The sequence below is a fragment of the Ambystoma mexicanum genome, chromosome 9 (genome assembly GCF_040938575.1).
Source record: "Ambystoma mexicanum isolate Mex_15411 chromosome 9, UKY_AmexF1_1, whole genome shotgun sequence".
Lineage (NCBI taxonomy): Eukaryota > Metazoa > Chordata > Amphibia > Caudata > Ambystomatidae > Ambystoma > Ambystoma mexicanum.
In genome coordinates this window covers 14,254,902-14,399,080 of record NC_090931.1, presented here as the reverse complement: position 1 = coordinate 14,399,080, position 144,179 = coordinate 14,254,902, and positions in this window count along the sequence as shown.

Below are 144,179 nucleotides of genomic sequence, written 5' to 3'. Positions count from 1 at the left end.
GAGGGTGACTGGGTGTATGAGGAAGGTGCACTGTCTGTGTATGTGCATGAATGTGTATGAATGTGTCTGAGGGTGACTAGGTGTATGAGGAAGGTGCACTGTCTGTGTATGTGCATGAATGTGTATGAATGTGTCTGAGGGTGACTGGGTGTATGGGGAAGGTGAACTGTCTGTGTATGTGCATGAATGTGTATGAATGTGTCTGGGGGTGACTGGGTGTATGAGGACGGTGCACTGTCTGTGTATGTGCATGAATGTGTATGAATGTGATGAGGAAGGTCCATTGTCTGTGTATGTGCATGAATGTGTATGAATGTGTCTGAGGGTGACTAGGTGTATGAGGAAGGTGCACTGTCTGTGTATGTGCATGAATGTGTATGAATGTGTCTGATGGTGACTAGGTGTATGAGGAAGGTGCACTGTCTGTGTATGTGCATGAATGTGTATGAATGTGTCTGAGGGTGACTAGGTGTATGAGGAAGGTGCACTGTCTGTGTATGTGCATGAATGTGTATGAATGTGTCTGAGGGTGACTAAGTGTATGAGGAAGGTGCACTGTCTTTGTATGTGCATGAATGTGTATGAATGTGTCTGAGGGTGACTGGGTTTCTGAGGAAGCTGCACTATCTGTGTATGTGCATGAATGTGTATGAATGTGTCTGAGGGTGACTGGGTGTATGAGGAAGGTGCACTGTCTGTGTATGTGCATGAATGTGTATGAATGTGTCTGAGGGTGACTGGGTGTATGAGGAAGGTGCACTGTCTGTGTATGTGCATGAATGTGTATGAATGTGTCTTAGGTGACTGGGTGTATGAGGAAGGTGCACTGTCTGCTTATGTGCATGAATGTGTATGAATGTGTCTGAGGGTGGCTAGGTGTATGAGGAAGGTGCACTGTCTGTGTATGTGCATGAATGTGTATGAATGTGTCTGAGGGTGGCTGGGTGTATGAGGAAGGTGCACAGTCTGTGTATGTGCATGAATGTGTATGAATGTGTCTGAGGGTGACTGGGTGTATGAGGAAGGTGCACTGTCTGTGTATGTGCATGAATGTGTATGAATGTCATGAGGGAGGTGCACTGTCTGTGTATGTGCATGAATGTGTATGAATGTGTCTGAGGATGACTAGGTGTATGAGGAATGTGCACTGTCTGTGTATGTGCATGAATGTGTATGAATGTGTCTGAGGGTGGCTGGGTGTATGAGGAAGGTGCACTGTCTGTGTATGTGCATGAATGTGTATAAATGTGTCTGAGGGTGGCTGGGTGTATGAGGAAGGTGCACTGTCTGTGTATGTGCATGAATGTGTATGAATGTGTCTGATGGTGACTGGGTGTATGAGGAAGGTGCACTGTCTGTGTATGTGCATGAATGTGTATGAATGTGATGAGGAAGGCGCACTGTCTGTGTATGTGCATGAATGTGTATGAATGTGGCTGAGGGTGACTAGGTGTATGAGGAAGGTGCACTGTCTGTGTATGTGCATGAATGTGTATGAATGTGTCTGGGGGTGACTGGGTGTATGAGGAAGGTGCACTGTCTGTGTATGTTCATGAATGTGTATGAATGTGTCTGAGGGTTACTGGGTGTATGAGGAAGGTGCACTGTCTTTGTATGTGCATGAATGTGTATGAATGTGTCTGAGGGTGACTGGGTGTATGAGGAAGGTGCACTGTCTGTGTATGTGCATGAATGTGTATGAATGTGTCCGAGGGTGACTGGGTGTATGAGGAAGGTGCACTGTCTGTGTATGTGCATGAATGTGTATGAATGTGTATGAATGTGTTGGAGGGTGACTGGGTGTATGAGTAAGGTGCACTGTCTGTGTATGTGCATGAATGTGTATGAATGTGATGAGGAAGGTGCACTGTCTGTGTATGTGCATGAATGTGTATGAATGTGTCTGAGGGTGACTGGGTGTATGAGGAAGGTGCACAGTCTGTGTATGTGCATGAATGTGTATGAATGTGTCTGAGGGTGACTGGGTGTATGAGGAAGGTGCACTGTCTGTGTATGTGCATGAATGTGTATGAATGTGTCTGAGGGTGGCTGGATGTATGAGAAAGGTGCACTGTCTGTGTATGTGCATGAATGTGTATGAATGTGTCTGAGGGTGACTGGGTGTGTGAGGAAGGTGCACTGTCTGTGTATGTGCATGAATGTGTATGAATGTGTCTGAGGGTGACTGGGTGTATGAGGAAGGTGCACTGTCTGTGTATGTGCATGAATGTGTATGAATATGATGAGGAAGGTGCACTGTCTGTGTATGTGCATGAATGTGTATGAATGTGTCTGAGGGTGACTGGGTGTATGAGGAAGGTGCACTGTCTGTGTATGTGCATGAATGTGTATGAATGTGATGAGGAAGGCGCACTGTCTGTGTATATGCATGAATCTGTATGAATGTGTCTGAGGGTGACTAGGTGTATGAGGAAGGTGCACTGTCTGTGTATGTGCATGAATGTGTATGAATGTGTCTGAGGGTGACTGGGTGTATGAGGAAGGTGCACTGTCTGTGTATGTGCATGAATGTGTATGAATGTGTCTGAGGGTGACTGGGTGTATGAGGAAGGTGCACTGTCTGTGTAAGTGCATGAATGTGTATGAATGTGTCTGAGGGTGACTAGGTGTATGAGGAAGGTGCACTGTCTGTGTATGTGCATGAATGTGTATGAATGTGTCTGAGGGTGACTGGGTGTATGGGGAAGGTGAACTGTCTATGTATGTGCATGAATGTGTATGAATGTGTCTGAGGGTGACTGGGTGTATGAGGAAGGTGCACTGTCTGTGTATGTGCATGAATGTGTATGAATGTGATGAGGAAGGTCCACGGTCTGTGTATGTGCATGAATGTGTATGAATGTGTCTGAGGGTGACTAGGTGTATGAGGAAGGTGCACTGTCTGTGTATGTGCATGAATGTGTATGAATGTGTCTGAGGGTGACTAGGTGTATGAGGAAGGTGCACTGTCTGTGTATGTGCATGAATGTGTATGAATGTGATGAGGAAGGTGCACTGTCTGTGTATGTGCATGAATGTGTATGAATGTGTCTGAGGGTGACTAGGTGTATGAGGAAGGTGCACTGTCTGTGTATGTGCATGAATGTGTATGAATGTGTCTGAGGGTGACTAGGTGTATGAGGAAGTTGCACTGTCTTTGTATGTGCATGAATGTGTATGAATGTGTCTGAGGGTGACTGGGTATATGAGGAAGGTGCACTGTCTGTGTATGTGCATGAATGTGTATGAATGTGTCTGAGGGTGGCTGGGTGTATGAGGAAGGTGCACTGTCTGTGTATGTGCATGAATGTGTATGAATGTGTCTGAGGGTGGCTGGGTGTATGAGGAAGGTGCACTGTCTGTGTATGTGCATGAATGTGTATGAATGTGTCTGAGGGTGACTGGGTGTATGAGGAAGGTGCACTGTCTGTGTATGTGCATGAATGTGTATGAATGTGATGAGGAAGGTGCACTGTCTGTGTATGTGCATGAATGTGTATGAATGTGTCTGAGGATGACTAGGTGTATGAGGAAGGTGCACTGTCTGTGTATGTGCATGAATGTGTATGAATGTGTCTGAGGGTGGCTGGGTGTATGAGGAAGGTGCACTGTCTGTGTATGTGCATGAATGTGTATGAATGTGTCTGAGGGTGACTGGGTGTATGAGGAAGGTGCACTGTCTGTGTATGTGCATGAATGTGTATGAATGTGATGAGGAAGCCGCACTGTCTGTGTATGTGCATGAATGTGTATGAATGTGTCTGAGGGTGACTAGGTGTATGAGGAAGGTGCACTGTCTGTGTATGTGCATGAATGTGTATGAATGTGTCTGAGGGTGACTGGGTGTATGAGGAAGGTGCACTGTCTGTGTATGTGCATGAATGTGTATGAATGTGTCTGAGGGTGACTGGGTGTATGAGGAAGGTGCACTGTCTGTGTATGTGCATGAATGTGTATGAATGTGTCTGAGGGTGACTAGGTGTATGAGGAAGGTGCACTGTCTGTGTATGTGCATGAATGTGTTTGAATGTGTCTGAGGGTGACTAGGTGTATGAGGAAGGTGCACTGTCTTTGTATGTGCATGAATGTGTTTGAATGTGTCTGAGGGTGACTGGGTGTATGAGGAAGGTGCACTATCTGTGTATGTGCATGAATGTGTATGAATGTGTCTGAGGGTGACTGGGTGTATGAGGAAGGTGCACTGTCTGTCTATGTGCATGAATGTGTATGAATGTGTATGAATGTGTCTGAGGGTGACTGGGTGTATGAGGAAGGTGCACTGTCTGTGTATGTGCATGAATGTGTATGAATGTGTCTGAGGGTGACTGGGTGTATGAGGAAGGTGCACTGTCTGTGTATGTGCATGAATGTGTATGAATGTGTCTGAGGGTGACTGGGTGTATGAGGAAGGTGCACTGTCTGTGTATGTGCATGAATGTGTATGAAAGTGTCTGAGGGTGACTGGGTGTATGAGGAAGGTGCACTGTCTGTGTATGTGCATGAATGTGTATGAATGTGTCTGAGGGTGACTAGGTGTATGAGGAAGGTGCACTGTCTGTGTATGTGCATGAATGTGTATGAATGTGTCTGAGGGTGACTAGGTGTATGAGGAAGGTGCACTGTCTGTGTATGTGCATGAATGTGTATGAATGTGTCTGAGGGTGACTGGGTGTATGAGGAAGGTGCACTGTCTGTGTATGTGCATGAATGTGTATGAATGTGATGAGGAAGGTGCACTGTCTGTGTATGTGCATGAATGTGTATGAATGTGTCTGAGGGTGACTGGGTGTATGAGGAAGGTGCACTGTCTGTGTATGTGCATGAATGTGTATGAATGTGTCTGAGGGTGGCTGGGTGTATGAGGAAGGTGCACTGTCTGTGTATGTGCATGAATGTGTATGAATGTGATGAGGAAGGCGCACTGTCTGTGTATATGCATGAATGTGTATGAATGTGTCTGAGGGTGACTAGGTGTATGAGGAAGGTGCACTGTCTGTGTATGTGCATGAATGTGTATGAATGTGTCTGAGGGTGACTGGGTGTATGAGGAAGGTGCACTGTCTGTGTATGTGCATGAATGTGTATGAATGTGTCTGAGGGTGACTGGGTGTATGAGGAAGGTGCACTGTCTGTGTATGTGCATGAATGTGTATGAATGTGTCTGAGGGTGACTAGGTGTATGAGGAAGGTGCACTGTCTGTGTATGTGCATGAATGTGTATGAATGTGTCTGAGGGTGACTGGGTGTATGGGGAAGGTGAACTGTCTGTGTATGTGCATGAATGTGTATGAATGTGTCTGAGGGTGACTGGGTGTATGAGGAAGGTGCACTGTCTGTGTATGTGCATGAATGTGTATGAATGTGATGAGGAAGGTCCACTGTCTGTGTATGTGCTTGAATGTGTATGAATGTGTCTGAGGGTGACTAGGTGTATGAGGAAGGTGCACTGTCTGTGTATGTGCATGAATGTGTATGAATGTGTCTGAGGGTGACTAGGTGTATGAGGAAGGTGCACTGTCTGTGTATGTGCATGAATGTGTATGAATGTGATGAGGAAGGTGCACTGTCTGTGTATGTGCATGAATGTGTATGAATGTGTCTGAGGGTGACTAGGTGTATGAGGAAGGTGCACTGTCTGTGTATGTGCATGAATGTGTATGAATGTGTCTGAGGGTGACTAGGTGTATGAGGAAGGTGCACTGTCTTTGTATGTGCATGAATGTGTATGAATGTGTCTGAGGGTGACTGGGTGTATGAGGAAGGTGCACTATCTGTGTATGTGCATGAATGTGTATGAATGTGTCTGAGGGTGACTGGGTGTATGAGGAAGGTGCACTGTCTGTGTATGTGCATGAATGTGTATGAATGTGTCTGAGGGTGACTGGGTGTATGAGGAAGGTGCACTGTCTGTGTATGTGCATGAATGTGTATGAATGTGTCTGAGGTGACTGGGTGTATGAGGAAGGTGCACTGTCTGTGTATGTGCATGAATGTGTATCAATGTGTCTGAGGGCGGCTGGGTGTATGAGGAAGGTGCACTGTCTGTGTATGTGCATGAATGTGTATGAATGTGTCTGAGGGTGGCTGGGTGTATGAGGAAGGTGCACTGTCTGTGTATGTGCATGAATGTGTATGAATGTGTCTGAGGGTGACTGGGTGTATGAGGAAGGTGCACTGTCTGTGTATGTGCATGAATGTGTATGAATGTGATGAGGAAGGTGCACTGTCTGTGTATGTGCATGAATGTGTATGAATGTGTCTGAGGATGACTAGGTGTATGAGGAAGGTGCACTGTCTGTGTATGTGCATGAATGTGTATGAATGTGTCTGAGGGTGGCTGGGGGTATGAGGAAGGTGCACTGTCTTTGTATGTGCATGAATGTGTATAAATGTGTCTGAGGGTGGCTGGGTGTATGAGGAAGGTGCACTGTCTGTGTATGTGCATGAATGTGTATGAATGTGTCTGAGGGTGACTGGGTGTATGAGGAAGGTGCACTGTCTGTGTATGTGCATGAATGTGTATGAATGTGATGAGGAAGGCGCACTGTCTGTGTATGTGCATGAATGTGTATGAATGTGTCTGAGGGTGACTAGGTGTATGAGGAAGGTGCACTGTCTGTGTATGTGCATGAATGTGTATGAATGTGTCTGAGGGTGACTGAGTGTATGAGGAAGGTGCACTGTCTGTGTATGTGCATGAATGTGTATGGATGTGTCTGAGGGTTACTGGGTGTATGAGGAAGGTGCACTCTCTGTGTATGTGCATGAATGTGTATGAATGTGTCTGAGGGTGACTAGGTGTATGAGGAAGGTGCACTGTCTGTGTATGTGCATGAATGTGTATGAATGTGTCTGAGGGTGACTAGGTGTATGAGGAAGGTGCACTGTCTTTGTATGTGCATGAATGTGTATGAATGTGTCTGAGGGTGACTGGGTGTATGAGGAAGGTGCACTATCTGTGCATGTGCATGAATGTGTATGAATGTGTCTGAGGGTGAGTAGGTGTATGAGGAAGGTGCACTGTCTCTGTATGTGCATGAATGTGTATGAATGTGTATGAATGTGTCTGAGGGTGACTGAGTGTATGAGTAAGGTGCACTGTCTGTGTATGTGCATGAATGTGTATGAATGTGATGAGGAAGGTGCACTGTCTGTGTATGTGCATGAATGTGTATGAATGTGTCTGAGGGTGACTGGGTGTATGAGGAAGGTGCACAGTCTGTGTATGTGCATGAATGTGTATGAATGTGTCTGAGGGTTACTGGGTGTATGAGGAAGGTGCACTGTCTGTGTATGTGCATGAATGTGTATGAATGTGTCTGAGGGTGGCTGGGTGTATGAGAAAAGTGCACTGTCTGTGTATGTGCATGAATGTGTATGAATGTGTCTGAGGGTGACTGGGTGTGTGAGGAAGGTGCACTGTCTGTGTATGTGCATGAATGTGTATGAATGTGTCTGAGGGTGACTGGGTGTATGAGGAAGGTGCACTCTCTGTGTATGTGCATGAATGTGTATGAATGTGATGAGGAAGGTGCACTGCCTGTGTATGTGCATGAATGTGTATGAATGTGTCTGAGGGTGACTGGGTGTATGAGGAAGGTGCACTGTCTGTGTATGTGCATGAATGTGTATGAATGTGATGAGGAAGGCGCACTGTCTGTGTATATGCATGAATGTGTATGAATGTGTCTGAGGGTGACTAGGTGTATGAGGAAGGTGCACTGTCTGTGTATGTGCATGAATGTGTATGAATGTGTCTGAGGGTGACTGGGTGTATGAGGAAGGTGCACTGTCTGTGTATGTGCATGAATGTGTATGAATGTGTCTGAGGGTGACTGGGTGCATGAGGAAGGTGCACTGTCTGTGTATGTGCATGAATGTGTATGAATGTGTCTGAGGGTGACTAGGTGTATGAGGAAGGTGCACTGTCTGTGTATGTGCATGAATGTGTATGAATGTGTCTGAGGGTGACTGGGTGTATGGGGAAGGTGAACTGTCTGTGTATGTGCATGAATGTGTATGAATGTGTCTGGGGTGACTGGGTGTATGAGGACGGTACACTGTCTGTGTATGTGCATGAATGTGTATGAATGTGATGAGGAAGGTCCACTGTCTGTGTATGTGCATGAATGTGTATGAATGTGTCTGAGGGTGACTAGGTGTATGAGAAAGGTGCACTGTCTGTGCATGAATGTGCATGAATGTGTCTGATGGTGACTAGGTGTATGAGGAAGGTGCACTGTCTGTGTATGTGCATGAATGTGTATGAATGTGATGAGGAAGGTGCACTGTCTGTGTATGTGCATGAATGTGTATGAATGTGTCTGAGGGTGACTGGGTGTATGAGGAAGGTGCACTGTCTGTGTATGTGCATGAATGTGTATGAATGTGTCTGAGGGTGACTAGGTGTATGAGGAAGGTGCACTGTCTGTGTATGTGCATGAATGTGTATGAATGTGTCTGAGGGTGACTGGGTGTATGGGGAAGGGGAACTGTCTGTGTATGTGCATGAATGTGTATGAATGTGTCTGGGGGTGACTGGGTGTATGAGGACGGTGCACTGTCTGTGTATGTGCATGAATGTGTATGAATGTGATGAGGAAGGTCCACTGTCTGTGTATGTGCATGAATGTGTATGAATGTGTCTGAGGGTGACTAGGTGTATGAGGAAGGTGCACTGTCTGTGTATGTGCATGAATGTGTATGAATGTGTCTGAGGGTGACTAGGTGTATGAGGAAGGTGCACTGTCTGTGTATGTGCATGAATGTGTATGAATGTGATGAGGAAGGTGCACTGTCTGTGTATGTGCATGAATGTGTATGAATGTGTCTGAGGGTGACTAGGTGTATGAGGAAGGTGCACTGTCTGTGTATGTGCATGAATGTGTATGAATGTGTCTGAGGGTGACTAGGTGTATGAGGAAGGTGCACTGTCTTTGTATGTGCATGAATGTGTATGAATGTGTCTGAGGGTGACTGGGTGTATGAGGAAGGTGCACTATCTGTGTATGTGCATGAATGTGTATGAATGTGTCTGAGGGTGACTGGGTTTATGAGGAAGGTGCACTGTCTGTGTATGTGCATGAATGTGTATAAATGTGTCTGAGGGTGACTGGGTGTATGAGGAAGGTGCACTGTCTGTGTATGTGCATGAATGTGTATGAATGTGTCTGAGGTGACTGGGTGTATGAGGAAGGTGCACTGTCTGTGTATGTGCATGAATGTGTATGAATGTGTCTGAGGGCGGCTGGGTGTATGAGGAAGGTGCACTGTCTGTGTATGTGCATGAATGTGTATGAATGTGTCTGAGGGTGGCTGGGTGTATGAGGAAGGTGCACTGTCTGTGTATGTGCATGAATGTGTATGAATGTGTCTGAGGGTGACTGGGTGTATGAGGAAGGTGCACTGTCTGTGTATGTGCATGAATGTGTATGAATGTGATGAGGAAGGTGCACTGTCTGTGTATGTGCATGAATGTGTATGAATGTGTCTGAGGATGACTAGGTGTATGAGGAAGGTGCACTGTCTGTGTATGTGCATGAATGTGTATGAATGTGTCTGAGGGTGGCTGGGTGTATGAGGAAGGTGCACTGTCTTTGTATGTGCATGAATGTGTATAAATGTGTCTGAGGGTGGCTGGGTGTATGAGGAAGGTGCACTGTCTGTGTATGTGCATGAATGTGTATGAATGTGTCTGAGGGTGACTGGGTGTATGAGGAAGGTGCACTGTCTGTGTATGTGCATGAATGTGTATGAATGTGATGAGGAAGGCGCACTGTCTGTGTATGTGCATGAATGTGTATGAATGTGTCTGAGGGTGACTAGGTGTATGAGGAAGGTGCACTGTCTGTGTATGTGCATGAATGTGTATGAATGTGTCTGAGGGTGACTGAGTGTATGAGGAAGGTGCACTGTCTGTGTATGTGCATGAATGTGTATGGATGTGTCTGAGGGTTACTGGGTGTATGAGGAAGGTGCACTGTCTGTGTATGTGCATGAATGTGTATGAATGTGTCTGAGGGTGACTAGGTGTATGAGGAAGGTGCACTGTCTGTGTATGTGCATGAATGTGTATGAATGTGTCTGAGGGTGACTAGGTGTATGAGGAAGGTGCACTGTCTTTGTATGTGCATGAATGTGTATGAATGTGTCTGAGGGTGACTGGGTGTATGAGGAAGGTGCACTATCTGTGCATGTGCATGAATGTGTATGAATGTGTCTGAGGGTGAGTGGGTGTATGAGGAAGGTGCACTGTCTCTGTATGTGCATGAATGTGTATGAATGTGTATGAATGTGTCTGAGGGTGACTGAGTGTATGAGTAAGGTGCACTGTCTGTGTATGTGCATGAATGTGTATGAATGTGATGAGGAAGGTGCACTGTCTGTGTATGTGCATGAATGTGTATGAATGTGTCTGAGGGTGACTGGGTGTATGAGGAAGGTGCACAGTCTGTGTATGTGCATGAATGTGTATGAATGTGTCTGAGGGTTACTGGGTGTATGAGGAAGGTGCACTGTCTGTGTATGTGCATGAATGTGTATGAATGTGTCTGAGGGTGGCTGGGTGTATGAGAAAGGTGCACTGTCTGTGTATGTGCATGAATGTGTATGAATGTGTCTGAGGGTGACTGGGTGTGTGAGGAAGGTGCACTGTCTGTGTATGTGCATGAATGTGTATGAATGTGTCTGAGGGTGACTGGGTGTATGAGGAAGGTGCACTCTCTGTGTATGTGCATGAATGTGTATGAATGTGATGAGGAAGGTGCACTGTCTGTGTATGTGCATGAATGTGTATGAATGTGTCTGAGGGTGACTGGGTGTATGAGGAAGGTGCACTGTCTGTGTATGTGCATGAATGTGTATGAATGTGATGAGGAAGGCGCACTGTCTGTGTATATGCATGAATTTGTATGAATGTGTCTGAGGGTGACTAGGTGTATGAGGAAGGTGCAATGTCTGTGTATGTGCATGAATGTGTATGAATGTGTCTGAGGGTGACTGGGTGTATGAGGAAGGTGCACTGTCTGTGTATGTGCATGAATGTGTATGAATGTGTCTGAGGGTGACTGGGTGTATGAGGAAGGTGCACTGTCTGTGTATGTGCATGAATGTGTATGAATGTGTCTGAGGGTGACTAGGTGTATGAGGAAGGTGCACTGTCTGTGTATGTGCATGAATGTGTATGAATGTGTCTGAGGGTGACTGGGTGTATGGGGAAGGTGAACTGTCTGTGTATGTGCATGAATGTGTATGAATGTGTCTGGGGGTGACTGGGTGTATGAGGACGGTACACTGTCTGTGTATGTGCATGAATGTGTATGAATGTGATGAGGAAGGTCCACTGTCTGTGTATGTGCATGAATGTGTATGAATGTGTCTGAGGGTGACTAGGTGTATGAGGAAGGTGCACTGTCTGTGCATGAATGTGCATGAATGTGTCTGATGGTGACTAGGTGTATGAGGAAGGTGCACTGTCTGTGTATGTGCATGAATGTGTATGAATGTGATGAGGAAGGTGCACTGTCTGTGTATGTGCATGAATGTGTATGAATGTGTCTGAGGGTGACTGGGTGTATGAGGAAGGTGCACTGTCTGTGTATGTGCATGAATGTGTATGAATGTGTCTGAGGGTGACTAGGTGTATGAGGAAGGTGCACTGTCTGTGTATGTGCATGAATGTGTATGAATGTGTCTGAGGGTGACTGGGTGTATGGGGAAGGTGAACTGTCTGTGTATGTGCATGAATGTGTATGAATGTGTCTGGGGGTGACTGGGTGTATGAGGACGGTGCACTGTCTGTGTATGTGCATGAATGTGTATGAATGTGATGAGGAAGGTCCACTGTCTGTGTATGTGCATGAATGTGTATGAATGTGTCTGAGGGTGACTAGGTGTATGAGGAAGGTGCACTGTCTGTGTATGTGCATGAATGTGTATGAATGTGTCTGATGGTGACTAGGTGTATGAGGAAGGTGCACTGTCTGTGTATGTGCATGAATGTGTATGAATGTGATGAGGAAGGTGCACTGTCTGTGTATGTGCATGAATGTGTATGAATGTGTCTGAGGGTGACTAGGTGTATGAGGAAGGTGCACTGTCTGTGTATGTGCATGAATGTGTATGAATGTGTCTGAGGGTGACTAAGTGTATGAGGAAGGTGCACTGTCTTTGTATGTGCATGAATGTGTATGAATGTGTCTGAGGGTGACTGGGTTTATGAGCAAGGTGCACTATCTGTGTATGTGCATGAATGTGTATGAATGTGTCTGAGGGTGACTGGGTGTATGAGGAAGGTGCACTGTCTGTGTATGTGCATGAATGTGTATGAATGTGTCTGAGGGTGACTGGGTGTATGAGGAAGGTGCACTGTCTGTGTATGTGCATGAATGTGTATGAATGTGTCTTAGGTGACTGGGTGTATGAGGAAGGTGCACTGTCTGCTTATGTGCATGAATGTGTATGAATGTGTCTGAGGGTGGCTAGGTGTATGAGGAAGGTGCACTGTCTGTGTATGTGCATGAATGTGTATGAATGTGTCTGAGGGTGGCTGGGTGTATGAGGAAGGTGCACAGTCTGTGTATGTGCATGAATGTGTATGAATGTGTCTGAGGGTGACTGGGTGTATGAGGAAGGTGCACTGTCTGTGTATGTGCATGAATGTGTATGAATGTCATGAGGGAGGTGCACTGTCTGTGTATGTGCATGAATGTGTATGAATGTGTCTGAGGATGACTAGGTGTATGAGGAAGGTGCACTGTCTGTGTATGTGCATGAATGTGTATGAATGTGTCTGAGGGTGGCTGGGTGTATGAGAAAGGTGCACTGTCTGTGTATGTGCATGAATGTGTATAAATGTGTCTGAGGGTGGCTGGGTGTATGAGGAAGGTGCACTGTCTGTGTATGTGCATGAATGTGTATGAATGTGTCTGAGGGTGACTGGGTGTATGAGGAAGGTGCACTGTCTGTGTATGTGCATGAATGTGTATGAATGTGATGAGGAAGGCGCACTGTCTGTGTATGTGCATGAATGTGTATGAATGTGGCTGAGGGTGACTAGGTGTATGAGGAAGATGCACTGTCTGTGTATGTGCATGAATGTTTATGAATGTGTCTGAGGGTGACTGGGTGTATGAGGAAGGTGCACTGTCTGTGTATGTGCATGAATGTGTATGAATGTGTCTGAGGGTTACTGGGTGTATGAGGAAGGTGCACTGTCTTTGTATGTGCATGAATGTGTATGAATGTGTCTGAGGGTGACTGGGTGTATGAGGAAGGTGCACTGTCTGTGTATGTGCATGAATGTGTATGAATGTGTCTGAGGGTGACTGGGTGTATGAGGAAGGTGCACTGTCTGTGTATGTGCATGAATGTGTATGAATGTGTATGAATGTGTTGGAGGGTGACTGGGTGTATGAGTAAGGTGCACTGTCTGTGTATGTGCATGAATGTGTATGAATGTGATGAGGAAGGTGCACTGTCTGTGTATGTGCATGAATGTGTATGAATGTGTCTGAGGGTGACTGGGTGTATGAGGAAGGTGCACAGTCTGTGTATGTGCATGAATGTGTATGAATGTGTCTGAGGGTGACTGGGTGTATGAGGAAGGTGCACTGTCTGTGTATGTGCATGAATGTGTATGAATGTGTCTGAGGGTGGCTGGATGTATGAGAAAGGTGCACTGTCTGTGTATGTGCATGAATGTGTATGAATGTGTCTGAGGGTGACTGGGTGTGTGAGGAAGGTGCACTGTCTGTGTATGTGCATGAATGTGTATGAATGTGTCTGAGGGTGACTGGGTGTATGAGGAAGGTGCACTGTCTGTGTATGTGCATGAATGTGTATGAATGTGATGAGGAAGGTGCACTGTCTGTGTATGTGCATGAATGTGTATGAATGTGTCTGAGGGTGACTGGGTGTATGAGGAAGGTGCACTGTCTGTGTAAGTGCATGAATGTGTATGAATGTGTCTGAGGGTGACTAGGTGTATGAGGAAGGTGCACTGTCTGTGTATGTGCATGAATGTGTATGAATGTGTCTGAGGGTGATTGGGTGTATGGGGAAGGTGAACTGTCTGTGTATGTGCATGAATGTGTATGAATGTGTCTGAGGGTGACTGGGTGTATGAGGAAGGTGCACTGTCTGTGTATGTGCATGAATGTGTATGAATGTGATGAGGAAGGTCCACGGTCTGTGTATGTGCATGAATGTGTATGAATGTGTCTGAGGGTGACTAGGTGTATGAGGAAGGTGCACTGTCTGTGTATGTGCATGAATGTGTATGAATGTGTCTGAGGGTGACTAGGTGTATGAGTAAGGTGCACTGTCTGTGTATGTGCATGAATGTGTATGAATGTGATGAGGAAGGTGCACTGTCTGTGTATGTGCATGAATGTGTATGAATGTGTCTGAGGGTGACTAGGTGTATGAGGAAGGTGCACTGTCTGTGTATGTGCATGAAAGTGTATGAATGTGTCTGAGGGTGACTAGGTGTATGAGGAAGTTGCACTGTCTTTGTATGTGCATGAATGTGTATGAATGTGTCTGAGGGTGACTGGGTGTATGAGGAAGGTGCACTGTCTGTGTATGTGCATGAATGTGTATGAATGTGTCTGAGGGTGACTGGGTGTATGAGGAAGGTGCACTGTCTGTGTATGTGCATGAATGTGTATGAATGTGTCTGAGGGTGACTGGGTGTATGAGGAAGATGCACTGTCTGTGTATGTGCATGAATGTGTATGAATGTGTCTGAGGTGACTGGGTGTATGAGGAAGGTGCACTGTCTGTGTATGTGCATGATTGTGTATGAATGTGTCTGAGGGTGGCTGGGTGTATGAGGAAGGTGCACTGTCTGTGTATGTGCATGAATGTGTATGAATGTGTCTGAGGGTGGCTGGGTGTATGAGGAAGGTGCACTGTCTGTGTATGTGCATGAATGTGTATGAATGTGTCTGAGGGTGACTGGGTGTATGAGGAAGGTGCACTGTCTGTGTATGTGCATGAATGTGTATGAATGTGATGAGGAAGGTGCAATGTCTGTGTATTTGCATGAATGTGTATGAATGTGTCTGAGGATGACTAGGTGTATGAGGACGGTGCACTGTCTGTGTATGTGCATGAATGTGTATGAATGTGTCTGAGGGTGGCTGGGGGTATGAGGAAGGTGCACTGTCTGTGTATGTGCATGAATGTGTATGAATGTGTCTGAGGGTGACTGGGTGTATGAGGAAGGTGCACTGTCTGTGTATGTGCATGAATGTGTATGAATGTGATGAGGAAGCCGCACTGTCTGTGTATGTGCATGAATGTGTATGAATGTGTCTGAGGGTGACTAGGTGTATGAGGAAGGTGCACTGTCTGTGTATGTGCATGAATGTGTATGAATGTGTCTGAGGGTGACTGGGTGTATGAGGAAGGTGCACTGTCTGTGTATGTGCATGAATGTGTATGAATGTGTCTGAGGGTGACTGGGTGTATGAGGAAGGTGCACTGTCTGTGTATGTGCATGAATGTGTATGAATGTGTCTGAGGGTGACTAGGTGTATGAGGAAGGTGCACTGTCTGTGTATGTGCATGAATGTGTTTGAATGTGTCTGAGGGTGACTAGGTGTATGAGGAAGGTGGACTGTCTTTGTATGTGCATGAATGTGTATGAATGTGTCTGAGGGTGACTGGGTGTATGAGGAAGGTGCACTATCTGTGTATGTGCATGAATGTGTATGAATGTGTCTGAGGGTGACTGGGTGTATGAGGAAGGTGCACTGTCTGTGTATGTGCATGAATGTGTATGAATGTGTATGAATGTGTCTGAGGGTGACTGGGTGTATGAGGAAGGTGCACTGTCTGTGTATGTGCATGAATGTGTATGAATGTGTCTGAGGGTGACTGGGTGTATGAGGAAGGTGCACTGTCTGTGTATGTGCATGAATGTGTATGAATGTGTCTGAGGGTGACTGGGTGTATGAGGAAGGTGCACTGTCTGTGTATGTGCATGAATGTGTATGAAAGTGTCTGAGGGTGACTGGGTGTATGAGGAAGGTGCACTGTCTGTGTATGTGCATGAATGTGTATGAATGTGTCTGAGGGTGACTAGGTGTATGAGGAAGGTGCACTGTCTGTGTATGTGCATGAATGTGTATGAATGTGTCTGAGGGTGACTAGGTGTATGAGGAAGGTGCACTGTCTGTGTATGTGCATGAATGTGTATGAATGTGTCTGAGGGTGACTGGGTGTATGAGGAAGGTGCACTGTCTGTGTATGTGCATGAATGTGTATGAATGTGTCTGAGGGTGACTGGGTGTATGAGGAAGGTGCACTGTCTGGGTATGTGCCTGAATGTGTATGAATGTATGAGGAAGGTGCACTGTCTGTGTATGTGCATGAATGTGTATGAATGTGTCTGAGAGTGACTAGGTGTATGAGGAAGGTGCACTGTCTGTGTATGTGCATGAATGTGTATGAATGTGATGAGGAAGGTGCACTGTCTGTGTATGTGCATGAATGTGTATGAATGTGTCTGAGGGTGACTGGGTGTCTGAGGAAGGTGCACTGTCTGTGTATGTGCATGAATGTGTATGAATGTGTCTGAGGGTGACTAGGTGTATGAGGAAGGTGCACTGTCTGTGTATGTGCATGAATGTGTATGAATGTGTCTGAGGGTGACTGGGTGTATGAGGAAGGTGCACTGTCTGTGTATGTGCATGAATGTGTATGCATGTGATGAGGAAGGTGCACTGTCTGTGTATGTGCATGAATGTGTATGAATGTGTCTGAGGGTGACTGGGTGTATGAGGAAGGTGCACTGTCTGTGTATGTGCATGAATGTGTATGAATGTGATGAGGAAGGCGCACTGTCTGTGTATGTGCATGAATGTGTATGAATGTGTCTGAGGGTGACTAGGTGTATGAGGAAGGTGCACTGTGTATGTGCATGAATGTGTCTGAGGGTGGCTGGGTGTATGAGGAAGGTGCACTGTCTGTGTATGTGCATGAATGTGTATGAATGTGTCTGAGGGTGACTGGGTTTATGAGGAAGGTGCACTGTCTGTGTATGTGCATGAATGTGTATGAATGTGTCTGAGGGTGGCTGGGTGTATGAGGAAGGTGCACTGTCTGTGTATGTGCATGAATGTGTATGAATGTGTCTGAGGGTGACTGGGTGTATGAGGAAGGTGCACTGTCCGTGTATGTGCATGAATGTGTATGAATGTGATGAGGAAGGCGCACTGTCTGTGTATGTGCATGAATGTGTATGAATGTGTCTGAGGGTGACTAGGTGTATGAGGAAGGTGCACTGTCTGTGTATGTGCATGAATGTGTATGAATGTGTCTGAGGGTGACTGGGTGTATGAGGAAGGTGCACTGTCTGTGTATGTGCATGAATGTGTATGAATGTATGAGGAAGGTGCACTGTCTGTGTATGTGCATGAATGTGTATGAATGTGTCTGAGGGTGACTAGGTGTATGAGGAAGGTGCACTGTCTGTGTATGTGCATGAATGTGTATGAATGTGATGATGAAGGTGCACTGTCTGTGTATGTGCATGAATGTGTATGAATGTGTCTGAGGGTGACTGGGTGTATGAGGAAGGTGCACTGTCTGTGTATATGCATGAATGTGTATGAATATGTCTGAGGGTGACTAGGTGTATGAGGAAGGTGCACTGTCTGTGTATGTGCATGAATGTGTATGAATGTGTCTGAGGGTGACTGGGTGTATGAGGAAGGTGCACTGTCTGTGTATGTGCATGAATGTGTATGAATGTGTCTGAGGGTGACTGGGTGTATGAGGAAGGTGCACTGTCTGTGTATGTGCATGAATGTGTATGAATGTGTCTGAGGGTGACTAGGTGTATGAGGAAGGTGCACTGTCTGTGTATGTGCATGAATGTGTATGAATGTGTCTGAGGGTGACTGGGTGTATGAGGAAGGTGCACTGTCTGTGTATGTGCATGAATGTGTATGAATGTGATGAGGAAGGTGCACTGTATGTGTATGTGCATGAATGTTTATGAATGTGTCTGAGTGCGACTGGGTGTATGAGGAAGGTGCACTGTCTGTGTATGTGCATGAATGTGTATGAAAGTGTCTGAGGGTGACTGGGTGTATGAGGAAGGTGCACTGTCTGTGTATGTGCATGAATGTGTATGAATGTGTCTGAGGGTGACTAGGTGTATGAGGAAGGTGCACTGTCTGTGTATGTGCATGAATGTGTATGAATGTGTCTGAGGGTGACTAGGTGTATGAGGAAGGTGCACTGTCTGTGTATGTGCATGAATGTGTATGAATGTGTCTGAGGGTGACTGGGTGTATGAGGAAGGTGCACTGTCTGTGTATGTGCATGAATGTGTATGAATGTGTCTGAGGGTGACTGTGTGTATGAGGAAGGTGAACTGTCTGTGTATATGCATGAATGTGTATGAAAGTGTCTGAGGGTGACTGGGTGTATGAGGAAGGTGCACTGTCTGTGTATGTGCATGAATGTGTATGAATGTGTCTGAGGGTGACTAGGTGTATGAGGAAGGTGCACTGTCTGTGTATGTGCATGAATGTGTATGAATGTGTCTGAGGGCGACTGGGTGTATGAGGAAGGTGCACTGTCTGTGTATGTGCATGAATGTGTATGAATGTGTCTGAGGGTGACTGGGTGTATGAGGAAGGTGCACTGTCTGTGTATGTGCATGAATGTGTATGAATGTGCCTGAGGTGACTGGGTGTATGAGGAAGGTGCACTGTCTGTGTATGTGCATGAATGTGTATGAATGTGTCTGAGGGTGGCTGGGTGTATGAGGAAGGTGCACTGTCTGTGTATGTGCATGAATGTGTATGAATGTGTCTGAGGGTGGCTGGGTGTATGAGGAAGGTGCACTGTCTGTGTATGTGCATGAATGTGTATGAATGTGTCTGAGGGTGACTGCGTGTATGAGGAAGGTGCACTGTCTGTGTATGTGCATGAATGTGTATGAATGTGATGAGGAAGGCACACTGTCTGTGTATGTGCATGAATGTGTATGAATGTGTCTGAGGATGACTAGGTGTATGAGGAAGGTGCACTGTCTGTGTATGTGCATGAATGTGTATGAATGTGTCTGAGGGTGGCTGGGTGTATGAGGAAGGTGCACTGTCTGTGTATGTGCATGAATGTGTATAAATGTGTCTGAGGGTGGCTGGGTGTATGAGGAAGGTGCACTGTCTGTGTATGTGCATGAATGTGTATGAATGTGTCTGAGGGTGACTGGGTGTATGAGGAAGGTGCACTGTCTGTGTATGTGCATGAATGTGTATGAATGTGATGAGGAAGGCGCACTGTCTGTGTATGTGCATGAATGTGTATGAATGTGTCTGAGGGTGACTAGGTGTATGAGGAAGGTGCACTGTCTGTGTATGTGCATGAATGTGTATGAATGTGTCTGAGGGTGACTGGGTGTATGAGGAAGGTGCACTGTCTGTGTATGTGCATGAATGTGTATGAATGTGTCTGAGGGTGACTGGGTGTATGAGGAAGGTGCACTGTCTGTGTATGTGCATGAATGTGTATGAATGTGTCTGAGGGTGACTAGGTGTGTGAGGAAGGTGCACTGTCTGTGTATGTGCATGAATGTGTATGAATGTGATGAGGAAGGTGCACTGTCTGTGTATGTGCATGAATGTGTATGAATGTGTCTGAGGGTGACTGGGTGTATGAGGAAGGAGCACTGTCTGTGTATGTGCATGAATGTGTATGAATGTGTCTGAGGGTGACTAGGTGTCTGAGGAAGGTGCACTGTCTGTGTATGTGCATGAATGTGTATGAATGTGATGAGGAAGGTGCACTGTCTGTGTATGTGCATGAATGTGTATGAATGTGTCTGAGGGTGACTGGGTGTATGAGGAAGGTGCACTGTCTGTGTATGTGCATGAATGTGTATGAATGTGTCTGAGGGTGACTGGGTGTATGAGGAAGGTGCACTGTCTGTGTATGTGCATGAATGTGTATGAAAGTGTCTGAGGGTGACTGGGTGTATGAGGAAGGTGCACTGTCTGTGTATGTGCATGAATGTGTATGAATGTGTCTGAGGTGACTGGAGGTGACTGGGTGTATGAGGAAGGTGCACTGTCTGTGTATGTGCATGAATGTGTATGAATGTGTCTGAGGGTGGCTGGGTGTATGAGGAAGGTGCACTGTCTGTGTATGTGCATGAATGTGTATGAATGTGTCTGAGGGTGGCTGGGTGTATGAGGAAGGTGCAATGTCTGTGTATGTGCATGAATGTGTATGAATGTGTCTGAGGGTGACTGGGTGTATGAGGAAGGTGCACTGTCTGTGTATGTGCATGAATGTGTATGAATGTGATGAGGAAGGCGCACTGTCTGTGTATGTGCATGAATGTGTATGAATGTGTCTGAGGGTGACTAGGTGTATGAGGAAGGTGCACTGTGTTGTGCATGAATGTGTCTGAGGGTGGCTGGGTGTATGAGGAAGGTGCACTGTCTGTGTATGTGCATGAATGTGTATGAATGTGTCTGAGGGTGACTGGGTTTATGAGGAAGGTGCACTGTCTGTGTATGTGCATGAATGTGTATGAATGTGTCTGAGGGTGGCTGGGTGTATGAGGAAGGTGCACTGTCTGTGTATGTGCATGAATGTGTATGAATGTGTCCGAGGGTGACTGGGTGTATGAGGAAGGTGCACTGTCCGTGTATGTGCATGAATGTGTATGAATGTGATGAGGAAGGCGCACTGTCTGTGTATGTGCATGAATGTGTATGAATGTGTCTGAGGGTGACTAGGTGTATGAGGAAGGTGCACTGTCTGTGTATGTGCATGAATGTGTATGAATGTGATGAGGAAGGTGCACTGTCTGTGTATGTGCATGAATGTGTATGAATGTGTCTGAGGGTGACTAGGTGTATGAGGAAGGTGCACTGTCTGTGTATGTGCATGAATGTGTATGAATGTGTCTGAGGGTGACTAGGTGTATGAGGAAGTTGCACTGTCTTTGTATGTGCATGAATGTGTATGAATGTGTCGAAGGGTGACTGGGTGTATGAGGAAGGTGCACTGTCTGTGTATGTGCATGAATGTGTATGAATGTGTCTGAGGGTGACTGGGTGTATGAGGAAGGTGCACTGTCTGTGTATGTGCATGAATGTGTATGAATGTGTCTGAGGGTGACTGGGTGTATGAGGAAGATGCACTGTCTGTGTATGTGCATGAATGTGTATGAATGTGTCTGAGGTGACTGGGTGTATGAGGAAGGTGCACTGTCTGTGTATGTGCATGATTGTGTATGAATGTGTCTGAGGGTGGCTGGGTGTATGAGGAAGGTGCACTGTCTGTGTATGTGCATGAATGTGTATGAATGTGTCTGAGGGTGGCTGGGTGTATGAGGAAGGTGCACTGTCTGTGTATGTGCATGAATGTGTATGAATGTGTCTGAGGGTGACTGGGTGTATGAGGAAGGTGCACTGTCTGTGTATGTGCATGAATGTGTATGAATGTGATGAGGAAGGTGCACTGTCTGTGTATGTGCATGAATGTGTATGAATGTGTCTGAGGATGACTAGGTGTATGAGGAAGGTGCACTGTCTGTGTATGTGCATGAATGTGTATGAATGTGTCTGAGGGTGGCTGGGTGTATGAGGAAGGTGCACTGTCTGTGTATGTGCATGAATGTGTATGAATGTGTCTGAGGGTTACTGGGTGTATGAGGAAGGTGCACTGTCTGTGTATGTGCATGAATGTGTATGAATGTGATGAGGAAGCCGCACTGTCTGTGTATGTGCATGAATGTGTATGAATGTGTCTGAGGGTGACTAGGTGTATGAGGAAGGTGCATTGTCTGTGTATGTGCATGAATGTGTATGAATGTGTCTGAGGGTGACTGGGTGTATGAGGAAGGTGCACTGTCTGTGTATGTGCATGAATGTGTATGAATGTGTCTGAGGGTGACTGGGTGTATGAGGAAGGTGCACTGTCTGTGTATGTGCATGAATGTGTATGAATGTGTCTGAGGGTGACTAGGTGTATGAGGAAGGTGCACTGTCTGTGTATGTGCATGAATGTGTATGAATGTGTCTGAGGGTGACTAGGTGTATGAGGAAGGTGCACTGTCTTTGTATGTGCATGAATGTGTATGAATGTGTCTGAGGGTGACTGGGTGTATGAGGAAGGTGCACTATCTGTGTATGTGCATGAATGTGTATGAATGTGTCTGAGGGTGACTGGGTGCATGAGGAAGGTGCACTGTCTGTGTATGTGCATGAATGTGTATGAATGTGTATGAATGTGTCTGAGGGTGACTGGGTGTATGAGGAAGGTGCACTGTCTGTGTATGTGCATGAATGTGTATGAATGTGTCTGAGGGTGACTGGGTGTATGAGGAAGGTGCACTGTCTGTGTATGTGCATGAATGTGTATGAATGTGTCTGAGGGTGACTGGGTGTATGAGGAAGGTGCACTGTCTGTGTATGTGCATGAATGTGTATGAAAGTGTCTGAGGGTGACTGGGTGTATGAGGAAGGTGCACTGTCTGTGTATGTGCATGAATGTGTATGAATGTGTCTGAGGGTGACTAGGTGTATGAGGAAGGTGCACTGTCTGTGTATGTGCATGAATGTGTATGAATGTGTCTGAGGGTGACTAGGTGTATGAGGAAGGTGCACTGTCTGTGTATGTGCATGAATGTGTATGAATGTGTCTGAGGGTGACTGGGTGTATGAGGAAGGTGCACTGTCTGTGTATGTGCATGAATGTGTATGAATGTGTCTGAGGGTGACTGGGTGTATGAGGAAGGTGCACTGTCTGTGTATGTGCATGAATGTGTATGAATGTGTCTGAGGGCGACTGGGTGTATGAGGAAGGTGCACTGTCTGTGTATGTGCATGAATGTGTATGAATGTGTCTGAGGGTGACTGGGTGTATGAGGAAGGTGCACTGTCTGTGTATGTGCATGAATGTGTATGAATGTGCCTGAGGTGACTGGGTGTATGAGGAAGGTGCACTGTCTGTGTATGTGCATGAATGTGTATGAATGTGTCTGAGGGTGGCTGGGTGTATGAGGAAGGTGCACTGTCTGTGTATGTGCATGAATGTGTATGAATGTGTCTGAGGGTGGCTGGGTGTATGAGGAAGGTGCACTGTCTGTGTATGTGCATGAATGTGTATGAATGTGTCTGAGGGTGACTGCGTGTATGAGGAAGGTGCACTGTCTGTGTATGTGCATGAATGTGTATGAATGTGATGAGGAAGGCACACTGTCTGTGTATGTGCATGAATGTGTATGAATGTGTCTGAGGATGACTAGGTGTATGAGGAAGGTGCACTGTCTGTGTATGTGCATGAATGTGTATGAATGTGTCTGAGGGTGGCTGGGTGTATGAGGAAGGTGCACTGTCTGTGTATGTGCATGAATGTGTATAAATGTGTCTGAGGGTGGCTGGGTGTATGAGGAAGGTGCACTGTCTGTGTATGTGCATGAATGTGTATGAATGTGTCTGAGGGTGACTGGGTGTATGAGGAAGGTGCACTGTCTGTGTATGTGCATGAATGTGTATGAATGTGATGAGGAAGGCGCACTGTCTGTGTATGTGCATGAATGTGTATGAATGTGTCTGAGGGTGACTAGGTGTATGAGGAAGGTGCACTGTCTGTGTATGTGCATGAATGTGTATGAATGTGTCTGAGGGTGACTGGGTGTATGAGGAAGGTGCACTGTCTGTGTATGTGCATGAATGTGTATGAATGTGTCTGAGGGTGACTGGGTGTATGAGGAAGGTGCACTGTCTGTGTATGTGCATGAATGTGTATGAATGTGTCTGAGGGTGACTAGGTGTGTGAGGAAGGTGCACTGTCTGTGTATGTGCATGAATGTGTATGAATGTGATGAGGAAGGTGCACTGTCTTTGTATGTGCATGAATGTGTATGAATGTGTCTGAGGGTGACTGGGTGTATGAGGAAGGGGCACTGTCTGTGTATGTGCATGAATGTGTATGAATGTGTCTGAGGGTGACTAGGTGTCTGAGGAAGGTGCACTGTCTGTGTATGTGCATGAATGTGTATGAATGTGATGAGGAAGGTGCACTGTCTGTGCATGTGCATGAATGTGTATGAATGTGTCTGAGGGTGACTGGGTGTATGAGGAAGGTGCACTGTCTGTGTATGTGCATGAATGTGTATGAATGTGTCTGAGGGTGACTGGGTGTATGAGGAAGGTGCACTGTCTGTGTATGTGCATGAATGTGTATGAAAGTGTCTGAGGGTGACTGGGTGTATGAGGAAGGTGCACTGTCTGTGTATGTGCATGAATGTGTGTGAATGTGTCTGAGGTGACTGGAGGTGACTGGGTGTATGAGGAAGGTGCACTGTCTGTGTATGTGCATGAATGTGTATGAATGTGTCTGAGGGTGGCTGGGTGTATGAGGAAGGTGCAATGTCTGTGTATGTGCATGAATGTGTATGAATGTGTCTGAGGGTGACTGGGTGTATGAGGAAGGTGCACTGTCTGTGTATGTGCATGAATGTGTATGAATGTGATGAGGAAGGCGCACTGTCTGTGTATGTGCATGAATGTGTATGAATGTGTCTGAGGGTGACTAGGTGTATGAGGAAGGTGCACTGTGTTGTGCATGAATGTGTCTGAGGGTGGCTGGGTGTATGAGGAAGGTGCACTGTCTGTGTATGTGCATGAATGTGTATGAATGTGTCTGAGGGTGACTGGGTTTATGAGGAAGGTGCACTGTCTGTGTATGTGCATGAATGTGTATGAATGTGTCTGAGGGTGGCTGGGTGTATGAGGAAGGTGCACTGTCTGTGTATGTGCATGAATGTGTATGAATGTGTCTGAGGGTGACTGGGTGTATGAGGAAGGTGCACTGTCTGGGTATGTGCCTGAATGTGTATGAATGTATGAGGAAGGTGCACTGTCTGTGTATGTGCATGAATGTGTATGAATGTGTCTGAGAGTGACTAGGTGTATGAGGAAGGTGCACTGTCTGTGTATGTGCATGAATGTGTATGAATGTGATGAGGAAGGTGCACTGTCTGTGTATGTGCATGAATGTGTATGAATGTGTCTGAGGGTGACTGGGTGTCTGAGGAAGGTGCACTGTCTGTGTATGTGCATGAATGTGTATGAATGTGTCTGAGGGTGACTAGGTGTATGAGGAAGGTGCACTGTCTGTGTATGTGCATGAATGTGTATGAATGTGTCTGAGGGTGACTGGGTGTATGAGGAAGGTGCACTGTCTGTGTATGTGCATGAATGTGTATGCATGTGATGAGGAAGGTGCACTGTCTGTGTATGTGCATGAATGTGTATGAATGTGTCTGAGGGTGACTGGGTGTATGAGGAAGGTGCACTGTCTGTGTATGTGCATGAATGTGTATGAATGTGATGAGGAAGGCGCACTGTCTGTGTATGTGCATGAATGTGTATGAATGTGTCTGAGGGTGACTAGGTGTATGAGGAAGGTGCACTGTGTATGTGCATGAATGTGTCTGAGGGTGGCTGGGTGTATGAGGAAGGTGCACTGTCTGTGTATGTGCATGAATGTGTATGAATGTGTCTGAGGGTGACTGGGTTTATGAGGAAGGTGCACTGTCTGTGTATGTGCATGAATGTGTATGAATGTGTCTGAGGGTGGCTGGGTGTATGAGGAAGGTGCACTGTCTGTGTATGTGCATGAATGTGTATGAATGTGTCTGAGGGTGACTGGGTGTATGAGGAAGGTGCACTGTCCGTGTATGTGCATGAATGTGTATGAATGTGATGAGGAAGGCGCACTGTCTGTGTATGTGCATGAATGTGTATGAATGTGTCTGAGGGTGACTAGGTGTATGAGGAAGGTGCACTGTCTGTGTATGTGCATGAATGTGTATGAATGTGTCTGAGGGTGACTGGGTGTATGAGGAAGGTGCACTGTCTGTGTATGTGCATGAATGTGTATGAATGTATGAGGAAGGTGCACTGTCTGTGTATGTGCATGAATGTGTATGAATGTGTCTGAGGGTGACTAGGTGTATGAGGAAGGTGCACTGTCTGTGTATGTGCATGAATGTGTATGAATGTGATGATGAAGGTGCACTGTCTGTGTATGTGCATGAATGTGTATGAATGTGTCTGAGGGTGACTGGGTGTATGAGGAAGGTGCACTGTCTGTGTATGTGCATGAATGTGTATGAATATGTCTGAGGGTGACTAGGTGTATGAGGAAGGTGCACTGTCTGTGTATGTGCATGAATGTGTATGAATGTGTCTGAGGGTGACTGGGTGTATGAGGAAGGTGCACTGTCTGTGTATGTGCATGAATGTGTATGAATGTGTCTGAGGGTGACTGTGTGTATGAGGAAGGTGCACTGTCTGTGTATGTGCATGAATGTGTATGAATGTGTCTGAGGGTGACTAGGTGTATGAGGAAGGTGCACTGTCTGTTTATGTGCATGAATGTGTATGAATGTGTCTGAGGGTGACTGGGTGTATGAGGAAGGTGCACTGTCTGTGTATGTGCATGAATGTGTATGAATGTGATGAGGAAGGTGCACTGTATGTGTATGTGCATGAATGTTTATGAATGTGTCTGAGTGCGACTGGGTGTATGAGGAAGGTGCACTGTCTGTGTATGTGCATGAATGTGTATGAAAGTGTCTGAGGGTGACTGGGTGTATGAGGAAGGTGCACTGTCTGTGTATGTGCATGAATGTGTATGAATGTGTCTGAGGGTGACTAGGTGTATGAGGAAGGTGCACTGTCTGTGTATGTGCATGAATGTGTATGAATGTGTCTGAGGGTGACTAGGTGTATGAGGAAGGTGCACTGTCTGTGTATGTGCATGAATGTGTATGAATGTGTCTGAGGGTGACTGGGTGTATGAGGAAGGTGCACTGTCTGTGTATGTGCATGAATGTGTATGAATGTGTCTGAGGGTGACTGTGTGTATGAGGAAGGTGCACTGTCTGTGTATATGCATGAATGTGTATGAAAGTGTCTGAGGGTGACTGGGTGTATGAGGAAGGTGCACTGTCTGTGTATGTGCATGAATGTGTATGAATGTGTCTGAGGGTGACTAGGTGTATGAGGAAGGTGCACTGTCTGTGTATGTGCATGAATGTGTATGAATGTGTCTGAGGGCGACTGGGTGTATGAGGAAGGTGCACTGTCTGTGTATGTGCATGAATGTGTATGAATGTGTCTGAGGGTGACTGGGTGTATGAGGAAGGTGCACTGTCTGTGTATGTGCATGAATGTGTATGAATGTGCCTGAGGTGACTGGGTGTATGAGGAAGGTGCACTGTCTGTGTATGTGCATGAATGTGTATGAATGTGTCTGAGGGTGGCTGGGTGTATGAGGAAGGTGCACTGTCTGTGTATGTGCATGAATGTGTATGAATGTGTCTGAGGGTGGCTGGGTGTATGAGGAAGGTGCACTGTCTGTGTATGTGCATGAATGTGTATGAATGTGTCTGAGGGTGACTGCGTGTATGAGGAAGGTGCACTGTCTGTGTATGTGCATGAATGTGTATGAATGTGATGAGGAAGGCACACTGTCTGTGTATGTGCATGAATGTGTATGAATGTGTCTGAGGATGACTAGGTGTATGAGGAAGGTGCACTGTCTGTGTATGTGCATGAATGTGTATGAATGTGTCTGAGGGTGGCTGGGTGTATGAGGAAGGTGCACTGTCTGTGTATGTGCATGAATGTGTATAAATGTGTCTGAGGGTGGCTGGGTGTATGAGGAAGGTGCACTGTCTGTGTATGTGCATGAATGTGTATGAATGTGTCTGAGGGTGACTGGGTGTATGAGGAAGGTGCACTGTCTGTGTATGTGCATGAATGTGTATGAATGTGATGAGGAAGGCGCACTGTCTGTGTATGTGCATGAATGTGTATGAATGTGTCTGAGGGTGACTAGGTGTATGAGGAAGGTGCACTGTCTGTGTATGTGCATGAATGTGTATGAATGTGTCTGAGGGTGACTGGGTGTATGAGGAAGGTGCACTGTCTGTGTATGTGCATGAATGTGTATGAATGTGTCTGAGGGTGACTGGGTGTATGAGGAAGGTGCACTGTCTGTGTATGTGCATGAATGTGTATGAATGTGTCTGAGGGTGACTAGGTGTGTGAGGAAGGTGCACTGTCTGTGTATGTGCATGAATGTGTATGAATGTGATGAGGAAGGTGCACTGTCTGTGTATGTGCATGAATGTGTATGAATGTGTCTGAGGGTGACTGGGTGTATGAGGAAGGAGCACTGTCTGTGTATGTGCATGATGTGTATGAATGTGTCTGAGGGTGACTAGGTGTCTGAGGAAGGTGCACTGTCTGTGTATGTGCATGAATGTGTATGAATGTGTCTGAGGGTGACTGGGTGTATGAGGAAGGTGCACTGTCTGTGTATGTGCATGAATGTGTATGAATGTGTCTGAGGGTGACTGGGTGTATGAGGAAGGTGCACTGTCTGTGTATGTGCATGAATGTGTATGAAAGTGTCTGAGGGTGACTGGGTGTATGAGGAAGGTGCACTGTCTGTGTATGTGCATGAATGTGTATGAATGTGTCTGAGGTGACTGGAGGTGACTGGGTGTATGAGGAAGGTGCACTGTCTGTGTATGTGCATGAATGTGTATGAATGTGTCTGAGGGTGGCTGGGTGTATGAGGAAGGTGCACTGTCTGTGTATGTGCATGAATGTGTATGAATGTGTCTGAGGGTGGCTGGGTGTATGAGGAAGGTGCAATGTCTGTGTATGTGCATGAATGTGTATGAATGTGTCTGAGGGTGACTGGGTGTATGAGGAAGGTGCACTGTCTGTGTATGTGCATGAATGTGTATGAATGTGATGAGGAAGGCGCACTGTCTGTGTATGTGCATGAATGTGTATGAATGTGTCTGAGGGTGACTAGGTGTATGAGGAAGGTGCACTGTGTTGTGCATGAATGTGTCTGAGGGTGGCTGGGTGTATGAGGAAGGTGCACTGTCTGTGTATGTGCATGAATGTGTATGAATGTGTCTGAGGGTGACTGGGTTTATGAGGAAGGTGCACTGTCTGTGTATGTGCATGAATGTGTATGAATGTGTCTGAGGGTGGCTGGGTGTATGAGGAAGGTGCACTGTCTGTGTATGTGCATGAATGTGTATGAATGTGTCCGAGGGTGACTGGGTGTATGAGGAAGGTGCACTGTCCGTGTATGTGCATGAATGTGTATGAATGTGATGAGGAAGGCGCACTGTCTGTGTATGTGCATGAATGTGTATGAATGTGTCTGAGGGTGACTAGGTGTATGAGGAAGGTGCACTGTCTGTGTATGTGCATGAATGTGTATGAATGTGATGAGGAAGGTGCACTGTCTGTGTATGTGCATGAATGTGTATGAATGTGTCTGAGGGTGACTAGGTGTATGAGGAAGGTGCACTGTCTGTGTATGTGCATGAATGTGTATGAATGTGTCTGAGGGTGACTAGGTGTATGAGGAAGTTGCACTGTCTTTGTATGTGCATGAATGTGTATGAATGTGTCTGAGGGTGACTGGGTGTATGAGGAAGGTGCACTGTCTGTGTATGTGCATGAATGTGTATGAATGTGTCTGAGGGTGACTGGGTGTATGAGGAAGGTGCACTGTCTGTGTATGTGCATGAATGTGTATGAATGTGTCTGAGGGTGACTGGGTGTATGAGGAAGATGCACTGTCTGTGTATGTGCATGAATGTGTATGAATGTGTCTGAGGTGACTGGGTGTATGAGGAAGGTGCACTGTCTGTGTATGTGCATGATTGTGTATGAATGTGTCTGAGGGTGGCTGGGTGTATGAGGAAGGTGCACTGTCTGTGTATGTGCATGAATGTGTATGAATGTGTCTGAGGGTGGCTGGGTGTATGAGGAAGGTGCACTGTCTGTGTATGTGCATGAATGTGTATGAATGTGTCTGAGGGTGACTGGGTGTATGAGGAAGGTGCACTGTCTGTGTATGTGCATGAATGTGTATGAATGTGATGAGGAAGGTGCACTGTCTGTGTATGTGCATGAATGTGTATGAATGTGTCTGAGGATGACTAGGTGTATGAGGAAGGTGCACTGTCTGTGTATGTGAATGAATGTGTATGAATGTGTCTGAGGGTGGCTGGGTGTATGAGGAAGGTGCACTGTCTGTGTATGTGCATGAATGTGTATGAATGTGTCTGAGGGTTACTGGGTGTATGAGGAAGGTGCACTGTCTGTGTATGTGCATGAATGTGTATGAATGTGATGAGGAAGCCGCACTGTCTGTGTATGTGCATGAATGTGTATGAATGTGTCTGAGGGTGACTAGGTGTATGAGGAAGGTGCATTGTCTGTGTATGTGCATGAATGTGTATGAATGTGTCTGAGGGTGACTGGGTGTATGAGGAAGGTGCACTGTCTGTGTATGTGCATGAATGTGTATGAATGTGTCTGAGGGTGACTGGGTGTATGAGGAAGGTGCACTGTCTGTGTATGTGCATGAATGTGTATGAATGTGTCTGAGGGTGACTAGGTGTATGAGGAAGGTGCACTGTCTGTGTATGTGCATGAATGTGTATGAATGTGTCTGAGGGTGACTAGGTGTATGAGGAAGGTGCACTGTCTTTGTATGTGCATGAATGTGTATGAATGTGTCTGAGGGTGACTGGGTGTATGAGGAAGGTGCACTATCTGTGTATGTGCATGAATGTGTATGAATGTGTCTGAGGGTGACTGGGTGCATGAGGAAGGTGCACTGTCTGTGTATGTGCATGAATGTGTATGAATGTGTATGAATGTGTCTGAGGGTGACTGGGTGTATGAGGAAGGTGCACTGTCTGTGTATGTGCATGAATGTGTATGAATGTGTCTGAGGGTGACTGGGTGTATGAGGAAGGTGCATTGTCTGTGTATGTGCATGAATGTGTATGAATGTGTCTGAGGGTGACTGGGTGTATGAGGAAGGTGCACTGTCTGTGTATGTGCATGAATGTGTATGAAAGTGTCTGAGGGTGACTGGGTGTATGAGGAAGGTGCACTGTCTGTGTATGTGCATGAATGTGTATGAATGTGTCTGAGGGTGACTAGGTGTATGAGGAAGGTGCACTGTCTGTGTATGTGCATGAATGTGTATGAATGTGTCTGAGGGTGACTAGGTGTATGAGGAAGGTGCACTGTCTGTGTATGTGCATGAATGTGTATGAATGTGTCTGAGGGTGACTGGGTGTATGAGGAAGGTGCACTGTCTGTGTATGTGCATGAATGTGTATGAATGTGTCTGAGGGTGACTGGGTGTATGAGGAAGGTGCACTGTCTGTGTATGTGCATGAATGTGTATGAAAGTGTCTGAGGGTGACTGGGTGTATGAGGAAGGTGCACTGTCTGTGTATGTGCATGAATGTGTATGAATGTGTCTGAGGGTGACTAGGTGTATGAGGAAGGTGCACTGTCTGTGTATGTGCATGAATGTGTATGAATGTGTCTGAGGGCGACTGGGTGTATGAGGAAGGTGCACTGTCTGTGTATGTGCATGAATGTGTATGAATGTGTCTGAGGGTGACTGGGTGTATGAGGAAGGTGCACTGTCTGTGTATGTGCATGAATGTGTATGAATGTGCCTGAGGTGACTGGGTGTATGAGGAAGGTGCACTGTCTGTGTATGTGCATGAATGTGTATGAATGTGTCTGAGGGTGGCTGGGTGTATGAGGAAGGTGCACTGTCTGTGTATGTGCATGAATGTGTATGAATGTGTCTGAGGGTGGCTGGGTGTATGAGGAAGGTGCACTGTCTGTGTATGTGCATGAATGTGTATGAATGTGTCTGAGGGTGACTGCGTGTATGAGGAAGGTGCACTGTCTGTGTATGTGCATGAATGTGTATGAATGTGATGAGGAAGGCACACTGTCTGTGTATGTGCATGAATGTGTATGAATGTGTCTGAGGATGACTAGGTGTATGAGGAAGGTGCACTGTCTGTGTATGTGCATGAATGTGTATGAATGTGTCTGAGGGTGGCTGGGTGTATGAGGAAGGTGCACTGTCTGTGTATGTGCATGAATGTGTATAAATGTGTCTGAGGGTGGCTGGGTGTATGAGGAAGGTGCACTGTCTGTGTATGTGCATGAATGTGTATGAATGTGTCTGAGGGTGACTGGGTGTATGAGGAAGGTGCACTGTCTGTGTATGTGCATGAATGTGTATGAATGTGATGAGGAAGGCGCACTGTCTGTGTATGTGCATGAATGTGTATGAATGTGTCTGAGGGTGACTAGGTGTATGAGGAAGGTGCACTGTCTGTGTATGTGCATGAATGTGTATGAATGTGTCTGAGGGTGACTGGGTGTATGAGGAAGGTGCACTGTCTGTGTATGTGCATGAATGTGTATGAATGTGTCTGAGGGTGACTGGGTGTATGAGGAAGGTGCACTGTCTGTGTATGTGCATGAATGTGTATGAATGTGTCTGAGGGTGACTAGGTGTGTGAGGAAGGTGCACTGTCTGTGTATGTGCATGAATGTGTATGAATGTGATGAGGAAGGTGCACTGTCTTTGTATGTGCATGAATGTGTATGAATGTGTCTGAGGGTGACTGGGTGTATGAGGAAGGGGCACTGTCTGTGTATGTGCATGAATGTGTATGAATGTGTCTGAGGGTGACTAGGTGTCTGAGGAAGGTGCACTGTCTGTGTCTGTGCATGAATGTGTATGAATGTGATGAGGAAGGTGCACTGTCTGTGCATGTGCATGAATGTGTATGAATGTGTCTGAGGGTGACTGGGTGTATGAGGAAGGTGCACTGTCTGTGTATGTGCATGAATGTGTATGAATGTGTCTGAGGGTGACTGGGTGTATGAGGAAGGTGCACTGTCTGTGTATGTGCATGAATGTGTATGAAAGTGTCTGAGGGTGACTGGGTGTATGAGGAAGGTGCACTGTCTGTGTATGTGCATGAATGTGTATGAATGTGTCTGAGGTGACTGGAGGTGACTGGGTGTATGAGGAAGGTGCACTGTCTGTGTATGTGCATGAATGTGTATGAATGTGTCTGAGGGTGGCTGGGTGTATGAGGAAGGTGCACTGTCTGTGTATGTGCATGAATGTGTATGAATGTGTCTGAGGGTGGCTGGGTGTATGAGGAAGGTGCAATGTCTGTGTATGTGCATGAATGTGTATGAATGTGTCTGAGGGTGACTGGGTGTATGAGGAAGGTGCACTGTCTGTGTATGTGCATGAATGTGTATGAATGTGATGAGGAAGGCGCACTGTCTGTGTATGTGCATGAATGTGTATGAATGTGTCTGAGGGTGACTAGGTGTATGAGGAAGGTGCACTGTGTTGTGCATGAATGTGTCTGAGGGTGGCTTGGTGTATGAGGAAGGTGCACTGTCTGTGTATGTGCATGAATGTGTATGAATGTGTCTGAGGGTGACTGGGTTTATGAGGAAGGTGCACTGTCTGTGTATGTGCATGAATGTGTATGAATGTGTCTGAGGGTGGCTGGGTGTATGAGGAAGGTGCACTGTCTGTGTATGTGCATGAATGTGTATGAATGTGTCTGAGGGTGACTGGGTGTATGAGGAAGGTGCACTGTCTGGGTATGTGCCTGAATGTGTATGAATGTATGAGGAAGGTGCACTGTCTGTGTATGTGCATGAATGTGTATGAATGTGTCTGAGAGTGACTAGGTGTATGAGGAAGGTGCACTGTCTGTGTATGTGCATGAATGTGTATGAATGTGATGAGGAAGGTGCACTGTCTGTGTATGTGCATGAATGTGTATGAATGTGTCTGAGGGTGACTGGGTGTCTGAGGAAGGTGCACTGTCTGTGTATGTGCATGAATGTGTATGAATGTGTCTGAGGGTGACTAGGTGTATGAGGAAGGTGCACTGTCTGTGTATGTGCATGAATGTGTATGAATGTGTCTGAGGGTGACTGGGTGTATGAGGAAGGTGCACTGTCTGTGTATGTGCATGAATGTGTATGCATGTGATGAGGAAGGTGCACTGTCTGTGTATGTGCATGAATGTGTATGAATGTGTCTGAGGGTGACTGGGTGTATGAGGAAGGTGCACTGTCTGTGTATGTGCATGAATGTGTATGAATGTGATGAGGAAGGCGCACTGTCTGTGTATGTGCATGAATGTGTATGAATGTGTCTGAGGGTGACTAGGTGTATGAGGAAGGTGCACTGTGTATGTGCATGAATGTGTCTGAGGGTGGCTGGGTGTATGAGGAAGGTGCACTGTCTGTGTATGTGCATGAATGTGTATGAATGTGTCTGAGGGTGACTGGGTTTATGAGGAAGGTGCACTGTCTGTGTATGTGCATGAATGTGTATGAATGTGTCTGAGGGTGGCTGGGTGTATGAGGAAGGTGCACTGTCTGTGTATGTGCATGAATGTGTATGAATGTGTCTGAGGGTGACTGGGTGTATGAGGAAGGTGCACTGTCCGTGTATGTGCATGAATGTGTATGAATGTGATGAGGAAGGCGCACTGTCTGTGTATGTGCATGAATGTGTATGAATGTGTCTGAGAGTGACTAGGTGTATGAGGAAGGTGCACTGTCTGTGTATGTGCATGAATGTGTATGAATGTGTCTGAGGGTGACTGGGTGTATGAGGAAGGTGCACTGTCTGTGTATGTGCATGAATGTGTATGAATGTATGAGGAAGGTGCACTGTCTGTGTATGTGCATGAATGTGTATGAATGTGTCTGAGGGTGACTAGGTGTATGAGGAAGGTGCACTGTCTGTGTATGTGCATGAATGTGTATGAATGTGATGATGAAGGTGCACTGTCTGTGTATGTGCATGAATGTGTATGAATGTGTCTGAGGGTGACTGGGTGTATGAGGAAGGTGCACTGTCTGTGTATGTGCATGAATGTGTATGAATATGTCTGAGGGTGACTAGGTGTATGAGGAAGGTGCACTGTCTGTGTATGTGCATGAATGTGTATGAATGTGTCTGAGGGTGACTGGGTGTATGAGGAAGGTGCACTGTCTGTGTATGTGCATGAATGTGTATGAATGTGTCTGAGGGTGACTGGGTGTATGAGGAAGGTGCACTGTCTGTGTATGTGCATGAATGTGTATGAATGTGTCTGAGGGTGACTAGGTGTATGAGGAAGGTGCACTGTCTGTGTATGTGCATGAATGTGTATGAATGTGTCTGAGGGTGACTGGGTGTATGAGGAAGGTGCACTGTCTGTGTATGTGCATGAATGTGTATGAATGTGATGAGGAAGGTGCACTGTATGTGTATGTGCATGAATGTTTATGAATGTGTCTGAGTGCGACTGGGTGTATGAGGAAGGTGCACTGTCTGTGTATGTGCATGAATGTGTATGAATGTGTCTGAGGGTGGCTGGGTGTATGAGGAAGGTGCACTGTCTGTGTATGTGCATGAATGTGTATGAATGTGTCTGAGGGTGACTGGGTGTATGAGGAAGGTGCACTGTCCGTGTATGTGCATGAATGTGTATGAATGTGATGAGGAAGGCGCACTGTCTGTGTATGTGCATGAATGTGTATGAATGTGTCTGAGGGTGACTAGGTGTATGAGGAAGGTGCACTGTCTGTGTATGTGCATGAATGTGTATGAATGTGTCTGAGTGTGACTGGGTGTATGAGGAAGGTGCACTGTCTGTGTATGTGCATGAATGTGTATGAATGTGTCTGAGGGTGACTAGGTGTATGAGGAAGGTGCACTGTCTGTGTATGTGCATGAATGTGTATGAATGTGATGAGGAAGGTGCACTGTCTGTGTATGTGCATGAATGTGTATGAATGTGTCTGAGGGTGACTGGGTGTATGAGGAAGGTGCACTGTCTGTGTATGTGCATGAATGTGTATGAATGTGTCTGAGGGTGACTAGGTGTATAAGGAAGGTGCACTGTCTGTGTATGTGCATGAATGTGTATGAATGTGCCTGAGGGTGACTGGATGTATGAGGAAGGTGCACTGTCTGTGTATGTGCATGAATGTGTATGAATGTGTCTGAGGGTGACTGGGTGTATGAGGAAGGTGCACTGTCTGTGTATGTGCATGAATGTGTATGAATGTGTCTGAGGGTGACTAGGTGTATGAGGAAGGTGCACTGTCTGTGTATGTGCATGAATGTGTATGAATGTGTCTGAGGGTGACTGGGTGTATGAGGAAGGTGCACTGTCTGTGTATGTGCATGAATGTGTATGAATGTGATGAGGAAGGTGCACTGTCTGTGTATGTGCATGAATGTGTATGAATGTGTCTGAGGGTGACTGGGTGGATGAGGAAGGTGCACTGTCTGTGTATGTGCATGAATGTGTATGAATGTGATGAGGAAGGCGCACTGTCTGTGTATGTGCATGAATGTGTATGAATGTGTCTGAGGGTGACTAGGTGTATGAGGAAGGTGCACTGTGTATGTGCATGAATGTGTCTGAGGGTGGCTGGGTGTATGAGGAAGGTGCGCTGTCTGTGTATGTGCATGAATGTGTATGAATGTGTCTGAGGGTGACTGGGTTTATGAGGAAGGTGCACTGTCTGTGTATGTGCATGAATGTGTATGAATGTGTCTGAGGGTGGCTGGGTGTATGAGGAAGGTGCACTGTCTGTGTATGTGCATGAATGTGTATGAATGTGTCTGAGGGTGGCTAGGTGTATGAGGAAGGTGCACTGTCTGTGTATGTGCATGAATGTGTATGAATGTGATGAGGAAGGTGCACTGTCTGTGTATGTGCATGAATGTTTATGAATGTGTCTGAGGGTGACTGGGTGTATGAGGAAGGTGCACTGTCTGTGTATGTGCATGAATGTGTATGAATGTGTCTGAGGGTGACTGGGTGTATGAGGAAAGTGCACTGTCTGTGTATGTGCATGAATGTGTATGAATGTGTCTGAGGGTGACTGGGTGTATGAGGAAGGTGCACTGTCTGTGTATGTGCATGAATGTGTATGAATGTGATGAGGGAGGTGCACTGTATGTGTATGTGCATGAATGTGTATGAATGTGTCTGAGGGTGGCTGGGTGTATGAGGAAGGTGCACTGTCTGTGTATGTGCATGAATGTGTATGAATGTGTCTGAGGGTGATTAGGTGTATGAGGAAGGTGCACTGTCTGTGTATGTGCATGAATGTGTATGAATGTGTCTGAGGGTGACTGGGTGTATGAGGAAAGTGCACTGTCTGTGTATGTGCATGAATGTGTATGAATGTGTCTGAGGGTGACTGGGTGTATGAGGAAGGTGCACTGTCTGTGTATGTGCATGAATGTGTATGAATGTGTCTGAGGGTGACTGGGTGTATGAGGAAGGTGCACTGTCTGTGTATGTGCATGAATGTGTATGAATGTGTCTGAGGGTGACTGGGTGTATGAGGAAGGTGCACTGTCTGTGTATGTGCATGAATGTGTATGAATGTGTCTGAGGGTGACTGGGTGTATGAGGAAGGTGCACTGTCTGTGTATGTGGATGAATGTGTATGAATGTGTCTGAGGTGACTGGGTGTATGAGGAAGGTGCACTGTCTGTGTGTGTGCATGAATGTGCATGAATGTGTCTGAGGGTGACTGGGTGTATGAGGAAGGTGCACTGTCTGTGTATGTGCATGAATGTGTATGAATGTGTCTGAGGGTGACTGGGTGTATGAGGAAGGTGCACTGTCTGTGTATGTGCATGAATGTGTATGAATGTGATGAGGAAGGTGCACTGTCTGTGTGTGTGCATGAATGTGCATGAATGTGTCTGAGGGTGACTGGGTGTATGAGGAAGGTGCACTGTCTGTGTATGTGCATGAATGTGCATGAATGTGTCTGAGGGTGACTGGGTGTATGAGGAAGGTGCACTGTCTGTGTATGTGCATGAATGTGCATGAATGTGTCTGAGGGTGACTGGGTGTATGAGGAAGGTGCACTGTCTGTGTATGTGCATGAATGTGTATGAATGTGTCTGAGGGTGACTGGGTGTATGAGGAGGGTGCACTGTCTGTGTATGTGCATGAATGTGTATGAATGTGTCTGAGGGTGACTGGGTGTATGAGGAGGGTGCACTGTCTGTGTATGTGCATGAATGTGTATGAATGTGTCTGAGGGTGACTGGGTGTATGAGGAGGGTGCACTGTCTGTGTATGTGCATGAATGTGTATGAATGTGTCTGAGGGTGACTGGGTGTATGAGGAAGGTGCACTGTCTGTGTATGTGCATGAATGTGTATGAATGTGTCTGAGGGTGACTGGGTGTATGAGGAGGGTGCACTGTCTGTGTATGTGCATGAATGTGTATGAATGTGTCTGAGGGTGACTGGGTGTATGAGGAAGGTGCACTCTCTGTGTAAGTGCATGAATGTGCATGAATGTGTCTGAGGGTGACTAGGTGTATGAGGAAGGTGCACTGTCTGTGTATGTGCATGAATGTGTATGAATGTGTCTGAGGGTGACTGGGTGTATGAGGAAGGTGCACTGTCTGTGTATGTGCATGAATGTGTATGAATGTGTCTGAGGGTGACTGGGTGTATGAGGAGGGTGCACTGTCTGTGTATGTGCATGAATGTGTATGAATGTGTCTGAGGGTGACTGGGTGTATGTGCTAATATGGCGCCGAGGGTCGATGATGTTGTTAGGTGGTGGTTGCAGGGGGGGGCGTGACGGTACACTGAAACTTGGAGTTTTACTGGCGTTATGAGCAAAAAGCAACAGGATGAGTGTTCTTGCTTGGCCATACTTCATTAATGCAGCCAGTGAGGGGGAACACGCAGTGTAAGAGGCGTGCATTCTCAGAGCCTGGCAGCATAGTCCCCCGTGCACAGAAAATACTCCTCAGTGCTGCCGGGCACTGCCCATGGTGAAAGATGTATGTGTACAATCTTAACCTAATGAAACATCTCTTCACACAAATCTCTTCCTCCTTGTGCCCTTCCCCTGATGCACCAGCTGCGACTGGCATCTCTTCCTCCTTGTGCCCTGCCCCTGATGCACCAGCTGCGACTGGCATCTCTTCCTCCTTGCGCCCTGATGCACCAGCTGGCACTGCCATCTGGGATGCACCAGCCGGCACTGGCATCTCTTCCTCCTTGCGCCCTGATCCTTGCGCCCTGATGCAGCACCCGGCACTGGCATCTCTTCCTCCTTGCTCCCTGATCCTTGCGCCCTGATGCAGCAGCCATCACTGGCACGGGTGCCCCGTAATCCCAAGGGCCAGCAGACCCCTGGCGCAGAATCTGCGTGGGCCTTTCACCCTCACCCTCCTCACCCACTGGAAAAGTACCAGAGGCTGCGGTGTGCAAGTCCCCCCACACCCTGCACTGCCCTGCAGGAGGTCTGCTCCTGCGATGGGGAGCGGCGGTGCTCCAATGGTGTGAGGACGGAGCGTGATGGATTGAAGAGGGCTTCCATTGCGTGTCGCCTGTGGAGCACTGCAATGTGAGATGCCACTCAGAGTAATGACTGGGCACTGATCGCCTCGCGCGCCGGGAAACAGGACCCCTCGTGCCTCGAGAAACGGGTCAATAATTAAGGGCAAGAATGACCTGTGGGGTTCACACGTCTGCTTCCTAACAGAGGAATCAGGGCTCCTCAGGCTCCAGCAGCCTGTCGTTTGCACCATCACCCCCTCTACGGATAAAGCGAGGTGCCTGTTTTGGGGGGACAGTTGTTGTCTTGCACACCATGCCCCCTTGTCCTGAGTTTTTAGTTAGTGGAGCCCCACCTATAGGCCGAAACAAGGGAGCTGGGACCTGAGGAGGGGCACACATCTCTTAGGTGAAGTTGGTTATTTGCCCACCCAGTGACTGCCCGTGGCCATTCCTACCCGCTACCAGACCCTCCCCGCTCCCCCCCTCCCCCCACCCAAAACAAGTCCTGCTTGGATCTCTTCGGGCTAGTTTTATCAATCAGTAACATCCAACTTTGTGCTGTGATATCATGGATGTGCCCACTGGCTTTGCAATGGGGTAGGAGGGGTGGCGGGGCTGGGGGCACTGAGTTAAGATGGCCATCATTTCCCCCAGCTATATATAGCATGCCGCCAGATCTTTGTTTTGGGGTGCAGCATTCTGCGCCTCAGGGGTTTGGGCGGGTCAGCAGTCAAAGGGTTAAGGAGGACCAACTTTCGGAGTCGTCGAAACTTGCTGGGGCTTCGCGCGGACCCCTGATCGCACGGACTGATGATCCTCCGATTGAAATGTTTTTGGGTGGTTAGTATTGCCGCAATGATGATCCCTTTGGCACTTTACCCCGCCTGTGTTACTGTACAGGCAAGAAGACATGGCTTCCGCGTCTGAAAGGAATGTGTGATCCTAGTCAAATTACAACAGTCCCTTTTCCTCATTCCCACAGTTGTCAACCCTAGGAGAGCTTACAAGCGGTCACATGTGCTGTATGACTGGACATGTATTGCAGCACTACACAGCAATGTGAGGTGATTCATGTTCTGGAGTCATTGGGCTTAAATCCTTTAGTTATTGCGGCACTCGATGTGACGAATCAACCTCCGGGGCACCAGTGGTCTAGGGATGAATATCAGTTCCTAAACCATCACTCAGGCCCACACCTCTAGTACAACAGGAGGAATCCGAACAGATTGGAACACAAGTGAATTATAAACCTCCTTGTCTAATGTTGGTAACGTGGATGGAACGGCAGGCTTATCTCCGCAAGGTCGTGGATCGTTGGTTAGTTGCAACACTGCTACAATTATTACCCAATGATAAAAGGGACTATCCAGTCCAAGTTGGATACAAATATCTACTTTATTATTGCTACAACAGACAGTTCTAGCACACTAGAATTACAACCCACCCTATAAAGGAACACAGAGGACAGACAGTTTCAGGAGGGACAGGGATGCACTCTGGATAATGACAGGAGAGTATTTGGTAAAGTAATCAGTCTTACTGTTCAAGGTTATTTGATTCCAGCACCAAGGGGGCAAATGATCCTAAGTGTCTCTAGGGGCCTTCAGAGAAGCACCAGGGGCACAGAACCACAATGTAGCTGGTGTTGAAGACATTTTTGGTGTTTCGACAGAGTCGAGGCGGTTCCAGGGCGCTTTGCAGCCCGTGCGACAGAGTTGGTGGTGGCAGACCGCTGCAGGTACCAGGCGGCAGGCAGTTCGGCAGGCGAGGCTGGACAGACGTCTGCAGGCTCTCCGGTGCGGCGGCTCGGGGCCAAGAATCACTGTGTCTGTGCTGGTTGACAGATCTGGAATGCTCGTTGAGGCGTCTAAGACGGTTCTAGTGACTGCGGCGTGACAGTCAGCAGTGCAGCTGGATGTGGTTCGAGGACTTGACTGTCTCAAAATTGTCCTTAAAAAGATGGGCGCTGGATGATGCTTGTGTGGCACTCCTCCTAGCTTCTTCGCAGGGCTTGTGTCCTTTCAAGGCGGATGGCCCAAAGCTCAGGAGGGTGTTAGCAGGCAACGGCCTTGTTCTTTGTCCAGAGACTCTCTGGCACTTCCCACCTAGGAAGCTTGCTGTCAGAACCTAGCAGGGCACGCTGTGTGCTGACTGGGTCCCAGTTCTGGAGCTGATGGACAGGTCCTCTGAGTCCGGTATCTCCTTCTGTTCCCTGGGAGATGTTTAGTGGCAGGATCTTGCTTCCCTCTTGGAACTCTTAGCCTTCCTTTACTGGCGTAAGATGTAAGGTAGACTGTACCTTCAGCTCGGGTCCAAATGAGCCTTCTTCTTACTCCTTTCAAAGTCTTCAGAAGATCTGACCAGTGAGGGTATCAGCCTTCTTTTAAAGCCAAATGGGCCACAGTGATTGGTGCAAGCTAAGCCCACATAATGAACCAATCCTGGGTCCCCACCAACAATCTTCAGTGATGCTTCAGGCCAGAATCAGAGTGCTTGGCAACAGACGGGGGAAGGAAGACAGCATATACTTCTAAGTCCCACCCATCTTCCTGTCTGCTGTACATCAAAGTGTCTCCCTAATTAACTGAGCACTATGCGTTGCTTGGTCACAACATGGGCCTCCTTTGTAGTAGGGGGTTGCAGGCAGACTTTCGTTTTCAACAATTCAAATACTTCCCTGCTCTGAAAGGAGTGGTTCCAGACAGGACTTTAATTGCCCTTTCTTACCAAGAAGAGGTGTTAGTACCACGTTGACACATTGCATTACAAAGAGGTGTTGGTCTCTGGTCTCCATTGTCACTTCCTGCCCCCAGGTCTTCAGTATTCGCCGCCACCAGCAAGGTGGAACAATGGAGATGCAAATCCATGGGGTCTTAAAATGCGAATCAGACTGCCCATGGCTAGAGGCTTTTGATGTACCCACAGCTGTCAGGTGTCAGCTACACATGACAGGGGGAGGCATCGCTGGTAAGCTGTGTCCTCCCAGAGTACATGACAATTTTTTCTGCTGTGTGGTGAGTGTGGAAAATATGTGTGGGAATGGCCCTACATATTTTCCAGAGGTTGATCTCCCATCATTCATTATTTTTAAGTAAACTAAAATCAAAAAGCCCAGGCACTCTCCCTGTGCGGATGGTCGAATTCCTCACACTAGGTGTGAGGTGCTCCTACTTGTCCTCCGTGAAGGCCTCTAAGCAGGGGCATTACAGAGTCCAAACATACCTTTAACTGCACAGAGAGTGAGAGGTGCTATGAGGTACCCCAAATTGATGATGACAGAGATGGTCTGACAGATTTTATCAACCAAAAGACCTGACAATATTAATAGACATGGAAGGCGACCTATGCCTGTGCGCTGAAATATATAATGTTTCAGACCGGAAATGCTTAGCCCAAAGATACAATGACATGTAATATAATAGCAGTGCCTTTTTTCCAGGCATGTTTGTGGCATCATCAAATCTTTCACTGTTGTTTTAGGGTCATTGCAACCGTGTCAGAATTAATTTAAATAGGTGTTTTGCTGCAGTGTTCAGGGGTGCCCAATGAAGATGAAATCTGATGGCAGCATTCTTGGAGAAATACTGTGCCACTGCATATGCACACATTGCCTTGCCACTTCTATGCCTTCCTATCCTTCGAGCCGTTGCTTTCTTTTTTGCTAATTGCGGGGTTGCACTACTGAAGTCCTTGAGGGCTGCAGAAAGTTCACCCATTTAGGCTGCACAGAATTAATATTATTTAGATACATTTCAATATATACCTTGTATCTCTCTTTCTCTCTCTCTCTCTCTCTCTCTCTCTCTCTCTCTACCTCCTCTCCCTTCCCTGCTTGATAATGGTACCATCTGGCCATAACATGCTGATAGCTGGAAAATGTGTGGGGAGAAGGGTGCATGATAGCAATGCCTGGCAAATAACTTTATAAAACCTATACACAAACCTCACCTATACTACACATCCTGCACTCAGTGTCTCTCCTGGGGGGCTTGATCTACTGCCTATCTTCCTGGTGCCTCACGATATGAACAGACATTTGTTGTTATTTGGAAGAATATATTGCTACCCGGGATTAGGCCTCGGGTGGGGGTTCTGGAATAGGGAAGGCAAGGGGGTTAGATGCTTATCATGAAAGGGACTGGGGTTCGGGCCTGATGAGTTCTGGCCTGGTGGAGTGGAGGCTGAGGGTGCACAGGCAGTTTAGTGGTGATGGATGGGCATTCATGCTGTGGCCTGTTTCTGTCCCATGATCTTCGCAGAGCGCATTCTGTAACGGAATGATACTAGAGATTTGAAACATTCAGAGGACAGGGAGCAAATGAGCTGCCTTGAGAACAAGGCTCGTGTGGAGCTGGCCTGATGTACTAATAGCTTGGCTCCTTTGAGTGAGAGGCCGGGGATGTTATTTCTGCAACCCCGCAGAGTGGTCATATAATGGAGCCTCCATACCGCGACACAGGCAATGTTATACGTCTACCTTTATATACTATGGGGTTCATGGATGTACAGGGGAAAAGGGGCCTCCTCCCCCCTTAGCCTCACTGGGCCTATGGACCTTGGTTAGGCATAGGGGGTGGGAGGGAGGCCATTTCCTTCCCAACATTCCCCCTTTCGTTACTCCTACAGTAACGAATACCCTCCCCCAGCACTTCTACATTCATTGGCCCTTGGTTCTGCCTCCTCCCATGCAGGACTGCCCTTTATGGGCATCCATGCTCTGCACACACTTCTAGAGCTCTCTCCACACCGTGCATATTCTTCAGGGGCACAGGTCAAATATATATACACCCCCATCCCCATCTAAGTGCACTCACACCTCTTTGTATTTTTCAAGATCCTGTGATTTTTCAGCATCTGCAGAAGGTACGAATGGGCAACATGAACGTCTGATCTTTTTGCAAACCCCACCCTCCATTGCAGTAAGGAGATTGTGTAAGTACCGGTTCTGAATCGTCATTAGCCGGAGTGCTCCGAGTTCCATCTTCATAGCATTGAATCCTTCTTCAGTATCCCGTGTTCGCCTCGGAAGCAAGACGACATGAAGCAAAACAGGTTCGATCCCCGGGTCAACGCTTAGAAACCTCTGGGTGTTTAAGCGCGTTATAAATACGCAACTAAGACAAATAAAAAACAATTTCGCATCTAAAAAACAAACAATTCCTGTAACAGCACCTCGATGCCCGCGGGCTGTGTGAGCACTTTAAATTAAAAAAAAGCAAAATAAATAAATACATTTGAGAACTGGATTAGCTCCCACCGCACAATTTGCAGCCACTTGGAATGTGCTCTTGCTTGGATGCTGGGCACAAGTGATGCAAAGAATGTTTCAGCTGAATTAAAAAGTTTGCATTCATCTGGAATCTGTGTGAGGAGATCAGATGACTCTTGAGAGAGGTAGTTTGAGGAGCGCCTTCTTCAGAACAGGTGATCATGTCGCTCATTCTCCAATAGTATGCGAACGATGGGGGGTGATGCTATGGGTGGTGTTCCTGTCTGTCTCAGAGCCACTTGTCCATCAGTGGGCGCAGTTCCCCCCCTTTAGGTGCTCATCTGGTACCATCAGCAGTGCAGAATGTAGTGTTGCAAGCGCACAATAGCCCCTCCAGAAGGATGGGAGGTGCAAGTGTGCCTTTTTGGCACAAGCCCAGTAATAGTCCATTAGTGCCGCTGTGCCCTTTCGAAGCTCTGGGTGATGATGGTTCAGTTGCAGTGTTTGTTTGACCCCACAGTCATTTTTCCTTCATCATAGAAACAAAGTGCGTAATCTTCTTCTTGCTGTACCTTGATTGGTTTCTCAAGGGCTGTGACCCCCATTAGCTTTGTGATGTGGTCTGGCCATGTTTGTGTGCGTGCTTTTTCCACAAAGTTCAGTTTTTCATCCGAGATGCCACGCAGCCCCTCAGCCTTGCATATACATGTTGACTCTTGACACTTATTCTACTTGGCTCGTACCATCTATGGCCAAGAATGGTTCTTTGAAGCAGTTCATGTCCTTCAATCCCTTTTTGCATTTCCTCTCGTCTGGTGGGAGAAGCTTCATGGTCACCATGCATGCCTGAATGGTGCTCTTTATCCTACATAGAGCAAGGTAGATGGGACTTTGTAGCTCTACTAGCGGTACCTCTTGGGGCACTAGTACCTTGGGTGCCCCAGATGCATGCGCTATCAAGGAACACACGTAGCAACTCCCATTGGTCGTTTGCCTTCCTGTTGCACTGTTGCACTCATATCGGAGTACCAACTATTAGATTGCCCAGGAAGGCGAAGGTCCTCCCTAAGCAACGGTATGCAACATACTTGTACTGATGTGCTTGTCTTCTCTTTCTATTGCTATGCAAAAGTGATTGTTATTTCCCTGCCAAGCTTCACATAATCAGTCATTGTTGCATAGTGACCGGTGTACATTCATTGGTAACAGCTGTATCATTAGGCTACTACATAATGTGGATTGGGAGCCGCTACATGCAGAGTTCGTGGTTGGAGGCATTGTGGATTGTTCACTGTACAATTGGGAAGCATCATTGTTTACGCTTACTTGTTGGTATGCCGTGGTGTGGTACACAGGACCTGGTTTTGGGGTGAGCAACACATCAAACATTTCATCAAACATTGAGGTAGACATCATGTTAGGTTGTGAGGTGGTTTGCTGAACTGTAAACATGGTTGGGGTGGCAGTGTATTATTTGATGCATCAGATATATTGTCAGTTGCGTTACTTGCAAGTAAGAAAACATTGTGGGCTACTTTCGTTGCATTCTTATTTAATATAGTTAAATTCAAAGACATGTTACTGTTTCATACCCAGTTTACCCTCTACCCCATTCTTTTATATGGGTGCCCCTGATAAAATATGCTCCCCAATAAATTCCTAAACCAAAGATTAAAACTGTGAATAATATGGCACTAAAGTGAAACCCACAATAATAACTGTATGTGTGGGTTGCACTCAGCTTATCCCTACTGCTATCTATCTGAATATGTTCATTTAGTGGTGTTAACTCCAACATCGTTGCCCCTATGGAAAAGGATAAAACGGGACAGGCATTAATAAGGTATTAGACGGGATAGAGAGAGAGAGAGAGAGAGAGAGACACATTTTCTTTCAATAAACAATATTTACATCTATTATTATATGTTTTTTCCTCCTTCATATTTTACATGTATTTGAAGCATAGTCATTCACAGTCACCTTCTCAAGGTGCCGTGGTGGTCGTTTGGTTGTTGACTTTACTCTCTGGTACTACACTATCGTGTGCTTTCCTGACATCTGAGAGATGGATCCAATACTGCAACCGCTTTAGTTTTACAGCTAGTGGGGTGCAGGAGATCACCTCATAGGGCCATGGAATCTCGGAGAGTTCCATTTTCGCACAAAACTCTGTACATACACTAACTCTCCTGGCATCAGAGGTTGAGTTGGGCTTTCTTGGACTGCAGTTCTTGTGTTTGTTTCACTTTCGGTGGTAAAGGGGGGTGCTATTTCTTTGGCAATACATCTTATCGCCCGTGTGAGCTGAGTGAGATACTCCTTGAACCCTTCCCCCAACACTGTGGTGGTCCTGTGTGTGTCAGAAGCCCTTCTCACTGGTGACAATGGATTTTGCATGCATCTACCAGTAACAATTTCATGGGGGACAGGTGGTGGTCCTTGCTAGGCTGTGTGCGCAGCTGAAACAGTGCAAGGGGCAGACAGTAAACACAGTTTTTCTTTAAGGAATGGCACAGTTTTCATAACCTACTCTTAAGGAGGTGTTGATTTTCACCCCAACCCCATTTACTTGCGGGTGGTAAATTGAACACATTTTGGGCCTCATTACACAGTAGGCGGTAACCATGGCGCTATTAGCACCATGGTTGCCGCTGGTATTTTACCGTGTCCGCCTTGGTGGATGGTGGAATTACCGCCCTAGTCCAAGGTGAGCAGGGGTGGTAATTCCCCATTCACCAAGGCACTTCCCCATTCCCATTTTTGCCCCCATAGGGCTCAATGGGAATGGGGAAGGAGGTAATTACGGTACCGCAAATTGCGGTACCGTAATTAGCACCAAGGTCCCTTTGCGGGCCCGTTCCTTAACAGCTGGTAAAACCAGCCGTTAAGGTTGGGTCCCGCAAAGGGACCTCGTAGTAAGGCAGTAAGGGTTTACTGGTACCGGTGCCCTTACCGGTACCGGTAAACCCTTCCCGCCTACGGTGTAATGAGGTCCTTTGTGTTTTATTCCCAACAGTGATGTTACATCTTTCAACAAGTCATTGACAAAATGAGTGCCATTGTCTGCCCGTATCATTTCACATATCCCCCACCGGGGGAATACCTCTTTGACAAGGAAATTAGATGAACACTTCGCATCTGGGTGGGCGCACGGCCCTGCCTCCACCCATCGAGAGGAGGGACACAGCACCACAATTAGATATCTGGCACCATTACATCTTTCTCCCGTGTCTGCGTAATCTATATGCAGCTCATGGAAGGGCTCTACCGGGTGGGGCAGAGTGTCCCAAAGTGTTCTTAGGGTCATCCCTGAGTTGAACACTTGGCATGTAGTGCATGTTAGGGAGAATTATCATCTATGGCTAATTTCCCTCACCTAGTGAGTCCCCCAGCAGCTTTGCTGGACTTCTGAAATTTATTTTTTTCCCCTTGGTAAGAGTGAGAGCTTCCTCCCCACTCTTACCTATGTTTTGCTATGTGTTTCTACCTGTTTTTGTGATTGTGGACTCTGAAGTAAACCACTTCAGTAGCCCTCTCCTTTTTGTGTGTCACACAGCACCTTCAGTGCTGTGGCACAGGGTTGTCTTTGAGACTTCCCTCAACTCCATTTCTGAGGCAACTACCGCCCCCCAGAAAAGGGTAAAGTTACCATTAACTTTACTTAGTCAATCTACCACAGATCCAATACACCCCATCTTCCATGGAGTACTGGAAAGGGTTAATTTGTATCCCTTTTTATCTGTACCTCCTAGAGGATTGTTTCCCTCTTTTAACATTTAGAATTGGCTGGTGGCAGTGGTATCTACCCTTACTTTTCTACCGCGATTATATTAGCTAAACGTGGTACTGTTCTTGGCTATTATATTAGCCTCGAACATAAACCCGCTTGACCAAATCATCTTTTTTTTGGCTCCGGTTGGGTTTATTCGCCATTTCTTTTTGTTAAAGTCTTTCTTGTGTCTTACTTTACGCGGCAAACTAGGTTTGCCTTCTTTGTTCACTGTCTTATGGCGGGCTTCTGCTCAGAAGCCCTCCTCAAGGCGCCTGGGTGTCTAAGTGGGCTGAATGTGAGGGAGAGGTGTAGTCACCCCCTGCACAGGGTATCCTAGGAAACCCAAGTCACACTTTGGCATGATTGGCCAGGGTAGTTGTCCAGGCTGGACAAACCCCCTGCTGGGTGATTGACAGCCAGGCTGTGTGAATGGGGGTTTTTCGCATAAAAGGCAGGTCTCTTGGGCTAGAAGTCAGAGAGTCGCCACTGGAACTACAAGGAACCGAAGAGAAGCGGAGAGAACGACGGCTGCTGCAACTACCCCGTCCCGGTGAGGCCCTGCTGCAGTCCTGGGCTATCTTCCCTTCAACGACTCAGAGAAGATCCAGTCCGGAGTCTTCTTCCCTTGAGCTTGGTGGGGATAACCAGCTCATCTTCCACAGCCAGGGGATCCTCTTCCTTGGTCAAAATCGCTGCACGCTGCTGTAGTCGTCCGGATAGTCACCTGAAGAGCCTCTCCTGTTTTTAAGGAGCGCACCTTTTATTCCTTGTCGCTGCTGCCGGCTTCATCCCTTTGTGGTGCAGACCCCCTTCAGACGTCCTCCTTCACAACGAGGCTCCAGGAATCGTAGGTCTGCGGGAAACCAACAGGAACAACTGCCAGGGCACCAGCTGCACCATTGGAACAAGGTACTGTGTTCTGCTGAGGAAACTGGGTGAATCCCTTTCCTTCATGTCCAAGGCTTGCCCTTGTCTTCCCTCCTTCTTATAACTTTTGCTTCTGAACATTGACAATATCGAAGTACTTTTGGCTACGTTGAATCGTGAACTGTCTGACTGTGTGATCTTCGGCAACAGGCCCCGGTGTCTTTCGACTCTGGCTCCGGCCCTTTGACTTTTGAACTCTTGTCTCTGAGTGTTTCTCGATTCTGCCTGCCTAACCAAAATATTGCCTGTGATTTTTGCCTCCAACTCCCTCTGGGTATCTCAGGTGCTAAGTGTGTTTTTGCCCCGGTAGCATTTCATGTCGCAGATACGCGTTTATTTAGTAGACCGAACTGTCAAAAAGTGATCGCAATCGTATTTGCGGTAACGTGTTTTGTTCGTAACACTGGTTCATTCAAACACAGGGTACTTACCTTGAGACTTACTGTACACAGTGAATTGGTTAATTGTAGTATATTTAACGTGTAGTTTTTATTTGAGCTTAATAGAAGTGTTGTGTTTGTAACAAATGGTTTAAAAATAAATGTACTTATATATATTTTTTACCTGAAACCTTGAGTCAGTGTTTGCTTGAGTCACAGTAATTGTGGTCCCTTTGTGTAATCTCTGCTACTGCTCATATACTCTTGAGATAAGCCTGGCTGTTCCGCCACTGCTACCACTCTGATATAGTGGTACAGGCTAGTACCAAAGGTAAAACTTGTATTGCCACCTGTAGTCTTAATTGTGTGTAGTGGTCCCTAAGGGCACTGCCCAGGATTCTGCCTAACACTGGTGTACAGAGGTGGGATTTGGAAGTAGAGTGATTACACTTAGAGTGCTGCTATTGCTTGGGTTCAACTAACCACAAGGCTAACACCACTAATTCTATTTAACTAAGAAATCATGTCAAATATGGAAAACTACCCTGAAGAGAGTCTTTTACTCTATACTGCTGAGGTTCTGAGAACCATGTGTAGGGATAAGAATATCTCTGGTAAAGGAAAGAAATCTGAACTGGTTGCAAAGTTAATGGGAAAAAGTCTGGAGAGTGGGTCAGAAGGACCTACCACTCCAGCAAATGTGGATTTTGATGTTTCTGATTCTGAGAGTGTTAATTGTGAAGAAGTAGATGAGTCCTTGCTAGGAAACCCTGCAACTCCCTTGCCTGCTCAGAATGCACAACCTCTGTCCACATGGACCCCCACAGGTCCTACACTTACTCCTGAATTTATTGCACCTGAGAAAATGAGACTTGAATTGGAAGTGAAACATATTGATGCACAAACTGCCATGAAACATCAAGAGTTAAGGCTCAGAGAAATGGAGCTGAACCATGAACTAGAAATGAAGAAACTGTCTCTAGAAAATGCTTCTCTCCAAGAGTCTTCCAGGTCTTCCAGCCCTAAGAGACCCCGTATGCAAAAGGAAATGATTGGTATGTATGAGACTAAACTTGATGTTTTGGATTGGTTAGCAAAGTTTGAGTACAATCATGGGATTCAGGGTATCTCAGGGAATCAGTTGATTCATTGGCTTTTCTCTAGGCTCCCCCCTGTGGCAAGTGATGCTGTAATGGAGTTGGGGGAGGAGGATAAGCAGGATTATGAGTGTGTGAAACTAGCATTAATAGCTCGGTTTGGGAAGACCCCTTCCCAGTATCTTAAGAGGTTTAGAACCCTCAAAAAGCATGATGGTACCCCTTGGGCTACCTAGGTGTGTGAATGTTTGAAAAACGTAGATGGTTGGGTTAAGGGTTACAAAGTGAACACGTATGAAGGTTTGATGAATCTTGTAATGTTGGAGTCTATTTTTGATGTCTGCTCCCCTGAGCCTAGACAGCACTTGGCTGATTCAAAGGAGATAGATCCTAAGAAGCTAGCTAAGGCTGCTGACTTGTGGGTTGCCAACAGGGCCACACACAAGATTCTGGGGTTACTCAGAAGAAGGATGAGGGGAAGCAGCCAAAGAAAGACAACAAAGGGAATTCCAATAATTCCAATCCAAAAGAGGGCCCCCAACATAACCAGGGTAAGCCACAAAGTAAACCGAATCAGGCTAGTGTACTACCTGGTTCCACACCAGATGGAGGCCAGGGCAAAACCCCATTCCAGAGAGCATTTGGAAAATGCTTTGTTTGTGGGTTGCCTGGCCATGTGAAAGGAGATCCCAAGTGTAAGGGTAAACCTTCAGGGATAAACACTGTCTCCTTAGCCTTCTCCCAGGTGGATGAAGTACCTATGACCAGTGGAAACCTTCAGCTACTAGCTGATAGGCCCATGAGAGTCTCAGCTAGTGTTTCTTTAGTGTCCTTGGGTCTTTGGGAACAACAGTCTATAACTCAATCCCAGATAATACTAAAGACTATTACAAAGATAGTGTTCTTGTGAATGGTCAGGAGACCCCCTGCCATCAGAGACACTGGAGCCAGCATAACTGTGGTTGATGAATGTTTTTTCAAAGTGGAGGATGTTGCTAAGGCACCCAAACACATAACCAAGTTAGCTGGAGCCCCTGTGCAAATGGTTCCCCAGTTACCAGCTCTCATCCAGTGTAATGACATGACTGTCAGAATACCTGTAAGTGTGCAGAATAACGTACCTGGGAGGGTCCTGTTGGGTAATGACCTTAAAACTCTTGGAGTTGTGTCCAGCACCCCCAGGCCCCCCAGCAGAAGGAAGCAGGAGCTCACAAGGTCTGCAAGGGAGAGAACCTTAAGAGGCTATCCTGGGGACATGATAGAGGAAGCTATCACCCCAAGTCCACAGGACTTACTTACTGCCATTGCAGGATAGGAAAAGACAAAGGGGAAATCTAAGTCTGCCAGCAAGAAAACAGCAAGCACTCCTGTGCCCAGAAGGACATCTCCGAGACTGTCCAAAATCACACCTGTGACTCCCACAAAAGCTGAGGCTGAGTGTGAGGTTCAACCCTGTATGGTCAAACTAGATACTGAGGAATCAGATCTAGAAGAGGATCTTACCTTGGTAGGAGATCTTGACCCCGTTGACCATCCTGAGCTGCAGTCTTTACTGGCAGAGGGTGGACCCAACAGAGAAGATTTCAGTAAGAGACAAAGAGAGTGTCCTACCTTGGAAAGTCTTCGTCAACAGGCAGCTTCTCAGCTCAATGGGACTGAGCCGGGGAAGTATAGGTTGCACTGGGAAGATGGCCTCTTCTACAGTGAACCAACTGAGTCAACCCCTGGAGACTACAAACGACTTGTAGTACCTCTAGTGAACTGACTCCAGTTTCTGCAGTTAGCCCATGAGGTACCTTTGGCTGGTCACTTAAGTTTTAAGAAGACCAAAGAAAGGCTGTCTCTGCACTTCTACTGGCCTAAAATGGGTACAGAAGTAGACAAATTCTGCAGAAGCTGACACACTTGCCAAAGCTCTTGCAAGAGAGGATCCAAGAATGTGGCACCCTTAGTGCCTCTCCGAGTGGTGGAAATTCCTTTTGAGAGGGTTGGGATTGACATTGTTGGTCCTCTTGACCCTCCCACAACTTCAGGTAACAGGTTTATCCTGGTTGTAGTGGACCATGCCACTAGATTTCCTGAAGCCATACCTATGAGGACTGTTAAGGCTTCAGCTGTGGCTAAGGCCCTACTTGGTATTTTTACCAGAGTAGGTTTTCCTAAGGAGGTGATATTGACAGGGGATCAAATTTTATGTCCCACTACATGCAAACCATGTGGAAAACCTGTGGAGTCACCTACAAGTTCTCAACTGCCTACCACCCTCAAACCAATGGGATGGTAGAGAGGTTTAACAGAACTATGAAGAGCATGATAGGTGCTTTAGAAGAACCCCTTAGAAGAAAGTGGGACCTTCTACTGCAATGCCTTCTCTTTGCATATAGAGAAGTCCCTCAGGAGGGAATAGGATTCAGTCCCTTCAAGCTACCCTATGGCCATCCAGTCAGAGGTCCATTGGCCCTGATTAAGGAGGGGTTGGAGAGTGCTCCTTTCCCCAAGCCAGAGGTCCCCGGAGGAGAATGTCACACATGATGGCAGAGGCAAGTGTTAACTTGAAGGCTGGTCAAGCTCTGGTCAAACATTGTCATGACCAGAAGGCTAACATGGTTGAGTTTACTCATGACCAGCTTGTTCTTGTTATGGTCCCCACAAGGCAGTGGCATTGCAGGACAAATGGATAGGACCCTTCAAGGTTGTGGCTAAACATGGAGAGGTGAACTATCTGGTGGATTTAGGCAATCCTAAGGAGGCTCCTAGAGTGTTTCACACCAACCTTTTAAAGGCTTATGTCTCTAGACCTGACATAGGAGCTTTGCTTCTAGCTTCAGCTCAGGAGGAGGAGGAGAGTGAACCTCTGCCTGACCTCCTCAGAGGCTTACCTTTAGATGAGCAAGTGGAAGGAGTTAATCTCTCTTCCAGTCTCATATCTGACCAGCAGGATGAGTGCAAGTTACTGTTAAATCAGTTTGCCTCCCTGTTCTCACTTTCACCAGGCTTGACCCCTTGGGGCCAGCATGACATATACACACTGGTGACTGTTTGCCTGTCAAAAGCAGGGGGTACAGAGTGTCAGACAATGTCAGATCCCACATAAGGAATGAGGTCAACAAGATGCTTGAACTCGGGGTAATAGAACCCCCTACTAGCCCATGGTCTAGCCCAGTTGTGCTTGTACCAAAGGCAGGATCCAAGGAGTTGAGATTCTGCGTGGACTATAGAGCTCTAAATGCAGTCACCACGACTGATGCCCATCCTTTCCCTAGGACAGATGATCTGGTGGACAAACTTGGTGCAGCCAAGTACCTCAGCACATTTGACCTAACGTCGGGCTATTGGCAAATAGCCCTGACAGACCATGCCAAGGAGAAAACTGCATTCTCCACCCCAGCTGGCCTCTACCAATTCAAGGTAATGCCTTTTGTATTAAAGAATGCACCTGCTACATTTCAGAGGATGGTCAATCAAGTTCTGAATGGGATGGAGGACCTCTGCATGGCATACTTGGATGACATTGCAGTGTTCAGCCCTACATTGAAAGAACATTTTGAACACCTAGGTTATGTATTGCAGTCTCTTGAACAGGCCCATCTGACCATAAAGGCAAGCAAATGTCAAATTGGTCAGAGTTCAGTGGTCTACCTTGGACATGAGGTAGGAGGAGGTGAACTAAGGCCATTGCCTAGCAAAGTACAAGCTGTACAAAACTGGGTCACCCCTACTACTCAAACCCAAGTGAGAGCCCTCCTAGGTCTCACTGGGTATTATAGGAACTTCATAGAGAACTATGGGACCATAGCTTCTCCCTTGAATGTCATCTCCTCTCCCAAATTTCCTAAAAAGGTCAGGTGGAATGAGGAGTGCAATCAAGCATTTGAAGGTCTAAAGAAAGCCCCTTGTCAAGCTCCAGTCCTAAGAGCTCCTGACTATCACCAACCCTTCATTGTACAACTTGATGCTTCTAATGTAGGTATAGGTGCAGTCCTTAGTCAACTGGATGAGAAAGGTAGGGAACACCCCATTTGTTTCATAAACAGGAAGTTAAAGGATCCTGAGACAAGGTGGGCAACAATAGAAAGAGAATGCTTTGCTATTGTGTGGGCACTGAAGAGGTTTACACCATACTTGTATGGATCTACCTTCACTATTCGGACTGACCATCAACCCTTGAGATGGATGATGCAAATGAAAGGGGGAAACCCTAAATTACTCAGATGGTCAATCTGGCTACAAGGATTTGATTTTTCCATTGAGCACAGAGCAGGAAGTCACCACCGAAATGCTGATGGTCTCTCTAGGATGTTTGTAACCAACTAGAGGTATGAGAACCATCCAGGAGTGGATTAAATCCTCCTGTCCCTTAGTCTGGGGGGGGAGAGTGTTAGGGAGAATTCTCATCTATGGCTAATTTCCCTCACCTAGTGAGTGCCCCAGCAGCTTTGCTGGACTTCTGAAATTTATTTTTTTCCCCTTGGTAAGATTGAGAGCTTTTTCCCCACTCTTACCTATGTTTTGCTATGTGTTTCTACCTGTTTTTGTGATTGTGGACTCTGAAGTACACCACTTCAGTAGCCCTCTTCTTTTTGTGTGTCACACAGCACCTTCAGTGCCGTGGCACAGGGTTGTCTTTGAGACTTCCCTCAACTCCATTTCTGAGGCAACTACCGCCCCACAGAAAAGGGTAAAGTTACCATTAACTTTACTTAGTCAATCTACCACAGATCCAATACACCCCATCTTCCATGGAGTACTGGAAAGGGTTAATTTGTATCCCTTTTTATCTGTACCTCCTAGAGTATTGTTTCCCTCTTTTAACATTTATAATTGGCTGGTGGCAGTGGTATCTACCCTTACTTTTCTACAGCGATTATATTAGCTAAACGTGGTGCTGTTCTTGGCTATTATATTAGCCTCGAACATAAACCTGCTTGACCAAATCATCTTTCTTTTGGCTCCGGTTGGGTTTATTCGCCATTTCTTTTTGTTAAAGTCTTTCTTGTGTCTTACTTTACGCGGCAAACTAGGTTTGCCTTCTTTGTTCACTGTCTTATGGCGGGCTTCTGCTCAGAAGCCCTCCACAAGGCGCCTGGGTGTCTAAGTGGGCTGAATGTGAGGGAGAGGTGTAGTCACCCCCTGCACAGGGTATCCTAGGAAACCCAAGTCACACTTTGGCATGATTGGCCAGGGTAGTTGTCCGGGCTGGACAAACCCCCTGCTGGGTGACTGACAGCCAGGCTGTGTGAATGGGTTTTTTTTGCATAAAAGGCAGGTCTCTTGGGCTAGAAGTCAGAGAGTCGCCACTGGAACTACAAGGAACTGAAGAGAAGCGGAGAGAACGACAGCTGCTGCAACTACCCCGTCCCGGTGAGGCCCTGCTGCAGTCCTGAGCTATCTTCCCTTCAACGACTCAGAGAAGATCCAGTCCGGAGTCTTCTTCCCTTGAGCTTGGTGGGGATAACCAGCTCATCTTCCACAGCCAGAGGATCCTCTTCCTTGGTCAAAATCGCTGCACGCTGCTGTAGTCGTCCGGATAGTCACCTGAAGAGCCTCTCCTATTTTTAAGGAGCGCACCTTTTATTCCTTGTCGCTGCTGCCGGCTTCATCCCTTTGTGGTGCAGACCCCCCTTCAGACGTCCTCCTTCACAACGAGGCTCCAGGAATCGTAGGTCTACGGGAACCCAACTGGAACAACTGCCAGGGCACCAGCTGCACCATTGGAACAAGGTACTGTTCTGCTGAGGAAACTGGGTGAATCCCTTTCCTTCATTTCCAAGGCTTGCCCTTGTCTTCCCTCCTTCTTATAACCTTTGCTTCTGAACATTCACAATATCAAAGTACTTTTGGCTACGTTGAATCGTGAACTGTCTGACTGTGTGATCTTCGGCAACACGCCCCGGTATCTTTCGACCCTGGCTCCGGCCCTTTGACTTTTGAACTCTTGTCTCTGAGTGTTTCTCGATTCTGCCTGCCTAACCAAAATATTGCCTGTGATTTTTGCCTCCAACTCCCTCTGGGTATCTCAGGTGCTAAGTGTGTTTTTGCCCGGGTAGCATTTCATGTCACAGATACGCGTTTATTTAGTAGACCGAACTGTCAAAAAGTGATCGCAATCGTATTTGCGGTAACGTGTTTTGCTCGTAACACCGGTTCATTCAAACACAGGGTACTTACCTTGAGACTTACTGTACACAGTGAATTGGTTAATTGTAGTATATTTAATGTGTAGTTTTTATTTGAGCTTAATAGAAGTGTTGTGTTTGTAACAAATGGTTTAAAAATAAATGTACTTATATATATTTTTTACCTGAAACCTTGAGTCAGTGTTTGCTTGAGTCACAGTAATTGTGGTCCCTTTGTGTAATCTCTGCTACTGCTCATATACTCTTGAGATAAGCCTGGCTGTTCCGCCACTGCTACCACTCTGATATAGTGGTACAGGCTAGTACCAAAGGTAAAACTTGTATTGCCACCTGTAGTCTTAATTGTGTGTAGTGGTCCCTAAGGGCACTGCACAGGATTCTGCCTAACAGTGCACTCAACCACCATTTTGCTGAGATACTCTTGGAGGTTTGAGATAAAACAAGCTTCCTGGAGATCGGCCATGATGTGTTGTTTTGAACTATGGGCCGGAAAGGGTAAGTGTTCAAATGCAACGCACAATAATTCCTCCAGCATGACAACCGTATGTAGTATCCTGTCTCCATCAAAAATCTTTGGGTGATTGCATGCACCCTTCTTTGGTCCATAATTCTTTTCTGTCATTGGTGCTCTTCTCTGCGGTGCTATCACTTGTACAATGGGAAGAACATTGTAACGCTTGCTTTTTGGCTCTTCTCCTTTGCTTGTTAGGATGCATTCTGCGCCAAGGGGTATGGGGAGATAGGCTGCTTCTTGGGCTGCCATATCGGCGGCTGTGTTTCATAAAGAAATGTCATCTACATTGTTTGTGTGTGCTTGGTGTTTCACTATGGCTACTATGGAAGGTTCTGGAAGGGCTTCAATTAGTTTATTCAATAGCTCTGCATGTTGTACTGGGAACCCATCAGCTCCTCTAAATCCCCTCCTTCTCCATCTGGAGAGCCCAGCATGTACTGTTCTTGTTACATATGCTGAGTCCGAATATATTGTCACTGCACACCCTTTGGCTGCGTGGAAGGCCTCCATCAATGCTATTAGTTCTGCTGCTTGGGTGGACTAGTGCATTGGCAGGCATTTTTTTGAATTAAGGTTTCATATTCTCCAGCCCCCATCCTCACTATTGCTGACCCTAAATGTTTTTCACTCGTTTCTTGGTTAATGGATGCTGACCCATCATCGCAGAACACTTCTCGTTCCTGCAAGGCATTTTCCCGTGCTTTTAGAATGTCATCTCCCTCTCCTTCATATGTTGCACAATCATGTTCTTGCATATCTTGGGTAGGTCATGGTTCTGTGAGGAACATGGCTGGGTTTACAGATTTACATCTGACCACATGAATATTGAAGCTCGAGAGGTTGATCTCGTATGCTGACGCCCTTTGTGTTGTAAGGGTGGATTTTGACCTTTCTAGTATTGCAAACAGGGAGTGTTCCACGTATAGGGTGATGGAGCACCCCATGACAATTGTCGAGCTCTTTTCAAATGCAAAGGCGACTGCTGCAATAGCCTGTTCACAAGCAAAGTGGCCTTGCATTACTGAATCTAGTGTGTCACTGTAATAGGCCAGAGGTTTGTGACCCATGGAGCTTTTTGTGCCAGAACTGCTGTCATCAGGGTGCCATTAGAGTGCAAGAAAAGGAAACATTCTTGGTCATAATCAGGTGTGGCTAGGACTGGGGTGGTACATATGAACTCTTTTAGGTTGTTGAATGCTGTTTGCATTTCTGCTGTCCAAGGGATATGTGTTTTTTCCTTCTGTCCTTCTGTGCTTCTTTCAAACCTTGCAAGAGAGGCCTGGTATATGCTGCATACTCTACGATCCACACCCTTCAGTAATTGCAGATTCCAAGGAACTTCTGCATGTCCTTTACTGTGTTTGGTCTGGCAGAGGCGTGCATTGTTGCCACCCTGTCAGGAATGATTCTTTTGCCATCTTTTGAGATCAGCTGGCCCAAGTACAGGATGTTGTCAGAGAGTACTGTCATTTTTTCTTGTCTACCTTGTACCCTTTTTTGCACAAGTAGCTGGAGGAGGATAATAGTCTCTCCGACATCTTTCTTCACCTTCTCTGCAGACTAGGAGATCATCTACATATTGAATAATGGTACTAGAATACTGCCAAGATCTTTGTGAAAAATCCTGTTGAATATGCTAGGACTCTCGCAGTACCCCTGGGGCAAACAACAGTGTTCGTATTGTCTCCCAGCTAGGGTAAATACTGTGAGATACTGTGATTCTGGGTCAGGGGACACTGAGAAGAATGCATTCTTAAGGTCCACCACAGTGAAATGGGTGGCCTGTTTCGGATACTGCACAAAATGGAAGCAGGATTTGCGACAAGAGGAAATTCCCTTTGGATAATATCGTTAAGGGGGCGAAGGTCTTGGATCATATGCCAACTCCCCCCTGTCGCTTTCTTAATGGGGTACACAACCATATTGCATGGGGAGTTCTAGGGGACAATTATCCCTTTTTGTAGCAGCGCGTGCAGTGTCTCCTAATACCTTCCTCGGCCTCTCTGGACAATGGGTATTGTTTTACTCCGGGTAATATGTCTCCTGGCTTAAGTGTTATTTTACCAGGGGTCACTTTTCTCAATAATCCTACATCATGCGGGTTAGTGGTACACAAGTTGTGTGGCACTTTTTGCATATCTGCATCGTAAAAAGGTGGTGGTCCACTGACGGTAGCCATGAGGGGTCTCAGTACTTTTCGGTATTGTATCATAACGTCACAAGGGATGCTTATTTCTAGTACAATCTCTCCCTCAGTGTCATTGTCAGTGAACAATTCTTCATCAGTCAACTCGTGCAATGGTACATTGGGCTCAGTACATAATATTGTGTGCCACTCGCACCCATGAATGTCCGTGCCAATCACTACAATCCTCTTGGCAGGTACTTGCACCCCTTCTAGATCTAAGGACAAAATTGTACCTGAAACTTTTCTGGGGTAGCTATGGGGTGGAACACAAAATCTGATGGCACGCTCCATTCCTTTCTAGTAAGTTCAGGTACTGCCTTTGCTAGTACATGAATCTCGTGAATGAACATGTTGTGATTCTCCGGTAGCCCTCTCACTTTTACGTCATTGGTCATTGCATGTATGACCAGCATTGCTCTGAGGGGGTGTATGCCAGGGGTGGAACAGACAATCCCTTTTTCTGTTAATGATATGGTTATGTTTAATTTACTGAGTAAATCTCTTCCTAATAACTTGACATGGGAACTTTCATAGTAGAGTTTGGGTGCTCGCACTACCCTCCCTCCTATTTTAACGTCCAAATCGTCTGTGTAAGGAACCGTGACCACAGCCCCAGAGAATCCTTGCGTATCGAGAGTTTGGCCAGATAACGGAAAATCACCTTTTCAGATGCATGACTTCCCTTTCCTGACTCCACCATAAAGAAGAACTGTTTATTTCCTATCTCTGCCCCCACCAGTGGTTCCTCTTCTGGATGCAAGGTAGTGGATAGTTCTGGACATGCAAGTGCTCTCTGTGGGATGTCCTAGTCAGGATGTGTGTCTGTCCCTGGGCAAGAGAAGGTGTTTTCTCTGAGCATGCATGCTCCTTGATAAGGGGCAGGTGCGCCATTTGGGGCGGTGGCATAAGGGTAATTATTGCACATTGCTTGTTGATTAGGATGATTTTGGGGTGCCTGCATCGAGTGAGGGGGTGGCAGAGTGTGTTATAGCCAGGCATCGGAGGTGGTGACTTTGGGTATTGCGGGAGTATTTTGTACACCCCTTGTAGAAGCCCGTGTGGGCTTCCCAGGTGGGGGCGCCCGTACTGCGGCGAGTTGTAATAAGGTTGGTTGTATTGATAGGTCTCCCCCTGCCTGCTGCAGCATTCCAATGAAAATGTACCTCCACCTACCGCATGACTAGCATTGCCCTTGGATCCCCCCTCTGGGTGCTTGTCCTCCAATCCCCCCTCCCTTTGGTCCCCAAGACCAACCTCATCCTCTTGCGGTTCTTCCTTGCCACTGTGGTCCCATGTATTGTTGCTCTCCTCCCCACTGCTCTTGCTCTTTGTCTGCCCGCACCTCTGCCATGCTCACCTTTGTGGCCACAGAGACACCCCCTCCTCCTCTGTCTGCTCCAAGGCCGGTGCTGCTGTTACCGCCACGATCTTCACTAAATTTGCCTGTACACGTTTTGCTTCCTCAGCTAACCTCCTCTGGATAGTTTCCTTTTCTCTTTCTTTGATCCTCCTACAATAATGTACTGTGATGCTTTGAATCTCGGGCCAACCTTTAGCTTCTATTCCCGCTATCTTGTCAAGGGCCATCTGTACTTCTGTTGGCAACCCTCTCTTTATAATAAAATAGAATAGTGAGGTGGACTGGTCCCATGTGGTGCCCGTCTACGCGCGCCACATCTCTTGGACCTGAAGAATTAACTGCACAGCATCTTCCTCATCCCCCCGTAGTGCATTGCATTTTGGTGTGTAAGTCGGGGGTATCGGGGAAGGTCCTTCGCAGCACATCCCAAACTTGTGCTCAAACATTATTAAATGATGCTCCATCATGTGTATCATTACTTAAAGATACACCCGGATAACCTGCTTTGACCCACACTGATTCAGGCTGATCACCCACTGCTGAGACCAAAAGGCTTTTAATATCCCTGTGGCGAGGGGCACCCCTGCAGTGTTTTTCTCGAACACATAGATCCATTTTCCTGCGCCTGCCGTAAGTGGGGGGAGGAACTTGAGGAGGTTGCTTTTATCCATCTGCGCCCACGGAACATAATGGGGCCACCCAGCTCCTTTGTGGATAAGGGGCATTTGTAGTTTTGTTTTCACCTTCCCTCCTTTCACACCTGTTCCCTTCTTTTTGGCTAGGGCCATCCTCCCCATCCTGTTTCTGAGTCTCCCCTCCCATACGTCCTCCACTCTAGGGGTGGCCCACTGTACTTGCGGGATCCCTCCTACTGCACCCTCTTCTGCTTCATCAAAGTCGCTCCGATATTCCTCGTCCCTAACCAACCCCACTTTCTCATACCCCAAACTATCAGTTTCCCCTTCTCATGCTACTCGTGCTGCCCGTATGGGTGCTCTGTCAATCCTGAAAACAAAATCTCCCAATTTCCATTCATCTTCTGGTAGGGGAGGGGTGGCACTTGGGGGTCGGGGACCTCCTTCTGATCTGTGTGTTGCTTCACATGCAGCTCGCTATCGAGATAATTCTGTGTGGGTAGAGGTCTCGGGTACTTACTCCAGTGTGGGTGGGGGTGGTGGTCAATGGGTCTTAAGGTGGGGATGGGGCTGTGCTTGGCGTGGTCTGGTGCACTTCCCCTGACACAAAAGTTGGATTTGAATACCCTTCTGCTGGTCTTGTGAGCAAGCTATAGATTTTCTTGGGCTCCTCCTCCCCTTTCTCCCATGTCTTCTCCCACCATTGCTGCTGCCCTTTTATTAGGGGCTGGAGCCTCTTCGAACATCCTCCACAGATCTCACACCTCCCTTCTATTTTGTAATGGTTTCCCTTTGTACTTTGCTGTTAGATATGTGGATAAATGCTCCTATGTTCCCTTATCAAAAGACCCGTCTTCTGGCCAGGCGTGTGATAGTCCCTCCCCCTTTGTTTCTGTCACCCATTGACCATGGTACTTTTTTTATTCAATCATTATACAGCGGGAGGTGTTTACAAATGTGGAAGAGTGGAGTGTCTATCCCCATGGCTAGTCACGCTATGCTTAGGTGGTATTACCCCACTACTCGTGTGGGCCCTTTTCCCTTGTCCTCCCCTCTGTACCCAGGGCCCTTGCTTCCGACAGTTGAAAAGCGACTGTCACATACGTCTTGATCTTGCGTGTTGTGTAATTAGTTAAACAGACATGTTTTCTAACCAACAATACAGAGACACATTAAACAGAAAGCATCCAAATAATTCCCCTTAGAGCAATGTCTGCTTTCTCACCCACTCACTTGTCATTCCCATCACAGTTGCCCCTCCTGGGCCCTCCTCCACACATGTAAAACACTGAAAATAATAGGCTAAAATAACAAGATAAAATAATAACCACTACTTGTTCCCGAGCCCTCTAATTATATGGGGCTCCTACTTATATCTCTGTATTTATTCTCCGCACTGGTCGAGACAGTGCAGCGTTGTGCCGCCCTTTAAACACTTTTGGGGTAAGTTGCCGTATCTCCTCTGTATAATCTCTTTCCTTGTTTAATAAAAACAATAATAAATGCCCATGGAAAAGAAAAAAGCGCTTTATTTCAAATAACCGCCCAATTCATTCACATTCAACCACTGCGTGTTCCCTTCAATCACACTGCTCTATGTTCCCAAAAACCCCCTATTTGTCTATCCTTGCAGTTTATACTCAAGTGCCCGTGTTCTTTCAAGAGCCTCCATTTGTGGTTAATCCACAACCCCTGGGCCTCTCCCTGGGGCCGCATTCAGCTCCAACGAGCAGCGGGGTATTCGCAAAGCCAGAACCCACAAGAACCATTTTCTTCTGCGTCCGCGTTTTTTGGGACTGGTCAGCTGTAGGTGGGCACGGCCTTTCCGGAGAGGCCCTGGATCTTGCTGCAGGTACGGGGGCTAAGGTTATCACGCTAAGGGGTCCCCAAAGGAATGCCCACTCCCAATACATGTGTCCCAATAATAATAATAAATTGCAGTAACAAACCCGTCAGGGAATGAGACCAAGAGATAATTTTGCAAGAATAACAAAGTTTATATAATATAGAAATTGCCAGCAAAGAACTCTGCTGCCGGAGAGCGCTCTGCCAAAAATTACACAGGCAGCACATTATAAAACCTAAACGCATCACTGATGACGATTTAGGCTAATAGAGATGTCACATCGCTGGTTGGTGGGAGACCTATAGCATGGCCTGCTCTATAGGGGATGCCAGGCCCTAATTGGTTGCTGCCTCTCAGTTAATCTTGGTGCACGTGGGTCCGCTGGGCTCATCTCCGCTGTGAAGGTCAGGTCAGCGGTTGTTACATTCCTAAATATCTAAGCCACATATGCACAACAGGAACTGATGAATCATGAATAATGGCAGATACCTGAACATCACATGCAAGGGGAGCCTTTGTAAAGAAGGAATAATATATTGACCTCCACATTTAAGGCTTTGTTGATACCACAGCACCTGCACCCAGTGTCTCTTCTGGGAGGCTTGATCTGCTGCCCATCCTCCTGGCACATCATGATACGAGCAGACATGTGTTATTTGTAAGAATATATTGCTACCCAGGATTAGGCATAGGGTGGGTGCTCTGGAATGGTCAAAGCGAGGGGGTAGATGCTTATCATGAAAGGGACTGGGGGGTCGAGCCTGTTGTGCCCTGGCTTGGCTGGGTGGAGGCTGAGGGGGCACGGGCAGTTTAGTGGTGATGGATGGGCCTTTCGTGCTGTGGCCTGTTTCTGTCCCACGCTCTTCGTAGCGCACATTCTGTGACTGAATGATCCTAGAGATTTGCAGCATTAAGAGGACAGGGAGTGGATGAGCTGCCATGAGAACAAGGCTTGTGCGGAGCTGGCCTGATGTAGTAATAGCTTGGTTCCTTTGAGTGAAAGGCCGGGGATGCGCAGCCCCGCAGAGTGGTAATGTTTTGGGCCTAGTCGAAAATGGTGTCAGGGCCTAATGCAAAATGGAGTCTCCATACTGGGACACAGGCGATGTTATACGTCTATCTTTATATACTATGGGGTTTGTGCACATACAGGGGAGGAGAGGCCTCCTCCCCCCTTAGCCTCATTGAGCATATAGACCTTGGTTGTGACTAGGTGGGTGGGGGAAAGACCACTTCCTTCCCAACAGCTGTATAGTGTTTGTTCAAAAGGCTTTTCTGTCACATGGGCAACTTGTAATGCCCAATTGATATTCCCCATAAAGTGCTCGACGACCATGTCATTGGTCTGGGACCAGAGTGGCGTGATCTTCCTGTGCTTGAACCCCATGTACTATGCAAAGTGGCATAATCCACACTCGTGAACGGGGGCCCAATGTCAGACTTGATAGTCTTGGGGATTCCGTATGCTGTGAGAATGCGGTACAACGCCAGTATCACAGAGGTAACTGCCGTGGATGGTACAAGTTGCGCTACCGGGAACCCCAAATAATCGTCCATGACCACAGGACATAGGACCCATCTCGGACTGGGCCAAAGAAGTCAATTGCTAACTCTTCCCATTTGCCGTCCACCAGAGGAGACATTTGTAGAGGATGGGGATGGGGGTTGGGAGCTACACAGAGCAGATTGAGAAATTCCTGAGTGATTCTTCAAGCAGGCAGTCCAATCTCAAGAACCACACCTTCTGTCATAGCAGCTTCTTGGTGGAGACCACTCCCCGATTACCTTCATGAGCCAGGTCGACGAACTTCTGACGCAATGATTTGAGCATCACTTGCTTGCAGCGTTTCATCAGGATGTGGTCCTCCATGGCCAGGAGTTCGTCCTGTGTCAGGGTGAGGCTCCTAACATCTTCCTGGACAGAGAGATCAAGATGTCTCGACAGATTTTCACATGTTTCATCTTTCTGGCTGCAAATCATCTAATGATGATGGCCAGCACCCGGTCTGTTGCTGACTCTTGCTGGAGTGCTTGCCACGCCACCGTGGACAGCTTCATTTGGTGGATGACATGGTGCAGATATGCCTCTGCTTTCAAGTGTTCCAGCTGGGTGGCGCACATGGGGTGGCGTGATAGATAGTCTGTTGGGTTCCTATCTTTCTCTGGCCTGTGGCAGATGGTGAATTTGAAGTCCTAGAGACAGAGCCCCCATCCCGCTATGCACTGAGGCATTTTTGCATTTGGTTACCTAGATGGTGAGGAGCACCTGATGGTCTGTAACAAGCGTGAAAGCTTTTCCATACAGATAAAGATGGAAGTACTCACAGGCCCAAACCACCGCCAGACTCTCCTTCTCCGCCTGGGAGTATTTCTGTTCAATGCCCAACAGGCTGCGGCTCACATGTGACACAATGTGGTGAATGTGTGGTGTCCTTTTGTCAAACTGAGCTAAGATGGCACCCAGACCCACTGTACTGGCGTCGACTGTTGGTTCCGTCTCCTTGGTCGAGCTGAAATAAGCCATGTCTGTAGCCAAATTATGCTGGCGCGTATTGATTCAAAACTGTTCTGGCACTCGGGGGTCCACACAAACTCCTGCTTTTCCTTTGTGAGCTCCCTGAGTGGTGTGCTCACCGTGGCATGGTTTTCCAGGTACCACAAGGAGTATCTGGCCAGCCCAAGGAATGACCTCAGGTTAGCTACATTAGCTGGATGAGGGCTTTCATTTAGCGCAGCTACTTTGTCTGGATCAGGCGCATGCCCTGTTCTGAGAATATATGACCGAAACATTTGCATGTCTTCTTCTGAAACTCGCGCTTGTCTTTTTTCAACGTTACTCAGGCTGCCTCTAGGGCCAGGCAGACCCTATGTAGTGTATCGTTGTGTTCTGACCTGGACTTGCCAAAGACTAGAATGTCATCGCTATAATTGAGGAAGTTGGGGATATGTTTGATGAGCTGATGAATTTCCTCCTGGAATATCTCTGCTACGCAGGATATCACAAAGTTCAGCCTCTTATAGCGGTTCACAAATGTGGTGATATACTGTGACTCCGGGGTGAGTTCTAGCTGATGGTAGCACTTGTTGAGGTCTAGCTTGGAGAATACTGTTGTCCCTTTGAGAAGATGGGTCATGTCTATAATCAGTGGTGCTTGGTGTCGCTCTCCCCCTATGACCTCATTCAGCCAACGCATGTCCACGCAGAGCCTTATGGACCCCTCTGCTGATTTTGTTAGTCTTAGCAGTGCACAGTGGTGGCGCGGGTTATGGTTGATTAGCTTACCATAACTGGCAAATTTCTGGGGGTTTTCAGTTTTACTTGTTACAATAACATCCCTTTAACAAATATTTTCCACTGATTTTGTTATGTTTTTATTAGTGCAACTTAACCATAATGTCCCTTTAACAAACTTTATTTCACAGAATTTCATGGATTTTTACCAGGATACCCTTAATATTTCTACATGTCTCTTACATCTTACCACCCCCATGGCCCCAACATGATAGCCACAGAGCCCACGGACTGTGCAACTGTCTGCTGACTTCGGACAGCATTCACACTGCACAAAAGCACAGGAGTTGCCTTACATTGTTGTATCCTGCAACAGGCAAACACATGTACATGAAACTGTAAAAGATACCACATCCAAAAATAAATATGTATAGAAATTCTGTACTTGAGAAACCAGAAGTATGTTATCATGGGGTGCACAACATAATGGAATGCACCAAGCACAGACAGCCCCTAATTCCAAATGCAGAAAATGAACTGATGAACTTATTAGCAAACATGGATGAACTAAATAATACTTTTATGCAGCTGATGACGTTTGTTAAAAATCATGTCAAAGAAAATATCCGATATCGCTGCCCGATTTGTACCTGTGCCCATTCACCCAGTCCCAACCAATCATCCCCATCAAATTCCCTAAATCAAAGGCGCTACGATGAAACCTCAATCCCTTCCTCCCCTCATGAACAGTGCGTAGAAAACGCCAATTCTCCCATGTTTCCCATTCTGATTCCCCATCTCTTTCCTAATTAATGGCATGTTTTTGTTTTCAATAAATATGTTTGTGTGTACTGTTGCTGATTTTTTTTTATCCCAATTTGAAGTCTGCCGACTGTGCGACTGTTCGTAACCAAAATGGAGGTGCCCCAGACACTGTGCCTGTCCAGACTTGTCTGCTCTGTTCTGTCGCACTTTTAATTAGTTTGGGATTCCGCCCCAGTCCTGCGAACACTGGCATGCATACGCACCTGATCTCGCTGTGCTCCTGGACACCACACCTGTCCGGACATGTCCTATTGCACGTGTCGCACTTTTAAGTAGTTCGGGGACTCCACCTCTTTCCTACGGACACTGGCACACATGCACACCTGATCCCATTGTGCCCTCGGACACCTCACCTATCCACACATGTCCGCTCGCACATGTCACACTTTTAATTCATTCAGGGACACCACCTCTATCCTATGGACACTGGCACTCATGCGCACCTGATCCCATTGTGCCCCCAGACACCTCGCCTGTCTGCATTTGGCCACTAGAATGTTGCATATTTATTTAGTTTGGGGACTCCACCCCGGTCCTATGGAACCTAGCACGCAGGCACACACCGTCTCCCATGAAATAGGTGTCCGCAGAACAGCCGTCCTGTCTGTGGCCATCCAGGGACGTCATCATGTCACCGCACCCGCTCTGTGCATCGGGAGTATCTGCAGACAGTGTCCATACCCCAAGACAGTAAAAAAGTATATATTTGGACAATCCAGGGTGTTTAAAGCTGAAACATAACCATTGCGGAGCTCCAAGACCATGTCTTAGTTGATCTGGCCACTTTTTATAACTTTTTAAGCCCTATCTGTGGATCAAACTGTCTGCGGACAGTCACGCCATCTGCGGACAGCCCCTCTAAAGGGACCAACCCACTATCAATCCACATTGTGGTCTGGCTGTCCAGGAGAGAGCACCTGCTGCTTATTTGGGCTATTGGCTATCTCTGCTTTCTGTTTCTAGACAGAATGGCTTCCATGGCTACTGCAGTTGCCCCACCACCACCACCATCTCGAGGGGCTGGAGAGGGGAATAGGTGTGGTGATACAGAGGTGGATCAAGAGGAGGATGAGGGTGAGGTATTGGAGGTCTCTCTCCCGATGTGAATCTTGGGTGTGGTAGCTTTTTACCACCATTGGGTGTGTACCTAAGGCACGGGCGGACAAGGTTAGAGTGCAAGGTTGACCTCAGTCATGGAAAACCGGGTCTGTACAGCTACGGGACCACCTCCATATGGCACCACCTCAGATCAAATCATAAGGGAGTAGTGCGAAAGGTCGGACCTTTCGAAGGAACGAGTAGGCTGACGGCCACTACCGCACCCTCATCATCCGCTCCTGCCACCACAAGGGACACTCCTGTGGGGCAGAGGATCCCTGCATAAGCCGTGCAGGCCATACATGACACAGTCAAGTCTAACAGTGCTCTGTATGTACTGTGACACACCGCTCTGTAGGGGAGCAGTTTCAGAGTGCTTTTGAGGCTGCGGTCAAGGAGCATTAGAAACACAGGGCCTCATTACGAGTCTGGCGGTAGACATGCCGGAAAAACCGGCAGGCTGCTGCCAGACCCATACTACCATTCCGCCTCTGTGATTGCTGGAATCACCGGGGCATTACAACCCCAGTGACCCGGTAATTCCGGAGGCGGAATTCTGTAAATCCCCATTCCCATGGAGTCCAATAGGACTCCATGGGGATGGGGACCATGGAAACACTGGTTCGGTCCATGACAGAGCCGATGTTTCCATTTCCGCCTGCAGGCGTGAGGTGTTAATCCCGCCAGGTCAGACCTGGTGGGAGTGACACCTCCCGCCTGCAGGAGTCTAAATCAGCCAGTCCGGAAACAATGGTGGTGGCGGTTTTACCCCACAATTCTTTCCGGACTGGCAGGGTCATAATGAGACCCACTGTCTGCTACCTGATTAAGGCCCACCCAACATCTGCCTCTCTCCACCTGCCCCTTTGTCCCTGTGGTTATGGCCCTTCCTGCCCTTGCCTCCCCTCCCTTGTCTCTCCTGTGAAAAAAGACAAAAAAATATAAAACACAAAAAAACACCTTTCACAGTTCAAAAATAGAAGTACCAAAAAAAAGTTACAGGCCCCTATGCAGCCTGTGAAGTCCATGGACAGCGCGGTAGTCTGTGGGCATTTAATAAAGGTGGATGGTGTTGGCATCAAAATCATTGAACTCTTTTGCATGGGAAAGTGCTGGCTCTGAAAATAACCTTTTTTTGTATTTTTTGTTTTTGAAAGTTTTTTTCAAGTTTTAAAGTAAACGAAGCAACATTCTACTGAACTAAACTTTTTCTTTCAACTTGCAAAATAGTAGGCATTTTGTTTTCACCATGCTATCATGCATTATTTTTTCAGCTACTGGAAAATGCTTTCTATATTTACAAAAATTGCTTCAAAGCATTTTTAATGTTTTGCCGAAAAAGCTGATTCCCGGCATTGGTAAAATGTACTTCATCGCTGCGGAAAATATTTGCAATGTCAAATTCAATGTTTTCATTATGGAAAAATATCATGCCAACATCTCCCAAAAATGACATTGCACCTCGCTTTCTCCATTTGCGGACCAAATGAACTCGAGCGCATCTACATCGGTCTCTGGGCAATGCGAGAAACGAAGAGTCGAGAATTCGGGAACATTTCCTTCAATTTGCCAAATGTCTCCTTCATTATAAACTGCAGTGACAATCCAGTTACATGCCCTAAACTGTTCCCTCCACAATGAACAATGATAATGTCTGGATGTTGCAATGTGACCAAATTGACACAAAATGGGAGCAAGTCCACCCACTTCATGCCGTGCATTCCACACACGGACATCATGAAATCCAAGATTTTCAGACACTCCACACTGCTCAGCATATACTGAGTGGAAGGAGGGGGCATTTTGAAACCCCCCCCTATTCCTTGTGGGCCCAGTCGCGGCTGCTCTGGGTTCAGGGCCCCAGCCCCAGAGCACTCGTGCGGGAACACCCCTAGGAAGTGTGACCCCCATTTTTTGTAACACCCCTTATAACAGTGTAAGACCAGAGGTGAATAAGACTCCATTTTGTAAGTCAGGACTCCATTTTGTAATGGTAAAACAGCCGTGAAGTTTCAACGAACGCAGGCCTGCAGCTCTCTCAGCCAGGCGCGCACAGCAAGCAAGTTCCTCCTCCCCCTTGCCATCCCTGCAGTTGTTTGGTTCCCATGAGAAGACTGGCTGCGAGAAGGCAACAAAATCCACACTGTATATTCTGTCTTCCGTCTTACTTCATTGTCCCAGATACAGCCCTGAGCAGCGGCCAGAGCAAAAGCTACCTGTCTCTATAAACCTGCCCCACAACCAACAGACCCCGGCCATAAAGAACATAATCCCCATACCCCTTAAAATAGAATCAAAAGTCAAAAGGGACCCTTGAGTCCGTTTGATCGTTCATGCTCTAATGTGGACAGAGCCAACGTGTCTTTTTCCATGCAAGATCATATAAACCGAATGATGGGGCAATGTGTATATGAGTGAATAATATAACCTGTATGTGTAAGTAGAAGCTCTCATGTTAAAGTTTAAACAATGAAAGTGTGATATGTAGTAACATATGGTATAAAAATGCTTAAAGAAATAGATCACAATAATGTAAGGTACAACCAGCCTAATGCTGTACACGCCAGTTATCAGATGGACACCCCAGACCATACAACAACCCCATGAGCTCTACCCCTCAGTCAGTATATCCTGAATATCTAAACAGTTCAAGCACATTATCAATGGATGACGTTTAATCTATAGCCAGTAATAAATAACCTGCCTTTGAACTATGTTTTCATAAGTGTTTAAAATATAGGTCTTTGAGTTCACCAGACAAACAGATTATGGTAGTGAATGAATGGGAGTGTGTGGCGACAATGGCAAATGTCAAATGGTTAGTGTAACAGAAGAAATAACGCAAAGTGTCAACTCTACATACCAACTTGATGAGCCCAGGTGACCAATTGACCCAGGACACAACGTCAGCTCACCACGTGCCCTCAACCAACCAAGTGCCTCCGACCATATGGCACCTATAGGTGCCCACTCTTAGTGGCCAATCCCAATTACTCATGTGCCCCCTAGGCCGTCCCACAGCCTGATGACGATATTCATGTATAAAAATGAATTGTAACATGTTTTCTGCAGAGCGCTCTCGGCATGAGCAGAGTAGATTCTGCTTGCCCTATTTTAGATAAAAGCCTTTGATACCACCAGCACTTGGTCTTGGACTCATTCCCTCCTGGGATGCGTTTTTATTGACTCCATTGGGAGAATTAACAGTATTTTTGGGGGGCCTCTCACTTACTTCGGTGACCCAGACGCGATAGCGTTCTTTTCCGTTCTTCTGGCACGAGACGTCCCCCTGCTTTGCCCCAGAGCGCGCTCCCTCAAGAGCTAACCACTGTTAGGCAAAAACCTGTGCAGTTCCCATGGGGACCACTGCAAAAGATTTAGGACTACAGGTGTTGGGAGTAAACCCACTTGGTAGCAGTCTGTACCACCCAGATTTACCTGGTAGCTGTGGCTGAGCAGTCAGACTTCCCCTAAGAAGAGTTAGGCAGTATGCAAAGTATACACAATAGGCACTCAGATACAATAGCACAAGCAAACACTGACCAGAGCTTTGGTATCAAGGTATATAATTATTTATTTAACAACACACTTATTGAAACACTCCAGCACTCTTATTGTAATTCACTCTAAAACACAGTTACTATTATTATATATACACTCCTTATTCCTTATCAGACAAGTCTTAGTTAACCCCACTTATTTCCAGACAGAGGTGAGCGCTTAACTATAGATGGCACTCCAATAAGTTAGCGAACAAGGGAGGGAAAAAAGCATGCTGGCTGGCTTCCGCCCCCAGCATGGGACCGAAACTGCCCTCTTAGACCTAAAGGCGCAAATTGATGAGTTAAGGGATCAAGGCAAACCAGCCCTACTCCTCCTCCGGGACTTATCAGCTGCATTCGACCTTGTTGACCACAAGATCCTTTGTAGGCACTTGGATATAGCCGTGCACTTCTCAGAAGAAGCCACAAATTGGATACAATCCTTCCTCAATAACAGGACCATGAGAGTCTTCTCCACCACTGCGGCAGCAGACTCCATCCCCATCACATGTGCTGTGCCCCAGGGATCTTGTGTTTCTCCTACACTTTACAACACCTTCACTAAGCCCCTTTTCGATGATCTGTACCTTCTTGGTGTCACCTACACTAATTATGCAGATGATACTCAGATTCTCCTACCAATTACCGGTGATTACGACAAGAATGTGGCCTTGGTGAACAGGGTGTATCTCATCATCCAGGCATGGATAGCCACTCATGGACTATGCCTGAATGACGACAAAACTGAAATCATTATCCTTGGCACACCCTAAAAAAACTGGGCCCCAACTATTCCTCTTTTAATATTGACAACAACCAAATTACAACCGCCCACGCGGTAAAAACTCTGGGTTTCTACCTGGACTCCACCCTCTCTTTCAACAAGCAGGTCAATGCGATGGCTTCTTCAACCGCCTACACCTGTAAACTGATAAGAGCAGGTAAACCCTTCCTATCAAACAATAGCTGCATCACACTTGCGAGAGCGCTCGTGTTATCAAAACTGGACTACTGCAATTCGCTCTATATTGGGGCTAATAAGGAAATTATCAAAAGAATTCAAATTTTGCAGAACAACCCGCTTAGAGCAGCACTTAGTATTCCCAGGAGAGCCCACATCACTGAATTCAGATGAGCCAATAACTGGCTCTCTACTCAAGAGAAAATCCAACTAAAAGTTGCATCTTTGGTCCACAAATGCCTTAACAACGCCGCACCTCAGTACCTATCTGCGAGATTCACAAGATTAAAACCATCAAGACTCACCAGATCCGCTAACTCCAACAACATATCCATACCTAGAGTTAAATTGACTAAAGTCGGTGGCTGCAGTTTTCAGGTGAAAGCAGCTCAACTCTGGAACTCACTACCATCCACCCTGAAGACTGACCAACCCTACCTCACTTTCCGACACAACCTCATAACGTGGATCAAAAATGCAGACACACAATAGATCACCCACTGCCTGGATTTATTCACTCCCTTGGAGTTTCGGATTAGGACTGTAAATTACATGCTCTTTTTCGCCTGTTGTATATTCCTGTACATACTTTTGTATATAATTACTTTATATGTTTCTTGTTGCTCTATTTGCCATGTGATCTTGTAGCTAAGCTTTAAGTTGTCTTATAAAATGCGCCCGGTTACCCCTGGGTCGGGTGCGCAATATAAGTAATAAAAACAAACAAACAAACAGAATGTAGGAAAATACACCACACTAATACTTAGGAACGCTTAAGCAAGGCAGGAAAGTCAAAAGTTACTTGTGAGCCAAAGTCCATAGGCTGGGCCCACTCTTGGAGAGAGCAGGGCACAAATGCACCCAAGATCACACAATGACAACAGGCTTAAAAAGTCTTGTAGGGAGTTCAGAAAGGTTTTAGTTAGGCTCAGAAAGGTTTAGCCAGGGTGTCCCAGGCTAACCCAGGGTCGAAAGCCGGGGGCTAAATCTACCCCGTACAGTCGGTTGCAAGGGAAGCCAGGCGGAACACAGTACCTTATGTGGAAAGGATCCTCCAGCGGGGGCAGTTGTTCCTGGCAGCGGGTGCAAGTCGCGGCGTCGTCCAGAGGAAGAGAAGATCTCGACGTGGAGGAAAGATGAAGGTCGTTGCACTGCCAGGGAAGAAACCAGCGGCGGAGATTTCCGGTTAAAGGTACTACCCTTTGATTTGCGGTAGTGGTAAAACGTGGTATCCCGGTTGCTGGGGTGCTTGGCACAGGCAAGGCGGCCACGAGATGCTCCAGGAAGTGAAAAAGGAAGCAGACTGGTTATCCCCACCAGTCGAAGGAAGAAGACTCTCCGGGCTGGAGATCTCCTCTGTCGTTGGGAAAAGTGGTGAAACGGTTCAGCAGGGCTCCACCGGTGGTGTCATCGTAGCAGGTCGGCTCAGCTTCTCCCTCGTCAGATTCTTAGGTCCTGTGGTGACTTCTAAAGTTCCAGTCCCCAAAGCCCTGCTTTTATGCAGAAAACCTCCATTCACTCAGCCTAGCTGTCACTCAAACATGCTAAGTGGTGAGCCGGCCGGCTCACCACTTGGGCCAATCAGGACGGAGTGCGACTTGAGTTGCCTAGGCAACTCAGTCCAGGGTGCCTAAATCCCCCTCCACCTCTCCTAAGTACCCCAGACAGAGTGGCAGAAGCCCGCCAAAATAGTGGAACAAAGGGCTCAACTTGGGTTGGAGTCACAGAAGCGAACACAAATGCCATTTTAGAACCGAGTTCTGGCAAAAAATACCAACCGGAGAATTAATATTAATTAAATAAACTGGTGGTATTTTTGAGGCTATAGGAATTAAATAATTAAAGTTGGTAGCCTCGAACAATGGGAAATCCCATAGGGATATATTCGCGGTCGAATATAAAAAGTAGTATCCACTGCCACCAGCCAAAACTCGATCAGGGGGAAAGGAGATGTGCCCCCTCGACTAACAGACCCCGGGGCAATCGAATTGCCCCGGCCAGTACGTCCACAATATGATGGTTTGTACTGGTTCTGTTCAGAATTTGAGACTAGTAAAGTCAATGGTGACTTTACATGCCCTGGGAGACAGTAGTCAGTCCCAGGGTATGGAGTCTATACTGGAGGGTTACTATGACACCCCTGTGTTACTGCACTGAGGGTGCTGTGTAACACACATCACAAAAACACATGAAGCCCTATGGAGTAAAAGACCCCATAGCCAATTAAACACATCTAGAATCAAAGAGACACACTCAAATCATGTCCAAGAGTGAGGGTAAAAGAGTCTCACTCTTGGCAGGAGAACAAAATAAACCCCCAAAATCCAGCAAAGCTGCTGGGGGACTCACTAGGTTAGGAAATTCAGCCTAAACAGAGAATTCTCCCTAACACTCACCTCCCCCAGACTAAGGGACAGGAGGATTTAATCCACTCCTGGTTGAACCTCATACCTCTAGTCGATGACATATATCTTAGAGAGTCCATCAGCATTTTGATGGTGACACCCTGACCTGTGCTCAATGGTGAAATCAAACCCTTGAAGGTAGATTGACCATCTCAATAGTTTTGGATTTTCCCCTTTCATTTGCATCAACCATCTCAAGGGTTGGTGGTCAGTCTGAATGACAAAAGTAGAATCATACAAGTATGGCCTAAACTTCTTCAGTGCCCACACAATAGCAAAGCCTTCTCTTTCAATTGTTGCCCACCTTGTCTCAGGATCCTTCAGCTTACGGCTGATGAAGCAAATGGGGTGCTCCCTAACCTTCTCATCCAGTTGGCTAAGGACTGCACCTATACCTACATTGCAAGCATCAGTCTGTACAATGAAAGTTTGGTGGTAGTCAGGAGCTCTTAGTACTGGTTCTTGGCACATAGCTTTCTTCAGGTTTTCAAAGGCCTGATTGCACTCCTCATTCCATTTTACCTTTTTAGGGAATTTTGGAGAGGAGATTACATTCAGTGGAGAAGCTATGGTCCCATAGTTCTCTATGAAATTCCTGTAATACCCAGTGAGGCCTAGGAAGGCTCTCACCTGGGTTTGAGTAGTAGGTGTTGTCCAATTCTGCACAGCTTCAATTTTGCTGAGCAGAGGCCTTATTTCTCCACCTCCTACCTCATGCCCAAGGTAGACCACTTTACTCTGTCCAATTTGGCATTTACATGCCTTTATGGTCAGATGAGCCTGCTCAAGAGCCTGCAAAACATGTCCCAGGTGGTTCACATGTTCCTCCCAGGTGTGGCCGAAGACTACAATGTCATCCAAGTATGCCATGCAGATGTCCTCCATCCCAGCTAGAACTTGGTTTACCATCCTTTGAAATGTAGCAGGTGCATTTTTCAGTCCAAAAGGCATAACCTTGAATTGGTATAAGCCAACTAGGGTAGAAAATGCAGTTTTATCCTTGGCATGGTCTGTTAGGGCTATTTGCCAATAGCCTGACATAAGGTCAAATGTGCTGAGGTACTTGGCTGTGCCAAGCCTATCCACCATCTCATCTGTCCTTGGCAAAGGGTGGGCATCAGTCTTGGTGACTGCATTAAGAGCTCTGTAGTCCACACAGAATCTCAACTCTTTGGATCCTGCCTTTGGTACTAACACAACTGGGCTAGACCATGGACTAGTAGAGGGCTCTATTACCCCGAGATCAAGCATCTTCTTGACCTCACCTTTAATGTGGGTTCTGACATTCTGTACCCTCTGCTTTTGACTGGCAGACAGTCACCAGTGAGAATATCATGCTGGCCCCAAGGGGTCAAGCCTGGTGAAAGTGAGAACAGGGAGGCAAACTGATTTAACATAGATTTGCACTCCTCTTGCTGCTCAGGTGTCAGATCTGAAGAGAGATTAACTCCTTCAACCTTTTCTTCCAAAGGTAAGCCTCTAAGAAGGTCAGGTAGAGCTTCACTCTCCTCCTCCTCTTCCGATGAAGCTAGAAGCAAGGCTCCTACATCAGGTCTAGAGACATAGGCTTTGAGGCGGTTGGTGTGGAAGACTCTGGGAGCTTCCCTGGGTTTGCCCAGATAGTTGACCTCTCCAAGTTTTCCCACAACCTTGAAGGGTCCCATCCATTTGTCTTGCAAGGCCCTCTGCCTTGTTGGGAGCATAACGAGAACTAGCTGGTCTTGAGTGAACTCAATCATGTTAGCCTTCTGATCATGCCAATGTTTGACCAGAGCTTGTCCAGCTTTCAAGTTGTCACTTGCTTCTGCCATCATGTGGGACATTCTCCGTCGGAGACCTATCACATAATCAGTCACTCTGACTGGCTTGGGGGAAGGAGCACTCTCCAACCCCTCCTTGATCAGGGCCAATGGACCTCTGACCGGATGGCCATAAAGAAGCTCAAAGGGGGAATAACCTACTCCCTCCTGAGGGACTTCTCTATAAGCAAAGAGAAGGCATGGCAGTAGAAGGTCCCACTTTCGTTTAAGGGGTTCTTCTAAAGCACCTATCATGCTCTTCATGGTTCTGTTAAACCATTCTACCAACCCATTTGTCTGAGGGTGGTAGGCTGTTGAGAACTTCTAAGTAACTCCGCAGGTTTTCCGCATGGCTTTCATGTAGTGGGACATAGAATTTGACCCCCTGTCAGAGATTACTTCCTTAGGAAACCCAACCCTGGTAAAAATACCAAGGAGGGCCTTAGTCACAGCCGGAGCTGTAACAGTCCTCATAGGAATTGCCTCTGGGTACCTAGTAGCATGGTCTACTACAACAAGGATAAACCTGTTGCCTGAGGAGGTTGGGGGATCAAGGGGACCAACAATGTCAATCCCTACCCTCTCAAATGGGACTCCCACAACTGGGAGAGGCACTAAAGGTGCCACATTCTTGGAACCAACCTTACCAGAAGTCTGGCAGGTATGGCAGCTCTTACAGTACTTATCTACTTCAGCCCCCATCTTTGGCCAATAAAAGTAGAGAGAGAGAGCCTTTCCTTGGTCTTCTTGAAACTCAAGTGACCAGCCAAAGGTATCTCATGAGCTAGTTGTAAGAACTGTTGTCTGTTTTCTTGAGTTACCACAAGGCGCTTGTAGTCTCCAGCTTCAGACTCAGTTGGTTTACTGTAGAAGAGGCCATCTTCCCAGTGTAACCTGTACTTCCCAGGCTCTTGCCCATCAGCCTGAGAAGTTGCCTGTTGGCGGAGACCTCCCAGAGTTGGACATTCTCTTTGGCCCTTACGGAAAGCTGATCTACTGGGTCTACCTTCTGCCAGTAAAGACTGCAGCTCAGGATGGTCAGCTGGATCTAAATAAATCTCCAATAAGGTCTTGGCCTCCTACTAGCTCTTCTTCAGAGTCTAGTTCAACCACACAGGGTTCAACCACCCTCTCAGCCTCAGCTGGAGGGGGAGTTACTGGTGTAACTTTGGACATCCTAGGGGAAGTCCTTGTTGGAAGCACTGGAGTGCTTGCTGTTGGATTTTTCCTTGGAGTCTTGGGTTGCCCCTTGGCTCCTGATCTGGTTGAGACTGCAGTAGTTTGCTCCAGTGGAGGAGGAGTGATATCTTTCTTCATCATCTCCTGAGAAGAACCTCTCAAGGTTTTCTCTCTTGCAGGTTTAGTGAGCTCCTGTAACCTTTTACTAGGAGGTCTGGGGGTATGTGACACAACTCCAAGAGCTTTCAGGTCATTACCCAACAGAACCCTTCCTGGCACCTCACATTGTACACTGACAGGTATCTGTACAGTCATATCATTGCACTGGATGAGAACTGGTAACTGGGGACACATCTGCACAGGCCCTCCAGCTAACTTGGTGAGGCATTTGGGTGCCTTAGCAACATCCTCTGCCTTGAAAAATGATTCATCCACCACAGTTATGCTGGCCCCAGTGTCCCTAATGGCAGGAGTCTCCTGACCATTCACTTGGACACTGTCCTTATAATACTCTTTTGTATTATCTGGGATAGAATTATACACATCTAAATTCTGTTGTTCCCACAACCCCAGAGAGACTAAAGAAACACTGGCTGAGACTCCCATGGGCTCATCAGCCAGCAGTAGAAAGTTTCCACTTGCCATTGGGACTTCCTCTTCTTGAGCAAAGGCTAAGGAGGCAAGTTGGATCCCTGAAGGTTTACCCTTACATCTGGGATCTCCTTTCACATGGTCAGTGGCCTTACAAACATAACAAGAGCCAAAGGCTCTCTGGAATGGAGGCTTGTTCTGACCTCCTTCTGGTCTGGGACCAGAAGGTACACTAGCCTGATTCGGTTTCCCTTGTGGCTTACCCTTATGGTTTTGTTTGGGGCCCTCTCTGGAATTTGCAGTATTGGAATTCTCTTTGGAGTCCTTTTTAGGCTGTCTCCCCTCATCCTTTTTCTGAGTTACCCCAGAATCCTTGTGAGTGGCCCGGTTGGCAACCCACAAGTCAGCAGCCTTAGCTAGTTTTCTGGAATCTAATTCCTTTGAATCAGCCAAGTGCTGTCTGAGCTCAGGAGAGCAGGCATCATAAATTGACTCCAACATAAACACATTTCTCATATCTTCATAAGTGTTCACTTTGTAACCCTTAATCCATCCCTCTAAGTTTTTCAACCCTTCACTCACCCAGGTAGCCCAAGGGGTACCATCATGCTTTTTGAGGGTTCTAAACCTCTTAACATACTGCGAAGGGGTCTTCCCAAACCTAGCTATCAAAGCTAGTTTCACACATTCGTAATCCTTCTTATCCTCCTCCCCCATTTCCATTACCACATCAGTTGCAACAGGGGGAAGCCTAGAGAACAACCAGGTGAGTAAGTAGTTTCCTGTGATGTTCTGGAGCCCATGATTATATTCAAACAGAGACAACCAATCCAACACATCCAACTTAGGCTCATACATACCAATCAATTCCTTAGGCATCCGGGGTCTTTTAGGACTGGAACTTCAAGAGGAGTCGGAGAGAGAAGCATTGTCTACAGATAATTGCTTCATTTCTAGCTCATGCTTGAGCTCCATTTCCCTTAGCCTGAGTTCTTGATTCAGTTCCTGGTGTCTTTGTTCAGCCTGAGTATTCAGTTTCTTGAATTCTAATTCAAGTTTCATTTTCTCTAGCTCAAGATATTGAGGACTAAGTGTGGGACCTGGTAAAGGTCCCGTAGGTACAGCTGGCAGACCAGACAGAGGCCTAGGGGGGGACAGTCACAGCAGCCTCACCCTCCTCTTCTGACTCTTCCTCAAGATTATCAACATTTTGATCAACATCAATCTCTATACTGTTATCTACTGTTTCTGGCATGGTAGGTTCCTCTGACCCATCATCCAGACTTTGGTTAGCTAACAACCTTTCTACCAATTCCATTTTCTTGCCTTTAGTCAGGAGATTCTTATGCTTACAGAGAACTCTTAAACAATCAGCAGTTTTTGTAGCAAGGGACTCTTGACTATAATTTTCCATAGTTGACATGTTAGAAAGATTACTTTTTCAGTGCTAAGCTTTGTGGTTAGTTGCACTAAGGTCTCTTAAAGCACTCTAAAGTGTATACTCAATACAAATCCCACCGCTGTACAGCAGTGTTAGGCAGAAACCTGTGCAGTTCCCTTGGGGACCACTGCAAAAGATTTAGGACTACAGGTGTTAGCAGTAAACCCACTTGGTAGCAGTCTGTGCCACCCAGATTTACCTGGTAGCTGTGGCTGAGCAGTCAGACTTCCCTCAAGAAGAGTTAGGCAGTGTGCAAAGTATACACAATAGGCACTCAGATACAATAGCACAAGCAAACACTGACCAGAGTTTTGGTATCAAGGTATATAATTATTTATTTAAAAACACACTTATTGAAACACTCCAGCACACTTATTGTAATTCACTCTAAAACAAAGTTACTATTATTATATATACACTCCTTATTCCTTATCAGACAAGTCTTAGTTAACCCCACTTATTTCCAGACAGAGGTGAGCGCTTAACTATAGATGGCACTCCAATAAGTCAACGAACAAGGGAGGGAAAAAGGCAGAATGTAGGAAAATGCACCGCACTAATACTTGGGAACTCTTAAGCAAGGCAGGAAAGTCAAAAGTTACTTGTGAGCCAAAGTCCATAGGCCGGGCCCACTCTTGGAGAGAGCAGGGCACAAATGCACCCAAGATCACACAATGACAACAGGCTTAACAAGTCTTGTAGGGAGTTCAGAAAGGTTTTAGTTAGGCTCAGAAAAGTTTAGCCAGGGTGTCCCAGGCTAACCCAGGGTCGAAGGCCGGGGGCTAAATCTACCCCGTACAGTCGGTTGCAAGGGAAGGCAGGCGGAACAAGGTACCTTATGTGGAAAGGATCCTCCAGCGGGGGCAGTTGTTCCTGGCAGCGGATGCAAGTCACGGCATCGTCCAGAGGAAGAGAAGATCTCGACGTGGAGGAAAGATGAAGGTCGTTGCACTGCCAGGGAAGAAACCAGCGGTGGAGTTTTCTGGTTAAAGGTACTACCCTTTGATTTGCGGTAGTGGTAAAACGTGGTATCCCGGCTGCTGGGGTGCTTGGCACAGGCAAGGCGGCCATGAGATGCTCCAGGAAGCGAAAAAGGAAGCAGACTGGTTATCCCCACCAGTCGAAGGAAGAAGACTCTCCGGGCTGGAGATCTCCTCTGTCGTTGGGAAAAGTGGTGAGACGGTTCAGCAGGGCTCCACCGGTGGTGTCGTCGTAGCAGGTCCGCTCAGCTTCTCCCTCATCAAATTCTTAGGTCCTGTGGCGACTTCTAAAGTTCCAGTCCCCAAAGCCCTGCTTTTATGCAGAAAACCCCCATTCACTCAGCCTAGCTGTCACTCAAACATGCTAAGTGGTGAGCCGGCCGGCTCACCACTTGGGCCAATCAGGACGGAGTGCGACTTGAGTTGCCTAGGAAACTCAGTCCAGGGTGCCTAAATCCCCCTCCACCCCTCCTAAGTACCCCAGACAGAGTGGCACCACTTTGGAGGGTTTCTGTGGAGAAGCCTGCCAAAATAGTGGAACAAAGGGCTCAACTTGGGTTGGAGTCACAGAAGCGAACACAAACGCCATTTTAGAACCGAGTTCTGGCAAAAAATACCAACCGGAGAATTAATATTAATTAAATAAACCGGCGGTATGTTCGAGGCTATAGGAATTAAATAATTAAAGTTGGTAGCCTCGAACAATGGGAAATCCCATAGGGATATATTCGCGGTCGAATATAAAAAGTAGTATCCACTGCCACCAGCCAAAACTCGATCAGGGGGGACGGAGACGTGCCCCCTGAACTAACAGACCCCAGGGCAATCGAATTGCCTTGGCCAGTACGTCCACAATATGATGGTTTGTACTGGTTCTGTTCAGAATTTGAGACTAGTAAAGTCAATGGTGACTTTACATGCCCTGGGAGACAGTAGTCAGTCCCAGGGTATGGAGTCTATACTGGGGGGTCACTATGACACCCCTGTGTTACTGCACTGAGGGTGCTGTGTAACACACATCACAAAAACACATGAAGCCCTATGGAGTAAAAGACCCCATAGCCCATTAAACACATCTAGAATCAAAGAGACACACTCAAATCATGTCTAAGAGAGTGAGGGTAAAAGAGACTCACTCTTGGAAGAAAAAAAAATAAACCCCAAAAATCCAGCAAAGCTGCTGGGGGACTCACTAGGTTAGGAAATTCAGCCTAAACAGAGAATTATCCCTAACACCCGCCAACGGCAACTGGTACACCTAGACTTTACAAAACCCACCGTACCACTCACCGGAGCCGAGCGTGGTCTTTGAGCGAGGAGCAGTGTACTCACTGATCGGTCCAGAGGGTCTCGAATCAAGACGGACACGTGAGTATCAAGTGCGGGTGATATTGAAAGGTGGGTGGGAGTCAGATTAGAGGGTCTTGGGACAAACGGTATCATTTGGGTGAAAAAGGTGTGCAAATCTGTAGCACAAGGGGGAAAGGTCCTATGTGTCTGGGCCATTCATCTTTTCTCTATATTCCTTCCTACTCTTACTATATCGTATATGGCCATTAGGACGGCAACGTACAATGTGAAAAGAGGTTAAAGGGATCCTATCTCCATTGGTGGGTGGAAGGCAGCGCCGCATGGTGCTATCTCGACTAGTACAGGATCTATGAGTGTGGGAAAAACTGAGGCAAAAGAAGAAAATGTAGGGAGGCATCTCAAGGGAAGACCCAGAATAGTATTTAGAAACGGTTTTTCCAACTTCGTCTTACCTATCTCTTTCTCTCTCCCTCTCGGGTGGACTGGAGCAAAGTGAGGGTAAAGAATTATCTTAGGGGAGTATAATTAAGTAGGGGTAGAAGGGGTATTAGGGACGGAGAAGTACAATATATGTTGTCTATGTTTTCTGTTATATGTGAAATCTGATAAGCGTTGGTCTCTGTTTGAAAACATTGTCTTTTTGTACATGAAAATTGATGAAAAGATTTGACATTGCATGAAAGGAGGTGTACTTATATTGATGTGGTCTACAAGTATTGAAAAGTAAGTGAACAATTCATGTTTTTTTTAATTAAAAGGATAGTACAGTACATTGAGCTGGTCATATGAGAAGTGTACAAATCTAGATAAGAAGTGTCAGTTGAGGTACGTAGGTAGTAAAATACAATGGGGGCAGGGAAGCCCCTTGCCCAAATTTGTAAGACTTTGCCAGCGTATGCAGAAAAGATCAATAAATACCATGACCAGTGGGTCATGGAGTTGAAGGGAGAAGGATTGCCCCAAGTTTGGCCGCAGGGAGGGTCCTTCGATAAAGCAGTACTAGATATGGTTGCCACCTGCCTGTCCATTAAATATAAAGGAAAGCAGCTGCAAAACAGGAGAGAAATATTGGACCTGCGGCGGCTGTTTGAGGAAGTTCCCCTGGAAAAAAGCAGCGAGTGTACTGCATCTCCCCTGACAACAATTGGCAGTGAAGGGTCAATTACACAGAATGAGAAGATGGTAGAGGTCACACGTGTATATCCCTTATTGTCAAAGCCAGTGCCTGCAGAAGGATATAGTGACCCTGTATATGTAGCACAACCCACAGTGCCTTCCATAATCAAGCCATCCGCCACAGCACCACCCCCTTATGAGAGCCAAGGAGTAACTGGACAGGTGAGTACCCCCACCATAGATATTGAAAAACATACACAGGATTTGGATTTGCGATTAACAATGGCTCGAACCGAGCTGTCCCGCCTAAGGGCCATGGGAGAACAAGGGGGGTCACTCACCCCCCGGATAGAACGTGATGAGACGCCCCAGCCAAGTGTAGGGACGGTGGAGGATGGATGGAAAAAGAGAGAGATATTATTTCAAATAAACGACACCCCCATGCGAATAATAGAAATAAACACAGCTGACAGTGAACGCGAGATAGAAGAGGGAGGGATGACGTCGGACAGGGAGGAAGAATATTGGTGCGACTTAGAGGAGCAAGAAGAAGAGGAAAGGAGATTGGGTACTCCCACCGGTGGGGCCTCATTTGGGGAGGGATTGTCTCCCACGGAAGAATGGAGGGGAAGATTAAGGAACAGAGCAGGGCGCATGGCCGTGATCGGATAGAACGGAAGGAAGGTGAGTACCAAAAGGGGGAAAAAATGTACAGCTGCCACTAATTCACAGGGGGCGGGAAGGCCAAACTACATACCATGAGCCCAAATGGACAAGGCCAACCAGCTCAAACAGCTACCCCCACTGTCGAGTGGCGCCAGCAAGTGGATATATGCATTTGAGAAACACACAGCAGGAGTGCCCTTGATGTTAAAAGCTTGCTGGTATCTGCAGTGGGAGACCAGGCAAACAGGGTCTGGGCGAAGGCGGGGTTCCCCGGAATAACACTAGATTGTGACAGCCACGATGGGGCCTCATTCAACACAGTGCGAGCATGCGTGTGGTATGCATTGAGAGAAACATTCCCAGACACTCCAGATTTACAGTCAGTAATGCAGTGCACGATGGAGGATGAGGAAGATGCGATGTCTTTCATTCTCTGGGTGCAGGACATGTGGAGAGCGGAAACGGGTACGGCCTGGAACCAATCAACGTCCCTGTTCTATTTCATTATAAAAAGGGGCCTTCAAAGGAAGTGCAGAAGGCCCTTGATAAAATAGCTGGGCTAGAAGCCAAGGGGTGGCCTGAAATTCAAAGCATCATAGTGCATCACTGCAAGAGGATCAAAGAGAAGGAGAAGGAGATAGCGCAGCGGCGGCTGGCAGACGAGGCTAACTTAGTGCAAAGCAAACTGCTGAAGGTCAGTGCAGTAGCAGCAGCCAGCACGGCAGGAAGGGAGTGGGAGGAAGAAGATGGACAGATGGGAATACCAATGCAGATGGTGGCAAATTGGACAGGTAACGGCCAGGATCAATGGTCAGGGGAAAATCAGCATGAGGGACCACAGTGGCCATCGAGAGGTGGGCGGGGCAATAGAGGAGGATTCAGGGGATCGAAGGGAGGGGGAACGGGGTATGGAGGGCCCCGAGGGGGAATGCAGGAACAGTGTTGGAATTGTGAGAGGTGGGGACATTGTATGAGAGAATGTTGAAGCAGGCCCAACAGCTCATATCCAAACGAACACCAGATAGGACACCCCCACCCAGGGAGCCCCTATGGGCTACCGATGGGCGGGAACAGACAAGACAGCCAGCCCGACTCAAGATACATGAATGAGCACCCAATGCCCCCACAAAATACATCCCCAAGTCCCCAGTGACATGACAATACTGCCCGCCCCCATGCACAATAACACTTATGCTATCACTGCAAATGGTGCACCTGCACGGTGTAGAGGGACAGCGATGGTGACAGGAACATTGTTTGATGTTGATGAACTCCCAGGGCATTCAGCATAGGACAGCCCACAGGGAACACTTGCGTGTCCAGTGCTGTCGACGACCCTTAGCACAGCAGAGGAACCACTGGTGGCGGCGGCGATAGGAAAGAAACAATTTATTTTCATGGTGGATTCGGGAGCAGAAAAATCATGCCTTAAGGAAGGCAGTTTCCCGCTTTCTAAGCAGACTTTGGAAATGCAGGGGTTCTCTGGGGTGGTGTTCGAGGTTCCATACACTGAAGAGCTCGACATAACTGTGGGGGGAAAAACTGTACAGTCACCCCTGCTGTATTACGAAGAGTCACCCATTAATTTGCTGGGAAGGAATCTTCTCAGCAAGCTCAACATGACCATATCCTTCACTGACAGAGGAATAGTGTGCTCTACACCAGTCATATGTGCAATTCGCGCCATGCTAGTCATACACACTCAAGCAAATTTCCCACAAACACGCAGCATACCTCTAAATCCAGACATGTTCCTACAAGGATTGAGGGTACTAGCGAGAGTAGTGCCAGAATTGAAGAGTGAAAAATGGAGGGTGGCCTCAGAATTCATTTTCTGCCCAATCGTGGACCCAGAAATAGTGCCAGGGTCCATACTATCCCTGGACATACATGAAGTATAAGTGCCATCCCAAAGAATAACAGTGATAGCAATGGATATGAGGGATGCCAGTGGAGAACAGTGCTGTGCATTGACACCAAAAAGACCCTGCGAGACCTGACAGATGAGGACATTTTTTGTGATACAGAGGACGATGGGGAAATAGTGATGGAAATTGCAATCCCCTGTGATGTCATGGTCCAAAGGAGAGAGGTGCCACAACCCCTCATAGCAGTGATCAAAGCTCCACCAGCATATTTTGAGGAAGACATGTCCCAAGTACCACAGCAGCTGTGGACTACAGGCCCACATGATGTAGGATTACTGCACGAGGTGACACCAGTAAAGATCAAGCTCAAGCTAGTGGCCATTTTACCCCAAGTAAAGCAGTACCCCCTATCTAAGGAAGTTGAGGAAGGAATAAAAGACACAATCTATGCATTAATGATACAGGGAATAATAGTGCCGTCTAACTCACCCTGCAACACTTGCATTTGCCCGATCAAGAAAGCAAAGGGAGGGGCGTGGAGGTTGATCCAGGACTTACGCCCCCTCAATGATGTAGTGCAGAAGGAGTCCCCTCTTGTCCCAAATCCTGCCTCAATCCTATGCAGTATCCCAACAGAGGCCACTCATTTCACAGTAGTGGACCTAAAAAATGCCTTTTTCTCAATTCCACTTGATCAAGGTTCATGGTACCTGACAGCATTTACACTGGGGGGAAAGATAAGAGCATTGCAGACTGCCCCAAGGGTACTGTGAAAGCACCAGTATTTTCAATAGTGTATTGCATGAGGACCTTGGGAACATACACACGAGTTCAATAATTCAGTACGTAGATGATTTGTTAGTCTGCGGTAGAGATGAAAAGGAGTGCAGAGAAGATTCCATTACCCTGTTAACACATCTTGCACAGAAAGGGTATAAGGTAGACAGACAAAAACTGCAATACTGTTTGACAGAAGTGTTGCATTTAGGTCAGTTCAGATCTAAAGATGGTAAGAGAATAATACCTGACAGCAGCAGCCATAAAAGCAGTAAAAGAGCCCAATACAGTAAAGGAGATGCAAATGTTTCTCGGCATGTGTAACTATTACTGAGCTTGGATACTGGTTATTGCAGCATACACAAAACCCCTGTTACAGGCTGTCAAGTTTACTAAGGAGATAGGGTTTCAACCCCCTCTCCCGAACCACAGAAGCCGAATAGATCGACCCTCCCGCCGTGGTTGGCACGGGCCTCTGAATGTAAATACACAGATAACCACGTGGCAGCCAATGGGGGGAAGACGGAGTTAGGGAAAGGGGGTGGAATGACAAAGGAAAGGTAGGGAACAGACAACATGCATTTGCAATACAATACTTAATCCTGAACCACAAAATCTAGTCTAGTACTTCCTACTTGATACTACCTGTCTTACTAACCTCCTAAACGCTTATGGTTCTTAGTTACCCTATACCATGACCATACTTATGACCGTGTAATTATAACATGTAGCTAACACATAGCGGACAAGAGCGATACGAACTGCATGGCACATACAAGGGAAACTCCCTTACATGAAGTCAACATACACATGGCCCCAAGGACTGACATTGAACATGAGCAAACAGAAGCAGTAACATAACCCAAGTTTTCCCTTCAAATCGAAATGAACAATTTTGCCCTTAATCTCTCAGGAGAAATATTCCTGCGGTAAGTATTGCCTCATACTTATCCAGGAGAGAATGTTCCAAACAACCTTTGGACTTGTCAAACTTAATTGAGTCTTTTAACGTATCAAGTAAACAAAATTCTTGCCAATATAAACGAACACTTATCAGGATACTTATCTTCGAGTCCGGGTGACTCACAAGTGCACCCGGACGATCTGAGATGACGCCGTGAAAAAACGCTGCCGCCCCGTGGAGAGGCTGCCGCGTATAGAAGTGAAGGCAGCAGTCTGACAGGAAGGAATTGTTCACTGCTGCTTCCCGAGAGGTATGGGGAGCGTTGCGCGAAAGCTCACGTTGCATCCCCAGTTAACCAGCAAAGTTAACCATGCTCGGACCAGACGCTCTCCTTACTGCCGAAAGCCTTCGTCCGCCTTCCTGGACTTAAATCATTTGCTCTTCCTCCTGCGTTCCTCACATACGCCGTCGTGGCCGCCCGTGCTGCACAACATTAATTATCAGCACCTGTGCCAGGGCGGTTAACGGCTAAATACACCAGTAATGAACTCCAGCTGTCCCTTAGCGCGAATCCAGGACTACATCGCGCCTCTAAGCATGTTGGGAATCGTAGTCTTTTCCCTATTTCCTACAATATTGTCATCTAGGCTTGCCCCAGACCCTATTCCTGACAGTCCCTCCTCTCCCAGGGCTCTTCCCTGGGCCTGCCTTTTCCGGGTGATGTAAATGGAACTGTCTTACCAATCTGGGTGCATGCACAGAACTGGCTGGTTCCCAAGAACAATCCTCCACTCCGTAACCAGCCCATTCAATTAAATACAACAGATTCCCCTATCTGCGCCTTGAATCCAATATCTTCTTGACCTCATACTCCGTTTGTCCTTCCTTGGTGATGGCTGGCAGTCTCTGTACTCGTGTTCCCGGAACTGCGGGTTTAAGGAGAGACACATGAAATACAGGGTGTATTTTCAATGTTTCAGGCAATTTTAATTTAACAGCCATTGGCGATATACATGTTATCACTTCATACGGACCAATGAATTTGGGAGCAAATTTACGATATCCTGCCAATGGTAAATTACGTGTGGATAACCATACTTTGTCGCCTACTTGATATTTAGGGGCTTCCTGTCCCCTTTTATCTGCCTGTGCCTTATAATCCTTCTTGGCTTTCTCCAAAATCACTCTAGCCTTTTGTCTTATGGCCAAAAGATATTCTTTCCTCTCCTGTAATGCTGGCAAGATTGCCACTGATGGTAACTGTTCTGGTGACATGTTCAGTTCTTGTCCATACAAACATTCATTAGGTGACATTCCTAGTGAAACATGTTCAGTGTTATTGTACGTAAATTCTGCTAGCCACAAAGCTGAACCCAGGATTCCATACCATCATGCAAATAACATCATAAATACTGCTCCAAAGACTGATTGACACGCTCTGTTTGTCCATCAGTCTGTAGATGATAACTGGTGGATAATGCGCATTCAATACCCAGCATTGTACAGAAAGCACGCCAAAACTTCGAAGTAAACTGTGGGCCCCTATCCGACACAATACTTTGTGGCAAACCATGCAACCGAACAATGTTTTGTAGGAATAATTCTGCCAGTTTCCCTGCACTAGGAATACCTTGACAAGGCACGAAATGAGCTTGTTTGAACAGATAATCCACTACCACCCAAATAGTGTCATAATGCTTATCCTGAGGCAAGTCAGTTATGAAATCCATTGAAATATGAGTCCACACCTTCTCCGGGGTGGGCAAGGGCTGCAACAGTCCCGCTTTCCTTACATGATCTGCCTTACACCGTGTGCATGTTTCACATTTTTTAACATAATCAATTGTATCCTGTCTTAAAGTTGGCCACCAAAAGTACCTAGTCAACATTGCTTGTGTCTTTTTCCTTCCTGCGTGCCCTGCCAAAGGAGAGTTATGACACCAATGCAGTGCTTTATTTTGTAAACCCTGAGTAGGTAAACATAACTTCCCTGCATATTACGGCAGACCTTCTTTAACCGTCTCCAAAGGGTCCTTAGTGACCCATGCCACATTCATGTTTTTCTTCATTTCTTTTTTCACCTGTCTTAATAGACTATTCGTTATCGCTCCCACCACCTTTTCCACTGGAAGTATAGTCTTCACCTGTGGCACCACATTTTCCAAGTTTTGTTGCCTAGATAGTGCATCAGCCTTACCATTTTTCTTTCCTGGCCTGAAAGTTACCAAGAAGTCAAATTCATTGAAATATTGTGACCACCGCAACTGTCTGGGGCTTAAAGTGCGTGCGGTCTTGAAGTATTGAAGATTCTTATGGTCAGTTACTACCACCACTTGATGTCTCGCTCCCATAAGATAATGTCTCCACTCCAGAAATGCTGCCCGTATAGCCAATAATTCTTTGTCCGTAATGGAGTAATTCTGCTCACAACTCGTAAGTTTCCGGGAATAGAAAGCCACCGGATGCCACTGCCCTTCTCCATCTTTTTGAAACAACACTGCCCCCACCGCTGTATCTGAGGCATCAGTTTCTACTTGAAAAGGTTTTTCAAGATTTGGGTGTCTCAGCACAGGAGCAGAGGTAAAGGCCAATTTTAGTGTGACAAATGCATTCTCTGCTTCTTGGTCCCAACTAAACCAAGAAGACTTTCTTAACAACTTAGTTATTTGCGTAACAATTTGTGAAACATTCAAAATGAATCTTCTGTAAAAGTAAGCAAATCCCAAAAAGGACTGACTGTCTTTGATACATTGAGGCACTGGCCAGTCAATGACTGCCTGTACCTTCTTCTGATCCATTACAATACCTGTGGGAGTGAGTATAAACCCGAGAAATTCCACCTTTGTAGTGTGGAATTCACATTTTTCCAACTTCACACATAATTCATGCTCCTGTAACCTTTTTAACACCAGACGTACATGCTCAATGTGTTGTTCTTCTGAGGCAGAATAAATCAAGATATCATCAATATATACAATGACGAATATGTCCAGAAACTCTCTCAATACCTCTTGCATAAAATATTGAAATGCGGCAGGTGCATTACACAAGCCAAATGGCATAACTAAATATTCAAACAGTCCAAATTTAGTTCTGAAGGCCGTTTTCCACTCATCTCCACTCTTTACTCGATTCAAATGGTATGCCCCTCTCAAGTCCAACTTAGTATAAATCACTGCTGATTTTACCTGATCCAACAGAACTGAAATTAAAGGCAAAGGGTACCTGTTTTTTATCGTTACCTTGTTCAATGCTCTATAGTCAATACAGGTTCTAAGTGTTCCTTCTTTTTTAGGCACAAAAAACAAAGGAGATGACACTGGTGAAGTAGAATGTCTAATGAACCCTTTTTCTAACATCTCATCCAGATACTCCTTCAAATGTTGATTTTCTTTTTCTGTTAGTGCATAAATACGACTGCATGGTAACTTCGCCCCAGCCTCCAATTCAATCACACAGTCATAAGAACGATGTGGAGGTAACCTCTCAGCTCCCTTTTTGTCAAACACTTCTGTGAACTCCACATACTGCCTAGGAATGCCAATCCCCACAGCTCCCACCATTTGTGAGTCACCTGTTTGATCCGCCAGAAATAGAGCCGGCCCTACCCCTTCCTTCAAATGTTCTTCACACTCTGACCCAGTGAAAGATAACTCTCTGGCGACCCAATCAATACGAGGATTGTGTAAGATCAGCCATGGCATACCCAAAATAAGACCTAAATGCGGAGCTGCAATCAAATCAAACACAATCTCCTCCACATGTCCTGATTCACATCTCATCTGAATTGGTTGTGTTTGTTGACAAATAGGACCAGAGATCAAGGGAGAACCATCCACCGACTGTACCCCTGCCACCTGTACTTTATCCCTCAATGGTAATCCCAACTTCCTTGCCAAACCGATACCAATAAAATTGCCTGTCGCACCTGAATCCACCATAGCTGACACCATTTGTTTTGTGCATGCAAAAAATAATGTTACCAACAGATACACATGAGAGTTCTTGTGATCCATCGTATTAGCTGCCCAACTTGGGAACCTCTTCAAATTGGGGCCGGACCCTTGAGTTCCCACTAAGGTCGGCCCAATCCTTTTCCCACCTCCACCTTACTCCCATCGATCCTCCCGACTTTCTTTGACGTATTAGGGCATGTTCTTATGTAATGGCCGGATTGTCCACAATACAAACATAAGTTATTCACCTTGCGTTGTTCTTTCTCGGTAGCTGACAAGGGTCCCCTTACGCCCCCAATTTGCATGGGCTCTCCATCGCTACTCTTTCCTCCCCTACCCTTATCCAATCTTACAAAAGTTACCATTTCTGGTTTCTTCTTGTCACCCTTCCTTTTATTCATACGATGGTCTAACATCAAAGCTAGATCAATCATCGCTGTACAGGAACTCGGTTGTGGTTCCACCTGGGCCATCGCATCTTTCAATTCCTCCCTGAGTCCCTGATAAAACAGAACTGTCTGTTTATTTTCCGGCCAATCTGTCTCTATTACCAACCTATTGAATTGCGTAACATAGGATACTAAATCACGTGACCCTTGTTTTAAGGCTAACAATTCCTTATCCTGAGCTAATGAAACTTCTCTTCGATCAAATAAACGTCCAAATTCTGTCAAAAACTAATCCCAATTGTATAATAATGGATCATCCTTTTGCACCAATGGCATAGCCCATGCTGCTGCGTCCCCTGTTAGATAAGATATCACAAACGCTGTCCTAGCTTGTATCGTTTCGAACGCAGTGGGTTTACACAGAAAGTGTAATCTACATTGCGTCAAAAAGGTCATATACTTCCTCGGATCCCCAGTAAATCTTTCTGGTGATGCTAATGGCACACTGCTGGGTGCTTGTACAACAACAGTAGAGGTCCTTCCTGTGACACTCCCTGTGGACGTTCCCGCTCCCTCCAAGGGAGTACCCTGGGCCACTAAGCCTTGAACTTGAGACTTGAGAGCATTTGATTCCTGTCTGGCATGTGCTAATTCTGCTTGGATTGCTTGTAATGTCGTTAACACGTCTGCTAACGAAGGAGGATTCGAATCCATTTGGCTTGGGTGGTTTAAATACCCCTAAAATCGGGGGCTGATAATTCTGTCAAGTTTACTAAGGAGATAGGGTTTCAACCCCCTCTCCCAAACCACAGAAGCCGAATAGATCGACCCTCCTGCCGTGGTTGGCACAGGCCTCTGAATGTAAATACACAGATAACCACGTGGCAGCCTATGGGGGGAAGACGGAGTTAGGGAAAGGGGGTGGAATGACAAAGGAAAGGTAGGGCGCAGACAACATGCATTTGCAATACAATACTTAATCCTGAACCACAAAATCTAGTCTAGTACTTCCTGCTTGATACAACCTGTCTTACTAACCTCCTAAACGCTTAGGGTTCTTAGTTACCCTATACCATGACCATACTTATGACCGTGTAATTATAACATGTAGCTAACACATAGCGGACAAGAGCGATACGAACTGCATGGCACATACAAGGGAAACTCCCTTACATGAAGTCAACATACACATGGCCCCAAGGACTGACATTGAACATGAGCAAACAGAAGCAGTAACATAACCCAAGTTTTCCCTTCGAATCGAAATGAACAATTTTGCCCTTAATCTCTCAGGAGAAATATTCCTGCGGTAAGTATTGCCTCATACTTATCCAGGAGAGAATGTTCCAAACAACCTTTGGACTTGTCAAACTTAATTGAGTCTTTTAACGTATCAAGTAAACAAAATTCTTGCCAATTTAACTAACACTTATCAGGATACTTATCTTTGAGTCCGGGTGACTCACAAGTGCACCCGGACGATCTGAGATGACGCCGTGAAAAAACGCTGCCGCCCCGTGGAGCGGCTGCCGCATATAGAAGTGAAGGCAGCAGTCTGACAGGAAGGAATTGTTCACTGCTGCGTCCCGAGAGGTATGGGGAGCGATGCGAGAAAGCTCACGTTGCATCCCCAGTTAACCAGCAAAGTTAACCATGCTCGGACCAGACGCTCTCCTTACTGCCAAAAGCCTTCATCCGCCTTCCTGGACTTAAATCATTCGCTCTTCCTCCTGCGTTCCTCACATACGCCGTCGTGGCCGCCCGTGCTGCACAACATTATCAGCACCTGTGCCAGGGCGGTTAACGGCTAAATACACCAGTAATGAACTCCAGCTGTCCCTTAGCGCGAATCCAGGACTACATCGCGCCTCTAAGCATGTTGGGAATCGTAGTCTTTTCCCTATTTCCTACAATATTGTCGTCTAGGCTTGCCCCAGACCCTATTCCTGACCCAGGCACTCAAGGAAGCACAGCGAGAAAACACCAATCTGCAGTGGACACAGGAAATGCACACAGCTTTCGACACACTCAAAGAACTGATATCCACTGCCCCAGTTCTCGCAACCCCTAATTATGAGCAGCAGTTTTATTTATTCTCACATTGTAATGGCACACTCATGACAGCTGTACTGACGCAAAAGATATCCCTGGGTCACAAGCCTTTGGCATTCTACAGTGGAACACTAGATGCAGTAATGCAAGGGCACTTCGCTTGCGAACAGGCTCTTGCAGCCGCCGCGTTCGGGATAGAAAAAAGCTCTACAATTGTGATGGGATGCTCTGTCACATTATACGTAGAACACTCCCTGTTTGACATCCTTGATAGATCGAAAAGCACACTGACCACTCAAAGGGCCACAGCATATGAGTTGATTATTTCTAGTGCAGTGCAAAAGTGTAAACCCAGCCACATTTATCACAGAAGCATGCACAGTAGAAGACATGCAACAGCTCGACTACACCACATACACAGGAGATGATGATGATATGCCAAAAGCACACGAAAAAAATTCCCTGTCAGAAGGGGAGATATACTTCATAGACGGGTCCGCCTCCATAGATTGTGAAACGGGAGAAAAGCATGTAGGAGCAGCAGAAGTTCAGGTAGAGGACGGGGAATTTGAAATAATTGTGCAGAAAAGATAACCCCTGCATTTCTCAGCCCAAGCAGCAGAACTAGTAGCGCTCATAGAAGCACTACACACCTCAAAGGGGTGTATAGTGACCATCTATACAGATTCCGTCTATATGGCAACAACAGTACATGGAGGATTAGTGAGATGGGGAGGAGAGGATTTCAAAGGGCAGACGGGTCCCCAGTTCAGCATGCAGCACTACTGGGAGAATTAAGTGATGCATTAAAAGAACCTACGCTTGTAGCAGTCGTGAAATGCCAAGCCCATACGCGAGGTGATGACATCATCTGCTTGGGAAACGTGGCAGCAGATGCTGCCACGAAGGAAGCCTCTTATTTACCGAAACCCTCAACAGGTGAGTACATACTACAGAAGGTAGTAGAGGAAACACAAGCAGATGGTTTCAACTCATTACCAGTCTCGCAGATCATTGAGCTTCAGCCAGATGCACCCGGTGAGGAGAAGGAGATGTGGGTAAAACAGGGGTGTAGCCAGTTACCCACTGACCTTTTATGGAGACAGAATAACACTGGCAAGGTAGTGATGCCAGCAAAACTGTTAGAGGTTGCATTCAAACAACTACACTTCCCCGTTCACAATGAAAGCAGCACATCATTGCAGACATACAGGAAAATTGGTTTGCCCCCGGGGTACAGGAACATGTACCAAAACTAATAATAGAATGCATCACCTGCCAAACGTCAACTCCGGCATGATATTATGAACCCTCAGAGGAACAGTGCCAAAACCCAAAGGGCCCTTCAGAGAACTGCATATAGGAGAGCAGTGTAACGGGGCCTGATATTTGATTGTCATGGTATGCCCCTTCTCCCGGTGGGTGAAAGCCGGCCCCTGTGCCCATCCCAATGCGCGCTGTGCCGCCAAATGTTTAGTGAGAGAGGTGTTTCCCCGTTGGGGTATTTGTGACGTCATATGTTCCGACAACGGAACGCATTTTGTGAATGACATGTTCAAGCACATCACTGCGATGCTAGGAATAACCCACAAGCTCTGCACAATTTATCATCCGCAATCAAACGGCATTGTTGAGAAAATGAACAGAGATTATCAAAACTGTGTCATACACTCAAGAAGAACTAGGTGTATTATTTACCCCTGGTGCTTTTTGAAATGAGAAACCAACCTAGCATGACCACCACCTGTCACCCCATGACATTGTGGCAGGTAGGAGGGTGGACACAGCCCACTCACCTTTGTGCAGGCAATTGGACGCACATCAAAGTGCCACAGTCTTATGGGAAGAATTTCATGACTATCTTAGAAACCTGACAAGAGCAGCAAGAGCCATAGCCAAACAGATAGCACCACCATTCACACAGGAAAACGCTACTGATACAATGACCCCAGCCACAAATAGTCCAGACTGCCAGTTGAGGACAGGTGACGTGGTATACGTGAGGAGTTTTGTGCGGAGGTGGAACGGGCCAAGGTTCCATGATCCACACAAAGTAGTATACTGCACACCTACCACGGGTAAGGTACAGGGCTTGAAGTATTGGGTGCATTTGACAGATTTTCGTAAGGCTCATGGGAGCACGGACTGTGCCACTCAGGAAGGTAACAGGGACAAGCATAGCGCACAAACGTAGAAGATGGAAACCGTACAAATATAAGAACAAGTGTTAGGGATGAAATAAGAGAACAGAACGGATAAATAAAGATGTGTAAATAAATGTATAGTGTCACTGAGCATTAGTAATATGTACAACAAGATGTGATAAAAATGAAATGTTCTCTCTCTCTCTCTAGCTCTCTCTCTCTCTCTCTCTCTCTATCTCTCTCTCTCTCTTCCCCCTCTCTCTCTCTCTATTGAACCTGTAGAAATAATAAAGCTTTTCTTCCTCAAGGATGAATCCAGCTGAAAGTGTTTTGCCTCCCTCGGTTCCCCTCCCCCAGACTTGTGGTATGGGGGAGGGAAACCAAAGGTTGCGAAAAGTAAAAATAATGACGATAATAATACTTACCTATATAAGAAATGAAAAGTAAATATGGACAAGGAAAGCAGAACTTAAGTCGCCAAATATACAATATGTAAAACACAAAAGAGTGATATGCTGTCATGATGCCTACCCCCGGGGACCCAGACCACGTCCAGCAACCCCAGAAGCAGGCATCAAGTTATCCTAAGCAAGCCCAACAACCCCTGCTAGGGGCTATTTGGGTCCAGTCCTGGCGCCTATGGTGCCAGGCTCATATGGAGAGTGAGTCCTGGCACCATAGGCGCCAGGCTCATAGATTAAAACTTACCTGATGCAGACCGTGCTGCAAACATACCTGATGCAGACCATGCTGCAAGAGCTCCAAGCCAAAAGAGGCTTGGAAGGAACTACTTTACTTAGGGACTATTTTTTATTCGGGCGGGGCTGGGGAGAAATACTTACCTGGGACTACTTTGGAGACTATTTAAACCAGGCCCGAAGAGCAGCACACGCTTCGCGTTATTCTGCATCCAGCAGCGTAACGCTCACCGTGCCTGAGCCTAGAGTTTGGAGCTCCTAGAAAAAGGGAGAAAGAAGGAGAAAAGGTTAGAGCAAGAGCAATACCTTTAATCCTTACCTGAATTCCCAATCCATCGTGCTTTCAAGCTGGAAGAAAGAAGTTATTTTATGCGCGTCGCCTCGCCTGCTGCAGCGCCGCGCTGAACTCACCGGCCTTCGCAGCATCTTCACATTCCACCGCATCCTCCTGCATGTTCCCGCCGCACTCCGGCACCTAAGGAGAAGACAAGAACAGCAAGGTGAGCCAAGGGAAAACACAGAGGAATATTAGTTACCCCCCCATAGACTTACCTGATTTTACCACCGGGGGTACTATTCCTCTTCACGGGTCGGGGCAGCTTCCACTGCATCTTCGCTGAACCCCGGCCCCTAAAGGGAAACGAAAGGACAGCAAGGTGAAACAAAGGGACTAACAAGGGGAACCATCCTCACCACAATAGACTTGCCTGATTTTACCGCCGGAGGTATTATTCTCCAAGACTTCATACTTTCTCTCAGCGCCTGAATCAGGGAGAAAGCAACAGGTTACATATTCACATTATTTTATCGAACTGTGTTGGAAAATACAAATCCTTGCCAGAATACTACCGGTTGCCACGAGGAACTCTTCATTAGGGTCAAGCTGCAACCTGCAAGGAATCGGACAAGAGTGAAAGTCAGGCATTTGAACTCTTATGAACTTTATACTTATGGCGTCTTGCAGGGAATCTCAGAGTCAATATTGTTCTGGAACTCACCAATTCCTTCGAGCCAGTAAAGCAACTGGTTATCAACACGCCCCTGCGCTCAATGCAGGATGGAGAGTTCATCTTTTCAAACCATCAGGTGATACTATAAGAGGGAACATCAAAGGTAATCTGTGGGGAGAACAGCGGGGGTGGGGCGATTTACGCTCAACTCCACGGGTGGTTAATTCCCTTTCTCCATTTGCAGAAGAATATTCCTACGGGCCAAGCAAAAAAGCTAGGTGGGCCAGTTCAGTCCGTCATCTCGGCCCTACGCGTCACATTGGTGGAGACCGCAGCTGTCCAGTTCCGATTGACGCCTCTGTGGGAGCCAGGTGAGCATAACAGAATGCGAAGCCTACCCACAAATTCCCACCCGGGCGTTATGGATACCTCAGAGACTGACCAATTGGCCCAATTACTAGGGGAACTGAGGGCTGAAGTGCATTCCGCCCGTCAAGAAACCAATGCTCTTAGGAGAGAACTGATTTTGTCAAAGGAGCGAACTGATGACCTTGCTTGGCAACTATTGCAAAGCCAGGCTGGACAAGCACACCTACCTGGTTCCGGGGGAAATCCAGCTGCTGTGTTATCCAGTAACCCTGTGCAAATAAACCTACCAGGAAATATTCCATTAGCTCCACCCGAACGTTTTGCCGGAGATCCCAAAAGATTCGCCGTGTTTATGAACCAATGCCGCTTGCACTTTTTATGCAGACCTGGAGCCTTCCCAAACGATCAAGCCAAGGTAGCCTTTGTATTGTCATATCTCAACGGCAGTGCAGCTGATTGGTCAATTCCACTAGTTACTCAGGATGACCCAATTCTTTGGGATTTTCAGGGCTTTCAAACGAGCATGGAAAGACTATTTGCCCAGCACTCCCAAGGACAGGCCCTGGATAACGAACTTTTGTCCCTACGACAGGGTAACCAGGACCTTCTATCCTACATCGCAACCTTTAATAGGTTGATAGTAGAAACTGGATGGCCTGAGGTAAAACGAATCACGTTATTTCATCGAGGGCTTCGAGGAGAACTGAAGGATGTCTTGGCTCAAGTTGTGAACCCACCTCAAGACTGCGCTGAATATATAGACTTAGCGGTCCAGTTAGATCACAGACTTCAGAACAGAAAGGCTGATCGAGCCAAGTTTGAGAATCGGGTGTTGGTCAAAACCCACGCTAACCCCAAAGGAGCAGATGCTTCAGAACCCATGCTTAACCCAGAAGGAAAGAGAAAGGAGACGGCAATGCAATTGTGTCTATATTGTGGAACTTCTGGGCATTTTCTACGGGATTGCCCTGTAAAACCACCCAAGAAGGTGGTAGAAGTTGCTGATAAAAGCCATATGGAGTCAGACTCGGGAAACGACCATGCCCGACAAGCGTAGAGGTCCGCTTGCCGAGCTTGAAGAAGGATACTCAGACCTCGCATTTAATCATACCAATGGTCCTCGTAGATCCAGGGCAGCCATCGCGTATGCACGCAGTAAGGGCATACATTGACAGCGGGGCCATAGGAAACTATGTGGACTATGAATTGGCTTCCAGGATGAATCTACCTCTCTGCCGAAAAACCACCTCAGATGTCATCACCACAGTCAATGGAACTGAAATTGCCTCTGGGCCTGTAACTCATTCCACCGCAGAGATGACACTATTGGGTCAGGATGGGCATCGAAAGACTATTGTGTTTGATCTAATCAAAGCCCCACAGTTCCAAATAATACTGGGGATACCTTGGTTGGAAATACATAATCCTTGTATTGATTGGCGAGAGAAGAGAATAACCTTCCCGGATTGTGCACAAACCTGTTACCCAAAGAAAAGTCAGAATGCAGGCCTGGCCACAGTAACCACAGCAGTCATGCAACTACCTCCAGAATACCAAGAATTCCAGGATGTCTTCCAAAAAGAACAGGCAAACACCTTACCTCCTCACAGATCGTACCATTGTCAAATCGATCTCATACCCGGTGTACAACCCCCTTGTAGCAGGATCTATGCCCTTAGGGAACCTGAGAACCTTTACCTACGACAATACTTAGACCAGTACCTTGCCAATGGCTTTATTCGCCCATCCAAGTCCCCTGCATCTTCAGCTTTGTTCTTCGTGCCCAAAAAGGAAGGTGACCTCAGAACGTGCATAGACTACCGCGCATTGAACCAGATAACTGTTAAGAACCGATACCCATTGCCTCTGATCCCTGAAATACTAGACCAAGTGAAGTACTCTTGTATATACACTAAATTAGATCTCCGGGGGGCATACTATCTGGTACGTGTAAAAGAAGGCGACGAATGGAAGACTGCTTTCCGCACTAAGTATGGGTTATTCGAATACCAGGTGATGCCTTTCGGGTTGTGCAATGCACCAGCAGCCTTCCAATACTTCATGAACGATGTCCTTCATGAACTCATTGACGTTTGTGTTGTCGTATATATCGATGATATTCTAGTATACTCCTCTTCAGAATCTGACCATGTGAAGTACGTCCGAGCAGTCCTTGAAAAATTGCGCCAGCACAAACTATATGCAAAACTGGAAAAATGCGTTTTTCATGCCACAGAAGTTGAATTCCTTGGGTTTATCCTGACCCCAAAGGGAGTCCGAATGGACTCACGAAAGGTGGAGGCAATCCTTAAGTGGCCATCACCAAGTTCAGTTAAAGGAGTACAAAGCATGCTCGGCTTTGCCAATTTCTACCGCAGATTCATCCCGGATTTTTCACATGTTGTACATCCCATCACAGCACTCTTGCGAAAAAATAAACGCTTTATGTGGACTGAAGAATCTGAAAATGCCTTCCAAGAGCTGAAAGCGAAATTCACGTCTGCACCTGTATTAAAGCATCCGCGCCCTGAAATTCCATACATAGTGGAAACTGATGCATCCAGTCTAGCCATGGGAGCTGTCCTGTCTCAAAGGGACCCTGAAACTGGCCAGCTTCATCCAGTAGCATTTTGGTCCAGAAAGTTCTCGGCACCCGAGTTAAACTATGCGGTTACCGACAAGGAGTTATTAGCCATTAAATCCTCCTTCAAGGCTTGGCGGCACTATCTTCTCGGTGCCAGGCTTACCTTTACTGTGATCACCGATCACCGGAGCTTACAGTATTTAAAGACAGCCAAGGCCCAATCGTCACGTCAACTCCGATGGGCATTGTTCTTTGCCGAGTTCGATTTCGTAATAACCTATCGACCAGGTTGTAAGAATGGTAAAGCAGACGCCTTATCCCGAATAGGGATGGGAGAGGCAGAAGTGAACCCAGAACCAGTACCTATAGTTTCCGAACAAAGAATTCTTGGCATGTCTACTCTACAGACACTAGAGGACATTCAGGTAAAGATCCAGCAACTCTTTGAAAAAAAAAGGCCCGGACTACTCTATCACCAATGATCTGCCTTATTACCAAGGGCGGCTATTTCTGCCACACAAGGAACTATAAGAGCTAGTCATTTCCCGTTATCATGATACCCTAATGGAGGGGCACCCAGGTATTGCAAAAACTGAAGCTAAAATTAAAAGACAATTCTGGTGGCTCACCTGGCGAAAGGATATTAAATCATTTGTGATGTCTTTTGGCATTTGCGCCCAAAACAAAAGTCAAAAGAAAAAATCAGCTGGACTCTTACAACCTTTAGACATTCCGCCTACACCATGGCACACCTTATCGTTAGACTTTATTACTGATCTACCCCCATGCAATGGATTTAACACCATTCTAGTTATTGTGGATCTTTTTTCCAAGATGGCCCACTTTATTCCTTTAAAGAGATTACCTTCAGCTTCAATCCTGGCCAAGGAGTTCCTCGAAAACATTGTTCGCATACACGGATTTCCGTCCATATTGGTCTCTGACCGGGGCAGTCAATTCATTTCACATTTTTGGAAAAAATGCTGTCAATTGGCGCAAATTGATGTGAGGTTATCGACCAGTCACCACCCCCAGACCGATGGTCAAATGGAGAGGACCAACCAGACTCTCGAACAATACCTCCGTTGTATGTTACATCAGACTGAGAGTAATTGTAAAGACATTCTTTGGATCGACGAATATGCATACAATAATTCAGTACACTCTGGAACTGGACAAAGCCCCTTTTATACCTTATATGGGCACCATCCTCGAATCTCAGACCTTGACTCACCCCAACACTTAGAAATGCCTGCAGTGGACCATCTGCACGCTACGATTACACAAGCCTTTAAGGAAGCAACTACACATTTAAAACAGGCGAAAGAAAAATACATGAAAGATGCTGAAGTATGGTTAGCCACAAAACATATACCTCTAAAAGGAACACGGACCTTTAACCCCAGATATTTGGGACCTTACTCTATTAAGGCCATTATCAACCCGTTGGCTGTCAAGTTCGAATTACCTGCTAATATGTGAATTCACCCCGTCTTTCATGTGTCACTTTTGATGCCATTGCAACTAGGGACAAGACTAACCAAGCCACCAGACCTTATCCTTGTAGACGGAGAACCCGAATTTGAAGTTAAGAACATCCTGGACTCCAAGCTGATAAAGTCAAAACTCTTTTATTTAATTGACTGCAAAGGTTACGGACCACAGGAAAGGTCATGGGAACCTAGTGACCATGTTCATGCACCCCGATTGGTGAAAAAATTCCACCGAAATTTCCCAGACAAACCGAAACCACAGGGAAGAACGACTTTAGGAGGGGTCTTGGGGGGGAGTGCTGTCATGATGCCTACCCCCGGGGACCCAGACCACGTCCAGCAACCCCGGAAGTAGGCATCAAGTTGTCCTAAGCAAGCCCAACAACCCCTGCTAGGGGCTATTTGGGTCTAGTCCTGGCGCACCATGCTCATATGGAGAGTCAGTCCTGGCACCATAGGCGCCAGGCTCATAGATTAAAACTTACCTGATGCAGACCATGCTGCAAACTTACCTGATGCAGACCATGCTGCAAGAGCTCCAAGCCAAAAGAGGCTTGGAAGGAACTACTTTACTTAGGGACTATTTTTTACTCGGGCGGGGCTGGGGAGAAATACTTACCTGGGACTACTTTGGAGGCTATTTAAACCAGGCCCGAAGAGCACCACACGCTTCGCGTTATTCTGCATCCAGCAGCGTAACGCTCACCGTGCCTGAAAGTCTGCATCCAGCCTTCTGCCATGCCCGCCTAGAGTTTGGAGCTCCTAGAAAAAGGGAGAAAGGAGAAAAGGTTAGAACAAGAGCAATACCTTTAATCCTTACCTGAATTCCCGATCCATCGCGCCTTCGAGCTGGAAGAAAGAAGTTATTTTATGCGCGTCGCCTCGCCTGCTGCAGCGCCGCGCTGAACTCACCGGCCTTCGCAGCATCTTCACATTCCACTGCATCCTCCTGCATGTTCCCGCCGCACTCCGGCACCAAGGAGAAGACAAGAAGAGCAAGGTGAGCCAAGGGAATACACAGAGGAATATTAGTTACCCCCCCATAGACTTACCTGATTTTACCACCGGGGGTACTATTCCTCTTCACGGGTCGGGGCAGCTTCCACTGCATCTTCGCCGAACCCCGGCCCCTAAGGGGAAACGAAAGGACAGCAAGGTGAAACAAAGGGACTAACAAGGGGAACCCTCCTCACCACAACAAACTTACCTGATTTTACCGCCCGAGGTATTATTCCCCAAGACTTCATACTTTCTCTCAGCGCTTGAATAAGGAAGAAAGCAACAGGTTACATATTGACATTATTTTATCGAACTGTGTTGGAAAATACAAATACTTACCAGAATACTACCGGTTGCCACAAGGAACTCTTCGTTAGGGTCAAGCTGCAACCTGCAAGGAATCGGACAAGAGTGAAAGTCAGGCATTTGAACTCTTACCAACTTTAGACTTACGGCGTCTTGCCAGGAATCTCGAAGTCAATATTGTTCTGGAACTCACCAATTCCTTTGAGCCATTGAAGCAACTGGTTATCAACGCGCCCCTGCGCTCAATGCGGGATGAAGAGTTCATCTTTTCAAACCATCAGGTGAGACTATAAGAGGGAACATCAAAGGTGGTCTGTGGGGAGAACAGCGGGGGTGGGGGGATTTACGCTCAACTCCACGGGTGGTTAATTCCCTTTCTCCATTTGCAGAAGAATATTCCTATGGGCCAAGCAAACGAAGCTAGGTGGGCCAGTCCAGTCCGCCATCTCGGCCCTATGCGTCACATTGGTGGAGACCGCAGCTGTCCAGTTCTGATCGACGCCTCTGTGGGAGCCAGGTGAGCGTAACATATGCACGATTAACAAATGCTCTTATTTCATTTATTAGGAGCTACAATGGGCATGGACGAGGCCCCGGCTGAAACAAATAGTAGTGTAGATAGAAATAGACGAAAAAGATATGTTTACCCTAGTTATTTGTATGAGTGTATGTTGTTTGTGTGTGCGGTAGTATTCTTTTCCACAATGTTTGGCCTGTTCCTGTATTGGGTCATTGCATATAGTTCAATTGATGCTGGCCAGGGGGGTGTGGGTATAGAAACCATCAAGAAGGGAACCCATCTAATTTGGGATGGTGCCAAGTTAATATGGGCCCAAGGGGACCATGAAGATGAACACAATAGCACCACAGGTATCACACATATTACAACGATGCAAGCACCCCACAGTCCCCACATGTGAATAAATCTGATTTCAGTGTATACACAATGAATGACAGAACCCCTTCAGAACTCACGTGGGTGCAGAATCACCCGTACCCAACAACCATACCGGTTTCTGAAATGGCAACGTCAGAGAACCCAACCACCAGAGAAGGGGGTGATGATAACAAACAAATGGCCATCACTTACTATAATCTATATACACGATGGGATGGTAAGGACGGTGACAAGCGGGCCCAAGGAAATGAGGGGGGTGGGCCTAGGAGGAAGAAGAGGGAAACACAACAGGCAAAGTGGGAAGAGCATTATAAATTTCACTTAGACACAGTCAATGATCCTCAGCATCCCCATCAGACAAAAACATGGTATGCAGACATGAGCAACACGGAAAAGCAAACAACTAACAAAAGTTATGTGTGCTCACTCATACCTCTTGCCTCAGGCACCCCCAAAGCACTGCTGCCACAAGAAATTCCATTTGCAGAGGCACAGTGCCTCCTACATCTCGCACTGTGCAGAATAAAAAATATGTTTCAAGCACACACTGTCTCATTCGAACTCTTGCAGAAGAGCGGACATGTTACTCCCGGCTGCAAGGAGTAATTTGTGTAAAGGAACCTTTTCTAGTAATCAAGGGGACATTGCACTTGGACAATAAATGGCAAAAGGAAGAAATACTGTGCAAGGCAGAAGCATTGAGAGGGCTGTCTGAAGAAAAATTCTCATTGGTACAGAGAACATGCGCTCCAATGTGGACTGAACACATAACAAAACTCACTTGGGTTACCGCCATCGAGAAATCCTTCAAACTACAAAAAGGCATTTCTTACGAACTGTGTTTCCGTGGTGAAGGGAAGAAGAACATGGGGGAAAATAAAAGCTGCAGCAAAACTCTTATAATACCTGACATGAAAAAGGGAACGGCTGCAATGATGGACACATACTGGGTTTGCGGCAACATGGTGTACCTGCATCTCCCACAATCATGGAGAGGCACATGCTCCCTGGCAACGCTGCATTCCACATTAATGGTGATCCCAGAAAGCCATATTCATGAAGGAAGCACACAAGTGGCGGCCCCAAAAGAGCCATCACCGACGCTGCCTGAAGAAGTTCCTGTGTATGCCATAGACAAGGAAGGTGTGCAAAATCAGCTCTAAAGGAAGAAACGATCCTCAAACTATATTTCAGATAAATAATCAGACCTCCTGGCCCAAATACCAGATTGATTCCGGTTGTTCAGCTCCGTAGAGACATTTTTTACGTCACTTGTTCCTAGCATCCAGGCGAGAGCGAATACCAAATGGCTACAGTTCACAAGATGGGAGCTCATCCAGTTGGCCAACGACACTGAAGAAGGGTTTAATGTCATCAGAGTGAAGCTCAGAGCCCTGTGATTAATGACGATGCAGAACCGATATGTGCTGGACCTGTTAACAGAAATCCATGGAGGTGTTTGCTGAAAAATCGGGAGCGCATGTTGCACATTTGTACCTTCTGCAGATGCTGAGAACGGATCCCTCTCACACATGATAGCAGCGGTGCACAACCTCGGGGAACGTATGAAGGACGAAGGAGGGGCACAGCCCAGCATCTGGTTTGATCATCTTTTTTCCTGGGTACCTTCCTGGCTAGGAATGACAGTGAAGCTTCTTATTCCACTCATCGTCTTTTTACTTCTCATTTTTTGTGCATGCCAATTAGGACACCGATGCTGCTCAAGTGCGGTATTTGGTGCATTGATGATGGTAACAATGGGTCATGCAAATGGAGTGGCACAAATGAAACATGAGGCGGAAGTGCAAACAGGAGATAGTTCAGAGTCCAAGTATAGAATGACTGCCAAACACAACACAGGGCACAGAGTGGACAATTTGTATCACACAACCATAAAGGAACCTAGGGAGTTAAAATGGTACAAGGAAGTATGGGTGGACCTGGAGGGTGAGGGAGGGTGTATCCATATGACCTGCACCCTAGATGAATATACTAGGAGGGGGGAAAGCCTCTGAGCGGTATGCAGGGCATGGATGCCTATAAAGGGGACACCTGCATGGAATTCAGCAGTGGCAGAGGAGGAAGAACGTAAGAGATTGGGAGAAATACAATATTTGTTACTTAAGTAATGAAAGGGGGGAATGAGTGGAAGGAGGGGGCATTTTGAAACCCTCCTCCCCTATTCCTACACTTCCTGGGTGAGCCCAGTCGTTGCTGCTTTGGGTTCAGGGCCCCGGCCCCGGAGCACTCGTGCGGGAACACCCCTAGGAACTGTGTCCCCCTTTTTTTTAGCACCCCTTATAACAGTGTAAGACCAGAGGTGAATAAGACTCCATTTTGTAAGTCACTGACTCCATTTTGTAATGATGAAACAGCGGTGAAGTTTCAACGAATGCAGGCCTGCAGTTCTCTCAGCCAGGCGTGCACAGTGAGCAAGTTCCTCCCCCCACCTCATCCCCCTTGCCATCTCTGCAGTTGTTCGGTTCCCATGAGAAGACTGGCTGCGAGAATGCAACAAAATCCACACTGTATCTTCTGTCTTCCGTCTTACTTCATTGACCCAAATACAGCCCTCAGCAGGGGCCAGAGCAAAAGCTATCTGTCTCTATAAACCTGCCCCACAACCAACAGACCCCGGCCATAAAGAACATAATCCCCATACCCCTTAAGATAGAATCAACAGTTAAAAGGGACCCTTGAGTCTGTTTGATCGTTCATGCTCTAATGTGGACAGAGCCAACGTGTCTTTTTCCATGCGAGATCATATAAACCGAATGATGGGGCAATGTGTATATGAGTGAATAATATAAGGTGTATGTGTAAGTAGAAGCTCTCATGTTAAAGTTTAAACAATGAAAGTGTGATATGTAGTAACATATGGTATAAAAATGCTTAAAGAAATAGATCACAATAATGTAAGGTACAACCAGCCTAATGCTGTACACGCCAGCACCAAGTTACCTCATTTGCATAAGTTTAAATGTAAAAATATGTATAATATCGTGTAAACATAACACAATAGCTAATCAATCTCAACAAGCCACAACCCCTGCCAAGGCTGCACGCACAGACCCCAAGCTATGAATTGCTTTTTAATGAAAGATGAACATTGATTCAACCACAATATTATTACTTGATGAGTTCTTAGTTTCCTTTGTTATAATGAGAGTGTTCAGCCAGACAGACAATAGAGTATACCTTAAACCAGTATGACCTGAATGCAACGTAGTAAGCCACATGTAAAAGCCTGCATGTAAGATTGTGTTTTAAAGGCCCTGTTTCTGTATGTAACAAGGAACCATACTGCAAAGAGGTTTCGAGTCTTTTCTACCCTTTATGGTGTCAAAGTAGTATAGCAGAGATTTAATGATGTTTGGACACCCGACCACTAAACCCCCCCCAACGAAATGTATGCCCATGATGATATGTGTCTCTTGTGACCTAGTCGATTTAGCCATGTATTCAGAATTCTCTTTGGTGTTATCCGATGGACACCCCAGACCATACAACGACCCCATGAGCTCTACCCCTCAGTCAGTATATCGTGAATTATCTGAACAGTGCAAGCACAGCATTAATGGATGATGTTTAATCTATGGCCAGTAATAAATAACCTGCCTTTGAACTATGTTTTCACAAGTGTTTAAAGTATAGGTCTTTGAGCTCACCGGACAAACAGATTATGGTAGTGAATGAATGGGAGTGTGTGGCCACAAGGGCAAATGTCAAATGGTTAGTGTAACAGAAGAAATAACGTAAAGTGTCAACTCTACATACCAACTTGATGAGCCCAGGTGACCAATTGACGACAACTACAAGGTCAGACTCTAGCCGGGCATAGGAGACCTATAACTAATGTCTCCTTCATTTTCACTCACATTCTGTGTTTATTGTACTTAACTACATGTTGGCTTTCACCTATGAGCAAGTTGTTTTCCAAATGTATTAGCCTATTCATCACACTTTGGAAACTTGAAAGTATGTGTACTGTATTTTAGACACTACTATGCTGTTTTTCATCACAATGTTCATCATGAATTGCTGTTCACACAAAAAATACTTAAAACAATATGCAAAGTAAAACCAGAATATCAGATAATTAATAAAAAGCTGACATCAGCAAAAATCAAGGATATATGTGTTCATTAGCAGTGTGCTTTTGTCTCAAATTATGAATGCCCCATTTAATTGGGTTTTCACAAGGGTTCAAATCATTATGCACTTAAACTGTATTGCATGTATTTGAATTTTAGAGGATAGGACAACCCCCAGTTATAGACTGATTGACCCAGGACACGACGTCAGCTCACCACGTGCCCTCAGCCAACCAAGTGCCTCCAACCCTATGTCACCTATAGGTGCCCACTCTTAGTGGCCAATCCCAATTACTCATGTGCCCCCTAGGCCGTCCCACAGCCTGATGACGATATTCATGTATAAAAATGAATTGTAACATGTTTTCTGCAGAGCGCTCTCGGCGTGAGCAGGGTAGATTCTGCTTGTCCTATTTTAGATAAAAAGCCTTTGATACCACCAGCACTTGGTCTTGGTCTCATTCCCTCCTGGGATGCGTTTTTATTGACTCCATTGGGAGAATTACTGTATTTTTGGGGGCATCTCACTTATAATACCTTCAACCAATGGATCCACGAGTCCCCCAAAATCCACACACTGTGCCCCATGAAAGACATAGCCACAGCCATCTGCACTCCTCTCAGAAAACAGACCTTCTGCCAGACTCTCTCCTTACATACCACAACCAGGAAACCTTATTGGCTAATCCCCTGGGCTGCACAGTCCCATTTCAATACCTGGCATCCTCAAAAGGATTTTCAGATTTATTTTTCTACACCTACTCACATGCACTCTACATCATTTTCACAAGAACTTTCTGAGTACATGTTGAATATTGTCAAGAAATATTACATTGCCACTATCAGTAAAAGTGATGCCATCACTGAACAAAGTACATCCACCATTCACCAGAATGTTCTCATTTGGGAAGGATGTCATCCCAACACCATATACAAATGAACATACACCTTTGTTCACAAGGTGCCTTCCTGCGCCTTGTTGAGGTCCAAAGACATTGGGGGTTCTCCATAGTGCCCTAGGAGGTATATTTGAAAATATTACCTTTCCACATGAAAACAGTTCCATTAGTGCCTTCAGCAATTCTTTCACTGCAATCTGCAAACTTATTTCACTGATATACCCCAAACTATGTTGACATCTGGACATTGGAAAAGAGACATATTTTTGCAAGGTGCAAATAAACTCTTCGAGCTTTGCCCAGTCACACCACACAAAAACACCTCCACTCCCTCCAGTCCAAGGTTAGCAGAAATGCCACACATTTCTCTGTACCTTTTCAAATTCACAATGAAAGAATCTCCCACCATCCACACAGTTAGCCTTCACATCTCTACAACCACAGCCATCTCCCCTACACAGCAATGAAAGCAACTATTACACTTTCTTCCTATAAAGCACAACCAGAAGACCTCAATGGCTAATCCCCGCAGTCCCCTTTCCATGCCAGGTATCCTTAAAATATGGGGCACACCCTGCCCGTGGACTACTGCACTATCTGTGAACACTGTTCCACAGAGCAGCCCTTCTTCCCTTTCCACTTTAATCTTTGTAGCACTCCCTCATTGGCTACTTTCAAGCAGTCAAACACCCATCCACCAATCACATCCAAAAGCTCTACATCTAACTCTGTCATCTCAGTTCAACACTTCAGATGTACTGTTGAACACTCAGAGTACATGTCTCCTGTTACCCTCAAGCACCTGCATCAAAAACTACTGTACAAATCTCATTGATTTCTATTTGCAGATTCAACCACATCTGCATCTATCAACACAAAGTACAGGTATGCATATATTTTTTAAATTACTTTTCTAACTCTTTTACAAATGCATTTAAACAGGTTTCCTGCCACTTACCCTGCATTAACCTACTCAATAATCATTCTCTCCTTTGACATCAAGTGGCAGTTACTTATAATGCTGTGTAGTTGCAATGTTTATTTTTAATAAGTATTTTCATAACTTTGAAAGCACATATTTCCGTTTCAGCAGCACTCTCTTTGTCTTTTTTGTGAAAGAAAAGAAAACCACATTTAAAACATTTCCACCGCATGTTTAAGTGCCACAGCCGGTGTCAAAGTTCAACATATTACCAGTGCATGCATACATGCCAATATGACCCATTATGATCTAGCAAGTGATATTTGTTCATTCATTCTGTCACCTTTAACACCACTTCTCCCACTAACAAAGTTACACTAAAACTCCCACAATGCAAACTCAAAACTAAAAGTGCATGTATTTTTACCAAAGCATGGCATGTACATGTAATGAAAAATGGCAAAATGCAATGTTTTTACAAATATTTACTTCAACACCATTTCAAGTAAAACAAATAAATGCATGTATATATTTACTACAGTACTGTGTGTAAATTTTAATAAATAAATGAAAGAAAATGGAAACGATTTCTCCAACATTTTGCAATAACACTCAGTGTGTGCAATTTCATTAACCTTCCCGCACTAGCATAATTGCTAAAATTCCCCTTTCTAATCTGTACGTGCTTATTGGCTCTTTGATTTTTCTCTGCATTCTGGGACTTGTAGTGCACCTTTTCTAATGCAAATAGTGCAAATAGTGTGGCAACAATACAAACCAAAGAACCATCATTTAATAAGCAACAACACATTACAATGCATCCCGTTTGCAAGGATGCATGTACTGACAACATAGCAAACCTTCTCACAAGTGTCGCTTGAAAGTGTTCTACAAATAATTTCTATTTCGATCTCCATTTCTTTTTTTTCATAAAAAAAGGTTGCACACAGTGCTGCTATAAATCCACAAAACCATTTCTTAACTTTCATGTACAGCCTCCCAAAAAGGACAGCATTTTAAATGCTCAGCATTTTCCATTTTGATTTACATAAAATGTGCCACTTTCTTGCTACAGCCCCGTTTGGCATACTTGTCACGGGACAACTAGCAAGGCTACCAGTGCTCCCATGTCCCCATTCCCGTAGAGTCCTGTGTAACTCCACAGAAATAGGAACTAACATTTTCCGGCACCTGACTTTCCAGGCCAACAAGACCTGTAATGTCCCGGGCGGCACCGGGAAGCTATCTGCCAAAAAGTCATTAGCAATCTAGTGGCAACACATCTGCATCAACAGCCGGGTTACCAGCATCCTCGTAATGAGGCCCACTGCTATTAACTCTTCTTCCCAAAAACTCCTCCTTCATTCACAAATAATGTCTGTCCTGTCCTAAAAGTACTTCACTGTTACCTTAAATACCCACTAATGTTCTTCTTTCATAAGAAGAACAACCTCCTGGAAGACAACAACCTGAGGAAAACTACTTTTCTCATCCTACAAAGTAAGTGTACAAGTGTAGTATTCTTTCTGTTACTCGTAGAGTACAGTGTAGCCGCATAGCAGCCTACAAAATTCCTTTCAAAGCAATACCATTTATTTATTTATGTATTTATTTATTTATTTATTTAAATTCTTGATAACGCGCCAAATCGCCTGCAGGCCTCATGGCCTCACTCTTATTCATTACACCTCAACATGTACACTCTTTGTATTCTCGTCTTAACACCATTATCATTACACCCACTATTATCCTGAAAACATTGTAATGTCCTTACTTATTCATTCACACTAAAGCACTAACCCAAGCCCTTCACCCATCTACAGCTACTCTTACAATCTTTCCAACCACAACTAGTAGCCCATTGCATGATCACACAGCCCTCTATTTATGTCTACCCTCATATTCACACACTCATTCACAATGCATGCAAATATATTCCACGACTTTCAAACCCTCAATTTCCTTTTTTCTCCAGCAGACAGAACAGAATTTCTACCAAGAAGTTAATCCCTAGAAAACAAAGAAAAATTAGAGCAGATAAAAATAAAAGCATTTCAAATTCCCATCTCCCTCTAGCAGAATGTATAACAAATATTAAAAAAAAACTGTTAATACAGTCAGTGAACAAAAATGGAACCAGTTAGCACTAAAAAAACTAGGGCCCCTCTTCCACAAACTAAAAATTAAAAAATGTATAAAGAAGAATAAAGCTGCTAATGACCCTAATGACCCTACCGCTATATCTACCAACGTTAACGTAGCCACAGTTAAGTGCTCCACCCTATAGTACTTCACAATCTTATGAAAACAGCGGAAAAGTCACGCTCGACCCTTACAGCAGAAGACTAATCCTGGAATCTTTCATTGACAGTGCAACTCTGCTCAAAAGAAAATTGTTTATATTAATTTTAACCAGAATGAAGCCAATAAGAAAATGAATCGGTAAATTACAAAAATCACTTCTAGACATGCGCCATGTCAACATAGATCATTTTGCGACCTTCTGTGAAGGTGAATGGATTCACACAAGCAGCACATAACCATATTTCAATGAAGAGGCTTATAAACAGGAACAGAAACCCCCAATTGCCATACATAGTAATGGCCGAGGGTATGAAATGCTAGAAAGTGAATATAGGAACATAGAACAAGAGTAGACAGGTCAAGTGGAAGGTCGCTAAATAAGCAAAATAGGACCGCCACTTGAAGGTAGCAATAAAGCAAAAGGTTTAGTAAATTAGAGCAAAGTTAGAACAAGTATTAAATCAACAAACATGTGACACAATAATCACAAATCAAACAATTTCATAATATTAACACTGCATGTCATAGGAACACAATAACAAAAAAGCCTGTTACTGAACAAAAATAATAAAAGAGGCGAGTACAAAGCTCAGTGGTAAATCACTGGATACAATTTGCAGTAATTTTACATATAATTCAATTCAGAAGCTCTGAGGTTCTCCAGAGTCATACAGTCTCGACATGTTTCAATTCTTGTGTCGTGTATACAGAACTTTCTTCAGGAGAAGGGTTCAAATAGAATTAACAATTAGAGTTGGCCAATCACAAGACCTGTCATCAATAAAAGAAAAGGGAGACAGTGTCAGCTACTAGTGCCGTGTGTGTCTCAGTAAAAACCCTAAATGGTTTGTGAACCTATGTAACAAGGCAACCAATTACCTTGAGATGTTTCTTGTGGGGGCGGACAGCTCTGGGATTGAGGTGTTGAAGGGTAAACGCAGTACTCCTTATGCGTGACTGCAAGAAAAAACGAAAGAATGGCTTTTAGGACGCTAGCAGTACTGGGGGTAAACAGGAATCAACACATAGGAACCACCAAATGGTAAGTGTGTAGCGGAAGAGACCCACCTTGTGGTGTAACTGGAATCCAGCAAAGCCTCTGAGTATGAAAGGCTGGGAAGTACTCTAAATGTAGTCCTCAGAATGCATAAGGCTCAACAAATCAAGTAACCTGTGAAGGTAAAGGTAGCAGCTCCGGATGATCGTGAGATCAGATAAAGTAATGTACAAGTGAATTCAATCCAGAATAACTAGAACAAACAGTACCTTACTACAGCTGTCTGTCGAGTAGAGGGATCAGGTCTGTGTGCTCTCTGATGCACCTGTATCTTTCGAGATAGCAAATATCAGCGCTGTGCAGCAACGGAAACTACTACATTCAATCTCATGGTGAATATATGCATGAGTAAGAATCGGACTCGGGCACCGCCAGTTAAGCATAATATCGAAAAAAATATATAAAAAATGAAGATACCGTAAGTCAATGAGCGAAGCAGGGGCGCCAGATTCAATTAGCTATGTAGTGAGTTCAGCCAGATCGCCGTACTCCGTAAACCCGCAGTGGGGGAAAAAAAATCAATAAGACTGTGTGTAGTGTGGATCCTAAAGGGGAAGCACTGCGGGTGTATGATTAACTAAGAGATCAGATCTTACCGAAGTTGACGGTGTCAACAATGTACACGGGAAGATCCTCGAGGTGTCCAGAGCCGCAGTCTGCAAATATACTCTCGCAGAGGTTGGCCGCGGCCGCCTAAGTTTAACAAGAGCCCTGGTGTGGTCGTTGCTAGGGAACGAAGGACTCGTAAGTCCTTTGTCTCTGTCTCTGTCTCTGAGATTAAAAAGGAGACAGAAGTCAAAATCTCGGGCAGCCATCTTAAAGTGGACCGCAAGACAGGACATGGATAGGCAAGTGTGATGGATGATGCTTGTTTCAAAAAGCTTTACTAGTTGTGGAAGTACAGAGTCACCAATATCTGATAAGATAGTAAGGGCATACATTTAGGACATGAATGACAAATGACATTTCATAACTCAGAAACCCAGTCAGCGGACATAGTACATTAGAAATGCTGATGACAGCGAGGAAAAGCAGTCCAACAAATCATTGTAATGTATTAAGTGCTAATAGCCTTCTACATCATGCGTATGGAACGGGTCAAATGAATTTAGGACATGAATAACAAATGACATTTCATAGTTTAGACACCCAGTCAGTGGACATAGTACATTGCAAATGCCAATGGCAGTGAGAGAAAGCAGACCAACAAATCATTGTAATGTATTAACTGCTATAAGCCTTTTGTCTCACGTGTATGGAACAAGTGAAATCTCAACAAGGCACTGATGTAGGCTAACAGACAAACCATGTGTGAGTTTCCTTATTTCAAACACAGACCTCGGTCATAAAATACATAAAGGATAATTGCATATTAATTGTAATAGGCAACATAACAAACGAGAAACATCAGCATTCTTAAAATAGTATGCAGTAGGTGGGGAACTCCATCCCACTAAATTGTTATCTTATCTAACAAGCATAGAGTGATACTTAGGGGGGAGTAGTATAGGCACCTTATACTCAGTTCCTAAACTGTGCTAGTTGTTAGGTTTGTGCCACTCAATTGAGTTGTTGAGACCATTTAAATCACTCCTCATTCTCAAGATCATTTCTTGTTCCATTTTGAGTAGTTTACGGTCCAAATTAGTACCTGTACCTCCTTTAAATGTTGGTAAGATTGTCCAAGTGAACTCTTCGAATCCGTGGTTCAGAGCCATGAAGTGTTTAACCATGGATGCATTTTCGATTTTATTTTTTAGACAACTTCTATGATCAAAAATTCGAGTCTTAGCCTTTCTGGTACTCATACCCGCATAGGGTAGCCCGCATTTACAGCGGATAAGGTATACCACATGGTCGGTGTTGCAATTGGACATAGTTTTTTGTTTCCAGTGTCTGGTAGTTCCTATTTCAACCTCTGTTGTCTTCTTGGTAAGTTTACAAACTCCGCAGTGACCGCAGGGATGGTGTCCAACGATGGGGTCCAAACCCCACAATGCAGTAATGCTTGGCTTTGGAGTGGGATATGGATTTGAGCTTGCTGCTGCTGACCCTGTTCCCAATGGATGTGCTTTTTTCGAAGGCAAAAATAGGTTTGGACATAAATAACCTCCTTGGTTTCTAGGATCTTCCAATGTTTTGTATGATAGATTTGATTTTTAAGACTTTGGTCGGTGAAAGTGTTCACACATACCAGTCTGTTCTCTGGTTCCTTCTGAGGTTTGTCTTCTAGTAAAGCTTCCCTGTGGTTGTTGAAGGCTCGCTTGGCCACTTTCTTTACCATTTTTTTGGGGTATACCCATTGACATAGGGGGTCACTCCGAGGAAGGAGGTAAGGGAAAAACGATGCTGTTAAAGGATTACCGGCATCGCTTACCGCTCCGGGCTATTCCGACCCGAGACCCCGCTATTAGCGGCACCGTTAATAACGAAGCCACTAATAGGGGCATGGGCGCGGGTACGCGGCCCATCATAGCGGCAATACCGGCATGCCGCTAATGGGAGGAAATCACAAGACAGGCGGACAAGCAAATACCGGCATCATGAAGGCGCTAATAGAGGAGACCGGCATGCCGGTAATACCGGCATCTCGAACCAACCGTAAAATGCTATGTGCAGTGTTCCCAACTGCCACAGATGCACACAATCAGCACAGGTGGAGGTAATGGAGTCTGGGCCAGTACAAAAGGAGCACACCCACACACCACACCCCTTCCCACACCAACATTAAACCAATATTAGTAGCAATACTGGGGCTGGAGGACATGCTTACATTGCAACACCAGCGACAACAACAATGGCAGGCACCACAGAGGAGACGCAGGAGGAGAAGGATGGTGAGACAGGCCCAGGATGCCCCACCAGTGCAGCCAGCGGCACCACGCAGGCAGCCCCCAATCCCTCGTATCAGAGCCAGTCCTTTCAACCTAACCTTGGAGCAGACCCACACCCTGTGCCATCTGGCCTGGGACACCATCACTACCATTGTGGACATGATACACAACGACATTGTCAGCCTCATTGAAGTACGCACCGCCATCCCCCCTCTAGTGAAGGTGGTGTCGGTGCTCCACTTCCTTGCCACAGGCACCTACCAGCAAACAGTGGGGCACATGCATTGCATATCACAACCCTTATTTTCTCGCATTCTGAACCAAGTGCTGGATGCCCTCCTCAAGCACACAAGGGACTACATATCCCTACCACGTACTCCCAAGGAGATTCTTGACACCAAAGTTGGCTTCCATGCACTAGCAGGCATGCCAAATTGTATAGGTGCCCCCGACGGCACCCACGTGGAGTTGGTGGTCCCGCATGCCATGGAGGTGGTGTACTGCAACCGCAAGCAATACCACTCCATCAATGTGCAGATGGTATGTGACCCCAGCAAGATCATAACACATTGTTGTGCCCGATATCCCGCATCAACTCATGACTCTGTGGTCCTGTGAAACTCCACACTACATGGAGCGACATGCTGGACGACATGCCTAGCAGCTTGTTAAGTTGCATGACAGGCATATAGCACTGATTTGGGGGGAGAGATGCACACACCACCATGATGTCAATGTTGATGTGACAGCACGATGTGCACATCACTAAACACTGTGCCCCAAAGCATCACAAACAGAACATCACATCCAAATCCCATAGGACAGTAGTAAGGTTGACACCTATCACAACATGACAAACAGTAAACCCCCCACATCCCACTAAATGTGCACCACTCATCAGCGGACCTCACCTTCCGTATCACCATCCAGCAACATGCAGTGAATATGCACTAAGTTGCTGTCTCCAGCAAATCAGCACACAGGACAAGCACCCATGGGAGTGCATTGAACCAAACCACCAAGGGAATCCACTGTCTGTCACAAGGCCACCACAATCACAGGAATGCAGCATGTCACCATGCCAAAAATCAGCACTGAATGCCTAACATTGCAGAGCCTACTGCCAACGCTCCAAGTCAGCAATTCCTACAGAAGAAAACACATCACAAATTAGCCACGTACACAGCTGTATGCGTACACAATGCATGTGCAACAAGACGGCAGTGCACACCATGTATCATCTTGAAGATGCAACCCACATCAGTCCATGCACAGGACACAATGACGGCCTGAAAATAGCGTGCATACAACCAGGGAGATGTGCATGTGACCAACGATAACCTGCAGGCATGTGTGACTAGTACAGCTGTTCATCATGATTCGACTGACATGTACCTTTTTCTGCCTCCCATGCAGGTGACAGTGGCTATCCCTTGAAGCCATGGCTCCTCACCCCTATCCGTAACCCACAGAACAGGCACGAGGAGGACTACAATCGTTCCCACACCCATACCCGTATGGTCATTGAGCAGACCTTTGGCCTGTTAAAGGCACAATACTGCTGCCTCAGCCGGTTGGGTGGGGCACTCGTCTACAGGCATGAGAAGGTGGCCAAGATCATCATGGCATGTGTAATGCTGCACAATATGTGCATCCGTCGGAACGTGCCCCTGCCCCCTGACATTGAACTTCTTCCACCTGGTGATGATGAAGGGGATGAAGAAGATGTGGCTGTACATCATCACGGTGCCGATGCACAGGAGGGACGTTATGCGCATCAGTCAGTGATTGCACAATATTTCTGACACACATGGCAGCAGAGGGTGACATGATAGTTTGACAGAGGGCAAAGGGTATGGGAGTACATGTACACTATGCACTGTATATGAATAAATGACACATGCGCAATGATGAATGTCCACTCAAGATGTTTTTTTCACACAACGGGTGTATTGAAATTTACAATGAAGAAGAAAGTACACCAACCCCCACCACCCTCACCCCCTCCCACTTCCCAACACACCCTCACCCCCTCCACTCCCCAAAACTCCCCAACACACCCTCACCCCCCTCCGCCTCCCCTCAAAACTCCCCAACAGACCCTCACCCCCCTCCCAGTCACCCCAAAACTCCCCAACATATGTCCAAACAAGTATCCATTGACATCATCAGGCTTGCTAGTCTAGGTCCTGCCACTCCCTGCACCTGGTGGCGGCATGTCCGGGCGGCGCAGGGTGCGTGCCGACCTGCGCAGTGGGCTGGTCTGGGTTGAGCTGGAGGAGGATGGTGTGGCCGCCTGCTCCATCTGGGGTGCTGGACGTTCAGCCTCCATAGCATCAGCGATGCGGCTGAGGACCTGCTGCAGGGCGGATACCTCCTCGCACAGCCTACTTGTATTGTCTGCAAAGATCTTACCCAGGGAGGCGGTGTTGTCGGCAATTATCTTGCCCAGAGAGGCAGTGTTTTCACGCCACTCAAGCCTTGATTGGGCATTGTCATCCACAAATTGACGCACAAGGCCAATCAGCTCCTCATGCCACTGTGGCCCCGCTGGTGCACCTGTGGAGGTGGACGGTGCTTGGGTGTCATGTTCGGCTTCAATGGGCTCCACTATCAGACTCATGGCCCCTTGATTATACTCCCCCCCAGACTACTCCGGGATGGTGGCGTGGTCAGACTCTAAAGATGTGATTTGGGGGGATGGTGCTGGACTTAGTGTGCGGGGCGGTTCAGAGGATTTGTCCTCCACGGGCACCCACACCTCTTCCTGCGCCTCCTCCTCAGCCAGGGGTGCTGTGGCTGCCGCCTCCCCGACTGTACTGGACTCTGCTGAGTGTGGAGCCTCAGCTGTGTCCTGTGACAGTGTGACAGGGGTTGCGGCTTCCCTCTCGACGGCCCTTGGCGGCACCAGTGCCATGGCATCTTTAGATGGTTTCCTTGGTGGTGCATGGCGGGCCTTTTGTTGGGCCTTTGAGGTCAAAGGCCTGTTGGCCTCATCCTGGGCCCTCTTCCGGGGTGTGGTTGGCTGTGGGCGTGAGTCCTGCGCCTCACTGTCATGGTCTGAGCCTGTGGGAATGGAAGAGAGGGACGGCATGAGTGATGGTTTGATAGGCATCATGCATACATTTGTTTAATTGTTCATCTACACAATTGAGGGTAATAGGCATTTGAGTTTGGATGATCACGTTGCTTGTTACATGGGTGGGTAATGCAGGCATACATCGGGGTCACTCATGTTGGGGCAGACATATGGCATGTGACATGGATATTTGTTTGGGCCTGCATACAGTGTGACTTATGCCATTTACATCTTTGTGTGATTTGTGTTAGGTACGGCATTGCCTTGCTGCAGGCAACTGCATGTGTCTGTGCTGCATCCAACAACTTTGCTGGCAATGCGTGTGTATTGGGCCATGGCTTGCCTCTTTGGACAGACAAATTGGTGGACTTTCATCAGACTCTGCATTACAGTGTATTCTTAGGACACTCACCTCCATCCGCCGATGTCGTGGCGCCACACTCCATGTCTCCAACCCCTTCTATGGCCTCCATGCCGATCAGGCTTGCACAGACAAGGCCGGTTTTACACCAGATTGCACCCCAGGCAGGAAGCATCGTTGGCATCCCACAGCCCCACCCCTGACGGCTTAGTGAATGGACTGGCTAGTACCCCATCATTTCCCTCAACAGGTGGGCATTAGTGGACCATCTTTAGATTTCTAATTTTGGGCCATGGTAAGTCCGGCAAAGACTTAAAAGATGGCGTCCAGTCTACACTTCTAGAATTTGCACCACTTTAAACATCTTTGGCTTCTGTGTCGCCCAATAGCGTCATCATTGACTCCGATGGGAGCTCATGGCAGTGATGTCCTCACTTACACCGGGTCACTGATTCCTTACCAAAACGCTGGGGCTCGGGGCATGGCCAGCACACGCACAACTGCCACATGCCAACCAATCCCCACACCCAATCTCCTTTATTTTCTAAACAATTTGGGCTTTTCCCTTTTACTCCCTTCAAGGGGAGCAGCTGCTCGTTGAATATTTCTTTAGGTAGACTTACCTTTCTCAATGTTTTTGAGAAAGCCCCCTTAATCCAATACATGCGCACCAGTGGCAGATTTAAGGCAAAGGGCCCTATGGGCAAAAATGACAGAGGGCCCCAAGTGGGCAAGGCATGGAGGCAGAGCCTAGTGGGCAGAGTTGCACAATGTTCAACTTTGGGGATAGATGATTGATTAATTTGTTTTAAGTTGTGTTTTTTTAACAGTTTTCTGTGTTTGGGGGTCTGGCTCTAGCTAGAGACAGCTGGGCCTCCTCGCCAGGCTTTGCTGTCAATGGTGGTAATATTGAATGATCAGGCGTGAAGCTAAATATGGAAATGGTAGGGTTCAAGGCAATGGGCACTGGGAGAGGACATTACAGGAGGTGATATCATGGGATAATTCCTATAGCATGCAGATCCATTTTGTGCATGTGCCGGTGTACTTAACCCACACACTTTCAATTACCAAACCTTTAAAATACTGATATGAAGTTGCATACCTAGGAAGATTGTGGCTTTCATTTTCACTTAATTTTCACTTCCTAAATGGTTAACTATAAGTCCCAGAATGCAAGTTAATGCCAACCTGAAAAATCTAGTTAACCCACTGTACTTTCAGTGATTTAAGACCTGTAATAAAAGTACTTGTATAATGAACTCAGATATTGTTTATAATACATATGCTATTGGTTTACAAAACTGAATCTGTGATTTGTTGATGTTTAGTACACCGCACTGGATTCCCAGGAAAGGCCACTGGACATTTCCACATGTCTAGACAACCAGCCCGATCCCCTGCATTTTCTGGGTGAAGGTCTGCCCTGAAGGCCAGGATCAAAGCTCGAGTGAGCACCACTTGCAATCAACGGCCTGCACTTAAGCAATACCTGGAAACGTTGAGCTGGTTGCATAACTCGGGCTTGTTATCTATGACTGACAGTTAAACGTCTCATTAGGTCTTAGCTCTGGGGTTTACTGTCAGTGGGAGGTCTATGCACAAACCTCTCCATAAGGCCGATGTACAGAGTGTGGTGAAAGCAAACTCGGTGGGCTCATGCGCCCACTCTTCTACAGCACTCCATGCCTGGACAGTGTGGGAGAGGCAGTGTCTTGGCAGAGATGAGGGAGGGGGGAATAGAGTGGACTGTAACCCAATGAGCGTTTTGGCATTACAATGAGATAATTCCAGCGGTTGTTGAGGGTACGGCTGAGGGGTTTGAATATTTTGCAAGGGACGCAGAGACTGTCGGAGGTATGTCACAGGTGTTGTCGGGGATGTAACAAATGAGCCCCAGGCTGCCAACCAAATGAGCCCCATGCTGCCAACCAAGGGTGGCATGGAGCCGTCAAAGTCCAGCACAGTGGAGTGCCCCCTGCTGCAGCTAAAGGTGTGCTCCCCCTCTGAGAACACACAGGACTTGGGGGCCCCTAGCAGTGCCTGTGGGGGCTGCAGGGCCCCCCGTTATGCCAATGCTTATGGGCTGCTCTGCACCACCCAAGCGAGCATGGCGAGATCCGATTCCAGGCCTGGCTGTCATAACCCAATAAAGGGAGGCTTTTTTGTTGGCTGTAGCAGAAAAGCATGTGCAATACTGTGTTGTTTCAGCCTACGATTTTACCGTAATGATGTACTCGTTCTCTCAAATATAAGTGCACGGGCGCCCTACTGAGACTGGGAAGGAGCAGTGCAGGGCACAGGCGGCAGGAGACATGAGGGAACAGCAGCCTGCACCAGGGGCAGGAGACGTGAGGGAGCACCCTGCACCCAGGACAGGAGACGAGACACTTACTTGCTGCTGCACACTCACTCACTTTCCTTAATGTCGGGCCCGACACGACAATGCCAGCCCCCAATCAATCATACTCAGTGCGCCAGCGCCACCCGGGGCCCGGGGTCAGGGGGGAAAATAATAGAGCAACAAATGTTGCTAATTGCCATTGCCCTGTCCTGTCTGAGGGACAAGGCTGCAGCCTGCAGCAGTGTGCTAACATGTATTCTAGCACTGCTAGAATACACGTTTGTTTCGTTTCGCAATTCGTATCATAACATTATTAAAAATGAATGTTACAGGCTGCTGGTGCGGTGCCCCCAGAGGCTGACTGATGTCAGGCAGCCGCCTGAGCTGCCTGACACAAAGACCGGCCCTGCGCACAGATGTCCTCCCACCGGGACAGCTTTATGGGGGAGCTTGCTCCCCCATCAGTTGACATGGCCTGGCTCCTGTTGGCCAAGAGGATATTGCGGACCCGCAGGCGCAAGTCATCCCACCTCTTTTTTTTATTTCTTCTTTTATATTTTTATTTTTTTAAGTGCTCAAACAGCCCGGGGGCATCGAGGCGCTGTTACAGGAATTGTTTGTTTTTTAGTTGCGTAATTGTTTTTTTTTTGTCGTAGTTACGTATTTATAACGCGCTTAAACACCCAGAGGTTTCTAAACGCAGACCCGGGGATCGAACCTATGTTGCTTCGTTTCGTCTTGCTTCCAAGGCGCGCACGTTGCCACTGAACTATCCTCCCTCTTCCTGCAGTCCTTTATTGTGCGGGGGTGTTACCGACCGCGCTTACTTTTTGCGCCACCAATGCCCAGATCTCCTTCTTACGGATTATGGCCTCGCTCTTGAGACTTTGGGCAAAAACGACATCTGCATTTTCTTCCAGGGTCTCCGCTAGCATGGTCAGCGCATCTTCATTAAAGTGCTCCTTGCTCTGGCGGGAGCGCCGTTCTTCACAGCCTTGGGCATTGTGGTATTGTAGTGATTAGGTTTCTCGCAGAGCAGTATCCTACAGGTCCTGGCTACTGAGGATGGCAATGGATTGTGTTTTTAAAGATGGCCGCCATGCTCCTTCCCATTCCTGTGTGATGACGCTACTTCCGGTTCCGCATATTTACAGTGACCGTTATTAGCGGCCACTGCTAATAGCGGTGGCCGCTAATGCTGCATTGATTCATGCCGGTAGTGCAATCTGCGCTTTCAGTGATGCCGCTAAGGGCCTTTTTCGGGCCTTTTATGGCATGGCGGTAATGCCCTTACTGGCATGGTGAAAAGCTTGTGCCCGCGAAGTCGTAATAGCCCTCTATTAGCGGGCTGTTACCTACACGGACACAGTATTTGCGCCATGACGGGAATAACAGTTGCTTACCTCCAAACTCGGAATGAGGGCCAAAGTCCAGGCCCAGCCGCAGAGATGTATCCCGGTCGAAAGGAACATTTTCGAATTGGTTAATGGCATCCGTGGAATCCTTGATATAAGATGTCATTTGCTTAACATGGCCCTTGAGATAGTGATCGGCATATTTAGAAAGGGGCTCCAACACAGAATTTATTCCCGCAACTATGGGTCTTCCAGGAGGTTTAATGAGAGTCTTATACATTTTAGGAAGACAAAAGAACATCAGGACGGAAGGCTTGGTGTTGATAAGAAACTCATATTCTTGCTTTGAAATCCATCCGCGGTCCCTTGCTTTTGAGACTTTGTTGGTGATCTGTTGTAGCAGGGCTTTGGTAGGGCCTTCATCTATTAGCATGTAGTAGTTGGTGTTCGAAAGTTGACCTTCACATTCGTTAATATAAATCTTCCCTGTTTAAGATCACAATGGCATCACCCTTGTCAGCCTTTTTAATCACGATGTTGGTGTTTGAAGCCAAAGATTTAATGGCATTCAATTCGATTTTGCTGAGGTTCTGAAATGGTTTTGAAAGATTATTCTCCAATATTGCAATGTCAGCTAGGACTTTTATTTTGAAAACCTGGGATTCAGGTGAGTAGCTTTGACTGAGAGGGCAGAAAGTGGAGGGGTTACGTAAACCAGTAGGGTTCATGGTCCTGTCCAAACAAACTCCAATCCTTTATTGAGGACCTGTTGTTCAATAGAAGTGGGCTGGTAGTCAGAGAGATTCACTAAAAGCGACTCCCACTTCTGGTCTGCTTGCTTTCGTCGTTCCACGAGCTGCGATTCTGGCCTTGGTATAGAAAACTGCACGTGTTCGCTCGGTATCCACCCTTCCCTTGGCGTTTATTGTGGTATCCAGTTAAAATGTCGAAAACATTTTTTCGAATGCAATAATGTGGACAAAAATAATGGCGAAAAAAAAATTCGAATGTGTTTTTTATTTGTATTTTTTTTTTGGTTTAGCTAGTAAAAATGAATTGTAAATTAAAAAAAAACAGAGGGTTTGGGGGGAAACCCCCATTAAAAAAAATAAAAATAAATTAGAAATAATTTTTTCCGGCATTTTGTTTTCGACATTATGGCATTCGAAAAAATGTCATTCGACATATTCACTATAAACTGTTTACTATACTGGCCTCTGCCCCTTGCTGGGGTTTTCTGAACTGGCGCCGAAGTACCCTCACCCGCATCGTCAGGGTCACTACTGTCGTTGCAGGTACTGTATCACATGTTGCAAAAACTGACCCTCCTGTTGTTTTTTGACGGCCCGGATTGCTGTAGTGATTTATTCTGATAGTTAGCGTTCACATACGGGAAAGCCCTTTCATGTGTGAAGCAGGCTAAATCCTTTTTTATCCATTCAATACTTTCTTGTGTATTGGTTATCTTAAAATCTTTAATCTCTTTTTCTATTTCCTCTATTCTTTTTTTGAAATAGTCCAGCGACAGTAGTTATTTCATGTTTTCTTCAATTTTTTTCAAATCAATTAAAATAAATTTGGATGTTTCCTTAGCCGTGTCAATTATGAGTATAAGCCAGTCACTACCACAGCGGTTGGCGATTTAACTCCACTGTATGCAAAACTTTTCATTATCTAGAAATAAACGTGGTTTGTTAAGTACCGTGAGCCCCTGTGGGAGAGATTTATTTTTAAGGTACTCCAGCGTTATCGCCCCATGTAGTTCTGTACGAATTAGTCTTTTTTGAGTTGTATTAATTCATCCCATTCATTGGGCTGGGGTTTAAGGTCTTCTATATCTGAATGATTCAGAATGGAAATAGCCTTCATTAGTGCTGCGGCATAGTCATCGCTGTACGTGAGGGTTCTCTCTTCCGTCATTTTAGGGATTCCTACAGGTTGTTCAAATGACCACCAAAACTGCGTGACCCCACTGGGTGAATATGATTCCTGTAACAATCGGCTACTATATGTATCTAATGATAAGGGAGGAATCCCGGGTGACACTTGATAAACAATAAATCGCAAATGTCTTGTTCTATCTAGTCCGGGGTAGGATAGACAGTGAATATAGGAAAATAGAACAAGAGTAGACAGGTCAAGTGGAAGGTCGCTAAGTAAGCAAAATAGGACAGCCACTTGAAGGTAGCAATAAAACACTAAAGTTTAATAAATTAGAGCAAAGTTAAAACAAGTATTAAATCAACAAACATGTGACACAATAATCTCAAATCATTTCATAATATTAACACTGCATGTCATAGGAACACAATAACAAAAAAGCCTGTTACTGAACAAAAATAATAAAAGAGGTGAGTACAATGCTCAGTGGTAAATCACTGTATACAATTTGCAGTAACTTTACATATAATTCAATTCAGAAGCTCTGAAGTTCTCCAGAGTCATGCAGTCTCAACATGTTTCAGTTCTTGTGTCGTGTATACAGACCGTTCTTCAGGAGAGGGGTTCAAATAGAATTCCTATCGTCAAACAATTAGCGCTGGCCAATCACAAGAGAGTGTGTCTCAGTAAGAACCCTAAATGGTTCGTGAACCTATGTAAGAGAGGTATGAAATGCTAGAAAACACCAATACTGCACAAGAAACCCTTATTGAAAAAACTTCCCCAACAAACTTGCAATCAACTGCTCCTTTCACCCAACCAATCCGTACAGTCTACAAATGGCCATGCAGCTCAATGTGTAACATAACGGCAACAATCCTTCAAATCTTTACGACAATTCCTCAATCACTATGTGAAAGTAAAAGACTACATTAGAATAAAAACATAACAAACCCTGGAGTCCTCTCCTATGCACAATTAAACTGGACTGGGAGGACTTTCATTAGTCTCAATTTCAGGACCTGCTTGCAAAAGCAACTTCCACCACATGAAAATGTTAGCAACACACCATTCCACTATAAGGAGTCTTCTGCAGACAATGTACTATGCAAAAAGTCCTGCTTTACAACTGCAACATTTTAATAATTTTCTCTTACATGGGACAGCCAAAGAACTCCTTAAACAAATAAAACACATCCAAAGTAAACATTTTGGAAGTGAAGATGACTTAGAAAATGCCGTAACTTTAGAGAACATTGGCGAAAACCTTACAAATGCCAATCTTCTAATAAACACATACAAAAAAGAAATAGCAAAGTTTAAAAGCACATCTGCTGAGGTACAAAACCAAGCATGTGTGTGATGTTGCAGAACGTTTTATAAAAAGAGCACAAAAATTGTAGATGTGGCTTACAAAATAAAAGACAATGAGGAATCCCAACGGTTCCAATTAGCTTTATATCTTATAACAGAAAATAAATACAAAATAAGTCACCCCTCAATACTTTGCACATACTGCAATACAAAGCTTCATAATAACTAAATGCCTTCACGGGATTATCACTAATAACTTGGAAATATTCCCACTACCCAAACCTCTGCAGCAGCTTAATTTGTATGAGAGCATTATACTCCAAACACTACACCCATTTCTAGGTATAATACGCCTTCAACCCAAAACAGCCAAATTGACCCCTTATGAATTACTAAAAGGCATTTGTGGCAAAGTAGTATATTTGCCATTAGATCTTAACGAAAATGCAGAAACTCTAGGAGTGCAACGGCCAATAGATCAATCTTTGATTATCCTAGTTAATGGTGTACCAATGAAAGACAAAACAATTTGGCAACAACTAGTCGACTTAAACAAACTTAGAAAAGCTCTACAATATCTAAAAGAAAACAATGAGTACTACAAAGATATAAACATTGAACAGAACTTAAGGGAAACCACCAAAATAATTCAGGATTCATCACCAACTGGCCAATTTGAACTTGTAAATCCTATTAGTGCATCTAATATTTTAGACCACTACACAATTCACCCACTAGACTCCAAAGACACCATAGACGATGCACTAGAAACATATCAAATGTGTCAAGCCAAAGGATCTCGAATCAGCATATGGGAGAAAAGTGTAGAATCACGTTCCTTTCCTCTACTCTTTCCTACAGGAAAAGGGGGAATAGATGATGAAAGATCCACACAAATAAAAGCATCAGAATATATTTTGAAGACACCAGATTCAGACAAAATGTTGACTACATATTCCACCTCCTGTTCGAAATTGAACCAGCAACTCTGTTACAGAGATGTACACACATTGAAAACAGGCTCAATTTTTTTAAACATGTCTGCTATCCAACTACTTCGAAAGATTAAAAAGAAAGATGAAGTTTTGCAGTTAAGCATCACAAATCTCTTGGCAAACATGCGTGGTACAAAAGAATACTGGTTCCGATGTCATGCTGATGTACAGTGTATGCTAAGGAATCTCAGCCCACCCACATGGTTTGTTACTTTAAGTTCTGCAGAATATGCATGGGGGGATGTATTGCCATGCTGCACTTCATCTGTAATAAAAAATATTCTTTCCACAGAGAAGTGGAACACTTATTTTGGAGAAAAGAATATCAATCTAGACGAGCACCACACATCCACATGCGTTTGTGGATAAACAATGCTCCTAAATTTGGTCATGACACTGATGCCACTGTTTTGCAGTTTATTCACAAATACATAACCTGTGACATCCCTTCAGAAACCACACATTCTGAGCTATATACACACATTTTACTCTTCCAAAAACATAAGTGTGGCAAATACTGCTGATGCAGATATAAAAACAAAGGTAAATACTAAACCAAATGCCACTTTGGTTTCCTTAGACCAGTTTCAGTAAAAGGACAAGTAAACAGCTTCATGTTTTCTGTTAGACACAGTGTGAAAGGCAAATTGCCTATAAACATATACAGCATTAACAGAAACAAAGCTTCAACGTACATCAATGATTACAATACAATCATTGCCCTCTTGTAGAAGCAAACATAGATATTCAATATATTGCAGACAATTCCACTGCTGTTACAAGATATTTCACAGCCTACCTAACCAAAGCTGAGAAAACCGAGCTAAAAGACCTGCAGGATGACATTTCATCTAACGAAACACTGTTACAGAAATGGTAAAGCTTGGGCATAAAATGCTCTCCCATAGAGAATGTGGATGCTACGAAGCTGCAGACCGTTTAACATGAACAGCCTTATCTGGCAAATCTGAACACATAGGGCCTGATCACGACTTTGGCGGTAACGCGGCAGTATTACCGCCGGTGGTATTAGCCCTACCGCTGAACTCCCCGGCGCTAATAGTGCCGGATCACAAGTTCCGCGGTAATGTAATTCCCCATTCCCTATTGAGCCCATTCGGGAATGCCCCATTCCCCATTGGGCTCAATGGAGAAAATTTGCGCTCTTACCACCGGCGGATTTCCCGCCGGCGGTAATAGCGTGAATTTTTGTCGGATTTCCCCCCAGCCAAGAACTGGGGCGAAATCCGCCGAAGTCCTGATTTGGCGGACCCTTAAATCCGGCGGTAATAGCGCTACCGCCGGATTTAAGGGTTACCGCCAAAGTCGTGAGCAGGCCCATAGTCTGGCTAAGCCTTCGTCCAGCTGCATCCAGAAAAAGAATGATGAAATCCTACAAAGACAATAGCCAAAAATGATCCCAACAGCCGAGACATTTAAAAAACAATTTATTAGACACATACTATTCAAACAGTACTGGTTTGGAAAACATGTGCCTCTACCACGTAGCCCAACATTTCTCCTACAAGAATAATGTTAAACCAGATGAAAAATTTGGAAAATACATGGGTGGTCATTACGATCTTGGTGCTAAGTGCACCAACTTTACCACCATGGTGTAAACTCTGTTTACACCATGGTGGATGGCGGATTTACCGCCCCATTCCAAGGTGAGTGGGGCGGTAAATCCCCATTTCCCATTTTACCCTTCCCCATTCCCATTTTTGCCCCATAGGGCATAATGGGAGTGGGGAAGGCGCTAATTACGACGCCGTAAATTACGGTGGCGTAATTACCACCATGGCGGGTTAGCGCCATGGATTTTAACACCTCCTAAAAGCAGGCGTTAAAATCAGAATCAGGCGTTAAGGGTTAACGGTGGCGTTAACCCTTAACGCCTGAGTTGTAATGAGGGCCATGGTCTCAGCCTGTGAAGGGAGACTCGTCAAACGTACCAAACCCAGCCTAATTAATCATATAAAGTTATCATTTAAAACCCCTCAACATAGAGAACATTACTACATGGCCCTACTGCAACTTTTTAAACCATGGATAAAAGAAGATTTATTAGGCACCCACGACTCATTTTACGCTGCATTCAATGCAAATGAAAGCAGTATAACAAATGTCAATTTCAAGCAATACAAAAACATGTTGGACAATGAACGCCAACAAGAGGAAGAAGTTCAAGCACAACTCAATGATGACACTCCTGAGGGCAGTCAACCTTCTGTTACAGGAAGCCAAGAACCACTTGGAGAGCCACTGATAGTAAATGAAGCAGAATTAGCCATGACTGAAGTAGAAAACAATGTGTAAATATGAAGATTAAGAAGAAAACTTGGCACTGCTCAAATCACAACTCAATGATGAGCAACTTAGCATTTTCCTAGAAGAAACTGAACATGGTTTGAAGCATGAAAGTAAAACTTGTAACTGTTAAAATTAAAAACCTTCCAACCTAATGTTGGCTTTAATTCACCTCAGATTACAAGAAGTCCTTAAAACGGACTACGAAGAACTCTTTGGAAGAAAATACGTCATTGTTTTCAGAGATCTCCTACAATTAAGACCAGTAATAGGTGAACCTATTTTTAAAACCTTAGGACCCAAACAGTGCCTCAACACACTTGGCAGCATAGGAAATGTAAATCTCTAGCAACATTTCCAATACAGAGAACTTAAAACATGTGTCAGTCTGCAGACCTCACTCATGCTAACATTTTAAAAAGCATTCGGACTGGTCTTCTTTCTAAAGATGCACAATTTATCTTAAATAGTAGACTCATCCATGAACTGTATATGCATGACACATCTGTTCCTGGTGTCATAGAACAATTAGCACAAAACATTTGAAATGCATGTCCTTAATGCCAACCCTACCAAGCCGTACACAATTCAATGAGACAATGTTAAGAAAAGAAATGTAACCTATACTGCATATTAGCTCCACAGAGAAACTGGAAGTGCACAGCATGACACTCCCTATGTTTCAACAAGCAAATCATGACTGAATAGCTTAGAAAAATGTATCTCCAACACACCTGGTTTGGAGAAAATGTTAATTTTGTGTTTAAACTGCAGAGTAATTCTGAAACGTAACCTCGATGTGGAGCAAGGTTTAGTCAATGGAGGAATTTGACAAACTTTCAGAAGTTAAAAGGATAGGACGCTTAACACCACAATTCCTTCTTTTCAAAGACAAGTATGTTCGCAGAAAGCAATTCCCTCTGTCTCTTGCATATGCAGTCACTATTCACAAATCGCAAGGTCTAACCCTAGTTCAGGCATTGATTGTCATGGGCAGCACAGTCTTTAAAGAAGGTATGAGTTATGTAGCACTTTCACATCTACGTACACTCGAAGGACTATTTCTAGTTAATTTTTATGCAGACAAAGTCAGGGCTGACGTTCCTTGCATCCTAGAGTACAACCGACTATGTGCACTCTACACACCTCATCTCGATATGTACTTTGTTCCTGAAAAATGTAAAGCTTTAAAAAGAAAATTAATGCAAACAGAATTTATAAGAGATCTCCCAACAATACCACCAAAGAAACTAAAAACAACTGCTACTCCATCAAGTAGTACAACCACAAGTCTATCTAGTGCAAACGCAAGTGCACATCCATCAGCAATTATAAAGAGAATTCTTTCTTCTAAAACAAGTGGAGGTCCAGCAAATGACTCAGAGACAGAACTCTCTGGTCCATTTACATTTTCGAACACTATGGGTGTAAATTGCTATGCAAATGTAGCAATCAATCTTCTGTTCCAATTGCCACCAATTGTTCAAAACATTTACTTGAATGGCTCAGACCAGTTGTGTTTACAAATGCTCATCCATCATAGAAATGCCACAAATAATCCTGACAACACTTACAGTGTCTCAAGAATAAGGCAAGAATTGGACTACTGTGCAGGAATGGTAAAATTCACCATAAAAACACAGGAAGATCCATAAGAATGTCTAATGTACTTACTGCAAGTACTGAAAACCAACCACATCCCTATAAATGAAATCTTCCAGATTTCATACACACGTGGAAATATACGTGCACTCTCTGCAACCATGTTACACAAGACCACATCCCTAATGAACAATTTGTTTATGTATCTATACCAAATTGTGAATCCATTCCATTTCATCAGCTGGTGCAAAATGCAAATCATGCTATATTATGCACTGTTTGCAATTCAGACAATCTTTCCACCTTACACATGAACCCACATAGCCAATATGTAATACTAATGCTATTAAAGTACAACGCAGATGGTACCAAAAACAACTCCAAGCTTACTAGCTTCACACATGAGCAAGTATCTCTTGGCAAGAAAACCTTCACAACAGTAGGCATAATCTATCACACTGGTGCAAGCAACCACTGCATGTCACTATACTGCACACATTAAAAAAGATGTAGTTGGTTTCAATGCAATGGCACTTCCATTACTCTAAAACAGAGATTACCAGCAAATCTAACAAATGCCTACTTAATATTCCTTAAACCTAAATTTAGTCACTGACCTGTGAAACTATCAACAGTTAGTACACTTTAGACATTCCCTTAAGTACTGGACACTTCAGACAAACATACCCGGAAAGTTAAACTCACATAAATGTAGTATATTTTTGTAATGCTGTATAGATTTTTTTTCCCAATGATTATGCAAACAGAAACAACAACCGTACAAAACACACTGTAATGTTGTTTCAACGATAGTACTTAGAATGTACTGATTATGAGGGTCTACAAAGTTTAGTCACTGACCTGTAGAACTAGAAAAAGTTGGAATACGCCAACTGGTATCTAACTGCAGCCATACTACTCAATGTTACTTTTGAATAGCAAAATAGTTAGAATACACCAACAGGTATCAAACTGCATCAAACAATACCCTTCAGAACTATAAAACTATCAACAGTTAGAACACACCAACTGGTATCTAACTACATCTATAGTACTGCAATGCTAACATGAATCGAACTGCTTCAAAAAACATAACCTTTATAACTGTAAAACTATCAACAGTTAGAATATGCCAACTGGTATCTAACGGCAGCCATAATACTGCAAAGCTACTTTTGAATAGCAAAATAGCAAAATAGTTACAATACACCAAGAGGTATCTAACTGCTTTAATAAATACCCCTCAGAACTATAAAACTATCAAAAGTTAGAATATGCCAACTGGTATCTAACTACATCTATGGTACTGTTATGCTCCTTTTAAAATGAAAAACAGTTTCAATATACCAACAGATATCTATGTACTTCAATAATTCCTTTAAAAAAAGAGTCCACCAGCACCTTCGAAAACCAGAACACGTACAATACACCAACAGGTATCTAAGTACTTCAAAAATACCCTTCATTTTACATCATTTCAAATATAGCACTACGATTCTTCCTACTGCAACACTGCTTGTAAAAACAAAAACACCTATTTGTGCACCTTAAACCTTTCTTTAAGTACTGCACACTTCAAACAAACATACTTTGACACGTAACGTCAAATAAATGTTGCAGGGTTTTTTAAATCCTGTATGGATTTTTTCAAACAGCAACTGTGCAAAATGCACAGTAATGTTGTTTCAAACATAGTACTTACGATGTACTGATTATGAAGGTCTTAAAAGTACATGAGTATGTGAGATTGTGTGCAATGCGACATAGTGAACTATCCGACCTAACATATTATGCTATGTTTTTTTTCACAGAAAAAGAAGCAAAGATGTCTCCTGCATTATCATGTACAACAAACTCAACCAGTGCCCCCAATGGTACAGCAATCATAAGTACCATTTGCACTTCAATTGTATTGTGTTACCATCTTACAAATACTATACATTGCCCACACACTATGTATAATTACTATACACATATTATTATAATGGTTGTTTCCAATGGCCGGATTCCATTTCTGTACAAATCCTACGGACATGCACACAAGAATCTAGGCAGTGGCCACAACAACCACAGCATAACACGGCCATGCACCGAAGAATCTGTTCACTGGCCACAACCACTACACCACAACTTGCCCTGAACTTCCCAATTCAAATGACATCTGCAGACATCGAAATGGACTGCCAAATCCATTTTTCACCTGAGCCAATATCCCCATATTATCTAGATTCTACTCCCCTACTCTGACCAAGCCCTCTTACAGTCACAAAATAACCCCAAATGTGTTTCTCAAGCTATCCCGCCCAAGAGTCTGTCCGGGGACTACCACGGTGTCCATGGACTGCCACGCCACCCGTATCCTCTTCTTCCACCTAAACAGAGCCACATATTATCTTTTTTCCACTCCCCCACCCTTCCCAGCCCCTCTTTCCAACTCCAAATGACCCAAAATGTGTTTTCCAGGCTTTTTCCCCACTGCTCTGTCCGTGGTCAGTTGCGGCTGTGCCGGTATACAACATGGCGGGCGTTTCAGAAAATATGCTGCACCTCATGCTTTTCACCATCCAAACAGCGGCTGCATCTGATGTCTGCGGATATCTTGTTGTCCCCTGGGCCAATCGGAGGTCCGTTTGCAGAGCAAACAGGGAAGTGAGTCCGCGGACCAAACCCAGATATCACTATTTTTTTTAACCTAATTTTGGCCTGTTTTAAAGAAAACTACTGGACGGATGTACACCAAATTTACAAAATCACGCTTTCGGGACCAAGTCGCCACTACTGCCACAAATTTGGTGAAAATCCATCCAGCCATTTGGGCTGTAGACGTGAGCAAAACATTCTTACATTGCATCTATGGAAAACAATGAACTTTTGGTACCCCTTACAACTTTGCCCCCCCTTGATGAAACCTCACCAAACTTGCCAATTAAATTCAGACATGGCCATACACTTACTTTCTAAAGTTTGGTAAGGATTCATCAAGGGAGAGCGAAGTTATAAGCCTCCGAAAAAGTGTTCTTCCAATGGGTTGAGCAACTTAACCATAACTACAGGGTCGCTACAGCAGGACCTGTGATATATATATATTTATATTCAGTGAAAAAACTTTGTTAAAAGGGACGTTATGGTTAAGTTGCGCTACTAAAAACCTATCAAATTCAGTAAAAAAACTTTGTTAAAGGGACGTTATGGTTCAAAGTAAAACCGAAAAACCCCTGAAATTCAGCAGTTATGGTAAGATAAGCAATCATAACTCACGCCACCGTGCACTGCTAACACTAACACCCATGACATCAAAGATGACATCACAAATGTCATTGATGACATCACTGATCACATCACATGGCTGGCTCTCCCTTTTTTCCTTTACTGACATATCTAAGCCACATAGTTTTCTTCAGTAACAGTCAGGAAGTAAAAATTGAAAAGGTACTATATTTGTAGACTTAGGGTCAAGTCATATCATATGAAACATATATATAGCAGAAGACACAGGCTTGAAAGAGAGCAATCCTTTCTGTGCATGAAGATAATCATTAGAGTTATCAGCACTTTCTCATAGTTTTATTTTTATTACGATACCTTCCCTATATGCTCATATTTGTATACATTGTACTCACTCTCCTTTCCTTTGGGTGCAGTGACATCATGTGATACACATACATACAGTAAGTAGCAGCTTTGAAACAGAGCAATCATTTCTCTGCATAAAGATAATCAGTTAGGTTATGAACTCTTTCTGCTACTACTTCTGCTTTTTTGCTTACTTCTCTGTCCCTGTATATACTCATATTTGTATGTGTTGTTGTCTCTTTGTGTTTTGTCTGTAATAATGTAATTATGTATTAAGTGGGTTTTATTAGCTACTTATTACATGTTTCACAGTATGCAAAACTCTAATAAGAAAGCAGTTATCATTTCATTATTCTACATGTTAGATTATGAATATTGCACCTTCATCATGTATACTGCACACACTGCCTAAGTTTCTGCATGAGTTGCTTAGTACACTGGATAGAACTTCATAATAGAATGCTATTTATATCAATGCATTGCTTAATGCACTAATTAGCTCATGATATTTATTCAAATGATCCTTGACACTTTTTGGTCAACATTCTAAGAATCCTTCCTACAGAGTTTTCATGAAAAGTAAATGCACATGTGATGTCATCAGTGATGTCATCAATGACATTTGTGATGTCATCTTTGATGTCATGGGTGTTAGTGTTAGCAGTGCACGGTGGCGCGAGTTATGGTTGCTTATCTTACCATAACTGCCGAATTTCAGGGGTTTTTGCGGTTTTACTTTGAACCATAACATCCCTTTAACAAAGTTTTTTTACTGAATTTGATAGGTTTTTAGTAGCGCAACTTAACCATAATGTCCCTTTTAACAACGTTTTTTCACTGAATTTCCTAGGTTTTTAGTAGCGCAACTTAACCATAACGTCCCTTTTAACAAAGTTTTTTCACTGAATTTCATAGGTTTTCAGTAGCGCAACTTAACCATAACGTCCCTTTTAACACATTTTTTCACTGAATTTCCTAGGTTTTTAGTAGCGCAACTTAACCATAACATCCCTTTTAACAAAGTTTTTTCACTGAATTTCATAGGTTTTTAGTAGCGCAACTTAACTATAACGTCCCTTTTAACAAATGTTTTCACTGAATTTCATATGTTTTTAGTAGCACAACTTAACCATAATATCCCTGACTTTATATACATGTAACATAGTACATACTGAACCCATAGCTAGTGATTTCGATGTCTGCGGACTACCACCATGTCCGCGGACATATCGAAAATCTGAGTGTGGTGAATGTAAATTTAAATAGTGTGCCCCATTTCCCCTTTGAGGTTGGCTCTGAAAAGAGCTGTTTATTTATTTTTTATTTTTTGCAGATGCTTGACAGACACCTGTTATTTTGTATTTTTTTTTCTTACTTTACTCCTAAAATCTTCACATAACCTTCTCCAAAGCAACCCTTACATTCCAAAACAGAATGGCATTTCCAATAAAAGATAAGGAAATGCCATCTTTTTTCAAATAAAGAGCATTACTGGAATCAATATTCTCATTATTACAGAAGAACATACCAGCTCTAAGCATGAAGGCACACATGCCTCCATTGATTACACACCTAGCATTGTTTTGCTGAGGACAAAAAACAGAACTATTGTCCCATATTGCCCTAGGTACTAATCCAGAAAAAATTACTTTGGCATTTGGAAGGATGTTCATTACTGCTTGAACCAAGTGTTCCAAATCTGCCAACAAAGTAGGGGCACTGACATAGCCCAAACGGAAAGCACCATAGTGCAAAACTTGGGGACTGTTGATCCTGCCCATATCTTCACAAACTTGTACAGTTCCCTGTACATTGCAATCAGACACAGTGCTCCACACGACCTCCACTCCTTTAACATCAAAATTCTTTGCAGCATGCCTGCATTGATCATACTGTTGCAAACCATGCACAAACATATCTCCGAGCACCAACACTGTGACTTTCTCCACTTCTGCCATCTTCACTACACACAGTCTCTTTGAACACAAATCCACAACCTCAACATCTGATTGGCAGATCCCTACAGTCTTCTTTCCATGCTGGATTTGCTGGAAAACCCTGGATGTAGCACGCCCTGTCTGCAGACCGCATAACTCTTAGACAGCCCTTCCACCATTTCCACTTCATTCTCTGTGACATTCCCTCATTGGATACAGCTAAGAAGTCACACAATACGGAGAACGTCCTCAGAACGCCCCCCATTTTGTTTATTTTCGAACATTTCAGGACACCGCAAGTGTTCTTAGAACACATTCAACTTTCCAACGAACAATACGGACAACGTCCTCAGAACACCCCCATTTTTTTAATGTACGAACATTTCAGGACACTGCGAGTGTTCTTAGAACACTTTCAGCTTGACGACGAACAATACAGACAACGTCTTGAGGACACCCCTGCGAACATTCCAGGACCCCATGAGTCTTCTTAGAACACTTTCAACTTGACACCAAATCCATTCTGTTTATTTACGAACATTTCATTACAGCCGTGTTGTCCGCAGAAAAATCAAACACAACAAAAGTGTCTAGCACATAAAAAAAACAGAACATTGAACCTATCTCATACTCCCCCACCCTCCCCAAACACTCTTACACACCAACACACTCTACTAAATACAATTTTTAATCCAAGTTTCACCGCGCTGTCCGCGGTCGTCCGCGAATGCAAGATGGCGGGCGCCACAGAAAATCTGACGCGCTTCACGTTCCACGCCGTCCAATCAGCGAACCGATCAGATGTCCGTGGACATCGCGCAAGCCGCTCGGCCAATCAGGGCACTGTCCGCGGAGCGAACCGGGAAGTCCGTCCGCGAAGCGAACCGAGATATCACAAATTTTGTTGCCTTACATTTTCGTCATTTTAAAAAAAACTACTGGACGGATTTACACCAAATTTGCAAAAGCACGCTTTCGGGACCAAGCCCCCACTCCTGCTGCAAATTTGGTGTAAATCCGTCCAGCGGTTTGGGCTGTAGGCGTGCGCAAAGTTTTTTCCCATTATGTCTATGGGAAAAAACAAAAGTTTTGGGACCCCCCCTATAACTTTGCCCCCCCTGGACCAAACCTCTCCAAACTTTGCAAAACAATTCAGTGTGGGCCATATACATAAGTTTGGTGAGGATTTGTCCAGAGGGAGCGAAGTTATAAGCCACCCACTATGTAGTTATGGTTAAGATGCTCAACCCATAGCAAGAGCACTTTTTGGGCAGCTTATAACTTTGACGCCTTTTGACAAATCCTCTCCAAACACTGCAAAAGAAAGCATAATGCCTACTCTGAATGATTATGCAAAGTTTGCTTTGGTTTGGTCAAGGGGGGGCAAGATTATAGGGAGGGTCCTAGAACGTTTGAAATCCTCATAGACATAATGGGGAAAAATGTGCTCATGCCTACAGCCCAAACCACTGGCTTGCTCCCAAAAGCATGTTTTTGCAAATTTGGTGTAAATACGTCCAGTCATTTATTTTTTTTTAAATGGACAAAAAGTAGGTTAACAAAAGATTTGTCTGTGTTTGGCCCGCTGACTCACTTCCTGATTCGTTGTCCGCAGCCACTTCTGGACCAATCAGAGAGCCGCATGACATTCACGATCATCATACTCACCCGCTGATTGGTCAATTAAAAACTTGATGTGCATCAAAACCTTTGATGAGACTTTTCAAACTGTGCCCATAGTCCGAGAACATCATGGCGAAACTAATTAAACAATGTCTGGGGAGGTGAAGGGTGATGAGGATGGAATGGGAATTGGCCATAAAAAGTCACACAAAACTGTCATCTCTGATGTCCATGAACATTTCAGTTGTTCAGGGACCCTCTTGTGATTTTCACAAACTTGCCAAACGTTTGCAGACATCCATGCATATTTCTGCATATAGGGTCGGTGAAAAGCTGTGGATGGTTTATAACTTTGGCGCCACTTAATGAAACTGCATGCAATTTAGCAATGTCATTTTAGATATGACCACAAATAGCTCTGCAAAGTTTGCTGCTGTTTTGCCGTTTGATGAATCTGCACAAAAGTTTGCAGAAAGGTTTTAGACTAAAATCTGAATGTTTTTGCAAAGTTTGTTGGGATTTTGTCAAGAGGGGGAAAAATAAGAGGGTGGTCTTAACATTTTGAGATGGCTTATTACTTTGGTGTCATTTGAACAATCTGCACAAAAGTTTGCAAAAAGATTATATACCCAACGTTTAATTTGTGTGCAAAGTTTGAATGGATTTTGAGTGGATTTTGTCAAGTGTCGGGCTAAGTTATATGACTATTTTTGTACGTACATTTTGACACTTTTCAAGAAATTAAACATGGATGGATTTGAAGTAAACCCGTGCAAGGACCATTGGCAAGGACCCGAAAACAAGGTTTCACAAATGTGTCTGTGTTTTCTTTTTTGAAAAGGGTTAAAATGTAGATACAAAAAATTGTGATATAACTTTTGTGACTGAGGTTTAGCCTGTGGCCATGGCCAGTGGTCAGATTGTCCGGGTCATGTTGACCCGGACAATCTGGCTACTGGCAATGACCACAAGGGACCGGCAGCAGGGATAAAGTGGGCATGACCACCAGTGACCAGCTATGTGGTAACATTTTTCCAAATCGGGATAGGTTTGAATAGGGAAACAAATTCTGCTTGTTGCAACTGCCCAAAGTGCTGGATGGCATTGCAGAAAACTTGCACGAAGAGCGTCAGCAACAACCTCAAAGGATAGTTTTGCAAAGCTGTCCTGTGTTTTATTTTTTCCAAAGTGTGAAAATGTAAAAACAGAAAATAGTGATATAACTTTGGTGCCTGGGCAAGGACGAATGCCTACTCTGATTTACTTATTGGCGAATGCGGCATTGCCAACGCTCTAGGTTTAAATGGGGAAAAAAGTTCTGCTTGCAGCTGCATCCCAAAGCGCTAGACGGGATTGCAGCAAACTTGCGCGAGGAGCATTAGCAAGGACCTGAAAGCATACTTTTGTAAATCTGTCCTGTGTTTTACTTTTTTGAAAGAGTCAAAATGTAAGTACAAAAGATTATGATACAACTTTGCTGCCTGAGCAGTGGGCCTTTCCCTTGGCAAGGACAAAGGTCTAGTCTGATTTGCTCATTGAGGTATGCGGTATGGCCGAAGCCCATGCACCATTGATTGTGGAGACTGACCATGGCTGCAAGCCACAAGCACTGGCCACATTATGAGGGTACAGTGGACACTGAACTAGGATACAGGGTAGCTGCAGTGGATAACGGGGGTGGTTTGGTGGGGCTGGTGCCCTAGGCAATTCAACCATGACTTGCATCCCCAGCGTGTGCTGCTGATAACGACACACATCAGGATGCGCTGCAGAAAATATGTTTGTTGAAGGAGATTTATAGTTCTTTCATATATGTTAAAAGAGGAATTATTAATAACTTATATACAGTGCTGTAACATCATGAAACATTTTCACTCATAAAAACCTATGAAATTACACCTTTGATATGGTGTGAATGAGACTGTAAGCTGTACCCCTTATACCGATGTTCCATTTCCATAGTTATGCAGTAGTAATATCATATGTGATGTTATCAGTGATGTCATTGATTATGTAATTTGTGATGTCATCTTTGATGTCCTGGGTGTTGGTGTTAGCAGTTCAGGGCTGTGGCATGAGTTATGGTTGCATAGCTCACCATAACTGGTGAATTTCTTGTTTTATTTTAATTGTAACCATAAAATCCCTTTCACGTTTTCCCCCTGAATTTTATAGGTTTTTACTAGTGCAATTTAACCAGAAGGTCCCTTTAAGAACGTTTTTTCAGTGAATATATAAGAAGTCGATGGTATGGGCTCTGCGATTCCCGAGCAATCATACACTTTACTCTTAAATCAAACTATGGCTTTACAGAAATACGTGGTTCTGCGTTTGAATGCACTGCTGATCTTTCCAGCTGAAATGAAATGAAACGCTACGCCAATACATAGGGTCCAAGCAGGTCATCAGAAAAATGTAACTGTTTATTGATTTTAACAAAAAGTAACTTCAGCAATAATACCGGAAACGTAAGACGACATATAAGTGCCACCCAGATTTAGAACAGCAGTCTTCCTTCCTGCGCGAGCGAAAGCACCCGTGAGGGTCTTTCTTCTCTTGGAAATCTCTCCCTGATACTAAGGGCCTCATTACACGGATGGCGGTAAGTCCTATAATCCTATATTAATGCACTCGGGTTCTCCGAGTGCATGAATATAGAATAGCGGCAGAGGGCAGAGTATTCATAATTGGCGTGCCTTTCATTTTAAGTTTTCTGTGCTCCCCTGGACCAAGCTCTCCCAGAAACTTAAAACGAAAGTGCCGGCAATTATGAATACTACATCGCTCGCCGCCATCAGCTGGTGGCGTAGTATTAATAATTTCTGTGACTTTTGCTTTTAGTTTCCCAGGCTCCCCTGGCAGCTGGCAGAGTATTCATAATTGGCGTGCCTTTCATTTTAAGTTTTCTGTGCTCCCCTGGATCAGGGGAGGACAGGAAACATAAAACAAAAGTCACAGCAATTATAAATACTCGGCTAGCCACCAGCTGCCATAATTGCTGTGCCTTTCCACTTAGGTTTTCTGTGCTCCCTGGACCGGGGGAGCACAGGAAACTTAAACTTAATGGCATGGCAATTAAGAATATTGTGGCAGCCGGCGGAGTATTCATAATTGCCTTGACTTTCGTTTTAAGTTTCCTGTGCTGGAAACTTAAAATGAAAGTCAGGGCAATAATGAATACTCGGACGGCAGCCGGAAGTCTGTATTAATGAAGTACATTAACATAAGATTGCAGCGACCGCCGCAATATCATGTAGCTTGCCAGCATTCCATGTTTTTTGGCAGCAATAAACAAAAGCTCTCATTAGGGAGCTTTTGCTTGATTAGTGCCACAAGAGCAGAGTTAACAAAAAATCAGGAGGCTGCTTCATTGTACAAAATGGCACCTCCTAGTGCAAACTTTGAGGCACATTTCCCAAGAACTTTACATAGGACCTTTTTGTAAAAATACTGTTTATATATATTTTTCATTATGGCCAATCTATTTAAACCATAACATTTTCGAGGGAACTACCCCTTTAAGTTTGCATGACAGTAAACTGGAGGCAAAGCGTCCTTTATGTGCATCGCCAGGGGGGGCGCCCTTGTGGGGCTGCACCCTCTGAGCGCACCTTGAGCCGGCGCTGCTCACTCATCACTGTTCCCGTCTGGGTGAGGAGTACCCGCCTGGGTGAAGAGTTACTGCCTAGGTGAGGAGTTCTCGCCTGAATAAGGAGTTGCATCTGGGTAAGGAGGTCCAACCTGGTTAAGGATTTTTCACCTGGGTAAGAAGTTTCCACCTAGGTAAGGAGTTCCCCCCTGGGTAAGTGTGGGGATGGGTGTATGGATGGGAGCACCGGTGTCAAAAGTGGTGCAGGGACTGGGGAGAAGCGGGGTGCTGTGGGAGAGGCGTGGGCGTGCCGTCGGGTGCCGAGGACACCTTTACGGGCACCACCACTGGGGCCTCCTGCACTGCCACAACCGAGGGAAGACCGGGGCGCTGGGGAAGAGGCGTTAACATACCGTCGGATGCCGAGGACACCTTTACGGGCACCACCGCCAGGGCCGCCTGCACTGCCGCAGCGCAGGCCCCTCTCGAGTTGGTCCGGGTACTTGACGCTGCGGTTGAGTGGGACAGATTCGAGGACATACGGTATGCGAGCCAACCTCTTCCCCTCCGACGTTGGTTGGCTGGCCGACCTCAAGAACCTGAGCCACATGCACGGACTGGCTGCCCAACATCAGAGGGGAGAATAGTACCCGGCAACCCACCGCCATAGGTCATAGGCAGCTCTCCTCACCTGTACAGCCAACGGGCCCCAGTCATCCCGCATGGCGATCCAGCCGAAAGGAAAAGATCAAGACGCCATATGCAGGGGGCGGAGCCTACATGAGGCTTACACGCCGCGCTGCAGACATGATATGATATGATATGATAGGTTATTTATAACGCGCTTAATACCCAGAGGTTTCTAAGCGCGGACCCAGGGATCGAACCCATGTTGCTCCGTGTCATCTGGCTTCCCCAGCGCCCCGGTGGACAGCAGCAGCAGCCAGGAGACTGGGGGCTTGGTGGGAGGTCCTATCACAACCAACAGGACAAAGGGAACAGGAAGGGGGAAGGCAGCTCTTTTTCTAGGGGGAGGGCTCACAGAGTATCAACCAATCAGTTGGAGGGGGAAAGGACAGGTCCCTGATTGGCCCTCTTACAAGCCTATGACTGAGAATAAAAGGGACTGGCCTAATGACAATTCTGTTGCTCATTGCAGGGAGAAGGAGAGGAGTGTGGCCGCGACTGGTGGGCCTATCCGGGCTCGAGTGAGTAGGAGACAC